A 121,097-nucleotide genomic window follows, 5' to 3' on the forward strand; every position below is an offset into this window, starting at 1 on the left:
AGAGGGTGGGGCATGATTTTATTTGGGATGCTGAGAACATAGCACTGTGAGTAGTTGTATCAGCTAATGATGACCAAGTTCTTCATACATATGAGCTCATCTGATTTTTCACATCATGTGTTTAGGTAGATATTTTACCAATGAAAATGCTGTCCTGAGGTTTCTGTTGCTGTGATAAAACACCATGGCCAAACCAGCTTGGGGAGGAGAGGGTTTATTTCAGCTTACAGTTCCATATCACAACCTATCACTGAGGAAGTAAGGGCAGGAACTCAAACAGGGCAGGAACCTGGAGGCAGGAGCTAATGTAGACAGAGGCCATGAGAGTGTGGCTTGTTGGCTTGCTCATCCTGCCTCCTTATAGAACCCAGGACCAAAAGCCCAGGGCTGCATACACACAATGGCCTGGGCCTTCCCACACCAATCAATCATCAATCAAGAAAATGCACCACAGGCTTGCCCATGGGCCAATCTGGGGTGGGGCATTTCCTCAAGTGAGGTTCCTTTTTCCAAAATGACTCCAGCTGGTGTGCAGCTGAACTAAAACTAGTCATCACAGATGTTAAGTAATTTACCTGGAGTCATTCAGAAAGTTCCGAGATGTACTTGTCAAGCCCACAGTGCAGCCGGTTCCCATTTTAGCGACACTGCTAAGGAGTTAGGACCTGGACATTTAAAAACCACAGCTATTTCTTGTGCTGTTGTTACTAGAAGAAGCAGTGTGAAGTGGCTCCACCGTCCATAAATTCACGGAGCAATCCAGGAAACCCAGCTTTTCTTTCCTCTCCATGCAAACCAATGAGAATGTTTGAGCTGATTAATTAATGATGGATGTTCTTATACATCATCCTCAATCTGCTGATACATTCCTAACCATGAAGATAGCAAGCAAATAGCAGAAATCAACCCAAACAAGCAGGACGACTTTGAAAAGCATAAATCCTGTTAGTAGAGGACTAGTTCACAGAGAGACATGATGCTTATCTGGAAATTTGGATACTTCTCAGTTTTGTGTTATGGAGGTATACTCTATGATCCTGAGGAAATAGGTTTTGTCACTTCTTTTGTCCTTTATTTTAATTTTTGTATGTATGGTGTGTGTGTGTGTGTGTGTGTGTGTGTGTGTGTGTGTGTGTGTATGTGTGTGTGTGTGTGTGTGTGTGTGTTCGAATGTGTGTGCGCACTGGCATACATACATACATGGTAAATACAGGCATGCATATGGAGACAGAGGACAGCACCAAGTTGTTGCCTTCTGCTTTGCTTGAGACAGAAGGGTTGTTGGGTCATTCTGTTGTTTTATGGCTTCATACACCGGATAAACTGGCCCCTGAACTTCTGGGATTCTCTTGGCTCCACCTCCCATGTTCCCTTTGAAGCACTGGGATTACAGGTGCTTGCACTGTGTCTGGCTTTTATACGGGTTCTGGGGATTCAAACTCACGTCCTCATGCTTTCACAGCCAGCACTTCGACCTACTGAGATATCTCCATAGTCCTCTTTGGTCCTTTAGAATTCACAATTGCTCTTTTGAGTCTTCGGGAAATAGGGATGGAAGAACTGAGATTTCTTCCCCCCTCTAATGAAATGCAAAAGTAATTAATGATAGAAAGCATTAGCTTCTCATTTTGTCATGTTTGCAGTCACATTGGACTTCTTTTTCAAACCAGGTAGTTATTTCTAATGAAATGGTTTGCAGGGATCGTACTGGCATGGAGGGAGGATACCGAGGCTAACAGCACAGACACGCATGCTCACCAGATTCCTGTCGCAGGTCCTCTAACCTTCCATTTGGTAATACAGGTTGTCACTTGTGCGGAACTAAGTTGTGTGACAGCTGGGAGACCTTCATCATGGAAAAACCAATTTCTCTGCCTGTTGAAGCAATTTCCACGACAGGAAGTGTTGGGACTGTGGCCTTGATTTCTAAGGACAGATGTATAAAAAATTGGTATGAGATCTAGCAGCTTAAATTTCATGGATGTGAGGAAAGTTTGAGATGGCTGAAATTTTTCTTTGTGTATGTCTCTGAGAAATTTTGTGACTCAAAGTCCCTAAGGAAGAAAAAGAAAACTGTTTGACTTTGAAACACAAAAATTGGCAGTAAGAGTGCTTAATTTTTTTCCTTGTGGTTATTTGTGTTTTGTAATGAAGGAGACATAATAAAATACAAAACTCGGATTCTTGGGGCAGGGAAATCATTAGCAAGTAGTTTGCTTCTGTGATTTCTCTTATGAACTCCTCTTTAGCTTTTGGTTTATTATTTCTAGAGCAATGCTTGTTTGAAGAAGGTAAAAAGATCTTCTAGGAGGCTGCAAGGCCCTTAACATGACACATTCGGCAGAAGGCCCATTTAGAGACATTTTGCATGAAAGAGGCTGAGAAGGTCACAGGTTGAGAGACACATGATTGGCCCTGGCATGAAATGGAGCATGGAAAGATTAGTGAGGTGTGCCTCTCATTGCCCCCACCACTTTGTCTGCTGGTCTGTCCTGAACTGCTCCTGTCACATCTGTTTGAGGAAGCTAGATTGTTTGAGCCCAGACTTAACTCTAACTTGAAGATCCATTGATTCCTACTAGAGTCTACATTGGTATTATGGCTTCCCTGGTGAGTTACATTGCGAGTCTAACCTTCTAGAGAGCAGCAGGCATTCTCTGGGCCAGACTATATTCCTCATCTAACCTTTCTACCTGATTTCCTATGACTCATATTGGGTACACATTGTAAATTTAACACACAACAATAACCTGTCCTGCAGAACTCACCAGTTATATACTGTGTTTAGTTTTAATTTTTTTCACTGTCAATATATCAAGGTTGTTAATTTCTCTCTCTTCCAGCTCTTGTATCCTCAGAGCGGATGGCAGAATCTCCAGAGAGTAGGGTTGAGAACCACGTGTGATTTTCAATTGCAAGAAGCTGAGAGGCTTGAGGGTAGTTCAGCGGCAAAGCATTTTTCTCTCTTGTGGGCCTGGGTTGGATCCCCAGCCTTTCTCCCACCCCAAAGAAAAGAGTTTGAGAGAGCAAATGGCTCTTTACTATGTGCATTCCCCTACTCATGATCTCAAAGTTTAGACATGAGTCCACAGGAATTAGTTTGGATATCTTGCTAAACTCATGACTCCATTCAGCACTTGGATTTAGGCTAGAGCAGAGAGAGTGAGGTGGCCATGTGGAAGGGTCTCCCAGTATATGTCTGAAGAGCTATTGTTGGCACGTTGGAAAGCAGCTGTTAGCTGTATCCACAATGGACAGAGCAGCAGGGAACCACAGAAGGCAAATTCAACAGTAAAAATGCAGACATCAGAGGACTGCTCTTTCTTTTGATCAGGAAAGATACTGAGAGATCATCTTTCCCAAGAGGGCGAGTCCCGGTTCCCAAGGCTAGTGTCTGCATGTCGAGCTGGGGGCTTGGGGCTTGCGCTTTGGTGTTTTCTGGTATTCCTTGGCCCCAAGTCCTTAATCGTCAGCTCCCAGTAAATGGTAAAGTGTTCCACCAAGGAGAGTTTGAAGGCTCTTTCTTTCTGGAATTTGTGTTTCAAGTCTAGATAATTTTCCTACTGGGGAAGTATAAGTAAAGAAGAATATTCTGGAACTCATCACAAGAATATTTGCAGAAATGTCTTTCGTTGGAAGACACACATTTGTTCTTTTGGGCGTTTTCTCTGCTGGATGTTGTCTTTTCATGCTAAAGTGATTTCTAGGAACCTTGGTCCTTTTCAGCTGTAGGATTGTGATCTGATAGGGATGCCAGAATCCTAGGGTGCATCTCAAATTCCCTAAACTGGGAGAGGGGTGTTGTCTTTAAAACTTGTTCTTTATCTGCAGCATATGAGAGTGCAGAGATCACAGGGAGCTCCTGGGAGCAGATGGAAATAAATGCTCAGCATGGCAGAGAAGGCCCAGGTTTTAGCAGGGCATGGTTCCTTAACAAAGAGTTGAAGAAGTGGACCATGGCTCCCGTGCTGTTATTGAGCTGGAAGAGAGCCTAAAGACAAATTCTACTCAACCCTTTCATTTGACAGAGTGAAGTAAGCAAGACAGAAATGCTAAGTGGCCTGCTCAAATGGCACAGTTATTCAGAAGTGGTGCTGGGTTCTGTGGCCTATAAGACTGAATCAAGGAAAATGGCCAGTTTGGTGGATAAAAGCCATTTACATTGACAACTTCTATAATGGTTCAGCCTCATTCAGCATAGTATGTTTTAAAGATCTATACTATATATATTTTAATTTTAGGAATGGCAATAATAACATTGTCTTTCTTCCATAATTAAATAAGAGGATAGTAATGTAGGACTGATTTTGGAACACTAATTCTGAATCAGTAGCTCCTTGGTTTTTCTAAGCTGAGATTATATTGAGTAAAAACTGTAATTATTAATATATGCATCACTCTTATTTTTCAGTTTTATTGCTGTGTGTATATGTATGTCTGTATGATGTGTGGGTACATGTGTGTTGGGTATGCAAATGCGATGGCGCACGTGTGAATGTCAGAGGACCACCTTCTGGAGGCCAGCTCTCCCCCTCAGCTTTCATGAGGGTTCCTGGTACTGAGCTTCGGCTGTCAAGCCTGCATTGCTGGTGCCTCTTCCTGCTCAGGTGGCTTTTTGGTCCTATAAATTTGGTCCTATAACCCTATCACTTTGAGGTTTTCTTTTTTTTTTAATTAAGTGATATGATTCTTTGAAGGGCTTAGTATATGTAGGGCCTGACACACAGTGAGTATTAATTATATTATTCAGTTCTTAATTGTACTAATGAGGAAGAGCGCAAACTCATCAGGTACTACAAATTTATGAGACTTCTAAGAAGCACATTTACCTTTCTTGATATCTGGAGCACGTACCATGCCTACATGGATAGCAGGGACACGTCCTTGTGTTATTTCCTATGCTACTCCTACATGTAGGGAATGTACTTGGAGTGGTGTTCTGAGTTTTGAGCAAGATCACGCAGCAGGAGCAAAGAAACAAATGGGAATGTGCAGAAGAAAGCCACAAGCTCCTCAAGGGAGGGGCCTGTGTGGCACAGTCACGGATGACTCATTTTCCATTATGAGCAAAGGCCAGGTGCATAACTGTGGCCCAGATGCTGTTGCTTGGCCACATGACTTACTATATGCCTTAAACACTGGACGCGGGACCATGTCCCATATTTGTCTATTCCTGCTTCATGGACTGGCTTATATCTCCACTGCTTGGTCTCAGAGATACCCATGTGTAAAGTGTTTGTCAGAGAATTCCTCATGACCCATGACACATCAAGAGCAAATATTCTGTCAGGCAGCTCGACACTTGGGGGAAGAATTACCACCCTGGGGTAAGAATAGGTTGAGACACGCCCAGTTCTGAGAACAAACAACTTCCCTAGCAGGGAACTTAAGAGGTTCTTTCTCCTCCCTTTCAGGACCTCCCATCTGCCATCCTTTCACCTTGGTAGGTGTTTTTAATTTTTATTTTTTTCATTCTTTGCTGCCGATGGCCACTGCATGAATCTGTGGAGGAGATGAGCAAGTCCCAGACCAGGTCTCTTGGGACATGGCTTGTGGTGAGAGGGATTTTCACAGCGTCATCCTAAATGCCCTTAGTATCTTCGCGTTGAACCAGCCCCTCCCATTTATCTCATCATCTCTCTTTGACGTTCTGATTGTGAGCCTAGACTTTACTGACAGCCACCTCTCCAGTGCTTCGTCATCTTTATACCTTTCATTTATCCACACGACTTTTGCTGTTATGGATGGAAGCAAATTTTAATCTTCAGAAGAGAGTACTAGCCTCTGTTTGTAACTATGATGTGGATATTAGTGCCTAGGGGTATCTATGGGAGGGTAATAACATTCACTGAGAATTAGGTGAGGTTGGCTTCAGTCACAGCCTTGTAGGAGCCCAATACCATAACCTTCATATAGCAACTTTGCAAAGTATTGCCATCCATTTAATGGAAACTCAGAGATTCAAAGATATTAGTCAGCACATGTTCACACAGCAATGATTAGTGCAGCTCTCTGACCTTTATTAAAGTGATATATACTCTTGCTACTGGACAGGTACAGCTGAGATGGCATTCTGTTCTTCGGAGGCCTGTGAGAAAGATGGGCACAACTATGGCTGGCCTTGGGAAGTACAGAGAAGTAGCACAAAGCATTGTGACTTTATAGTTGATCAAGTTTGTGACTGGAGAGTACATTTATCCATCCCTTCAGAATACTTTCTCCAAGTTTTGGCTCAAGGCTCAGCTGTAGAATCCTGGGAAAGAACATGGAGGAGCTTTACCCTGGATTGGGGCTTCTTATAGATTTTCCACTCATCGCCTATTTTTACCAGCAAAATTTTATGAGACTCCGCATATATAGGCTATATAAAGTAGGTACAAAGTCAATTACTGATAATAAATTATAAGGAAATTTATGAGGCAATTCTTTAGTATACATATAATTTTATTGTTTATTCAAGATGAACACAAACTTATATACATGTGAGATGGATATGGTTGCTTATTTTTTTATAGAGGATTAAATCTTGGCTGAATATTTGATACTAAAGGATGTAAAGCATCTTCAACACTATTCAGGATTGATTAGCATTTTAATTTTGTAAGAATTGATGTTGACAATGCTTCTTTACATACACACATGCTAGAAAATGGCAGAAGTCTGCCTTAGGACCATCTCAGAAACAGCTGGAAATTCTATTGTAATCCCAGACCAAAGTTCACCGAATGATATTTTAAAATAAAACTTAGCCAGGTAGTGGTGGCGCATGCCTTTGATCCCAGCACTCGGGAGGCAGAGGCAGGCAGATCTCTGTGAGTTCTAGGCCAGCCTGGGCTACAGAGTGAGTTCCAGGAAAGGCGCAAAGCTACACAGAGAAACCCTGTCTCGAAAAAACAAAACAAACAAACAAACAAACAAACAAAATAAACCTTAAGACAGTAACTGAAATATCAAATATGCTAACATTATATAATCCTGAGACATACTAATGCATACTTACATGTAGAGAAGTGATGGAATGAAAATGCTGGAAATCTTGGTGTTCTGTAAATTATGACATTAACATTAGTGCCTGGGAGCAAACCAGTATGCTTCTATAAGAGTGGGAAGTCGGATTACAGTAAAAACAGTGTGGTTGGTAACATACAGTCTTGAGTCTGCGTGGAAGTGTTCCAGACTACATGTTGGCCTTTGGTGGCATGAGAGGATGAGCAATGCAAACTGTGCATATTAGGCATCCAGCTGCGGTGATGTCATCTGGTGCTATGTAAGTAAGCACTCCCAGAAACCCATGGATTCCGTACACGTTTTGTTTTGAATTTCTGGTTGTTGTGTGTTTAAAAATCTTTACAGTTGCTGAATTTTTTGAAACCCCCACATCCATCCAATTACATCACCCTATATGGGTCACAACGCACAGTCTAAGAAGCTATGTTCTGAATAACGAGAGGCGAGTCCCACAGTACTTGTGTGTGTGTGTGTGTGTGTGTGTGTAAGAGCAGGAGATAGACTACCTGATAAAAGTAATTGGCACACTGGCGACGTTAGAGATGGGAGAGACTTGTGGAGAGAGGAGAGGTTTTGTGTGTGCTAAACACTCCTTCCTCCCCACTCCATGAAGTGATGGCACCAGCAGTGGCATGGAATTGTCTTAGGAGGTTTTAAAGTTAAGTTTTCCGTTTTGGGTCAACTATAGATGTACATGAGGTTAAAGTAAACAACACAAAGAAATCCACGTGCCTTTAATTAGCTGTGGTGTGAACAGTTAGAGATTCCCAGGGCTGAACAAAACTGGTCTATAAACTTGGATAATAGAGACACGTTTTCTTCACCAGCTCTGTGGATCTGTGGAATTATGGAAAGCAAATAAGATTCAAGGTGCTATATAAATGTTACTGCTTCTCCTCCTCCTCTTCTTCCTTCTTTCTCTCTCTTCTCCCTCCTTCATTTTTCTGTCTCTCTAATGGCTTCCTGAGTGACTTAGCAATTAAACAACCTAGTCTCTCTCTCCCATCTTTCTGTTAATTTTTAAAGTTACGTACAAAGTGATAGGTTTCACCATGGCATTTTTTAACGCGTGTATCATTTATTATACTTTGTTCTAATCCGTCCTCCTCTCTTTCACTGTCCCCCCTACTCCCCACCCTTGCTGGTCTTTCCACCCCCTAAGCATTTCTAATTCTGGCTTTCCTGTCATGTGTATTCTATTATCCTCTCTTTTTCATCTTCCCTCTCTCCTGTAAGACATCTTCCTTCCCCTCCTGGACTGCTTCCTCTCTTAGGATGGTACACACACACACACACACACACACACACACACACACACACACACGGAGGAGGCTACTACTGGGTCAAATAGAAGCTCTATTTTCAGTTGGTTGAGAAATCTCCACACTGATTTCTAAGGTGGCTGTACCAGCATACAGTCCTCCCAGCAGCAGAGAAGTCCTCTTCTCCCACATCCTCGCCAGCATTTGCTGTCATCTGTTTTATTGATAATAGCTACTCTGACTGGGTGCCATGAAATCTCAAGACAGTTTTAATATGCGTCTCCCATGTAGCTAAAAATATTGAACGCTTTAACATATTCACTGGCCATCTGAGAACTGTTCACTCAGATCACTATTTATTGATATGATGTAGGACTTTGTATTGATTGATTTCATGCATTTATTGATTGGATGTAGGGCTTTGTTTTTGTTTTGTGGGTGTGTGTATGTGTGTTAAATATTGGGAATTTATTCCGTTTCCTACACATTAATCTCCGGTCTGATGTGCAGTTGGAAGCATATTTTCCCACCCTGCCGTTTGTCTCTTCACTCTACTGATTCCATCCTCCTCTGTGCTGAAGGTTTTTACCTCATAACATCCCATTTGCAGCATTTGGGATGATTTCTACCAGCGACCTTTTCAGAAAGACTCTGCCTATGTCCATATCTTGAAATATTTTCCTTATTTTTTCTCTTGCAGTTAAAAAACATTGAAGTATTTGATTTATTTTCAATGATTTTTTTTTTTTTTTTTTTTTTTTTTTTTTTTTTTTTTTTTTTTTGGTGCCAGTATGACACCTTTGTCACTGTCTTGGTCAGGGCTACTATTGCTGCGATGACATACCTTGATGAAAGCAACTTGGGGAGGAAAAGATTTATTATATCATAGTTCACTGTCAAGGGAAGTCAGGACAGGAACTCAAGCAGGGCAGGAACCTGGAGGCAGGAGCTTAGGCAGAGCCCATGGAGGGGTGCTGCTTACTGGCTTGCTCATCATGGCTTGCTCAGCCTGCTTTCTTATAGAACCCAGGACCATCAGCCCAGGGATGGCACCATCCATAATGGGCTGGGCCCTCCCCCATCAATCACCAACTAAGAAAATGCCCTACGGCTGGATTTATGGAGGCATTTTTTCTATTGACGTTCCCTCCTCTCAAATAACTCTAGCTTGTGTCAAGTTGCCATAAAACTAGCCAGTACAGTCACTATATAGATAGGGAACATAATTGAGACCAGACACTGTGATTCCCTAGCATAGCTCTTTCTGCTTAGTGTTGATTTGACTATTTGTGTTTTTTGTTTGTTTGTTTGTTTGTTTTGTCTTTTGTGTGTGTGTGTGTGTGTGTGTTTTCCACATGAACCTTAGAATTTTTTTCTAGCTCTGCAAATAATATTATTGAGATTTAGATGGGGATTGCATTGAATTGGAAGACTGCTCTTTAGTTAATACAATCATTTTTACATTATTAATTTTGGCAATCCACACGCGTGGGAATTCTTTCCATTTTCTAGTATATGTTCCAATTTCTTTTCTTGGCATCTTAAAGTTTTCATCACAGAGGTCTTTTGCGTCTTCCGTTAGGTTTGAGTACCAGGTATCTTATCAGTTTCAAAGCTCTAGTGAGCAGGATTGCTTTCCTGACTTCTTTCTGAGCAAGTTATTGTATAGAGAATATGCTGCTGCTCTTGACATGTCGAGTTTACATCCTGTTATGTCATCAAGTTTGTCTCTCACATCACGAATCTTCTGGTAGAGTCTTTAACGTTTTTGAAGTACAGTATCATTATCTGCAAATTTGGATAATTTGACTTATTTTTTCCCTATTTGTATACCTTTACATTTTTCTCCTGCTTTATTGCTCTAAGACTTGGAGTACCATATTGACTGTATAACAAGACACTTGTCCTATTTCTGATTTTAAAGGAAACATAGGTGTGTCATGTTAAGGTATGTTCCTTTTATTCCTAGTTTTTTTTTCAGGTTTTTATCATGAAGGTCTGTTGATCTTTGTCAAAGGTCTGTTCTGTATTATCAAGATGACTATATGTGACTTCTGTTCTTGGGCTGTTTATGCCGAATTATATTTATTGAGTTATGTATTTCTATGCTTCTAATATATATATAATCTAATAAATAAACATGCAGTAATACTTAACGCATGATGATATATTTCCCTTTTCTTTAGTGGCATTTGCCAGCCAATATTTAGAGATGATTATAATTATGGTCCCTAAATTTGAGATGAAAAAGCAGTATAGTCTCAATAGTTTTTCTTGATTTCTTTTGGTCATCTACTTTTTATTTTCTTAAATATAAGACAAAAAAAAAATCAGTGGAACATAGAACTCATGTCTTTAGACAAGACTTCTCTCCAAATCTCTCTCAATTTACTTACTCCTTTGTGCAAGATGGTCATGGGCTTTCTTTCCTCTTGGTGGCTTTGGCTCCCTAACAGGAGAATCAGGCTGGAGGAATCTGAGGTATTCCGTGGTTCAGCAGCCCTGAACACTCAAGCTCTAGTTTCATACCATTGTATTGCTCCATCTCCACTATTAAACTTTTGCAAACTGCTGTCCCTATTTATGAGTTCATCAAGCACTTTCACTGGGGAAATGTCCTCTCTTCCAGAGTTGGTCTCTGAACAAAGGTGAGAATTCTCCTGGGGTTTATGAAGGGAATTTCCAACTTGGAGTGGTGCTGCACTCTTATAATCCCAGCATTTTGAGTTAGAGGCAGGGGGATTTTGAAATAGAGTTAGCTTTAGCTACATAGTAACACTCTGTCTCAAAAAAACAAAAACAAAAACAAAAACAAAAACAAAACAAAAAAAAGTGCAGTTACCTTGTGAAGGTATCTGCAATTAACACATAGATCTTGTGGCTAAGCAGTGTCCATCTTGTAGTTGGGGACTCTATTCCTTGGGATTTTTGAGAAGTTCAGTCAAGTTTAGGAATAGACTCTGAGCTAGACATTAGAAAAATGAGTCAAGGTATGGAGTTCATAAAGGTCATCGATAAGAGATGAAGAGCCAAGGACTAACAAAGATACAACCCATCCCATCTGCACATTGGAACACTTCCACTGAAGAAGGCAGGGTGGTTTGGAGGTCGAGAGTGTGCACACTGAAGCTGAACTTCCTGTTCTTTTTAAAATACTACTGTGTCACATTGTGAGCGATCCAAGTGCTAATGATGTGAAGTGCTTAAAACAATGCCTAGCATATTCTAAGTGCTACACAAGCCTTATTGTTATTAATTAATATTGTTATTAACGGTTTATTTATCATCAAGAACACCTAGTCTCATCTCACCACAACACGAAACAGTTTTGTGACCCTAGATTATGTGTTTGCCACATAGAAGCCGAGCAATCAATTCTCTTAGACATTATTTGGGTATGCTCTCACTCAATGCTTTGTCTACATGGAGACAGCACCGGATACCACAGCTTGAGGGGCTCAGTTCCACAAGACTGCCTTTGCTTCAGATGATATTCGTAAATAATAGGTTGTCACTTACACTTCTGACTGACTACAAAATGGAGTTCCTGCTGTTTTCTACCACTTGGTCTTGACTGAGTACAAGACCTCACAGAACTCCAACAGGCCTGTATGTTAAGGAACAGTGATCACACAAGATCAATTAATTTAGTAAAAAATAATCCCACTCTTTGGAAGATTAAGCACTATCAAAAGAATGACTATGTAAATTCCTACCAACTGTGGGGTGGAATTTCCTCTGGCATTTGAAATGAAACGAGTGTTAAGCTTGTAAGTTACTGTGGCGTGGTTTGTTGCATCCCTGTTCTGCTGTGGCTCGAACTGTGTTCTCTCTCCACTCCACGTCACAGTGCCCATTGCTGGAAGGTCGCTATGAGAGAGGTCATCTTTTCAATGGCTTCTTTGTGAATGAGGACATAGATACTTCAGGAGGTTGGTTTTGCATTATGCCCCAGTCTTCTGTGATCATACCCCTCTCAGCAGGGAAATGTACCCAGTGAGTCTCACAAAGCATGTCCTTAGGATGGATTCATCCATTGTCCCCCATTGACTGAAAAACTAAAAATGAGTGCTTGTTTACCTTCTCAAAGTTATAGGTAATGTTGTCTAAGTGAAATCTTTTTAGTTTGCTGTTATTGCTTGGACTTTCATTTAAGATTTGCCTCCACTGGGGTCAAAACAGAGGTTTTGTTAAGTGTTCACCCACATGTTTGGATTTTTTCAAGTGAAAATTTGAAATTGTAACATGGAACTTGGTGGATAGTAGCATATGTATAAACACACACATATACATATACATACATACTATACATACACACATGAATACATACATACATATACATACACACACATACACACACACCCACATATTCACACACATACTGGAATGGTCATAAGCAGGGATTATCCTCTTCAGTAAAATGAGCATGGTAATAACACTCTCCTTTTGGTGTTGACCATAGCCTGGTTGAACTATCTCTATAAGTATGGTGTATCTTCATCAAAATAACAATGACCACACATATAATCCTGATACCATCCTCCCAATATTCATCTACCTCTTGACCCAAAAAAGCCTTGTTAGAATATTCTTCTGTAGGGGAGTGGGTGCCTGATTTTTACTCCCTGGTACCAGTTTGATGGTTTTATAGACACTTAGCAATTGTCCTGATAGCTTTCTCTGTATTACAGGATGATTTAAAAATTGTATGCAGATGACTGAGAATTAAGGAGAGGGGGGAGGGGAGGAAGAGGGGAGGAGGAAGAGGAAGACGAGAAGGAGAAGGAGAAGGAGAAAGAGAATTATCCCACTCTTCAGAGAAGCTTAGAGAAAGATTGGTTGAAAATTGTCACACTCTTTAGAGAAGCCTAAGTACTTCTGAAAGAATACACACACACACACACACACACACACAATACACACACACTATACATACACACACTACACATACATACTACACACATATAATACACACACATATAATACACACACATATTACACACACATTACTCTCACATACAATAACACACCACACACAAACATACACACGCACACACAGAGTATAGTTAATATAGTATAGTACCATGTGTACATCTTGCTTCTTCTCACTAAGTAGCATTATTCGGTTTTTGCTTAGACAACTTTTCATGTCTCCACAAAACTTGATACCTTCAGCTGAGCTCAAGATACTTCAAACCCTGGAAGATGTGCTGAAGTGTCTCCACTCTAGCTCCAGAGCTCCCTTTGCTCACGGTGGCGTTTGCTTCCCTGTTGGCGTCACAGCTGACGTGGGGGAGGAGAAATTTCATTGTCAGAGCTGCTTTCTAAGGTCAGGTTTTGGCTAACACAGTCACACAGCACCGGTCCCCACACTAGCCACACTGCTTGCTAGTTGCTTAGGGATGGAAATGAAGTTTGTTTTCAATTTCATCGTACCCTATATTGTATGAATTACATCTGTGAATTTCACCTAATGACTCCTGATGAAATAGGTATTATTTGAGGGTTTCCACATGAAATAAAATTATCAGAACTCTGTAGGGTTGACTCAACACTCACTGGAAGTTAGACCTATAATTCTGCAAAGAGTAAATTGTCTTCTAGGGCAGCGGGGCAGTGGTGGCGCATGTCTTTAATCCCAGCACTCGGGAGGCAGAGCCAGGAGGATCTCTGTGAGTTCAAGGCCAGTATGGTCTACAGAACGAGATCCAGGAAAAGTACCAAAACTACACAGAGAAACCCTGTCTGGAAAAACAAAAAACAAAAAACAAAACAAAAAAAAATTGTCATCTAGGTTCCCTTCCAAACACAGGTCTGCAGGTAACCTAGATCTTGCTTTCCTTTGTGTATGAGGCCTTTTCTTTAAGTGTCTCCTGCTATTTGCACCTCCCCACTGGCAGTTTGGCTGATATGCAGAACACTGGCTGTTTTTCGGAGCCAGGCCTGTTAGATTAAACCTCTCTGTGATCCCGAGGCTCTATCATCACCTTGAAATCTTTCCAGCCATTCTCCTCCTCTCCCTTCCAGCATCAGGAACAGGTCCAGGTTGCTCATTAATTACATTCTTGAGGCTTGGTAGCAGCAAATGTGGTCCGGGAAGGCAGGCTTGCTGTGCAGGCATGTGACTGGTCATATCCACAGATGGGAACACCTTGACAGGCAGGGTCAGCTACCTCGGAGAGTTACGCAACAGTCAGCAATGCCAAGGTCAGATGATTCCATCCTCTCAGTGCTGTAGACCCCATTCCCTTTGCCCTACACGAGTCCCCTCACAATACCCCCATTTTCCTAACTATTCCTCTCCTTCGCTGTCACTATATCATATGGAAGGTGCTTAGATTTTTGCATAATACAGCAGGATGACTATTTTTTTTTTCTTGAGTAGTTTAAATAGTCTGCCTCTGTGTTTCTTTCTTCTCTCAGCTAGCTCAGTGGGGAAGCTGACATTTACTTTGTCATTTGATTTTATGTGTGTGAGAAAAAAAATGATATTGATAGGTACACCTCATTTCACAAGAGTGGTCGGCCAGACAAGTGAGTAAAGGCAGGATCATTAGTAGTTGGCCAAGGATGAGAACCCAGATTTTTTGTTCCTCTAGGCAGGGCATAGCTGACCCTGTAGATACAGGGTTAATGATCACTTACTCCTTCCTGCCTTTAAGATTTGACTAATACCATCATGTTCTTTCCTAGACCAGTGCAAAGGGATGTTTTTTTTTTTTTTTTTTTTTTTTTAAATAAAGATTTAGGAAAAGTGCTGATGTGGCAACATCGTAACTCCTACCTGGACCCCAGACTCAGAGTTTCTTCACAGACATTGCTACATTGGAGCCACACGCAGAATGAAACTGTTGGCATCACATGGCAAGTTTAACAGTGAGTGTCCTAGGCATTCAGAGGGCCTGGGGGTGAAAGTCCAGTCCTGTTTGCATCCTGCAGGGTTCTAGGGCAGTTCCTGTGCAGAGCACCACACCCCTGGTCCTTCCTCTGTCTGTATTTCTTCTCTCCCTAATGTGTCGTATAGAACTTAGGTGCTCCAGCGATCTGGGTGCAAGTTCTGACTCTGGCTTAGAAGTGTTATGGACGCAAGTTAAGTCCCTTATTCTCTGTAACCTTCAGTGACTTTCCTGGAATGTGAATGGTGGTGATGCTGATGAGCTTATATACTCTAAGATTGGACTGGGGGGAGGGAGTGGAAGAAGATAAAATGTCTTTCTTTTCAGACTCTTCCACCAAATGCACATCCAGCTAATGGACTGTATTAATTAAGTTTCTTTCATCTTCTGTAGCACATACATACTTTAGTGTGATTAGTGGTTAATAAGGCACTTTGATTTTCCTGTAGAAGACTACATTCTTCCTTGCTATTTGTTATTTAAGTTTCCAGCATTTGGTTGAGAAATCTTTGGAAAAGGAAGTGTATAATTATTCCTTTGGGCTCAGCAAAAGAAAAAGAAACCACCAAGCTGGACATCATTTTTAGCTGTGAGTTGCCTTTTTAAGAACTGTGGTTCAGTTGGTTTCAAACCAATGAAAGTTTCTCGGGGATAAATGTAATGTATATTTTCAATCTTGGCGAAGATTATGTCATAGTTCTGAGCAGCTATATATGTTTTTTTCCCTAATATGGCAAAAGCTTGGAGAAAAGTTACTTTCTCACTTTTTGAGCAGAGAAAACACTTCTAAAAAAAAAAAAAAAGAAGAAGAAAGTTCTGATCTTTTGGAATAACAAGAAATGCATGTGGAATTTCGGTGAAATTTGGTACAAGGTCACAAAACATGGAGTGGCAGACATAAATCTGGCACTGGGGAATTCTGGGGAGCCAGACAGGATATTTCTGCTTCCAGAGGAGCTTAGGTGAGTGGAGACAGTAGGTAAACAGACAGTCACTCTATACCTCAACGCTAATGTGATTTGTGAGATGGGCTAGCCTCATCTTTCCAAAGAAAGCAGATAGTGGAAAGATGCATAGGGATTTAAGGAGGCCTGGATGGGCCTTGCAGTAGGAGGAGCTGAATATCTCAAAGGAACAGAGGTGTGAGAGGTAGGTGTGAGGCACTTCCAGGAACTGCATAAGGAAAATGGAGAGGAAGGCTGGGGAAGATGTGAGGGCCAGTGTAACAATGGGGGCTTGACTGCTGTTTGGAAGCAGTGAGGAGTCATTAAATGTACCTCCTAAAAAGAAGCCTTAAACTGAGCGAGGACCTTAGGTCAGATCCCACTTTATCAGATAAGTGTGGAAACTCTGCCTATGGAGGAGAGGTTTCTCATGGCCACACAGGTCATGAGGGGTTGATGGTATCCACATGTCTTTATATAGGAGTGTCAGAGCTGGATGGGGGAGGGTGACCATCACAATGAAATGCAGCATTGACCTTCTGAAGGCAGATTCTCATAGGAACGTTTGGCCAAAGATTTATCACGGGGGACTGTACTGTTTGGGCTAATGACCCCAGCATGCCTTTTTGCATAGTATTGCCTTTAAAGGAAAGGCCATCACTCCCTAGAAATGCTCTTTGGTTATTTTTAAACCATGTGGTAGGGGGAATTAGTGGAATTCCTAAGGTCATCTCCAGCTGTTTTTCTCCAAAAGACCAGCTGAATATTTCATGAGATTTGCTCATTAGGACTTCTATCCTTCTGTGAAGCATTGTACTGGGTCTGAGTCAGGGGAGTCTGGGAAATAAGAGTAGGGAGGGAGTTTGAGGGAGACTGAGCTGGTGCTGCTGCTTTTGGCATTTAATATTAACCTTAACTGCAGTTCTGCATAAAGGTGGTCATTTCTCTCACCTTCTCATAGGCAGGGGGCATCTTAGTGGCAAATGACCACTTCCTCGAAGGATAGCTGGAATTTGAAGGGTCAGGGACCAGTTCACCACGATGCCTGAGCAGAAGTCCTGACCAAATTACCTGATCGTTAACATCATGTAACAGTTCCCATAATGCAATAGCACTTCTTAGTCAAGAAGGTTACTCCAGCCGGATATTCCTTAAGACCTCAAGGAGGTTTCCAAGGGGTATTTGATAGCTGTGGCTATAATACGACTTCTTTTATGTCTTAGGGACTAATTGAAGGCAGATGAAGAAGGCATTCTTCACTTCCTCTACATGGCACTATGAACCGTTCTGTTAGCCAAACTCAAGGATATCTGCTAGGAACTCATGCTGTATTAGAAAATGAATAGGTACATATAATTGTGTAGCATTTTATTTACAAAATGCCTTCAGATATGCGGTCCCATTGGCCCTCTGAAGCACGTCAGCAAAGGAGTTTGGAGGTTGTCTCAACTTCAAAGTAGAACAAATGGGGCCTTAACTGAATGCTTTATTCCTGGTCAGCAAGCTAGTGAGTGACCACATTTTGAACAACATGCTGTAGATTTAAATCTCACAATTTTCCCTTGTGACACTGCCAAATAGATTTGGAAAAGGGGGGCCAGTTTCCCCTTTCACAATAGAAGTGGTTTAAGGGATACCTTTACAGGAAGGAAATTCTGCGGCATGTATGCCTGAACATTGAAGGAGAAACCATATCATGGGTTTTTAGACACAACAAGTCAAAACAACTTTATCTTACCAGTTCTGGAACAATGGTTGTTGTTTGAGGTAATGTTCAATGATGTCACAATAACAATGTACAATTATGCTAATGAAAACAATACTTATTTATTACTCGGCTGGGGTAAATCATGGGTTAGTAGTATTAACCAAAGACAGATTCTGCAAAGTTTCCATCTTCAAATTTCTCTTGGGGATAGGGAGTTAGCTCAGTCGGTAATGTACTTACCACTCAAGCATGGGATCTAAGTTTGAATCCTCAGCAAAGAGGATTCAAAGATGTGCAGCAGCCACATCTGTAATTCCAGTGTGGGGAAGGGGGAGACAGGCAGATACCTTGAGCTCACTGGCCAGCCAGTCTAGCTGAAACAGTAAAGTCAGGAGCAGTGAATGACTCTGTCTCCAAAAAGTAAGGAGGAGAGGGATTGAGGAAGACTCTTGGCATTGATGTCTGGCTTTTACACACACCACTACACATATGCATATCCCCATACATGCATGTCTGTGCACAGCTATGTGCACGCAAAGGAATTCTAACAGCGATGCTGAAAAAAAGATCCAGTGTCCTTATCCTCTTCCTTGAAACATCTGGAGGTGAGGTCATCCTTATCCAGGTGGGCAGGAAACTTAGAGGAATGCTCCCAACCTTTTAGTACCTTATTCAGTACTTAAAAGATTTTTGTCACTACCATGGGCAAGAAGCAGTGGCTTAAAAAGATGAACTGGAGAGAAATCTTCCCTGAAAGAGTGTGTGAGTCAGAACTGCATTTAGAAGTTGCCATAATGCTGATGCATTCATTAGTGAGTCACTTGTCTTTTAGACACTGTCTATTTGCTTTGTTCTTCTCAGCAACTTAGTAAGACCATTACGATTTTACCCATTTTACAGACACGCCTGAAGCTCAGGGAAGCTAGGCAGCTTGTGCTGTGGGAGTGCACATGGTTTGTATCAGTCTACCTGACTCCAAAGACTGTGTTCTTTCTTCCTAGGAGAGACATAGCAGCATTCCAAAGCCTCAGTGAAAGAGTTAATATGGCTGGATTGCAGTAGGGGTATTTGTGACAGGAAGTGGGCTGTAGGAGTAGTTTCATGGGGGAGGTGTCGTTCAGGCAGGGGCTTGAGAGATAGAGAAGGTTTGACTGTATAAAGATACTCGAGAAAGGTGTTCTGGATGGAGGAAGCAGAATAAACAACCACCAGGTGATGATGTGTATGGAATGAGTGAGGAGTGGGTTGGCTGGAATTCAAGGGATAGGAAAGAGGCCGACGGGAAGGAAAGTTGACTACCGGCCTCAAACTGTGAATGACATTAATACTAGGATAAAGAATCTGGGTTTTGCATCAGGGAAGCTCTGGAAGAAGGGTTTAAGTGGTGGTATAGCATAAGCAGAGAGATGGCTTTTGGCTCTGAATCTATTAGATTAATTAATAATCCAATACCGATGAAGAACGAGGCCAGAAGTAGAACTAGAAGGAGACTGCAGAGGTCCAGTCAGCTGCACCAGGAATGACTGGACAAGGAGAGAAAAGTGTCCAGGTTGCCTACAGTTACTTATAGTCAGCAGGGGTGCTGGGGGGGTGACTTAGGTAGAGTGCTTGCCTAGAATGTGTGAGGCTCTGGGTTTTATCCTCACTCCTGCAAAACACAACAGAACAACGACGAAACACTAAACACACACACACACACACACACACACACACACACACACACACGCGCACACACACGCACACACACACACACAGGCCTAGCCAGCAAACTGGGGATTCAGAGACAGATGCACATGTATTGCTACTATGCTAAATTTAGTGACATTAAACACCAGCAGATTATGAATGAAAAGAGTCGTAGGAGTTAAAATCAAGGGGTCAACGGAGTTGAGTTCCTCCTGAGGATTTGTTTTGTGGCGAATGTTTCCTAGTTTTTCCAGCTTCTAGAGGTGGCGTCCCTGACTTCTTCCTCCAACTTCACAACACACCATTCCAACTGCTTCTTCCAGGTATCACCGCCTCTCCTCTGGTTGTTCTTCACATAAAGACCTCATGGTTATGTTGGCTCTACCTAGATGATAGAGCATAGATGTTCTCCCTACGGCAAGACCCTTGATCCTATTTGCAAAGTTCTTTTTACTATATAAGGCAACATATTTACAGTTTCTACGAAATAGCATGTGGAGATATTTGAAAGATTGCCATTCTGCCTACTGCAGTTACCAAATACACATATGGACAGGAAAAATTTTTATATGCCTCGTGTAATCCAGCTTGACGTGTGTGTGTGTGTGTGTGTGTGTGTGTGTGTGTGTATGTGTGTGAATTGACTTGATTTTCCTCTCTATCCTCTTTCCCTTTGTCCTTCAATTATGCAATAAATGAGGTACCAGCTATGTGTCAAGCCCATGATAGGCACTGGGGACACGGTAATGCCAAGGCCTCTGCACGCTACCAAAAAAATAAAATCAGAGTAGAATCAGAGTGGAGAAATTAGTATAGAACCAGAGACCAAGATAGCACACTTTTGACTTATAGTATGCTAGAATGGGGGTCAAAACCTAAATGGGAGGATTGAGAAATTTTGGCATTTTAAGAATGGAATCCTTTCACCAACTTCTCTCTTACCCGTACTTCAAATTTAGAAGACTTTTTAGAGTTCTCTTCAAAGACCTCAGTGGTGGGGTCTGCATGAGTATGCCCATAGAAACCAGTAATTTACTCCCTAAAATGGGGTGGGAGGGTGGGGGAAGGGAAGAGAGTCTCCTGAGGTGAGAGGAAAAGCAGTGGCAGTCATGCTCCAGCCTCAAGGCAACGTGGGAATGGGGAGAGCTAGGAAAACGCTGGAGCCTTCATGTGAAGGGCTGTTTACGGGGCACTTGCTATGCCCATTCTATTTGACATACAGCCAGATGTCAGCATCATGATAACCCTGTCCAGTGTTTGGCTACCCTTGAAATACAGACCAGGAAACTAACCCGGAGTCCTTAAGGGTGTCTTGAAAGACTCATAAGAGATCAGTCGTCTTCCAAGAAGACCTAAAAGCCAGTATAGTATGTTCAACTATATCACAGCAGCCCATTAGATCAGGAGCATAGAGAATGATCACGGCAGACACTGGATTTCAAAAACATCTGTTGAGAAAGTGAAGAGGACGAAGGAAGACTTTGCACGCTCTAGGAACTGGTGTGTCTTTGATGGGATGGTTCATGGTATGAGCAGAGATGTGAGCGGGTATGAGACTAGGGTGAGGAGCCTGAGGTGATCTAGGGTATGGTAGCTTTTGAGACAAGGATAGTAAGTGTGGCTGCTGTACTGGCAACATCCTTAGTACCTCCTTAAAATCTGTGTCCTGGCTGCATCACACTTATGGAGACATTCATTCTCAGGGTACTGGTGCACGATGCTGGACTGGGTGGCATTGCTTCATGTTCTGTGCCCTGGGATCCTTGTTTGCTTCATTCCTACATATTGGATTCGAGCAGGGTTTAGATGGGGGAGAAGACCAATTAGTTCAGCGGTCTCATCTCATGCTCTATGTTACTGTCACCTGGAACCTGTAACAGAAGTCTCCCGGGGCTCCCACCTCTGACCTGTTACATGAGAATCACTTGGGGTGGGTAGCAGCAGGGAAGGAGAAGGTGAAGAAACCTGAGCAGATTTCCTTTGAATACTTTAAAATTAGTATGCAGAGTGAGGGGCTCACTGTTGCAATTTTGTATTATGTGTCTTATTGTACCTTGTTCTGATTTATCTGTCTCTCCATTGCCCACTTCCATTTCTCCTGAGTATTCTTGGTAGTTCCTTGCCTTCCCCTAAATAGGAGAGCTGGGAATTTTTTAAAGTTTTTCAGGTGATGCAGTGGCAAGCTTTGGGAACCCCAAGTGAATACATCTGGAGAGAGTCCTCCCACCCCCCAAGCCTGGCTGGGAATGTGCGTAACTCTACCCAAATGAGGCTTTTGAAGTCTAAGCTAATGAAAGCTCCAGTTGAGTTCACTTTATGTTTCTGGGTTAATTCCAGTCTAGTTAATGAATCAGCTGGCTCCTCCACTCCCTCCCTTTAACTATGAAACCTTGAGAATAATTAAATCTAGAATTTGTCTGTAATTCCTGCTTGCTATCAGTGTGTGGGTTTCAGGAATACTGTGAAATGCAGGCCAGCTCATCTAATAATCTGTGTTTCCGCAGAAACGGGATATGCCCTGTAGGAGAGAAGTTTTCTTTGAGTGTCCCGGCTCTAATGCCGGGCAGCTGTGCGGCCTGAAGCACTTGTCTAACTCCCCTCTGTCTCAGTTTTCCTGTCTGCACAAAGACCTAGTGAAGACTCCGCAGCTGTGACTGTGGGGGTGGGCGTGGGCATTCACTCTTGCCACAGCTGGAAAACAACTGGCTTGTAAAGGAATGTGTTCAACCTTTAGTGATTGCTGAACTCTTAGCCAGTCATCAGCCATTTCTACCTACTGGGGATCTTTTTGTTTGTTTGTTTGTTTTTTGTTTTTCGAGACAGGGTTTCTCTGTGTAGCTTTGCGCCTTTTCTGGAACTCACTTTGTAGACCAGGCTGGCCTCGAACTCACAGAGATCCGCCTGGCTCTGCCTCCCGAGTGCTGGGATTAAAGGCATGCGCCACCACCGCCCGGCTGCTGGGGACCTTTTATAGTGGTCAGACAGACACATCATGTGGGGGACATCTTAGAAAATGCACATGTCTGGACATCGGCACCTGCTGTCGGGTCTGATGATCTGAGCTTGGTCCTTAGGATCCACCCGGTGGAGGGAGAGAACTGACTCCCCCAGGCTGTCTTCTGACCTCTACATGTGTGCCTTGGCATACTCATATCTATCTACACACACACACACACACACACACACACACACACACACACACAAAGAGGGGGGAGGGTGTAGCATGAATCTTAAATGGTCTTATTAATGAAAACAAACCCAGAGCCAGATATTGGGGTGAATACTGAAAGATCAGAGAAGCAGAATAAGCCACAGCCAACCTCGCCTCACCAATTCCTCAGCTGATCCTGTTTCCTCAAACTGAAAGCTTCTGAGTCCTCATCCAAATGGATCTCAGCTGAACTGTTGCTAAAAGCCAAAAGCTTAACAAGACTCTAGTTCCTGGTCCTCATGCCTTATATACCTTTCTGCTTCTTGTCATCACTTCCTGGGATTAAAGGCGTGTGTCACCATGCCTGGCTGTTTCCAGTGTGGCTTTGAACTCACAGAGATCCAAATGGATCTCTGCCTCCGGAATGGTAGGATTAAAGGCGTGTGCTACCACTGCCTACACCTATGTTTAATATAGTGCTGTTCTGTTCTTTGACCCCCAGATAAGTTTATTGGGGTGGGTACACAATATGTCAATCACTGGAGGGAGGGAGGGAGGGAGGGAGGGAGGGAGGGAGGGAGGGAGAGTTTAAAATATATAAACCCTGTCAACTGTGTGACTGAACTGGAAGTGTTGGGAAGGGCAGCAGCCGCCGAATCCAAAAGTGATGCTGAGGATTGAGCTCTAAAGTATAAACTGCTCACTGGAAAGCTCTCCAGATAAAACCCAAACAAGTACCCCAACCAATGGATGCACAAATCTCAACACAGAGACAGAAGAAGCATGAAAAGACAAGTCACATGGCTCCTCTAAAAGATCATTGCTCCCTCACAACAGAATTTAAAGATACAAAAGTGGGTAAAATGCCAGATACAGAATCTAGAAGTTTATGTATGAAAATGGCCCAGAGGTTACAAACAGATCGGTGAACAAGTTAAGGAAATTAATCCAGGACCTGCAGAGGAAAGCCAGAGACAGATGAGAAGGGCACCAGCATGGATGTGAAAAGGACTATGAGATAAATGTGGTTCCAGGGGGCAAGGTGAAATGGAGCCGGCGTGTAGAACTGACCAGCTGGCTCCACCTTGGTGCAATGGTGTTAGCTTTCATGCCTGGTTGCCCATGCCTGTGGTGGAGGATATTCAGGAGAGGCATTTCTGCTGGTGAGGGAGACATGGAAGGATCCTGATTGTTCTCACTCCACCCTCAGCTTCTCCTGCGGCACCTGTGGGTTATTCCATGCACCCTTCAATGCCACTGTGATTTAGAAAGGCTATGAGATGTTTAGCTCTGTGTGCAGTGGGGCATGTAAGTATTACTACCAGGAATGAGAGATCACTGGTCAGAGCTTTTCTTATTTTTATTATATTTTTGGTTAAGTACCATTCTCTCCAACTCAGACATATTTGTTTTGGCTCGTTTTCTATCATCCAGTGTATTTTCCCCTTCTTTTTAGATTTGATCCTTGATGTCATGGGACTGTCAGAACAATTTGCTTTTCTTCTGAATGACTCATCATGTGAGAGTCACTGCAGACATGAGTTTTCATCCCTTTATCGGGGCTTGAGGCCTTTTTGATACATCAACAGCTTTGCAGGAAAGCAAAGGATGGGTTCTGGCTCCCTTCTTGTGGCAGAGCATGTTGGGAAAGAGATTCTTTAATTAACCCGAGTTTAGTTAGCAAGATGATTGAGGTTGAGGCTGCAAACCCAGATTTCCTCTTTGCTATCAGCAAAAGCAAGTGCTGCTATGGTCTAGTTTTCTCCCTCCGGTTTTGTTTTTAGACACTTGACGGGAGGAGCACTCCCTTTTGTAGGTGAGCCATGGCAGGGGTGACACACGGCAAATGTCAATCAAACAGTGCACAGTCAAAGCTCTCCTGTTTCCCTTCTGTGTCGCTGTTCCTAGGACTTCACGTATGTCCTAGTTTGGTTTCTGCCGCTGTGAACAAACCAACTTGAGGAAGAAAAGATTTATTTGGTTTAGACATCCTGGTTACAATTCATCATCGAGGGAAGTCAGAGCGGGAACTGAAGCAGGGCAGAAACCTAGAGATAGATGTTGATGCAGAGACCATGGAAGAGTGAGTGCTGCATATTGGCTTGCTTCACATGGGTTGCTCAGCTTCTCTCTCTCTCTCTCTCTCTCTCTCTCTCTCTCTCTCTCTCTCTCTCTCTCTGTGTGTGTGTATGTGTGTATGTGTGTGAGTGATATGGCATGGTTCATAGTGGCCTGGGCCTTCCCACATAAATAATTCATTAAGGAAATGACCCTGTAGACTTGCCCACAGGTCAATCTAATGGAGGCAAGTTGTCAGTTGAGGTTTCCTGCCTCCCAGGGAACTTCAGTTTGTGTCAAGTTGACAAAACCAACCATCACACTATGTGTCATCTGTAGTGTCCTACGTTCTCACCAGCACTTTTTAATAATGTCCCTAAAGAAAAGAATGCACTCACTCATCCTCATGGGATTCTTAGATTCTTCTTTAAGGCAAGAGTCTAAGAGAAGCCATGTGATGTTCAAACCCGGTACAAGATCTGGAGCTAGAACCCAGTGGGTAATGTGGATTTGAGTTCTTACTCCTGGGTCCTAAAGCTGGGTTTATGGGAAGTAGATGCTCTATGCCCCCCCCTCTTTAATTTCTACCAGTATTTTCATTCCTATTTGAGTGGCAGTTGCTTCGGACATAAAACTCTCAGAAACCCAAACCGTACCTCTAAATCAGTGGGTGGCAAATGAGTGGACCTGAGTTTGAGACGGGCTGATGTCTGTTGCGATAGTCTGAGTCAGATGCTAACAGAACACAGCAGAGGGACTCTAACCTGGCCTAGAGCAGTTAGAGAAGGAGACAAGTACAGTAAGTAGCATGTAAATTAGGAACCAGAAGGCAAGACTAGCTTATGCAAAGACTCAGTGACCAAAGGAACTGTAAGTGTTCAGCATGACTGATTCTGAAGGGAAAGAGCTTGAGGAAGAGAGAGGTGTGAGTTCCCAGGTTATGTTAAGGACTTTTAGCTTCAGCTATTGGACCATGAAAAGACAGCAAAGGGTTTTCAGCTTAGCATATGTTTTGTTTGGATCTGAGATATAGAACGATCACTTGGCAGCATGCCAAAGATGGGTGGGAGGCTGAACACACAGGAAACTTTCTACTCACCACTGCGATACTTCTGTGACTCATGTGAATCAGTGATCCTTGTGAATACAGGAATGTTCTTTTTTGGCTTCCTCTCCTTATAGATATTATTATCCCCTTCTAGAGGGAGGGGGTGGTAAGAGTGCCAGGCACTTCAGGGGATATAACATCTTATAGCCATGAGGCCACGATTCCTTTATGCTTTGAGAAAAGAATGATGGTCTACAGACAGAAGAACTTTATTTTGCCACCTCATTTTAAGGAGTCTGTGTCGAAGTGGGCACTGAATAAGATGCCAACAACAGGGTGGGCTATCACGTCAAAACAACTGGTAAATGCCAATCTCACTTGATGGCAAAAGCCTTCTTTGGGCTCAGTCTCTTTGTCAAAACACAGGACCCACCTCAGCATCGTTCTGTGGAGAAACAGAGTGAGTACCAGGCATGTTTGAGGCACTTAGGAAACATTCACACCCTTCTCTCTTTACCTGCCTCTCCTTAACGCTGCTCCATCTCAGACTGAAAGCCAGAACCTTACAGTCCTTTCAATACCCAGTGCAGTCTGGACCACTTCCTCTCTGACCTGCTCTTCCTGTTATCCTGGCTCACTCTGTGGTACCCAGCCCTAGACAATTTGTGGTTTTCACTCCCACCTCAGGGTACTCTGGTATCAGCATGGCACATCTCTTCATCTTTCTCAAGTTTTTGTTCAAATGTCATGCCAGTGAAGCCTACCCTAACCAAATCCCCCTTCTCTCACATGGTTATTCAACTTCCTCTTCTGCTTTTTTTGTCACCTTCCAACATGATACATAGTTTGATTATTTAGACTGTAACGTTTAGAAAGAATTGGTTGCATTATTTAATGGGACCAGTCTCTTGCTGGTCACATGTAAGGTCTACACAGCAGGAAACACTTCCTCCCTTGCCCTTTGCTGCCCCTCTAGTGTGTAGAAGTATACAGGGCTCTCTATTGGCTGAGTGAGGGAATGAAAGAAACACTCATTTAGCTCCTAGCTTAAATGCCATCTAAAATAGTGGGAGCAGGTAAGGATGTGCTCTGGGGCAGCCTCTTACAGTCTGCTGGATAGGGACCCCTGACTACCCACCTAGGAGGAGAGGGTTCCAGCTCTGCACTGCATTAGAAAATGAGAAAATTACCCTCTGCCTTGCTGACAGCCTGCCATAAGAGGAGCTTTTATTTTTGTTTTTGTTTTGACCCTTAGACATCAGTACACACAAGTACCAGTTAGCTTGCCTTTCTTTCCTTGGAGGTGTGGAAACCAACATTGTGCCTTCGGCAGCCCTCCCCATTACTACTGTGAGATGATTGAAAGTGTTCTCTCGTCCTGTCCCAACTCCTTGACCATAGAAGCAATCTCTTACTCTACCACATGGCAGTGCAGGGAAGGTCTCACTGTGGGTACAGTTCTAAGTGAGTGGTCTAGATCCATCTCCTTGCCAACCTTGGGGATCTGAGGAAGTTGCTGGGTGTAAAAGAAGAGAAGAACAGAGATGACTGTGTCTTGGTAATGGTGTGTGTTGAAACTGATTGACTGATTTGTTCATGTATTTAGTCACATCCAGAGATTCAGTAAAATAGAGGTCTGAGAGCAATTATAGTAGGGCATCTTTCTTTCAATAACATATAACACTCACTATTGTAATTATATACAGATAAAGGAAATAAATATCCATATGTATTCATGAAATATATATTCACATATGTATATATACACATATTCATATATGTATGTATACACACACACACACACACACACACACACACACACATATATGGCAAAGAGGAGGCTTTGTATTAGCTAGGCTTCTGCTGCAAATGTGAAACTTCAGTGGTTTCTAACAATAAGCATTTGTTTCTCTCTTTTGTAGCTGTGGGTCAGCCAGAGTGATCCTGAATCAGGTGGGTTAGGTTCAAGTCTGTTACAGGGAGGGCATGAAAAGTTAAGAACAATAATTTAATGTATTCTAGGTTTTACTGCTGGCCATGGAAGTTAGTAAAGGCTTCATGGAGGTGGTAACTTTGATCTGCCTTGAAGAATGAGCAGATTCCAAGGCAGACAGGCAAGGTAGAGCCTGTGCCAGTACATGAAGTTTTTAAAAAGAGACTATTGAAATAATGTATTCATATACACATATATATGTGTGTGTGTGTGTGTGTGTGTGTAGTTACGGTGGCAAGATAAAAGAGCTACAGGAAAATGAAACAAAGTCATCAGTTTCTGTTTATGAAGCTCACATTTCTTATCACAAAGACAAATGGAAAACAGACAACCAAGCAAAATCTTTGTGTGTGTGAGTGAACATTTATTTTCTCTTTTAAAAATGTTTATTAAAATGGTTTTCATACAATATATTTTTATCATATTCTTCTCCTCCCCTTACGCCTCACAGATTTTCCCAACCTCCCTTATCACCCAACTGCATGTTCTCTCTTTATCAAAAAAAAAAAAACAACAAAAAATGAAAATCAAAACAAATTACAAAAAGAAAATCAATAAGAAAAAAATACAAAAACAAACAAAAAAGTTGGAGTCAGTTTTGACCAAACATAATCTTATTTGGCAACAAAAGTCTGGGCTCCAAAGGGAGGCCAGGATGTATTTTCAGTGGCTGGTTTTGGTACAGGGTGCAAGATATACTCTTTTTATAGTCACCACTTTACTTAATCATTACAGTCTGTGAAGGACATCCTAACGCTGAGTATAAAGGAGCAGGTAAGACCTCGGGTGGAGTAACTTGGTTAATGGCTTATAGCTAGCAAGCCAGTGGCTTACGGTAGCTGCCCAGCAGTTCTGTTTTGCAAGGTACCTATAAACTCCACTCACTTGTGTACACATTTTTTTTCTTCTTAAATGGGGCTGCTTTAAGAATTGCTTAAGCACATGGCTTTGAGAGTCTGTTCCACATAGGCAGCTCTAGACTTGTTAAAAGGACCCATAATCGAGTAAATCATCTCTAAGGTTTTGCCTCATGGCATTCTTCAAATTTCACCCTCTTATTTCACCCATTTTTAGGATACTTCTAGTAAAATAGGCTTCTTACCTGTCTTGTGACTCAAAAGTGCTGACTTGGCATGGGGGTGTTTTAGAACCCTCTCTCTTTCTTCCTTTCCCCCAGTTTATATGTGCATATCATTAAGTGTTCAGAAATGAAGAAAGACAAGCTTGGCAGGTTCCTCCAGGCCAAGTCCCTCCAGTGAAGGCTGGAGGTGCAGCTGAGCCAACAGCAACTACAGCATGTGCTAGGTCTGCCCAGGGTGAGTTCTGCTGCATTACAGAATACAGATCCACGCCAGCGAAATGCTCCCACCTGCAAAGAGGAGAGCACTTAGAATCTCTATTTTCTGTTTTTTTCCCCATAATTCCTTGACACCTGCAGTTGCCTCTTCCTGGGCCTGTTGAACTCCAGCATCACTTTTTAGGCAGGAATTTCTAGAGAGAGAGCCTCCACTGCTCAGGTGGGTTGTTAAACACTGGCAGGCATCTTTGTGTGTTCCACCTCTGTGATCTAGAACTGGGTGGAAGCATGTTTTTGACACATTGACCTTGAGCTCAGGAAGCTGGCAGAACTGGTTTCCTCCGCTCAAAAACCATCACCTCTGGTCATTTTAAAATGTACCACTGAGCAGTGCTTAAAGACAGGGACTTCTCATTGATTGGTGTTTGTTGTCTCCTGATCCTCCAGGTCAGGGATGCACCAAGGTGGCTGTCTCTCAAGATGGTGATGATCGTGGAGAGTCTGTGTCTAAGGCTGGTCCAGAGAGGGTACACTCAAGGAATGTTGCTGAAGGCACACGAAAGGAATGAAGCATCTTCTTGAGACCTATTCATCATCCCACAGACTGCTACTACCTCGAGGGACCTTACTTTTAGGATTTTGATGTCATTTGCCTAAAACTTTTGTGGAGCCCAGACAGGACTTTTTACTACCAAATAAGATATTTCGTTTTTGTATCCTGTAACCATCCTGGTTATCGTTTTAGCTGTTTTCCCCTGAGAATCCCAGGCCACGTTTGTTACTACTGTTCTTTTTGTGTACACTTCAAAATGATTGACTTAAGCTTCCTGACAGAGGAGGAACAAGATGCCATTTTAAAGGTTCTGCAGCGGGATGCAGCCCTGAAAAGGGCTGAAGAGGAGAGAGTCAGGTAAGAGGCCAGCAGAGTACTTGGGTATGAGGGAAGGAAGAGGCGGTCCACAGAAAATAGGGCTGTTTTCTTTTCAGTCATAACTGGTAGTTTGTCTTGCAGCCTAAACTTACGCATTCCAATTTTAGATTAACTTTCTGGACAGAACTTTTCCCTCCTGATGTTACTTTCTCTCTTTCTTTCTTTTTGTTTGTTTGGTTTCGTTTGGTTTGGTTTTTGTTTTTCGAGACAGAGTTTTTCTGTGTAGCTTTGGAGCCTGTCCTGGAATGTGCTCTGTAAACCAGACTGGCCTCCAACTCACAGAGATCCTCCTGCCTCTGCCTCCTGAGTGCTGGGACTAAAGGCATGTGCCACTATCCCCCAGCTCCTGATGCTTGTTAATTTACCTGCTGTACTCCTGCCAGAAATAGGGTCGGAATTAAAAACTTTAACCAGGCATGTGGCGTGGACCTGTAGTTCAAGCTGCTCAGGAGAGTGAGATGGGACCACTTAAGCTCACAGTTTGTGATCAGTGTGGGCAATACAGTGACATCCTACCTCCCCAAACAGAAACATACCCAGAGATGCTTTTGACTCTGTTTAAAATGAGGCACAGAACCAGGCATGATGGCTTATGTCTGTTCTGTAGTCCTAGAATTTAGGAGTGTGAGTCAGGAGGATTGCCTGGAGTTCAGTGCTAGCCTACATTATTATATAAAACCCTATCTCTTAAAAAACAAAACAAAACCAAAAAGCAAATAACCAACAGAAAAAGATGCTGGAGGGATAGTTCAGTCATTCAAGTGTTTGCCGCCTAAGCATAATGACCTGCCAGGCATGGCCACATGTGTTTCTAGTCCCATTGCTGGGAAGACAGAAACCGAGGACCTCTGAGGCTTACTGGCTAGCCAGTATAGCTGAATGAGTGGGTTCCAGCTTCAGTGAGAGACTCTGTATGAAAAAAAATGTAAGATGGAGAGCAATTGAGGATGAATATGTATTGTCAATCCCTGGTCTCCCCATGTTCCTGTGTGTATGCACATGCGCGCGCACACACACACGTTCAATACTGCACATGAAAAATAAAGAAAAATTTAAAAAACAGAAAAGGAAAAGAAATGTAGCTGGTAGTTTTGTGTGTGTGTGTGTGTGTGTGTGTGTGTGTGTGTGTGTGTGTGAGAGAGAGAGAGAGAGAGAGAGAGAGAGAGAGAGAGAGAGATTGGAGATTGAGACAGTGTTGCTGTATAATCCAATCTGGCCTCAGACTCAGGATCTTTTTGATAAAGAATTGTGACCTAAGTTAAATTTTAATTTTTTTTTTGAGACAGGGTTTCTCTGTGTAGCTTTGTACCTTTCCTGGATCTCACTCTGTAGACCAGGCTGGCCTCGAACTCACAAAGATCCGCCTGCCTCTGCCTCCCGAGTGCTGGGATTAAAGGCGTGCACCATAAGAGATGGCTCAGCCGTTAAAGGCTAGGCTCAAAACCAAAAATAAATTTTAATTTTTAAAGTTTAAAAAAATAAGAGAAGTAGTTCATATTTCTAAATACTTCCAGAACTGCTATAATTGGTTTTAAGAGCAAAACTAAAAGTGCTCTTCAAACAGGTCAACTTTCCATTTGACTTGGGTCCTTCAAAGAAAAGTGCCAACTTGACCTACGATCCCTTTGGAATATAACCCAAATGTTCCCCGTCAACATTCCTACCACTTCCACTCATCTCCACAGTAGAAAGAACACAGAGCATGCTGCTGAGTGACTGGACTTAATTGTTCACTGTCCCTTCTAGGGTCTGGGTCCTGCCACCTACTTACTGTCTCTGTGCTTTGAAAGCAGCAAAAGAGTTCTTGAATGTAAATTAGTGGTATTGGCTTAATGGTCCCAATCCCAGATTTCCAGAAGGAAAAATAAGCCATGCTCTTATTTCCTGGAATATCCGGGCTACAAATGATGGATTTGTTTGTATTGACTCTCACTGAACAGGAATGCTTTATTAAAAAAGCTCAATTCAAGCACTACAGCGTGTCCAATCATTGCTACCGAGGACAGTAAATGAACGGGGTGCTTGGCAAGTTACAAAGGGATTAAGATGCTCATTATTTCTCTTGATCTTGCTCTCTTTTGTGCAGTTGAGCAATGGAGCGGGATATGATGACCCCAGTTGATTACATGTGGAAATTTACTATGTGAGAGGTGGGTGATTTACCCAACTAGTAGGTGTCACAAGTGAGAGTCAAATCCTAATCTCTACTGACTTTTTCTCTCTCTGAGACATGCCAGTGGAGGAGGGGGTGTCAGTCACGATACCAGGCTGACATGGAGCTGTGATCATGAGAATGGGATCATGCCTTCTCCCATGTCACCTGCAAATGTAGAGGACTGATACCAATTCAGCCGCCAGAACTTTGCAGCAGCATTAATGCTCCACCCACTTACAGTTTACAAACCTTTTGCTAAACTTTATCCTCTTGTGGTTCTCGTAACAGCCCTGAGCCTTGGCAAGGCTAGGACTGTACCGTCCACTTAGGGGCAAGGAACCACTGGGCCACAGCCTCTGCGGTAGTGCTCTGTGTCCTTCAGGAGACTCTCCTTGAGGGCCTGGCAGGATTCTGAGGGTTCCTGGCACGCTGTCGTATTGCTGTTGTAAATACATGATAGGAAGAAGCCTGGAGGTGGCAAAAAGTCTGGTGTCAGGCCTAGCTACTAACACTTCTTGGGCATCTTTCTAACTAGGCACCAAGAATCTCTTGTGGACTTGACCACAGGTGGGATCAGGCCCTTAGGACTAGTGCCAATGTGCCCTGGAAAGGGCAGACGGTCACAGGACTGTGGATCCTACTGAAAGAGCCTCATTTGATGTGTCCCAAGAATGTAACTCTGCAACCAAGTTGCTTTGGGGCCAAAGGGATTTGTAGGGGGTGGTTCTCAGTCTCTTCTGTGTCTAGGCCAGGACAGGGTCTCTGGTTGCTGAAAACGATCCTCCTGGGGCTTTGGCTCAGCAGCTCCTCTGTAATCCTTCACAGTTTATCTTCCCTCTTTGGTCAGTTATGGCCTGATAGCTCTGGCAAGACATGTTGTAAACCTCAGTCATTTTACAGACAGGCAGGATGGCAAAGCAGGGAGAGGGGAAATGTATTACCCAGGATCACACAGCTGGTCACTGACAAAGCCATGATCTCGGTCCAGCACTTTATGTCTGTCTCATGCTGCTCACTGAAAGTTTTTGTTTTCAGAACCGAACAACGAGAGTTCAGTCATTGACACAGGGACCCCGGAGTCAAATCCCATCACCAGTAGTTGATCAGCTGTGGCACATTAGGGCAAGTCACTTAACCTCCTTTCTGAGATGCAACTCAGAGACCAAGAATGACCAGGTTCTAACCAAGTCAGACTGTAAAAATGCTTCTTAATCTTCCTGGCATGCAAAAGACGATGAGTACATTTGAATCCTTCTTCCTACCACTCAGCTTGTGCCTCTCAAAAGGCACAGAGAGTGCTGCCTAATAGTTTGGTTCCTTATCAAGGAATTACTCCCCAAAGTCCCAGCTATTTTTCGTGCAATAACATATAGTTGCATATCTTGTAAATGAAGAAACTGCCCTGGAGGATAATGAAATTGGTATCTGAAGGTGATTGAAGACATGGTCCCAGTCCTTAAGGAATTTACTATCCCATGGCCTTTATCCATTTAAAGGATTGTCAATTGGAAATTTGAAAATCTAAATTTTGTTCTAACACAGTTTTACAGCTTCAGTTGTCCTTGTCTAAGCCAATCTAGGGGTGTGTTAATTATAGTGAGCATCATTAGAAAAGTAAACCTGCCACTACTATCTACTCTGTATGTGTGGAGGGTGTGTGTGTGTGTGTGTGTGTGTGTGTGTGTGTGTGTGTGTGTGTGTGTGAATGCAGGCATGTATATGTGTGTCATGGAATGCATGTATAGGTCAGAAAAAAGCTTGGGCATTGGCCCTCCATTTCCACAGTTTTTGAGACACAGTCTCTTTTATTGTTCACCACCACAGGCATCAGGCTATGTGGGCTGTGAGTGGATCTCCCGTCTCTGCCTCCCATCTCGCTGTAGAAGTACAGGGCTTATAGATGTGTGTTGCTGTACCTGGCTTCATGTTGTTCTGAGGATTGAAGTCAGATCCTCATGCTTGGGTAGAAAGCATTTTTTCTCACTGAGCCATCTCTCTAGCCCCTTTCCCATCTTCATTGTGTGGCCCAGGCTAGCTTCAAAATGTGGTACTCCTTCTGCCTCAGTTTCTCATGCGCTAGGATTTCAGTTGTTAATGACTTTCATTTGTTAATTGTTTTGGGCGTTAGGAATACAGCCATCCCATAGCTGTGAGGATGCCAATGGAGGACTCTTGTACTGTTTTCTACAAAGCCAGCCACTGATTCAGAATCCTTGTCAGTGAGGCTGTAGATAAGGTTTATATTCCATTGAAGCTGGTTTGCCACTTTCCATACATTGAATGCTTCCAATTGCTCATGTCCAAATCCATGCAAGACACTTTGGGGATGGTGTAGGTTGTAGGCTGCCTTCCACCCTGATTTCATGGGTGATAAAAATGAACATCATGCAGGAGACATGCTCACTTCCTAAACCACCCAAGCTGTCAGTGTAGCATATGGACTTGGACCCAGGGAAAACCTCACAAGGTTGTTGGAGGGTTTTTTTACTCTTTTGGGGGGTCTGCCACCCAGATCCCAAACAAATCATACATGGAGATTTAATCATATTCTTAATTATGAATGCCTGGCCTTAGCTTGGCTTGCTTCTTGTCAACTTTTCTTAACCTAAATTAGCCCATCTACCTTTTGCCTCTGGGCTTTTCCCATTCTCTTACTTCTGTAAATCTTACACTTACTCCGTGACTTGCTGTGTAGCTGGGTGGCTGGCCCCCTGGTCCTCCTGCTTCTCTGGCTACTTCTCCTTTCAGATTCCTCTTATATATTCTCACTGCCTGCCAGCCCCACCTATCCTTTCTCCTGTCTTGTTATTGGCTGTTCAATTCTTTATTAGGCCATCAGGAGTTTTAGACAGGCACAGTAACACAGCTTCACAGACTTAAACGAACGCAACATAAACAAAAGTAACACACCTTAAAATAATATTCTCCAACACAAGGTCTCTAGGGTGCACAAGAGAAGGCAACAGCCCCAGGTTACTCTTAATGCCACATCTGACTTCTGTGCTATTTCTTCTTCAGTCACAAGCATTGGGCTCAAGTTGCTATCATCTTGTGTCCCTAACTCCTAAGTGGAGATGTTTAATAGGTCAACAGAGAAGCAGACATCAAGATAGATGTTTTCCTCTCTTCCACCCTGGCCCTCTGTCTGACTCTTCCACCCTTGAGGGAAACATTACTACACACATGTGTGTGTAATTTTAGACTTTTATGGTTTGAAAATGACATACTGCTGTGGTGGCGTTTCCTGTGCTTTGCGTCACCCTCCCAGCAGGAAACTGATGCACATATCTGTCTGTATACCACACCAGCACCACGTCCTGACCCCCATATGCATACAACCACATCTACAGTGATGGGCGTTTTTTGCAGTAGATACCATCTCAACCGCCACCACATCTTATGATTCTCAGCTGCCTCTTTAGGATGTTGCTTCTTTTTAAACACAGGCAGTTTTCACTGAAGAACTGGTTTCCAGGATCTCTGGTGGTGTTTTCCATGAAAGCAAAGCAAAAAAAAGAAATCAGTGTTTATCCCCGGGCTGCAGCATTGAGGGGGCTTCACATGCATTTTCCTTTTGTTCTCAGAATAGTGTAGCTCAACCCCCTCCAGGGGATGGGGAGATAAAGTGGAAGAGGGTAAGCAGCCTGTAAGACGACAGTCCTGCTGATCCAACTCCAAAGCCTTGGGCTTTTGCACTCTGTGCTGCTTCTCAGCAGCTTTGTGGGGATCTGTGACATGCCTGCATCTCAAAAATGCATTTTTCATGATTGTAAGGGATATTTCAGCTCATTTTCTTTCCAGGTCTGTTGTTTTCCAGATTCTTCATCAATGTTTGAGAGAAAGAATGGTAGAAAGAATGAAGAGTGAGAACTACCTTAGAAACCAAAATCTTCTTAGGTTTTACCCATGGGGCGGGATTGCTGAGAGTCAAGCTAACTTCTGGGTCCCGCTCTGTGTTACCCTGAGCAAGTCTCTTAAGTTCTCTGGGCCTGAATCATTTAGTTTAGACATTGAGGCCATTTTTAAGTCATACAATCTTATAATCTTTTCTGGAATATATTGCGGGGCTTGTGGGGTGGGGGAGGGACTGACTCAGGAGAATGAATATGAGCATCTCTTTGACTGGTCTACTGAGCTTTCCTACCCACATCTGAGTAGGTAGTATTTGATCAGGTCTTGCCTATGATGTCAGGCCTTTGTCAATTATGTTAAGGAGCTGGAAGTTAGAGTGCATGTGTATACACAGTGAGAAGGAGGTGGGCTGGGGACAACTTGAATCCAGTCTGGAAAATGCCATTGTTCTTATTTTCCTCTGTAAGTCTGCACACTCCCCATGCACTGAAAAGAATGGCCACTGGCCATCATGGCTGTAGACTGAGTTTTATGCCCAATGCCTGGTATATGTTAGGAAATTAATGAATGACCAAGTGACCAAATGACCAGAAAAGGTTTAAATGTGGCATTTAGCATACAGAGCAGACACAACGGCCATCTTTTGCTATTGACTAAGTTCTTTGTAGTGAAATCAGAAGGATGAAATGCCATGCAGAGGCTAAGTGTGAACTCGCTCAAGCAGAGCTTGTGCAGATGTTAATGGGCAGATGGGATACTGTGCAGAAGACCCACTGGATGCTTGGTCTGGAAGGCTGACAGGACAGTGGCATTTTTGGACTGAATGATGTCCACCAGTGTTTACCAGGCATTTTCTTTATGCTACGTTAAACATAACATGCATGTGTAGAAAGGGTGATGAAGCGTGAACGGTGTCAGTTCCAAGAAATTTACCCTTTCCCACTTCAGCCTAACAGTGTAGCAATTAGAAAATCCAATGCTAATATGGCTCATTCAACCTTAAATCAGAAGGAAAGCTAACAGAGCAACTGGAAGAGAAGGTTTTAGCATCACCGCAGGGGGGTTATTCAAATGATTGACATCTTTACAAACTTGGTATTTGATGTCACACATATGGAGTCATCTGCAGAATATAACAAGTGACCAAGATAGAAAAAAAAAAACCAGAGGTTATTAAAACCAGCAGAAATAATCATATTAGGAAATACCAAAATGGCCCTCATTAAATTTGAAAAATTCTTCTTCTTTTGCCACTTTCAAACAAAAGAGCCAGAAACCTTGTCCTTACCATGATGCTTACTAGTCTCTTCTGGGGTTGTGTGTCTCCATAGGCATGACTCGCATAGCCTGTGCTATTTGTGTGTCCACCAGGGCCTTGCAGGCAGTTATTAAGATGAGAGAGGTCAAGAGCTGCAAAGACCTCCAAAGGATCTATTGCAAAGTACTTTCCAGTGAACAAAAACAATCTCATGAAGAGAAACTGGGAGTTGCTCTGCTGGGAGGGTTTGTGGTATGCTGACAGGTAACCATATTTCATGATCTGTTTTTTCCTGTTCTGATGAGAGATGAGCAGTCCTACCTCATCAGAAAACCCTGCCACTATGGTGGGGTCTGGTCCCCTGAAACTTGGTGGTGATGGGATCTTTGTTATTTCTTTTACTCAGACTGGGGTGGCTGTTGAGCACTTAAATGCTCAACGACTTACTCACTCAACAAACAGTTACTGGGTATCAACCCTGTAGCAGTCTCTGTGCTTCATGGGAAGACTATAAATGGCGATAAGGATGTAACCCTTGTATTCAAGGTGTTTGTAGAGTCCACAGTTGACTGGGTGAAACAGACATGCAAACAGAGTCTTGGGATACTGTGTGAATGCTGAAGGGAGGCATTGTGGGAACAAGGAAAAAGGAAGCATGTCTTTGTGATGCTCAGGCTAGGCCTGCAGTGGCAGGAGGGGGACTATGCTGAGAGAGATGGGCAATGCTAAGTGCTTCCAGGCAAAACACCTCAATGAATTATCTCAGAAGTCTTCAAGGGTAGGTCTTATTTCCTCCATCTTCACAAACAAGGAACACTAACCTGTCCATTGTCATGTTCAGGTAGAATTCAAACTAGGCTTTGGTTCTATTTGGGAGAGTCTCCGGAGCCCAGCTGTACTTTTCTACCTCTAATACCTACAGATCACAAAAGAGCAGTTTTGAGGGCAATAAGAACTTGAGTGTGCTGGCAAGTGGGGTTTAGGAGTGTCTGCTGGGAAACAAACCCAAAAAGTCAGTCTGAAGCCGTGAGCAGTTCCTCACACAGCATTTCTTTACTCTTCAAGCACACTGCTTTTTCAGGCACAAGGCAAATAAATGTATATGAAACAAAGACCCTCCTTCCAGGAGCCCCATCTGACCAAGGAGAGGTGGAATTTTTTTCTTCTTCTAGAATTTGGCAGAATCTTGCTCCTGTTGGAAGAAGAAATAATAAGAACTACAGCCAGTTGCCCAGTCAGGACTGTCTGCTTGGTCAAAAACCTTAGGCAACGAGCAACTAACTATTAGAAGCATTTAGTAAGAACCACAGGCCTTTGCTGACTCAGGGCTGTGAACTAATGATGCTGTCCCTGCCAGGATTTGAACACAGGCTCTATGACTAAGAACTATGAGGAGCACGTTTGGAGCAGAATCACTTCTTTCCAGGTGTTTGGGGGGGGGGGAAGGAGATTCTAGTAGAGAGTTTATATGTGACAGGCAACGAAGCCATTTCCTCAAGCATACTTAGGAAAGAGGAGCCTATCATGGCTGAGCCTGGGTAACTGCCCCTCCAGCTCCTTCTCCATTTCCAGATGTGCCTGTGTGCGATCCTCATCCCCTGCCTGGCCACTACAATGGCCCATTCACATTCTCTGGCTAATACAGACTTGCCACATAGACAAGGAGCATCTAAGCTTGAGTAAAAATCATAAACCCACTTGGAGTAAAAATCATAGACCCACTTGGAGTAACAATCATAAACCCACTTGGATTTGTGCAACACATTATTTTTCAAGAATTCAAAGTTTCCCCAAGGCTTTTTGTTGGATTTTACTCTGAGTGCATCTCTAGGAGTAAAAAAAGATAAATTTGGAATTCTCATTTTATTGACTAGAAGGATGTAGAGGTTAAAAGACTCATTGATTAGAACACCATTTTTTCCCAAATGATATCAATTGGGGATGCTTTAGGAGGGCATCAGTTGGTTTGCTCTTTAGGTTTTAGTTACTCATTGAGCATGAATAATTATGGAACCGTTAAAAGCAACCTTGGCACTGATGGAACTTGCCTGTACCTCCTCATTTTAGCCTGCCTCAGCGTACAAAGCATCATGTCCCCTTCCATCACAGACTTCCAGGAAAATCTCCGATAAACTTGGTTCACTGAAAAGGGAAGAACCAAGGAACTGCTTATCACACACTAGTTGTCCAGTAAATGCCTAATAGGACCTTGGCAGGTGCAGAGGGTGGTTTAAGTGTTTTAATTTAATCTCAGAGAAACCCCATGAGATGGAACATTTAACCCCATTTTAAAGATGAGGAAATGGCCAGAGATGCTTTCTCCATCATTCCTCTCTGGTGTGCCCATTTGAATGGTAGACATAAAAGACTACAACTAAGAAGTGAATCTGCTCTTGAGAAGTTTCAGATAGAATGGCTAAGAGCACTTGCTCTTGTGGAGGACCTGGGTTCAAATCCCAGCACTTACAATTCACAACTATCTATAACTCTAGTTCTTGGGGGGGGGGATCTGACACCCTCTTCTGGCTTCTGTGGGTAATGCATGCCCATTATGCATTTACATGCAAAACATTCATACACATAAAATAAAAATAAATAAAACCCTTTAAAAATCATGCTTGGCATCTCTGATTAGTTTTTTATTTATTTTTTTTAGTAAAAGCAGAACATTTGTTAGCCATCTGGTTTGTGGCACATAAATTATTAAGAGCTTCATTTTGCCTCATATTTACAAATTTCTTCATACAGTGTCAGAGTGAACTTGTTTACTGTGGGTCCTCAGCAAAGTAAAGTTCTTTTCCTTTTGTAGACATTTGCCTGAAAAAATTAAGGATGACCGACAACTAAAGAATATGAGTGGCCAATGGTTTTATGAAGCTAAGGCCAAAAGGCACAGGGACAAAATCCATGGGGCTGACATCATCAGAGCATCCATGAGAAAGAAGAGGCTCCCAGTGGCAGGTGAGGTCACAGCCAACATTTGTTTAGGAAGGAGGGTGGGGAAAGGTGTGAGACCCTTCACAAACCTGATGAAGGAAATCATTTGGGGGTGTGCTTTGCATAGTGTATGTCCTCACTCAAAACTCTCTTGTCTTGGATTTGGATGGTTGAGGATAGGGCTAAGTCACTGGCTATAGAAGAAGACCACTCTTCAGGCGCCATGTTTAAATGTAATAGTCCTAGTGCTTGGGTCTTATGAGGAATATGCATGTCTTTCATTGATCTTTTTTTTGATGTGTGTATCTATGCACATGGGTATGTATGGATACACATACAAGTACATGCATGTGTGTGGAGGCCAGAAGTCATCCTCAGGTAGCTCTTTTAGCATAGGTGCTGGGTATCAAACTCAGGTCCTGATGTTTGCATGGCAAACACTTTATCAACTGAATCATTCCCCATCCCAGTTCCTTTGGCTTTTAGCTCTGGAAAGTCAGAGCCTTCTGAATAGCACAAAAAAAAAAAATTTAGACAGAAATCAGATTTCATGTTCAATGATCTTGACATGTGGTACTTCTTTAATCAGCCCAGCACTTTACTTAATAGACTGTAAGAGTTTATTTAGAATTCTTTCTTTTCTTCTTTCTTTTACAAAGTAATTACTCCATTCTGTCTTTCTTTTTTAATTTATTTAAATTTATTTTATGTGCATTGGTGTGAAGGTGTCAGAACCCCTTGAACTGGAGTTGCAGACAGTTGTGAGATGTCATGTGGGTGCTGGGAATTGAGCCCTGGTCCTCTAGAAGAGTAGCCTGTGCTCTTAACCCCTGAACAATCTCTCCAGCCCCTAGAATTCTTTTTATTTCACTATTTCATTTTTGCCTGCATGCTTACAAATTTCCATCTAACTCATTTCTATTTAACTCAAGATTAGTTATTGTAAACCTCTAGGTCTAGCTTGTTAAAGTAGCAATTAATGAGGCAATTCTGCATAGTTTACCTTGTAGTTAAAAGAGGTTTATTTTGGGGTGACTTACAACCAGTAAAGGGGTTGGTTATAGGGTCCGGGAGAGGTGAGGTACAGTCCAACATGGTTCTCTGGAGAACTCTGACTTGGTCTGCAATCCAGCATCCAGGATCATGAGGAGCCAAGAGAGGCCAGCATGTATGCATCCCAGGTCTTAAGGGCCCCAAAAGGCCATGCCCCAGGGGCAGGTCATAGGCAGGTGTAGCAGTTACCTGCTGCCTCACTAGGGGCAGCACTTCAAGGTCAAATCTGGAACAGCTACCTGCTACAGCTCGTGGACAAAGAAAAATACTATCTTTAAAGCAGTTAAGATACAGCAAATGTTAATTACCTATTTTTTAACTGTAACAGCAATTTTGTAAGGTAAGTCTACTTTGCCTATAAACTTTATTGGGCAACTTAGGTTAACTTGCCCAATATTGCTAAATGGAGCATCTGGGATTTCAAGTCTTTTGACTGTGTCACACTTATTGCAGATAAAGATGGACTTCTAAGCATGTACAATGCATTGCTTGAAGCTCTCTTGGTTTTCAAGCATACCCAGGCCTTAAGAAATCTTGGGTGGTACTGCTGGTAATGGTGGACTCCATTTGCAATTGAAGATGCTAGACTGATGTGTGCCAAGACCAGTAGGGGATAGATTCCACCTTGGAATATATTTAGAAATTGGAAGCCCCAATATTGCCTCATTTTAACACTGATGAAATTATTCTTGACCCTTATAATGTGACCTTAGGCAATTTTCTTGAACTTTTTGTTTTTTAATTTCCAAGTTTATGAATTTAGAAAATACCTCACCACATAGGATAATGTCCACAAAGAACTCAGCATAATTCTTGCTCATTAGTCACCACTCAGTTGATGCTAATTGATACAAAGCTTTAGGTAAGGAGAATACTGAGTATTGAGAGGCAAGAGAGACTCCTGAAGACACAGCACAGAGATTTTATGGGGGCACAAGAGCAGTGTGTCGTAGTGAATTTAGAATTTGGATTTGTGGGGAGACCCATGGGATAGGAGAGGCACTGGAGGGACATCCTCAGTTAGGATCATTCCTTTTCCTTTGTACCCCAGAGTCAAACATTTTGTTTAGCCCATTGTAGTGTAGGCATTTAGTAAATTCTTAGTAAGGAGCTCAATGATTACCACCACTCTGAGAATCTCTTGGCTAAGTATATCCAATCCTGACTCCAACTCAGGTTCTATTAACCTAGAGGCAGTTAGAACCTTGCTTCAGTGGTCTCCAGGGTTACCTATATCTTTAAAGGCACACCTATCCTTTCAGGAGACTGTTTGGGAGGCAGGGACCTGAATCACGCAAATCTACTGGCTTCTCTAACAGCTATAATTTTGCTCCTCAGACCCAGTTGTCATCATGGTACTTATAAGGCCCAAGGTTCTGATCTGAGCCCTTACTAATAGGAGCCAATGAGAAGGCTATAGATTGTAGAAGTGAGAGATAACCTTTCTGTCTATCATTTCCTGTTTCAGCTGAGCAGAGTAAGGACACAGCAATGAGGGCAAAAGAAAGCTGGGTGAATAATGTCAACAAAGATGCTTTCCTTCCCCCAGAGCTAGCTGTTGTGGAAGAGCCAGAAGATGACACAGCTCCAGCAGGCCCAAGGTAAGACAGAACTTGTGGGTTTCACGGCTTGCTGGGCTATGTAGGCAAACGTGGGCTTGGAGTACAAATGAAGGACTGGAGTCATAGGTGTGGGGATAGGTATTGTTTGGGGGAATTCTGGGCTCCAGTGGGAATGAAGCCTGGACAAGACTCTTCCCTAACTTTCAGAATTTCCAACAGATCTCAACCATGGAGTCAAAATGTCAAGTGGTTGTTTCTTCCAGTGTCGGGAGTGGTAGGTTTTCATTCTTATTTAGGATTTTCCTAGAGTAGGCTAAAGAGGTCTCTGAGTGCTACAGTTCATGTCAGGGGACAGATGAGTTGCGATCACACTGTTCTGTCTAGTGTGATGGAAGAAGCCAGGCAGGACAGACAGGAAAGATAAAGACTGATCAGCACTGGTTCTAATGTATGCAGGACAGTAGGCACATAGGAGGGAACAAATGTCTCTTTAAAATGCAGAGAATCCTCTCTATTCTAGTTTTTCACTTTTTGATGCTTTTTATTGGACATTTGGATGTTCTTTCCAAGAAGTAACCAATGTGGGCCTATGTTGTTCCATAAACTTTTGAGGCATAATCAGTTGTTCTTACATATTTAAAGATACTCTCATTGACACTCTTCTCTTGAGGGTACAGTTACTGCCTTTGGTGGTAAGAACGGTTGCATTTTACCTATAGTGTCTCAGTGGAGACAGCTCACTTCAGAACTTCATACTGGCACAAAGTCAATGTCTTTGATAGCAGGACATATTGAGTCTAGGTCCAAGACCAAGGCAATGTGGGAACAGAGATATTTCCAACAGTTACAGGCAAGGAAGGGTGTGTGTATAATACAGCTACCAATAAGCATTTCAGAGTCAGTTATGAGTAAAGTTACACCACACAGGTAGTGGAATACTGGCTCTAATAAGGTGTCTGCTAATCACCTACTTGCCATGAGTGCTGGGTGTCAGTTTTCCTCCAGGACCATTTGTAGTGTTCTGTTTCATCTGCATTGGTGTGCCATGTTGGCCAGAGGTCAAGGCACCTTGCTAGCAGCTGCTAGTTGATAGTGTGACCTTACAGTAGTGCCGACTTACTTGCTTTAGTCTTTACTTCCACAGCTATACAGTGAGACTGATAATCTGCTAAACGAGTTCATAGGAAGCCGAATGGCTAGTAAATACAGAATCCTTAACATAGCCCATAGCATGTACTGTGTACTAGTAAGCAGAGATGTGGGCTCTTGAATGTAGCATTTCAAGAAACTCAGGACACTCTACTCATTCCTCTTGGTGTCCCACCCCACCCCTACTGCCTGCTCTGCCCCGATGGATAAAGTCCTTACTGTCATGAAAAAAGAAAATGAAGATGAGGCCTAAAATCTCAGAAAAGTCCTAGCCATTTAGAGATATGTCCTAGAAGCTGGGAGCAGATCTTAGAATCTGGACATGATAGGGGCTGGGAGTTTGGGACATTAACCAGCAGAGGGAACAAGCACTGCTATAGAAGAGGCAAGAGGACACCCTGGGGCCTCAGAGGCAAACAGCTCATTCCACAGTTGGATCAAGCCCAGACTTCCCATCCTCCCTCCAGGCTCTCATTCCATCTCAAAGGACTTGAGAGGCGAGGGTACCCAACTCAATTTCCTTGTGCCCCCCAGGCTGGTGAGCATTCTTCATTCTTCCTTACTTCTAGGCTAATATAATGTCTGTGATTTGAGCATGCATTGTCTTCTGTGTGGCCTCAGAAAGGTCTTTTGGATCTTATCTGTAAACTGGAACAGGGTTGCCTTCCTAGGATGTTGTGAGGTTAGCTGAAATTAAGGATGGGACCTGGTTAGCATTTCCCAGGAAGAACAGACATGGGCAACTTCCAGGTGGCATTACAATTACACTATTATATTACCTGGATTAAGTGTGGTTGAGAAAGGCCAGCACACAGCTGCCAGGCGTATCAAGCATGCTTTGCTCAGGAAAGGCCAGTTCTGTGAGACGTGGCATGGGTGGCAATCAGTCAGCGGGACCAGGAGCAACTCTTGACTTCCTCCTTTCCCTGTAAGAGGCCACCATTTTCCTTGGTATCAGTCTCCCACAATGCTTCTCACTTATGCTTTCTTAACCTTTGTGAACTGGGTGTGTTAAGTGTGTTTTGGGGCCTGTACTTCTAGATGAAGTGGTTTGTAATAGAATGACTCAACGCTTGTCAATATTTTCTCAGCCAGGAGTGAAAAATGGGGGGGATGTGAGGCTGGATAGTGCGGTTTCTTAAGTAGGCATGGTGGCAAGATCTTTTATTGTGCTGTAGCCAGGAGACTGGGGGGGGGGTACTCACCTATAAATTAAAATGCTGTGGGTGATCAGCAAGTAGTCAGATATGGGCAGCCACCTGCATTCTCTATGAACTCACCTATGCTTACAGCTGTAGCACTGGGAAGTTCAGAAAAGTCTGTAAACAGAGAAAGAACTCTGTTCCCTGAGGGCAGCAGACGGAAATCTGGTCACCAGCAGCTATGGCCCTGGTCACTAACTTAGCTGGATGGTGTTCACTGAACTTCATAAACTGTGGTGGAGGACCTGCTTCATTTTGTTTTTAATCTTTGATTTCTAAATGTCTCAGGCTGATGCTTTCTGTAAAACACAAAAATGAAATACAAAAGGGGAAAAAAACCCACATAGATCACTGTCTACTGAGCATTTTGACAAATTGCTATAAATAGTCCTTAACACATACTCTCAATCCCTGTACTTACATCACCATCAATCAGTGATAAACAGTTTATGGATTGCCATTGGCCCATGAACCCCACATTGGTAGCATATCATATTCCCTCCTAAAATCATTATTGAGCATGTGCACAAAAAAACCACAGGACATGGCTTAGTCAAAGTGGGGCATACAGACTGAAGACCAGAGAAGCTCTTCCCTCTGTGTGTCAAAGTGCTACCCACAAGTGAAGTGTAACATGTCCATGGGAAACCATACTTTGTTATCTGAAATAATAATGTGTTCCATGAAACAAGTATGGGGTCCTGGGTACCATCAAGAGTCTAACAGACATCTACTGACCAGGGCCTTTGATGTCTCTGCTACAGACACTTCTTTGGATTGAATAAACCTAAAAAGGGTGGACTTGTTAATTTATCTCTGTGTGTCTGTTCCTTTGATACCACCTTTGGAGACCTCCCCTCTGATAGCACATATTGTTTTATCTCTACAGTTGCAGAAAGGCTAGCAGAAACATCTAGAACACCAATCCTCACTTAGGTGCATTGTAAGCTTCCAGTTCTTTCTCCCGTTTGTACCTTGTCCTCTTCTCTGTCACATACCCCTCAGATTCCTAGCAGTGTCTTGTGTTCTCTTGGAAGGATGTAACATGAATTAGATAATAAAGAATACTTAACTGATCCCCGAGTACTTAGCCTATGTACTTGGAAGCTTCCATCTCTTTTCCTTTTCTTAATGGTCACCTTCTTGAAATGGGGACCCAAACATGTTTTGCCATGCTGGCAGGTAGATCAGGTGGTCTTCAGCTGCTGTGTAGCATAAAGAAGGTCTAGCCAGGCAAGGATCAGATATCTGAGGGGTCCCCGCCCTTCTACTGTGAAAGCTTTATTAGAAAACTTATTAGGATTGATGACTTCTAAAAGTTATAGTTATTTTGTTATAAGCATCCTCATAAAGCTCAGAGTTGTAGCTAGAGTTTTCCAGCCTGGCCCACAGTCAGGAGAAATCTCTGTCACCTGCCAGTCCCACAGCCGCTCAGACACAACCAAGTAAACACAGAGACTTACATTGCTTACAAACTGTATGGCTGTGGCAGGCTTCTTGCTAACTGTTCTTATGTCTTAAATTAATCCATTTCTATAAATCTATACCTTGCCACATGGCTCGTGGCTTAACGGTATCTTCACATGCTGCTTGTCATGGCAGCTGCTGGCAGTGTCTCTGACTCAGCCTTCCACTTCCCAGCTTTATTCTCCTCCTTGTCCCGCCTATACTTCCTGCCTGGCCACTGGCCAATCAGTGTTTTATTTATACAGAATGATATCCACAGCACAGAGTCTTCAACCAAATAAGTCAAATTCATAGGAGGGCCTTTGGGGGTATTGGTTACCTCAGTGCCTTGATACTGTTTAAGAGAGGGGCCTAAACAGGGGAGTAAGGTCATGACAAGGGAACCCACAGAGACAGCTGACCTGAGCTCGTGGGAGCACACAGTCTCTAGACCAACGGCTAGGGAGTCTGCATGTGTGTGACCATTGTGTAGCTTGGTCTGTTTGTGGGGCTCCTAGCAGTGGGATCAAGGCCTGTCCCTGGTACTTGAGTTGACTTTTGGGAACCTGTTCCCCATGCTGGGTTGCCTCGCCCAGCCTTGATGCAGGGGGAGGAGCTTGGTCCTGCCTCAACTTGATGTTCCATGCTTTGTTGACTCCCAGGGGAGAGGGGGAGAGGTAGATGGGAGATGTAGGGGGGAAACAGGAGGAGAGGAGGGAGGGGAAACTGTGGTTGGTATATAAAATAAATGAAAAAAATTAATAAAAAAAGAAAGGGTCCTAAAAATTAAATGTTATCAATATAAGTCAATATAGCACTTTGACAAACCTGAGCCATAGGTAAAAAAGAATTAGGATGTATAAGGGTGGGAAAGTGAGTAAATGAGTTAATAAAAGAAAATAGTTGATGAGAGCATGAATTATTAAATGAATGATGAGGGAAGAGATGGATAAAAACAAATCAGTAAATAAATTAATGAATGAATGATATGGTTTGGACGCCAGGGAGTAAGTTAAAAAAAAAAAAAAAAAGAAAGAAAGAAACTAAAACTGTGAATAACAGTAGAATCAACAGCCTCCAATTCCCTTACTTTTAAGAATCTCTTACTTGAGAAGTGGAATGGAGAGAGGCTCAAACACAAGGCCACAGTAGGTCAGCTGAGCAGACACTGGTGCTTGTAAGGGCACAGAAATGTCCAGTAAGACAAAGTGTATGCATTGCTTGGGTGAATGGGTTCCCAAGCATTCCAGAGAAAGTTGGGGGAGACTTGGAATGCCTTCCCCAATCTGCATGACCCTGATATTGGAGCATTGAAGATGGAAAACTGGAAGGCATGGGGTCAGGAGGGAGGTTTGCTGCTCTCAAGATGTGTACTGTCCAATAGCTAAAATCCCTCTGGAGAATCTTTCCAAAATGAGTTGAGGGGACTCAGCTAAATTCTTTACCATGCTATTTCATTCCCTGACGCTGGCATATTTTCTTCTGAAATGGTAGGAAAATGAAGCGGTTAATTTGCCAGCATCCCATTTTCCTTTGGTTTGGGGAGAATTAGATGCCCTTTGGTGTATCAGCATAGTGAATCAAAGTGCCACAGCTTCAACACCAGTGTTTCACTAATGTTCACTCTACCACCTTCTGTGGAAGAAGAAACAATAAATCCCAACTTCATCTTCCTCTCTGGAGTACTATTGTCTTTTTACACTAATGGTTCTTTCCTGAAAGACCATTGTTTATATGTCTCTCCCTCTAATGGAAGAATTAGCTATTTGTTAGAACCCCAAGGAAGAGGGTCAGTGTAAGATAGAAGCTTGCACTTGAGGAAAACAGGGATGAGCCAATCAGTAAGACAATGCATTTGAGAATATCCTCTCTCCCCAAAGGATTGACAGGAAATCCAGTAATAAGAAGATTTCATTTCTAAGATGTCTGACACACAAAATCATTTATATTGAGCTCTCGAGAGATATCTAATCTTACCACATCTTTAGGTTTGCTCCAGGCAGTTAGGGCAGTAAAAGCTCTTATAGGCGCATCAAAGTGGCTCCCGCTTGGATGGGAATATTTGTGCTCAGCAAGTCCATAGTAAGGACTGTTGTAGTGTTTCAAGAAGTGTGTGTGCTCACAGAAATACTGCTGACTTGAAGGTCTTGAAGTATATTTTCTAATTTCCTCCCTTTATTTGTCTCTGGGTCATTTCTTCCTGTTTATTGCATCGAGTGCCACCACATGCCGAGCACAGAGCTGGATTATGGGGAAGAGATACAACAGCCTCCAAGGGACTTAAGAGCCCCAAGGGAGATCAAAATAATTTTTAAAAATAAGAATAATTATTTGCAGAATTTCTTTCTGGTTCTAGAGCTAGTGTTGACATCCAGTGTTTTAATTGTCTTAATATGCCAATTTTATATTAAGTGTGACTTCTGATATCACAGGCCATTTTTGGAGGGTGTGGGAAGAAGTTACAGAGCACAGGCTGTGGAACTTGGCTTTCTTTCAGTTTAAAATCTTACCATGTGGCCAGGTGTGGTGATGCACACCTTTAAACCTAGTGCTCAGGAGGCAGAGGCAGGTGGATTTCTGTGAATGCAAGGCCAGCCTGGTCTACATAGAGAGTTCCAGGACAGCTAGGGATACATAGTGAGACCCTGTGTCAAAAAAAAAAATCTTGTCATGTGTAATATATTGAGTATCTTTTATTTTCATAACACAGTCCACCTCTCTCTGGGAGGAGTGGGATTCTAAGGTACAAAATATACGGTATCTGGCCATAAAGGGACTATATTATTTTAGGAAAGATAATTCTTCTATGTAAAGATCTGATGTCATAATAGCAAGCAATACCAAGCAGGGAGCAAATTCTAAGTCCAAAGTGCCAATAAAAAGTGTCATAATGAAGCTGGGCGGCAGTGGCACATGCCTTTAATCCCAGGACTCAGGAGGCAGAGCCAGGTAGATCTCTGTGGGTTCGAGGCCAGCCTGGTCTACAGAGCGAGATCCAGGACAGGAACCAAAACTACATGGAGAAACCCTGTCTCAAAAAACCAAATATATATATATATATATATATATATATATATATATATATCTCATAATGAGACAAATGATGCTATAGGAGGTGAGATTTGGATTGGACTTGGAAATGGTAGGGCTGATTTCAGCAAATGATGAAGTGGGGAGCTGAGTGGAAACAGTCAAGAGTCACGTGATTAGGCCAACTGCTTTGTTTGACTAGAGAACTCTGGGACAGACTTCAGTAAGGGAGAGACTAGTTTCATCTCGAGTGAGGAGAGTCCTCATGATGTGCAATATGGAGGCTGGGGGCACAGGAGCTGAATTTCTAGGATGCAGAGGAAACATAGGATCAAGGCTCTGCTTACTCTCTGGGGCTAGGGAGTGGGAAGGAGCAAGTCGGCAGGAAAACATGGCTGTCCCTTAGGGACCCCCAGCCTCTGTGTTGGCTCTGATTATTCAGCTGCTTTACTTACTAAGGGAGATCGTTTCTACTGAACCAGGCATTTGCTGTATATTGGTCATCATATGACCCACCAGCTCTTTTTATAAATAAATTTAAAATATTTTTGAGATAATATAATTACATTTACTTCCCCCTTCCTCCCTCAAAACCCTCCAATGTACTCCCCTTTGCTCTCTCTCAAATTCATGACCTCTTTTTTAATTGTTGTTACATATGTGCGTGTGTTCCTAAACACATAAATACAACCTGCTTAGACTGTTTAATGTTACGTGTATGGATATGTTTTCAGGGCTAAACATTCCATATTGGGTAACTAATTGATGTACTCTTCCATACTCTTCCCTGGGGAAGACTATCTCTCTTGCTCTCAACACTCCTTAGTTGCCTATAGTTCTTTGTGCAGGGTGGGCTTTGTGTGGATGGGCTTTCCCTCGTCCATGTTAGCATGTCTATTGGGGCTGTTCTTGTTCAGCTCATGTTTAGGCAGCAATGTTGACGAGACTTCATGGGTGTAGTATCTGACATTTGTAGGAGACAGAATCTAATAGCAAACTCCCTCTCTAGCTCCTACAGTCTTTCTGTCCCCTCTTTTACAATGATCCCTGAGTCTTAGGTGTAGGAACTGTGTTGTAGGTATATCAGTTGGGATTGGGCTCCACACTTTTGCATTTTGGCCTGTTATGGTTTTCTGTAATGGTCACTGTCTGGTGCAAAGAACTTTGCTTGATGATGGATGAAGAATGCACTTACTTCTGGGTATAAGGACAGATATTTAGAACACAGTTAGGGATTATGCTAGTTAATATAGTGGTGGTTGTAGGTTCTCCTCCAAGATCCATGACTTCACTAACGCTAGCTAGTTGGCTCCATTGCCCTACTGGCCTCTTAAAATGGCATTGAATAGCAATTGCTTCCCAGTTCTGAGCTGTCGGCCTTTCATTGTGTGGACACCGAGTTCCATCAGTGGCCATCCTTCTTTTTGATACTTTGCTGTTACACAACTTCATTTGACTTTGTGTTCATCTAGTGCAGGAACAGATTTCTTGTAAAGTCCCTTTCTGTCCAAATTACGGTTCCATTATAGGTTCTTCCTATGTTTTCCATTTCATACACCCTTCCTTCTCCCTTTTTCCCTTCATGCAATCAAGCTGTAAATGGCACCTCATTTCCTATACTTTGCTTTTGGATCAATAAAGAAGGTGATGGAAGGAAGAATGGCTTTCTTAATGGTTTCTGGGGACTAACTGTGGAAAAAAATTAGCAGTTCAAGTACAGAAATAAGAAAAGGAAAACCACAAAATATCTAGCTCTGGGGTTAAGTGGCAGTAATCTTGGGCAAGGTTCCATGGCCCCAGGGTGAATTGTTTCCTTGCCTGGGGTTTCTGTTCCTCTGCCATGTGGGGAGAAACCATCACTTTCAGAGGATTTTTCCAAGCTCTTAACTCTGATGACACTAAGAGCTGGTGGAGATTAACAGGGAACAGTGGTAGAACAGCCAATAGTGACTTCATCTTTTATGTCTACAGCAAGGCTACTGGAACGGGCCTTCTCAGCAAGCCAGTTTTCCTCCTCTCCTGGGATCCTGTGACCTACTTTTCATCTTACTCATAGTCAAGGGAGTGACCTGCTCAACTCACCATTCTCTGTGAACTCCTGCTCTGCGCTTACCCCGGGGCTGCCCTGCCTCTGCATAGTGCCCCATGGTTTAGAGAATCCTCTGTACTTCTTCAAGCCAGCTGCAGCCATCTACCCACCCAGCACCTTCTCAATGCCCCGTGGTACTTGTCTCTTTGCACTTGAGTAAGAATTCACCTATTAACGTGTTGGATTGCAAGGCCATAGGAAATTGCCCCAACACATCAGCCTCTGTGTACAGCTATCTGACTTGGTCATACTATCTCTTTGCCAGGTCACTTGCTTTCCTGAGCCTTTGCTTCAGTTATGTCCCGTATGCATTAGGGGAAATTCTGCTCTGGAATCAAGATTGTGTGACTTTATTTCATCCATAAAATCCATTGCTCACTTTCTCATTTGTCTCTGATCTTAGATTTCAGTTCGAAATGAGTTCATTTCTGCAAGTTTAAATTGTGAACCTCTTGTGAGCCTGTACCCTGGCCATCTTTAAAGGTCCTAATAGATGCCTTTGCCTTTCTTACGCTGCACACACTCTTTGCCCCACCGTGGCCTTTGCTTTTGTGCCTGAGCATGGCTGGTCCCCGGTTTCTTCTCCCTTCCTGGCAGTGTGATCTTACAAACTTCCTTCCCTCTCCTGCCTTCAAAGCTCTCGACTGTGGAGCCATGATTTATGCTTCCTACGGGGTGAGGTTTTGCTCTCTGAATGATTGTTTCTTTTGCAGTTCCAATGTGGTGGATCCAGCTTCCAGGGTGATTGATATGTCCCAGGAAAATACAAGGGATCCAGCTGTGTCTCTGCCCAAGGTAGATTGAGCCTAGATGTTGAAAAATCTCGTTATTAGCAGGAATGCCATTTTTCTCATCATATCAAAGCAAAACAAATACAGAGAATCTTGTAGTTCGTTTTGTGTCCCATATGTGAATAATTTGGGTATGTCGTTTAAGAAGTCACTCCTGTGGTGGATAAAGTTGATAATTATATTTGTGTTGCTAAAGACACAGATTTCTCTCTGTCCTTGAGAGTTAAAACATCTAGGACTAGAGAGATGGCCTCAGTGGTTAAAAGAGTTTACTGCTCTTCAGGGGACATGAGTTTCTTAACTGCCTGCAACTCCAGCTCCACAGAGATCCAGTGCCTCCGGCCTCTGTGACCACTCACATGCTCACTGTACCCCCAAGTACATATACATAATTAAACCTTAAAGTTATTTTAAAAAGAGCCAGGTGGTGGCCCATAATTTAATCCCAGGCCTTGGGATGGAGGAGAGCAAAGACGTAGGATCTCTGTGAGTTCCAGGCCAGCTTAGTCTAGATAGCTAGTTCTAGGCCGGGCATTGCTAGGTAGTGAGACCCTGTCTGAGAAAGTAAAAATGTAAAAAGCCTATATGGTGCTGCCATTCTTAGGCTATTCAGTATGGCCTGTTAGTTCTACCATAGTCCTTATTTTTAGGCATAGCTTCTTGCATCTCTATTGCAGGTCTGTTTCCAGGAAGGAATTGCCAATTTATAAAACTACAAACAGTAACCATTCGCAGTTGGCCTTGTATTAATATGAAAAATCAGAGGCAGGGATATTGTGAGCCCTAAGCCACTCCATAGACTGGGTAGGTAGGCCCTGTCTCAAACAACAACAAACCCAGCCTATATGTACTTATACCTTTGATGTCATTAGAATTGGCCATAACAACAACTATGAAGCTCTTCAAGATGCCTGACGTCATTTCAAACAGCTGTAATCTAGTATAGTAACTAATGCGGTAGGAAAAGCCCTGATGGGAATCTGACCCGATTAAAAAACCTAGGATTGCCTTACCCTTGACCAGTTTTTGCTATGATTCAGGGTCATTCTTACCAATAAAATGTGCTTCTGATCTAATTTCAAAGGACTTTGGCAATGTGTATACTTTATATAATTGTATCTATGTTTTTGCATGATGTATAATGATTTTATGCTAACCAAATTAAACAGTTTCCCTAGCCCCAAACATGTCAGATAGTAGATTGGACTGTTTAAAGCTATCAAATATGTGAGATCAGAAGCATTTGCTAATGCTGAGTTGCTGTTATGACATTTAAACCAAGTTTAATAAACATTATTTTTCCCCAGCAAAGGAAGAATCCATTTAACAACTCCAAGCTGCCAGAAGATCACTCACCGCAACAAACCAAAAATGAGCAGTCAAAAACTGGAAAAGGTGGTTTATTTCAGATTTCAAAAGAGGGTAAATATTATTTTTCTGGACTGGCTATTTTTATCTTTGTTATCCGTGGACTGGGGGAAATGCTCAGAGTTCCTTTCACTGAAATAATTCTCCAGAGAAAGTGAGAGGTCCTGATGGTTTTTTTCTTGCTCTGCTGTGTCTATGGTCTAGAAATTAGGAACTGAGTGTATGTGCATTCCAGCCCTGGGGCTGCCAAGTGTTATGTGACCTCCATGCTTTGCGTTCCCTCATTCGTGATGCAGGAAATTTTTGGAGCAAAGGCATTTAGTTTTTCACATAGCAGTATTTCTTGCAAGCCTACCATGTGCTGACATGTTTAAAATGAAAAGAGGTTGAAAAACAATTGAGTTACTTCAGGAGGAAATGATAGGGCTTGCTGCTCAGAAGTATTTGAGCAAGTGTGTGCTTTGATTGATTGAAGTTTGTCATTTATAGAATTTTACATGCCAAGAAGAGGAAATGTTAGATAATTCTGTCTCTCCAAAAGCAACTGCAAGAAGAAGTCACTCACTAAAAATTAGTCTAGGATGAGAAATGGTTAGACAGTGATCCAGGGCCTTTAATTAGCTTCTCTTAATATGTTCCCTCTTGGGTACACTTTATAATACACAAAAATGTAGGAAAAAGTTATTGAGACATATTATCACTTACTTTTTAAGCTTTTTTGAGAAGACATTAGTTTTAGATATTGGGATTTTGATTTTAAACATTGAGTTACCTTTTATCACTTTAATATATGATTTTTAAAGGGGGTACTTGTGTTTTGTCTTCAGCCTCCTTTCAGAAATTTAAAAAATCTGCTTTTAGAATATTTTTAAGCATGCTTAGTGCCCTCAGAGTTCGGAAGAAGGTATCAGATTCCCTGGGTACTGGAGGTAGAGATGGTTGTGAGCCACTATGTGGGTGCTGGTGATTGAACCCAGATCTTCTGCAAGAGCAGCAAGGATTCTTAACCACTGAGCCATCTTTCTGGCCTCTAAAAACTCTATTTTAAGAGCTTTTATAATCAGTATAAAATCTCAAAGCAAATAAAGTACAGCAATATTTGCAATAATTTCTTTGCATACAAAATGACGGGTCTTGTTATGACATTTTATACACATATATCATTGTGTCTTGTTCTATTCTCCCCCACTACCTTCTCCTATCCCTCCCACTCCTGGTTAGTCCTCCTACTTCCTGTAAATAAATGCCCTTCAGATTTCATGTCTCTCTCTCTCTCTCTCTCTCTCTCTCTCTCTCTCTCTCTCTCTCTCTCTCTCTCCCTCTCTCCCTCCCTCTCTCTCTCTCTCTCTCTCTCTCTCTCTCTCTCTCTCTCTCTCTCTCTCTCTCTCTCTCACACACACACACACACACACACACACACACACCCCTAGATTTCACATAAGAAAAAAGTATATGATACTTTTTACTTTTCTTCATATTTCTATGTTTTCTTTCTTTGTCTGATTTCTCTTTAAACCTCTCCCTATCTGCTCTCAGATAGTGCCTCTTCTCCATTCACATCCTCTGTGTGTGTGTGTGTGTGTGTGTGTGTATGTGTGTGCCATGGCATACACGTGGAGGTCAGATGAAACATTGTGGACTCCATTCTCTCTGTCTTTTTATGGGTTTCATAGGATTGAACTCAGTTTGACAAACTTGAGTGGAAGATGCCTTTACCCTCTGAACCACCTTCCCAGCTTTTGTGCATCAATTTTAAAAGGACTTTTTTTTCCACAACACTACCAAACAGAAAAGTATATACTATGTCTACATACACCCGATGCCCACATATGCAGAGCCTCTGTCATGGTTAGCATCTGCCACCAGAGTGGTATGTTTTTTTGTAACTATCAAATTATGATTGCTTTTCTATTGCTGTGAAGAGACACCATGACTGAGGCAACTTATAAAAAACTTTAATTTGGGGGCTTGCTTACAGTTTCAGAGGGTGAGTCCGTGACCCTCATGGTGGGAATGTGGCAGCAGGCGTTGTGCTGGACCAGTAGCTGAGAGCTTGTATCTTATTAGAAAGAGTAAAGAGAGAGAAAGCTAATGGGGAATGGGTGTGCTTTTGAAACCTCAAAGCCTACTCTGTGTGACACACCTCCTCCAATAAGGCCACACCTCCTAATCCTTCCCAAACAGTTACACCAAGTGAGAACCAAACATTCAAACTACCACCCAGATGAACTACTTTGAGACATCTTTGTCATCCACAGTCAATAGTTTACATCAAGGGTTCACTCTTGATGTTCTACATTCCAAGTCTTCGGACAAATGTATAATGCCATGTGTTCACCATTGTAGTATCATAGAATAATGTTACTGCTGTAAAAATCACCTGGGTACCAAGGCACGAGCCTGTAAGTACTTTCCCTCTTAGGTCTACACTTATGCAGCTTCTCTTATTGTCTTTAATGTTTCCATAGTGCTTACTAAATCCAGACTAAACTTAGAGGTACTTTAAAGTGCAGAGTTGCTTTCTACTCAACATATCACTTAATGTGTTTTAATTTTCAGATAAATTATCAGAATCAAAAGAAAAGACAGATATCCCCGATATTTCAAGTCAGAAGTTAGAGACACCAAAGCAACCCATGTCCATGGCATCTGAAAAGGGGTCTCAAATCAAAGCTCCAATCCCCAAGGCCAGAAAATTGATCCACAAATCCAGCGACTTAAAAACAGAGGATAACCAGTCTTTTCCTAGACAAAGGAGGGACTCCCTGAACGCGAGAGGGGCGCCAAGAGGGATCCTAAAGCGCAACTCCAGTTCCAGTAGCACAGACTCAGAAACTCTCCGTTTACATTACAATTTTGATCCAAAAAGCAAAATCCTATCACCTGGCCTAACCATCCACGAGAGAATTTCTGAGAAGGAGCACTCTTTAGAGGATGACTCTTCCACAAACTCCCTGGAGCCATTAAAGCACGTGAGATTCTCTGCAGTGAAGGACGAACTTCCTCAGAGTCCTAGACCTGCTCTTGGCCAGGAAGTAGGAGAATTTACTGTTTTAGAAAATGACAGGTTACAAAATGGTACAGAAGATGCAGGGGATGTAGACGTGGTTCAGGATCACCAAAAGCCCTCCCACAAAAAGCCTTTGTCTCTTTATCAGCCAATGTCAAGCCCAAGTGTTTCAGAAAGGGAGACACACCAGCCAATGTCTTCTGGGTCTGTTCCAAGTGATGGGCTCCCTTGTCACTCAGACATTCTACCCACAAGACCACAGCCTGCTGAGAACTCACCCATCATCAGTGAATGCCAAGATAAATCACCACATCTAACAAGACTTGAATCAGAATTGTCTGGAAGCCCTGCGGGTAAGAGTTGTCATCGCAGGTTGCAAAAGCTAGCTGACCTCCTAGCTTGAGATGACCAGGCCAGCTATTGCCGTAGAAGACCAAGGTTTTCTTTAAGCATCCCAGCTAGAATTCAAATAGCTGCTGCAGAGCATGGATTTGGTGTCTTTCATAAACCATCACTGTTACCAAAGAAATCAGAATAGCACAGTGTCTAGCTTGTGTTTAATATGAGTTCCTTTACATTTGATGCAATAATAATAATAATAATAATAATAATAATAATAATAATGAAGCCAGCCAGGTGTGGTGGCTCAGACCTTTGGTCCCAGTACTCAGGAGACTGAGGCAGGAAGATCTTTGTGAGTCTGAGGCCAGCCTGGTCTACATAGAGCTGTATAATTGAGAGACCCTGTCTCAAAAAGGCCAAAACAAACCAATCACTTGTACAAATGACAATGCTTTGAGTTAAATAAAAGTGTGTATAGAGGTAAGAACTACATAAATTCTAATATGTTTGTATAGAGTAAATATATCATTATTCATCTGTCATAAGGCTAAGAAACCAGACTTTGAGTACTTATGAGGGGGTGTCCCTCAAACTACCTTCTCATGTCCCTTCCGGGTGATTATATCATTCTTGGAGCTTGAAAAACATAAATTGGAAATACAATGTTGTATACTTTCTCCCATCTTAAATAAGTCTTCATCCAATCCTAAAATAATTTTTTAAAGCCATAAAATTTGAAAATAGCAATAATCAAGTTTCTAATTCGGTTACCTCTCTTTTGGCATTAGATTAATTCTGAAGTACTTTAGCTTAGCCCACAGTTTGGTACTCTTTAGGGGACAAGGCTCCCTTGCTCTTTGTACATTTAAATTATTTCAATATAATGGAACTTCTTTTAAAAAATAACAAATGCTTCTTGAAGCAATGAGAGAATTCATGTGACAAGAAATTACTAATGATGGACCAAACATTAGCAAATAATAATGTGGCATTTACTTAAACCAGTGGTTTTCAACCTTCCTAATGCTGCGACCCTTTAATACAGTTCCTCATGTTGTAGTGACCCCCAACCCTAAAGTTATTTCATTGCTACTTTGTAACTTTAATTTTGCTACTGTTATGAATCGTAATGTAAATGTCTGATATGCAGGATATCTGATATGCAACTCCCATGGAGGCTGTGACCCAAAGGTTGAGAACCACTGACTTAAATGTTCATCTTAAGGATGAAAAAAATTGCAGGATAATATTTCCCTTTATTATAATTTATAAGGAGAAAGAAATAAGGCTTTTCTTGTTTTAGAACTACATCTGCTTCCTCAAGACTATCTTTATAATTTTGTATTTAGGTATTTGTCCTGTCAGACTTTAACATCATGATTGATTATTTACATTTTTGGAAGAAAATACTGTCAGCAAAGCTCTTTCTCATTGGCTAATAGCCTTCCTAGCCTCAGAGAGTGCTTACATACAAAGGTCTGCCCATTCACCAAGAGCTCTTTTCTGTTTGATTACTGAAATAACATACAAGAAGGTACTGGGTCATTCAAAGAGCCCCTCTAAACATGTGACTCCTAAGGGCTTGGCTTTAGATGTGAGCTTCAGTGTAACCAACTCAACTGCCTTTCACAATGAAAAACAGCACAAAGGAATTCTCCAGAGAGAAGGAAATATTACTTGCTATTTTTAAAGGACTATTCTTAATTCTTAATGTAACAAATTTATATGTAAAATATTTAAGAATCAAATCACACACAAAATTTTAAAGGTTCTCATCTGTGATATTGCTGCTCAACATTAACTTTTGCTAACTTGTAGTTATACAGACTGCCTAGGTTTTTAGGCATGACTATAATTCAGAAATTATATTTATAATACCCTGACTTCTTTAAGATTTACTTTCAATTTTTTAATGGATATTAGTGTTTTGCCTGTTTCTATGTCTGTGTACCAAGCTATGCAGGCCATAAGAGGGTGTCAGATCCCTGAACTGGGGTTGCAGATGGTTTTAAGCCACCATGTGGTTGCTGGGAATTTAACTCAAGACCCCTGGAAGAGCAACCAGTGCTCTTAACTGCTGAGCCATCTCTAACCCCTACACCCAATACTTTCTTTTTTTAACCAAGAGTTTGTCACAAACATTTTCCTCTTTATTAAATGATCTGTAAGTAGACACATAATTTTTAAGACTTTCACAATTAGTGACAAATATTTAATGATATGACATGTACTTAAGTAAGGAAGTTGATCTCTAGTGTGTATCAGTATTATGCATATCTCTTACATTTTCACATTTAGTCAGAGTAGGTTAAAATTAAAGATTGAATTTTATAGACTGATATGGTTTTACTGGTTTGAAAATGTGTCTGACCTCGTAAAAATCCAGGGCTTCTTGTATTAGGAACACCCCTCTCCTGTAGCCTAACATTAGAACAAAAATATCAAAGCATCTGAGTTTTCACTACTATCTTAAGTAAATGCCTGATGAGTTCTTATAAAATGCCTGGGTTCCTTTAGATGAACATACCGTGTACTTTGTGATTCAGGCTCATAAAGAAGTAAACACCCTTCTTTAGACCCCTAGCCATTGGTTAGCTAACAACAAGGAACCAGTTCAACTGGCTTGACTTACAGGAAATAGTTCTGACTTATAAATAGTAAAAAGAAAATGGGAAATAATTGAGAAGGCTGTTCTGATTTGAGTTCTGAAACACCGGCATGCAGACCAATCACCAGGACAGCTGTTTGTCAAGATTCCTGGGCCCTGGCTTCAGAGATTCTGATTTAATACATCAGGAGTCAAGCCCAAGAATGCAAATATTCTCATTTTCTTATCCAAGTGTTCTGGAAAGAATTCATTGTTTAGTCTTACTTGAAAGTTGTTTTTCTAACTCCTGAATTACTTCAATTTGTGCTTCTTAAAGCCTTCTCTATGGTTAATGACAATCTCCCATTGGATAAATAAAGCCTTAAAACCAATATGACATATCTTTTTTGATTTTCAGTTCTATGCAAATATTTGAAAGTTGAAGAAGATTAATGCTTAAAATGTAACGTGAAGCAGAATGTAAAACTCACATGATTTTAAAAACATAAACCAAGAATTCCAAAGAAATTTCCCAAGTACTTCTCCACACTACTTTGAGGGGTCCTACATCTGCTTTCCTTTTCCGTTTCAAGGCACTTCTGACAGAATAGTCAATTAGAATATCTTACACCAAACACCCTGAAAGATGCTGGTATTAGCAGCTAATATTGTAGAAAGTGCCCATTTCAGATGATGGTATAAATGATTGAATGATGGGTCTATAAGCATTATCTTATTGAGAAAAGCATTTCTATGTTGCAGACGAACTGACACCTTGTGTTGAGCCTGAGTCATCTCAGACATCAGATCACAGTTTTAGAGACCATCAGCAAGGTAAGCCCCTTCTCATGGCTCTCAATGCTCAGACATCCTCGTACTTGGGTCCATGCGCTACTGAGATAAGGAAGACAACTGATGATTCCATATCTAAAGTCCTAGACTGGTTTAACCGGAGTTCTCATACAGAGGACAGTATGTCACCCCTCCAACATCTCCAGGGAATAGATCTCAGACAGCAAACAGACTCAAAACCACAGATTACTATTGCCTCGATGACAGACAACACCTGTGCAAAAGATGACTCAAAGGTCCTACCAGCAATTAAAATTAAATTGAAGCCTGTGAGGTCTGATTTGACATTCCAAGAAGAGGGAGATGTCCCAGTGTCCGAAACTTGCCGAGACAGCGATGTACTTCTCAAATCTAACTTTGCAAATCTGTCCCAACAAGGCACCCCAAAGGAGGGTCTGGATACACGGCAACCATCTGAGAGCTACAGAACCCCAAGTCAAAGGGGTGGAAGTATGGATTGTAGCCAAGGTTCAGAGAGTACAGGAGAGGGATGCGGGACAGTTCCTCCAAACAGTAACGACCGCCTCAGTGCTCTGAAGAGATCTGTAGCAGAACCCCAAGTTCCACAGAACACTAAGCACACTGGCAGCTTAGGTAAAGAAGAACCCGAAGTTCATGTGCCCTGGAAAAGCAAAGGGAACACACATTTGAGCGCTGACTCTTCAGTAATTGTTCTAGAACATAATTCAAAAGATGATGTGGAGGGAAAGAGCAAAACCAGAAATGCATCTATCCTAAAACCATCCCCAGAGCCAGGGAATAGTGAGTTGCCACTTGGTGCTGCCAACAGTGGATCTTCTTGGAAGAAGCCTGAGGGCCAAGAAGAAGCCAGTGAAGGTCCCCAAAACCAAGTGCTGAGAGAGAAATACAAGACAGTGAGTGACAGAATATCCTTTTGGGAAGGAGAAAAGGCTGGTGCTAAGATAAAGGCAAAAGAACTCACATCTTGCAGCCAGGAGCCATCTGCTGCCAAAGCATACAAGCCTGTGAAGTCACAGGTCAAGTTCACGGGCAGTTTATCTCCAGGCCAGAGTGACTATAGCCAAGTAACTGCTAAGAGAGTGGTCCTTGATGAGGATGACCAAACACCCCATCTCTCCAGTTTTTATTCCTCAAATAAACCTAAAACAACCAAACCCACAATATCAGGTCCATCCAATAACTATTCTGCAGCTGAACAATCAGATACAGTGTCTCCACTTCAAACTACTGGTCATGAAATACACCCTTCCTTGGAGAAAGACAGATTTGTAATTGATAAATCAAATGCCAACTTTAAAGTTCTGTCCCTAAGAGAAAGAATGGATGAACCCAATACAGAACAAGTCTATAATCATTCTCAGTTTGAGAATTTGAGAAAGTTCTGGGGCCTGGGAGCTAATCTAAATAATAAAGATAGTGATAATAATAACACTGCAACACACAAACAAAATTCTGTGCCATTTAATAGCCCCAAATCCAAGGAGTTTGAGAGCATGAACTCATCAAGAGAAAATACCCGTGAAGTAGGGGAAGGAAGACATTTAAGATGGGGAAATATTATGGCAGTGGAAGAGATGGGGAAATTAAGTTCAAAGTGCACATTCCAAGCACCAACAGATGAAGCCATACCTCCACAAAAACCACCCAGAAAGTTTACTTACCATTTGGTAGGAAATGAGTCTTCAAAGGAAAATGTGGAGGAAAATATGGAATGTTTTGTGATTCCAGTGATTAAAGAGGGAAAGGATTGCTCTGATCCAGAAATTCAAGAATCCATAGTGAAAACAAGCGTTTTGCCTAAAGTCTCCAAAGACACGTTCAATGACAGGTTACAGAAGTGGCAGGGAGAAGGCCCGTTGCCAGCAATCCAGACTTCTGGCAAGAAAGTTCATGAAGAGCAAGCACTCAAAGTGGGTGTTTCTGAAAACAGGACATGGTCTCAAAAGAAAAGTTTTGCTGAGGATGAGGAAGATGTCACAGGGCCCAAGAAGAGCCCTAATGAGCATCTAGATGAAGTAGCAGTGTTTCCAAAGGCTCAACAGAACTCCAGTGTGGATCAACTGAAGGAAGCAACTAGAACTTCATCGGCTGCCTTACAATCCCCATTGGAACCTGTAACTCCTAGACCCAACTCCCCATCTAAAGACGGCAGATCATTTGAAAAGTGGATGAAACAGAAGCATGGTCCTTCAGCAGATCAGAGAGATATAATAGCTTCCTTTCCACAGGGTGTTAAAACTTCAGGAGATATGACTCTCATCCAGAAGGCTGAACGTCGTAACACAGAAGGTATACCCCAGTCAGCTGCAGAAGGGTCTCCTCCATTGGCCCAGTCTTCCTATTCTTTTGAGGGACTTTCCAATTCTCCAGCAGATATGTCTTTATCTTGGGATACTCATCTTGGATCCCAGGATGGCACATTGCCTTCTCAGAGGGAAATCTCAGAGGTTATAGAGAAAGTGGCTTTTCCTTCCAAACCGACAATGACTGATGTAAATGCTGTTTTACTGAGGCTACTCAGAGAAGCTGGAGAAATGAAAGCCAAACTTCCTGAGAGAGTGCCAGCAGCAGGTGTTAGACCCTCAAGTCCTCAGAGAGTGAGCCCTGCTATGGATGCTGTTGTTCCAAATAAGAAGGACTGCCATTCCTTTTACACAGTGCCTGATACAGCTCATGAAGGTGGATCTTACTTATCTGCCAGAATGTCACCATCAGAACATCTCATTAGGTCACCTGATTCTACTGTAACTCAGCATTGTCAGGAGCTCCTTCAGGAAGTGGCAGAGACAGTGAGGGAAACGGTTATTCAGCCCAAGTTAGAGTCCCTTGAATTTAGGGCTGGCTTGGAAAAACTATGGAAGGAAACACTAGAAACTTCCCCGTCAAAAGATGAAAAGGATACAGAGACTATTTCTCCATCAGCTGTAACAGGTAGTTGTGAGATGTCCCAGCAACTTGCTTCTGAATTCCATCCTAAAGAAGTACAAGAAACTGTAGAGAAGGCTGAGGCTCCATCAGTGACTCAGAGTACCTTTGATGCTGGTTTTGAGAAACTTCTTAAAGAGATGTCTGAAGGACCTTGTCGGCTCCAGCTGTCACCTAAAGAAGATACTATGGAGAAGCAGCCTTTACAGGCAGAGCAGGCCTGGTTCTTGGAGGCAATACCCCATCCTGATTGGGATGCCTCGGGAACCTCTAAAATGAAGGCTGAGTGTAATGGTTTGGAATCCCAAGTCAACCGGTGTGATCAACTATTAGGAGATGAAGTTATGACTGGTCCATCAATAGATGTTCGGGGTTACACAAGTGGGTTTGGGGTCCCTGAACACTCACAACTTTATGAAGACTATGAAACAGAGACCGCTGAAACAGTGCAATCTGTAGAGGATGGAGGCAGAGAAAGGGCTGTTGCAGGAGAGCCGTGGGCTCCCCAGGAACTGGGCTTTGAAGAGGCGCCCAAAGAAGTTAGTGTGTCCAGAAACCAGCAGTCTATTGCTCTCCTGGAAACAAAAGGAAGACCTACAAAAATGAGCAAAGTTGAATCAATACTAGCAACACCATACAAGAGACAAGAGAAAGAGCAAAGACTGGAAGCAAGCTCTGAATCTGAGTTTTCAGATGGGAACACCAGTTCTAATGGGGAGAGCTGGAGAAATACCTCCAGTGAGTGTTTGGGAATTTTTACTCCATAGAGTCTGCTTTATGGGATACGTGTGTAAAGGATGACTTTTTAAAGACTGGGGTCAATTTGGTATTCCCCCATAATGATAGTCTTTTGTTTGTTTATTTGTTTGTTTTAGTTCTCCTAAACCTTTCTTAATTGGAAAAAGCCATTTTATCTATATTCTTTATTTGGATAATTTGTATAAAAACAGCTTTCTTACAAGGCTGTGTCTCAGGATCATCTCATCAAATCTATACAATTTCTAGATTTCAACAGTATTTTAAATAACTTTTTAGGGGATTAGAAGAGCCTTTAAAACACATATACTAGTTGTTGTTGTTGTTGTTGTTTGGAAATAATTAGAATTTCTCAACTGACACTCCACACAGAAGTCTTTAGTTTAAACAATCACTGGGAGAAAGCACCAGAAATGGACACAAACTTACCATTTAGGACCAGGGCTTTAGCACAGATGCAGCTAATGTTGAGGGCCAAAGACAAGGCAGCAACTTCCCTTCCCTCAGATACTTTGTGCTGCAGGTCCCCCCACCCCATATTCTTCCCTCTCTCTTTCCATTAATCTGCAGAATCAGCTTCCCCTTCTCAAATATGTTTTCAGTCAGATGAGCTCACCTGATCCTAAGGGCATTGCCTGGCCCTGCTGCCTTGGCAAAATTGTGAAGGCTTTTTCTCCATGGCTACCGTTCATCTGAGTTCACCAAGGGTTCTGCTTTCAGCCAGGCCATAAAACACTGGGCTTGTCTTGGTTTGATGCTAATCAACTCTTGGGCATTTTGGCAGAAAAACCCCAGAGCAAATTGGAATGAGAAGTTACCTGATTAGACCAATGGGGCAGTGGAGGATGCTCTCTGGCTGGCGAATTTTAACCAGAGCTGCTTAACCATAGTCGATCATCTTCTTTCTGGTTTGACAGTGTCAGTGGAAGTAGATGAGCTTTACTAAGTGGCTGGCTTGTGAGGTCTGAGTTCCTTGGCAAGTAGCTATCGCATATTTTCTTGACCATTGACCTAAGGAGCCATACGGGATCCCAATCAATCAAGCTTAAGCTCTTTTAACAAACGCTGCTGATTAAAAAATAAACAAGAAAATATTTTCTGAAAGCAAACATACACAAGCATAAAACCATCCCTCTAACTCCATTGAGGTATTCTTTTACTAAACCGCCCTTTGAGTTAGGAGGGTAGACTGGCCTGTAGGGGATTTGTGAATTTGCACTTAGTAGAGAAACTTTTATGTAATGTGTGTAACCACTCTTGTAGTACACTAGCATCTTACCGACTGAACAACAATAACAATGATCACACATCTAAGTAAGAACAGTATTAATCACAGGCAGAATCCAAGAGGATATTTTTAAAATTATGAGTCACTCATGGTTTTTATAGCCTTTAAAACTAACAGGCAGGAAGTAGTAGAATGCATTGGGCAAGAAACTTACTTCGGGGTACCCTAGCTTTGATGAGCTGCTTAACATGTTGAACTTGTGACTAAGTTTTTAACCAACTATTACTTTAACATATTCCTGGGGTGGTAGGGATGCTGTTCCATGGTCAAATACTTTTGGAAATATGGGGTGATTATGTACAAAATGCATCCTGAATTTAATTTGTCTTAGAACCCATTTACTGAAAGATGCATATTAGACACATTGGGCAGATCTGGAATGCATTTCGGAAAATTAGTGCCTAAAGGAGTGGCTCATTGATTGATTGATTGATTGATTGATTGCATTGTTTGCTCATATTTTTGAAGTCTGTATGACTGTGGTTCTTCTAGTCATGAATGTTAACACTCAGGACTTATCCATGATGGAATTTTCAGTGTTTAAGTGAAAACATTAAGGACAGTTTAGAAAATTTGTAAACTTAGATGTATTTGACTGTTCTTATTACATGATGCCCTCTTTCTTTTTTCTCTTAGTTATAAATGTATATATAATAATACATAAATATAATACATAATGCATTATATATACCAAATATATATATGTATTTATAGGCATTAGTAAATTATGAAATCCCCCCTACCTTTTAAAATGCTTTAGTTAATTAAAAAGTTGATTACTTTTCTTTTTTACCATTTTGTTGGTAATTTTCCTGAATCTTGAAATCTAGAAAGCCTACTCCTATTGGTCTGGAGCACTTACCCTTCTGAGTGCTCAACCATACACAGATGTTAAACATCTGAATCCTGCCTTCTGTGGTTTTTTGCTAACATTTTTTAATGGCCTTAAATCATTTCACGTCTGTCTTCAAAAACTAGAATGTTAAGTGTGAAAATTCAAACTGTGGTTTAATAAATTATGTGCCCAAAATAGAGGTGTGAATAACTCAGAGAGCATTTTTGTATTAACGTGGTAACCTCAGTTCTATTGATTTATGCTCTCAAATAATAGGAAAATTATTTTTGAGGAGCATATTGGTAGTAGAGACATTTTAACGTCTTTTGCGAAGAACTTAGAGTGAAGTAGGGGAGGCTCAATGTATAATCTCTCTTTTCAGCCTACAGTTTCAGTGTCCTCTGGTTCTGCTTTTGTGGTGTGCAGCATTCATAGGTTTTGTCTTGTAACAGGTTCAGAAGAAGAACACAGTCCTGTTTTGAAAACTTTGGAAAGGAGTGCTGCTAGGAAAATGCCTTCCAAAAGTCTAGAAGACATTTCATCAGATTCATCAAGTGAGAATAAAGTTTGCCCCGCTGTCCATGTCTCACCCAAGCTTCAAAACGCGCGTGTGCTCTTCTGTGGCCTCACTGCACGCTGGCATGCACCGAAGCCCCCAGTTAGGTGTTACCACAGCTGGCTAGACCATGCTTTCCCAAGTGTGCTCAGGCGGCTTGCCCTTAAGTGTCTGAAACTTTGCTTTTAAAATAACTCACGACATTTAATTATGAGAAAACTAGATGTCTTTGAATTGTGACATCTCAGTGTGAGTGTTTAAAAATACACAGGAGATGGCTTAGTTGAAAAAGTACTTGAGATGTAAGCGTGAGTGCTATAGTTCACATTTCCAGGACCTCCATAAAAGCAGGGTGGAAATGGCAACACGTCTGTAATCCCAGCAATGGATAGGGAGAGACAAAGCATCCCCAGGGCAAGCACACTGTTAATATTCTTCTTAGCTAGACTAGCCAAATCAGTGAGCTCCAAGTTCAGTGAAACATCACACCTCAATGCATAAAATGGACACTGATCAAGGAAGAAACCCATCTCAACCTCAGGCCTCCACAAGCATGTGCACACCTTAGGTACAAACCTACACACATATGCATATGTGAATATGCACACACACACACACACACACACACACAATTTTCAATAAAAATACAAGTACAGTGAGTTTTAAAGAATTGTGGTAGCTAATAATGCTAGTGAAATTTGTATTAGTCGTGAACATCTATTGAATATCCAAAAGTTGTCTAAGAATTTTCCACAAGCACCTGCCCATGAGAGGTGAATTGTATCTCCATATAATAACTAAGGAAAGTGGAACTGAAGAGGTAAAACACCTTGCTTAGTACTACATAGTAGACCTGAGAAAATAGACTATTGTCCACAGTATTTACAAAGTATCCATATTACACACACGACAGTGTTGGGTACCTAATACATTTTCCCATAGTGTGAATTTGAATTAGTCCTTGACTTCAAGAACTTTTCTTTCTCTTTTAATCACTTCTTTTCTACTCACACACTTCTTTTGGCACTGGCCACAGACTCACATGAAGTCATATATCAGGTACTGTTTTTGCACAGGCTGCTGCTTACCTGAAGAGGGCATGTCTTCAGATGTGGCAGAAGGTACATCGGAACCCATGGGCCAGACTAGTAGATTTAGAAGCTATGGCCTCTGGAATTTTGTTCCTACTCTTTTGAAGCTATGATCTGTCCTGGGATTGCGGATGGCCATGAGAAAATTTATTAAACAGAAGTTAACCACTGCCAAACTCAAAACATTGCTGACATCATCAGGCTTAGAATAAGTTTTAGGTATTCACAATTTAAGATTTTTTAAACAAAAATCGGGGTTTAAATAGAAAGAAAGGGAAAAGAGCTCCTTCCCCAAAGCAATTCACAAACTTTAGAGATTCCCAAAGCATGGAAGACAATATTCCCAATTCAGATTGCAGCTGTAACCCTCCCAAGGATCTTGGAATTTCAGGGTTGGAAGGGACCCTGAAGATCACTCATTTCAACCTCTCTCAGTAGCAGAATTCCCTCTAAAGCCTCCTCAACAGGTGGCCAACCCCCGTATCCGCCTGAACGCTTCCAGAAAAGGCTGGTCTACTTCCTTCCAGAAAAGGCAGCTCTGATTGTCCCTCCTTATTGTTGATGATGGGCACTGAGGGAAAAAGAAGGAAAAAGACAACAATTGTCCTATTTAATAACAAAACAAAACCCTCTTGTCTGAGAAGTATAGGGTTATTTCCATGGCGCAGCTTTAAAGTCCTCAGGAATGTGTAGGGTTAAAAAAAAAGTCAGCTGATGGTATTCCTGCACTCTCTCTTCCAAATACCGATACCCACTCTCACACTAGCCTGCCAAGATTCCACTTAGCAGCTGGTCCCCAGTTCCATCTCTTCAGTTGGCTTCCCAAGCAAGCCTCCCAGAGGCATATGCAAACGATGATGCACATACACAAATATTTGTTAATGACCATAGGTTTGGGAAGGTGTTAGCCTGGCCAGAGTCTCACCCTCTGCAGAACGCTAGAGAGGCTGCTTTCCCCTGCTGTCAGCGGATTGCTTGCTCTGAGCTAACCCTCTAACCCATGGGAGTCAGTGCATAGCCGTTTGCTGATGTGAGCCGCATCGGGCTGAAATGGAAGCGCCTGCTAAGACACTGGCTCTAGTAGCCAATGTAAAGAGAAAGTATTTGGGGGAAGACATCTTGGTTGCACCTCTCACTGCATCTTGACTAATTGCTTCCAACTCCCAACTCCGGGAGCTCCCAGGGACAATCTCATTGTTCTCTTCTCGTCAAGGGCCAGCCACATTAACCATTTGTTAATTTTTCCTGAACAGATCAAGCAAAAGTAGATAAGCTGCCGGAAGAATTAGTATGTAGTGCTGAAGATGGTAAATATCTTTATGTATTTGCATGTCTGCTTGGGTATTGAGTTCTGGGGTGATTTGGGCAGTCACTGGGATGCAGCTGTTGGATAAATAGAAGAACGTCATTTTCCAGTATGTATCGGATAGTGTTTAAGTTATAAAAGCATTCTGACTTGGTACATTTAATACTGCCTATATTCTTAAGGTTTCTGCTGGTGATAACATGAGGATCTCATCAAAGACACTAGGGAAGCAAGGGTTTCTATAAATAGGAAATTATATTTCTGTGAGTATGAGCTAATTTGTGTTACTCTGACTTGTAGAACTGTCTGAAGGCAGAAAAGAGTAGAGCGGGATCCTGGGTTAAATTGTTCTTGCATTTGATTCTCAAATCTCAGCAGTTAGGTCTTTCTGGGCACAACTTATAGTCTTAATTTCAAAGAAAAGGGTCTCAGGACTAGGGTAGGAAAACCTGCCTATGATTATATAAACGAATATAGAATGAGGGTGAGACGAATTGATTTCAAATATTACAGAGCTAGAAGGTCTTGAGGCATGTCAATGGGTCATGTATTACTTTTTTATGTATATATAAAATTAACTATGTAATAGAGCCTTGGTGAGGGAAGGGTAGAAACGAATCTGGAGTCTTGCAGTTCAGCACTTGTGCAAATGAATGATTTATATTTGCTGATGGTTGTTAATTTTTGTAAGCTGCTTTTGCTATAATTATAAAAATGTGTACTTAAATTATGCAAAATGCACCACTTTGCTTCTCGGAGGTGTTTTTTTTTTTTTTTTTTTTTTTTACTTTCATGTATAGTTTCCTTGGTTTATACTTACAACCACCTTGTTGAAACAAATGAGAAAATGATTTTAGTTTTTATTTTGAAGATTTAAGAAAAGAGCTCAGAGAAATAAGGTGACCTTTCTACAGTCGTGGAGCGCATCAGTCAGCAAGAGAGCAGGGTGCGTCAACTCAGATGCTCCTGGCCTGTGTTCCTTCCATGTCCGTGCTGTGGTTCAGTGACTTACAGGAAAGAGAACTCAGGTCTCCCTCCTCCCTCTGCTGCATCTTAGAGGTTTCACTGAACAGGAAACTTTAACGGGGGAATGAAGGAACAGACTGGGTCACGACAAACTGAGAACCTACCAGATGAATTTGGCAATTTCAGTTGTGAAACTAGCATTGGAGTTTTACCTTCCTGCCTGTTTAATCCCTAATTGAAATGGTATTTATTCTCAATGTTACTCTTCTGGGTAGATCAAAAAGCAGACCAGGAGCCAGATACAAATGAATGTGTACCAGGAAGTGAGTAGCAGGACATTTCTCATAAATGACTAAATGTTTCATTCTACATAACATTAAATGTGCTAATGAACTAATCCATTAATACCACAGCACTTATTATTACTGTATTTCTGAAGCTTGCAAAAAAAAAAAAAGAAGGAAAAAACTATTTCATTCTGATGAGGCCTTATTAAGCACAGTTTACTACTGACTATACCAAAAGAATATATTTTCATCAAGGGAGAGTTATATAACTTGTTTACATACATTGTTATTGATAAGTTATTGACTTCTCTTCTCTGTTCTTTGAATCTTTGCTAAAAATCAAATAGACACATTTTTATTGTAGTTCACTTGTATGTTGCATTATGATTATGCATATCAGTTCTCTGTAAATTTTAACAGCAATTTATTACTTATTAGCATCCCCCAAAGAACTGTGCTTTGACAGTTCATAAAGAGTATGGTTGGCTATATCTCCCTACATATCTATATAAGTAAAATTTCTTGTGTTCAGCGTTTAAATTATGAGATTCAAAACTGGCTTCCAACAGTAAATATTCTACCTAAAAACAATGAACATTTGAATCTAGACAAAATAAATGTATACTTTTGCTACTCATACCCATCAGCTAATTTATGTCCACTAGAAGACAAAGGCAATGTTTGTTCCCAGTTTTCAGTATCATGATTATCTACACAGATCTGACCACTGTCTTAAGGGCATAATCTGTATTTAAAGTGGTTCTCTGGGGCCTGATAAAGCATGACTGTTAGCTCCCCTCTTTCATAAATGCAGACACTAGAGGTCGGAAGCCGGTGCTACCCAGGGCTGCTCTCAGGTCCACAGTGTTCGGTGTAATAACCCCTCAACAGCCTTTGCATAAGCTAATGGGCCTCCCGAGGAGAGCAGCTTAGTGAAGGAGCCAGTGTGATGGAGAAACAAAGTGCTGATGCTGGGAGCCACTCACATCTAGCTTGAAATCTGAGACTGCTCAGGAGGTCTTCCTGCCAAGGATGAAGGCACTGAGCTTTGGCACATGACTTGACAAATTCTTAAGAGCTACCTAGGAAAGAAGGCAGTTCAGGCCTGGCTCTGTGAGTATGCCTCTCTGTCTGTCTGCTGCCCAAAGATGTTTATGGATAAAGAGACTTTTCCTGTTGCTTTTGAACTGGGATGTACTCAAGTTTGGGCATCTGATTTTACCTTGCTATGTTTGTTTAACATTTTGTTTGAGGCATGAAAACAAAGTGTAGACAGACATATGCATCTATAGCTCTGATTTCATTCATAGCCTAATAGACCAATTATGTGCTGTTACTGTAGGTAAATTAATTTCTTTAGCAATTTAAAAAAATTGGTTCTGTCTTTTCATTAGTAAATAACATATTCTTATCATAAGACAAAATGAAATATATGATTAAAAATAAATAACTGAAGTTCATGAATATGAAACTGATTACATTTGGGTGATGGGTGTCATTGAATTTGACCTATTTACCTCATCCAACAACATACTTTGTTGCAATGATACAACAAAAAGGCTTTTAAAACCTTATTGAACCATAGGATATGACCTAATCTTGAGTTGTTTCCACTGTAACTCACTCAAAAGCACACACACACACACACACACACACACACACACACACAAACTCATGTATACACACATACACAGATACACAAATGCAGATGTGCACACACAAACACACACATGTGCACATTCACCCACACACTTCTTTAATTCCATGGGTAATGATAAAGTAGGTATTCTAATTAGACACAGTGAATGGATTTGGTGTATGTATTTACCTTTGTGAGCCTCAGACTAGGCGAGAACTGATATAGAATAAGCATAAATTTAATATATGTGGTTCGATTTTGTTTTTCCTTCATTAGATTTGTTTCAACTAAAGATGAGATTAGCTAATTTGTTTAAGACTGAATTTGTGCCTTTTGTGTTATGAAGAGAAATGCAATTTGATTTGTATCTATTTCCTAACAACAATTTTAAGAATAAAGCCAAATTAATATATTTGTATTGTGTTCAAGACATAATTTGAAGATGATGTATCAGAAATACTGGTGTTTTAAAAAATACTTATACAGCACTTAGTATACACCAAGCAGTATAAAATACCTTGAAATATAAACTCTCTCATTGTAAGAGCTATTACTCGCCATAATAAAAGTTTACACATTGTGATTCATGTACAAAAGAAGAAAATAGTTTTCTATCTAGAGATATGCAAATTAGGATTCAAGCTTACCCTCTGATTGGGCCTTCTTTACATATATTTATTGTATCAGAAAGAAGTCATATGCTATATTTTCTTAGTCAATTACAGTGTATTAACTTGAACTATTTAAACCAGGCCTTGGTATATACTGAAAATTCTTTGAGCCAAATGGTATCTAAATATATTTTTAATGACTTTTTTTTTTGAGACAGCATCTCTCTTTATGTAGCCTTGGCTGGCCTGGAACTTGCCATGTAGATCATGCTGGCATTGAATTCACAGAAATCTGCCTGCCGCTGAATCCAGAGAACTGGAATTAAAGGCATGCGTTACCACACTTGGCTAAAATAATTTATTTTAAAATTATAGTATCTCATAATTCTGAGTGAGGACTACCATTAGGTCCATGGTATCACATGTGTGTCACACACACACACATACACACACACACACACACACACACATACACAAACACACACCAGATCAGGAATTTTTATGATCACTAAATAATGATTTTAGATGTTCCATAGCCAAGGATCCTTACTGTTGAATTGTGAACAAAAATCCTTACTGTCCAAATGAAATAGTTTTTCAGCCTGCAGCATGTTATAAATGTCATGGATCTGGTTGGTGGGGAAGGGGGAGGGGGAGATGAACCAATACATTACAGCACTTAGAATTCAAGGCTCTGATGTGGGAAAAAAAAAAAAAAAAAAAGCAAAACCAATTTACATTGACAGGCAGGGATCTTTTTGAGACCGTGGTCTTTCTCATTTTGTATCTCAGACTGGCCTTTCCTGTTGCTGGGGTTATAGGCCTGAGCTACCATGTCTGGTAAATAATATAATTCAAGACCAACACGAGTTGAATAAGAACTAGTGGGTCCCCCCCACCCCCCGATTAGTTTTCATTTGGTATTTGGTTCAACTCCCTTTTAGTTCTCTCTGTATGTGACTTATACAAACCGCATGTCACTTACCTCATGACCCTATGCATGCAAACTACTATGTCTTTAACCTTTATACAAAACAGCATTCATAAATGAAAGCAAAGTGTGTTTTCGACTTGTGCCTAATGTCTGGTGGTTGTGAAGAGTTTTGAAATCCAAATGCTGCTCTTTAGTTTCCACAGCGCCTTCACTGCCTGATAATCGGCTTTCCCACCCTGACCAACTCAAAAGGATGAGCAAGTCTGTGCCAGCATTTCTTCAAGATGAGGCAAGTTCATGTCTAGACCTTTGGGGAAATGGAGCCCAATAGGTGATTTCTCTCTGCCACCCTTGGGCTGTCTGGACCCGACTGTGGCCTAGACCAAAGAAGTCAGTGGGGCTGGCCCTTGCCTCCCTGGTCAGTGGAAGCAGTGTTGTTGATCCAGGAACAGTGCAAGGCATGTCTCCTTTCACTCCAACAGTAGTTATTTTGGCCAGTGAAGTCAGATTGTATAGATTTGGGAATGTGAAACTTTCGTTTCAAAGTAGGTACAAAATAAGAAATCTGGGGAGAAATGTGCTACATAATTTAATTATTCATCTGTAGCTAAGAGTTGGTTTGTAAAAGCTTGGCCTAGGATGTATGACTACTTCCAAAGCACTTGTTAAGATAATAAGGTAATAATGATACAGGCTTTCAAGAGGATCTTACAGGTTCCATGAACTTTTCACTTATTATTTTATCTAATTCTCCAATGACCATGGTAAGCATCATCATTATCCCCAAATATTACAGTGAAAAAATAAAGCCTATGCAGTTAAAGTATAATCACACAGCCAGACTGTGGACTGGAATCCAGATCTGATGCCCATGAGGGTAACCACTCTGCCTGACCATGTAAGAGTATGGCTGTACACTACAGTTCAATTCAGAGTATGCACCAGGCACTTAATGCTCCAGTTTGGTTCCCAATACCCAGTTCTTACTACACAGTAGATCTAAGACTTTGCCTGAGGTCTTTTGACTCAGTAAGATTCCAGTTTCTTGCTGTCACATGATTAGGGGCCTGTGGTCTGTGGTAAGATATTTCCAGTTCTGGCTATGAAGCTAAATTATTGTATTATTACCAGGAACAAAAAAATTCTTTGGTTTCAGTGAGTCTGGTTTTTGAGTATCTACTCTATGAGGTTATTCAGACTGAGTGAGCTAATGCAGAGAAAATACATAACGTGGTGCCTGGAACACAGTGACCACGTTGTAAAGGTTAGCATCTGTGATTCAGGTCTTGCCCTGGTTTCTGAAGGGGAAATGAAAGGCTTCATACTCAAGCCAATTCTCTTAGAATACCAGATGTGAGCAAAATTCTGAGTGAGATGTAAATAACACCCTACTTCCATCCTGTGTCCTTCTGTCCATTAGGGACTTTGAGTGAGCTGCACCTGCAAATACTTGGTCCTTGCAGATGTTTAAGAGCTCCATACTACAGCTAGGAAAAAAAAATCACTCATGGCGGGAGGGGGTACTAAACCGTTATCTGGAAGCCTGCCAGCATAAACTCCACACGGTTTTCTGTGGTTTTAGACTTTTGGAGATCTGCTCTGGTCTGGGGGGGGGGGGGGTCCATAGGAATGAAACATATAATTTGAGAGGTGAATTATACCAGTTTTGTTTTTTTTTTTTAAAGTTTCTCCTTCAGTTTTAACCTGCTGTCTCAGCCCTTAACAGGACAGTTGGTTTTGTGTATCAAAGATGCTGGAATTAAACTGTATCACTTTACCTTTCAAAGCACGTAGGGTTGAACTGGATATTAAAGGATTTCAGAGATTAAATCAGCCCTTGCTCCTTTCTCAGCTGTCCCTTTGAAACTTAGTCACATCTGCTGAGTGCTAGCTATGTGAAAAATGCTGTTTCAGGTCTACATCTTCCAGCCCATCCTCCCAATAACTTACTAATGATCTGACGTGCTAGGTAGAATATACAATGTGTTCTAAGAGAGTGGACTGGATTGTTTAGTGTGTGGGAAGGGAATGTAACATTAGAGATATTTAAAAGGTATGGATTTTTGAAATCCTTGAGACAAGGTTGTTTTCTTTTCTATGAAAGCCATTAATTTTTTTCCTTAACCCCTTCATTAATCTGCATTATAATTGGTACCCGTGATGTTGATGTGTAATTGCATGGTCCTGGAATATGCTGGCATGAACTAACTACTCTTCCATAACTTAGGAGCCACTGCGCTGCTCCACATATCTTATAATTCTCAAATAAAATTGTTATGAATAATGAACTTTATTAGAAAACATCTAACAAACTTTAAGCATAAGCACAGTTGAATTTGTCGTTGCTGGTTTTCTTCCTTGTCCCAGGTAGATGTTCCTTGGGACATATTTAAAATAAGTATCATATCGCTCTTTAACTTTTAAAGAAATATGTTGAAATCTAGTGAATGGATAATTTACCATACTTTCCTAAAGCAATAAGAGGTTAAGTACAACAGCACTATAGGGCCACATCAGGAGTGCTTTACATTAAAAAAATATAAACTTTAATTGAAACAGGTCAGACTAGTTTTTATTGTTCCTAGTTTAATAGTATCTTAAGTAAAACATTCTGATTTTTAAGAAATCTAAAGATAAAATAATAACAGTGGAAAGAATTAAGTATGGTACTTTGTGCTTTAATAGGATTTCATAGATATTTCATTTTATGATATATTCTCTAAGAAATGTGGATATATTAAGAGTGACAAGAAAGCTCACTGTAGTGCTATTTTCTGTAGCTCCTGAGGGTCACACTGTGGCAAAAAAAATCATTACATTATTCTCTTAGCTAAGCACTGCCCACCTTGTGTGAGGTCCACCGTAGACTACCACTCCATCCTGAATCCCCAGCAATTAGCCCTAGCATCAGTTGCCTTTGGGAAATGCATTAGATCAGTATGTAACACGATATCATCCTTGCCTGAACATAGATTCTAACTTTGACTCATTCCAAACTTAAAATATGCTGACCTTGACTCGTTCCAGATTTAAACACTGTGTATGTGATGTGATGTTTTGTAGAGTGATGACAGAGAAACAGATACAGCATCAGAGAGCAGTTACCAGCTCAGGAGATACAAGAAGAGCCCGAGCTCATTAACCAATCTTAGCAGCTCCTCTGGCATGACGTCCTTGTCCTCTGTATGTAAATGACGGCTCCGTGTTAATCTCTCTGCTGCTCTAAACCTTGCTCTTGTGCCCCTGCTCACTGTAAAGTCATCTCCTGTCTCAGCTCTAAAACTCAAAGTTGGTTTTTTATAATTTGCAATTAGCTTCTGGCTAGCTATATCTTCCTTTTCTCATAGCATAAGGGGTTTCGTGTATATTATAAATTGAAAAAAACCTTTTTGATATGCTTTAAAATTCTAAATTGGTCGCCGGGCGGTGGTGGCGCACGCCTTTAATCCCAGCACTCGGGAGGCAGAGCCAGGCGGATCTCTGTGAGTTCGAGGCCAGCCTGGGCTACCAAGTGAGTTCCAGGAAAGGCGCAAAGCTACACAGAGAAACCCTGTCTCAAAAAACCAAAAAAAAAAAAAAAAAAAAAAAAATTCTAAATTGGCAACAAGGTAAACCACTCAATTTTCCTATGCAACAAACAGGGTAACTGTAGATTCTGCTTGTCTCAGACATGACTTTACACACTGCTTACAGGCATAGAGTTGTGCCTATCCTTTAAATAAGCCTATTGAAGTGTAGACTGAGTCACCTGAAGAATGGAATAGTAATTCTTTGCCTTCTGGAAGGATCCGGAACAGGGTTTTAAATGGAAATCTCCTGAAGCACAGTTGTTCATATTTGATGAAAGTGAACGTGATTATGTGGAATTTTCTCCATAACTTGAGGTAGCTCTGTGTGCATGTAGTATATGCATGGAAATACACATATGAAATGGCGTTGCCATATATTAAGTATTTTCTACTAGCCATACACGTTCATATAGCTTAGCAGATATACTAGACAAATGACACAGTGCTGACATTCTTACTAGCCTTGTATTTCTGGAGCTCTTAAAAAATCTGTTTAAATTGATTTTTTTTCCTGATAATCTATGTATGCCTTTGGGAAGGCTTTAAATTCCCCTCATCAGTCATCCATAGTCTCCTACCCTTCCTGAAGTCTAAAAGTGCATGGCTCAGCAAGCAGTTGCCTAGATTCAGAGGACGAGAGACACGGTAAACTTCCTTTTTATAGTGCCATGGAATTTTAAACAACGTGTCGCTGTGGTTTGTGTGCCTGGAGTCCCTCACATCCTTTTTCCTTAGCACTTTAAAACACTAAGCATGGCTAACAGTGAATGCCACCTAGCGTAAAACCACCCTGTTGTGAAATGAACTAGCATCTGAAAAACTTTGTGTTGCACTGTTGTCTGCCATTGAGAAACAAGTTAGAAAATATCTTAGTCATACATATCATGTCCAATTGTCTGTGTGGGCATTACCTTATGCCATATTAAATTAACTGCTTTCATGTGCAAGCTAGAAAAGCAATGCTAAGCAGGGGCTTGACTATGTCTGAGATTCTTGCGCTAGGGTGTCAGGAATGAGACGCGGGCTAACACTGCCTGTTTCTGATGCACCCAGGTGAGCGGCAGTGTGATGAGCGTTTACAGTGGAGACTTCGGTAACCTAGAAGTGAAAGGAAGTGTTCAGTTTGCAATCGACTACGTGGAGTCCCTCAAAGAGCTGCATGTTTTCGTGGCCCAGTGTAAGGACCTAGCAGCAGCGGATGTTAAAAAACAGCGCTCAGACCCGTAAGTACAGACCTGGGAGGGCTCACCCATTTTCTCTTAGTTCTCAGTTAATCTGTGGGAATCAAGGAGTTGAGCAATCACAGGGCAGGTCTGTGTGGGATTGTGTTTAAAGGGGTGTTTGGAAAGTTGGAGTAGGGGATGCTATTGCACTTACTTTATAAATCCATATGCCAAACATTAAGTTATAAAAAAAAAATACAGAGAAGCACCAAATGTTTCAGTTTGGGTGGTTTGAAGGAGGATCACCTTGTCCTGTTTATTCATTTTCCAGACAAGGAGACAAGGATTAGAGACAAGTAGTCCACAGACATGGATTCAGAAAGCAGCCAAATCCAGAACAAAACCAGAACCCTGCTCCCTCTAACAGACTTACAAAACTTTTCTAAAATTAGAGACACAAGGAACAGACTTCATAATGTTCCTTGTTGTGAAAACACTCAAGACTTACTAATAAGGTAGTTTCCATATTTAAATGATGTCCTACAAAGCCAGGTGTGGTGGTGCACATCTGTAATCCCAACACTCTGAAGGCTGAAGCTAGAGGATGGCGAATTGGAAGCAAGCTTTGGCTAGATAGGGAGATCACCGTCTCAAAGCGAAGGAACAATAAATGAAGTTAAGTCTTTCATAGGAACTTCATGAATTGCTAAGTCACCTTTTAAATCATGTGTATGGTTGTACCTTAGCTTATTGGAGGGGTAGTTTTACATTTTTCACTTAGCCTTTGAAGAAGTCTGGTTTGTGACCACTGCTCTGCGTCAATCGGGGTTCCTTTTTATTAATTTTTATTTTTTTTAAAAGAGCAATGTACTATTTTATTAAAAAATACAGTGGATAATCATAAGCATTCCAAATACAACTTACTAAAAGTTAGAAGGTGTTTATAGACATCAAATTGTTAAGCATTCCTTTTTTTAAGTTTATTTTTACTTTTAACTTTTTGTTTCTGAGTGTTTTGCTTGTATGTATATGGGTGTACCAAATGAGTACCTGGTGCCTGCAGAGGCCAAAAGAGGGTATCTGATCCACTAAAGTTAAAAACAGTTGTGAACTGCCACGCGGGCACTGGGAACCAACCCAGATCCTCTGTGAGAACGCAAGTGCTCTTTACCACTGAGCCATTTCTCCGGCCTGTTTCTTCTTTTTAAAAATAATTTTGATTTATTCTTTGACAATTTCCTATATTGTATTTTTATCTCATTCTCCCTTCCCATCTCCCTCCCCTTGTCCCTTTCCCACTCTCCCTGGAACCTTAGTTTATTCCAACATGCTCCTTTCACTTACACGTATTTTTCTTTTTTCTTTTTTTTTTTTTTTGGTTTTTCGAGACAGGGTTTCTCTGTGTAGCTTTGCGCCTCTCCTAGAACTCACTTGGTAGCCCAGGCTGGCCTCGAACTCACAGAGATCCTCCTGGCTCTGCCTCCCGAGTGCTGGGATTAAAGGTGTGCACCACCACCGGCCGGCTACATGTATTTCTTAAAAAACAAAAACAAAAAACAAAAAACAACCCATGAATTTAATTAGGGTTGCTTGCATGTTTATGAATGTACGGTTATTTACTTGACCATGGATAACTGACCGGTGGCTATACCCCTGAGAAAAACAACTCCTTCTTCCCCTCAATCATCACTGACCAATAGCTCCTCAGCTAGAGGTAGAGCCCGTTGTATTCCTTCCCCATACATTCTGGAATGTTCATGGTCTCCATCTTGTGCAGGAACCCACAGCTGCTGGGAGTTCATGACTATAATCCCACGTCATGTCTGGAAGTTTCACAGTGCTCTTCTTCATCCTCCAGCTCATACTCCAACTGCCCTTTCTCCCTGCAATGTCCCCTGAGCTCAGGGATGAAGAGGTTAATACAGATGACCCCGTTAGGGCTGAGTACTCAGAAGTCACTTGTTCTCAGTACTTTGACCGGTGATGAATTTCTGCACTGACGACTTCTCACAGCAAAAAGAATCTTCTCTGACCAAAGCTGAGGGCAGCAGTGATTATGGTTATAATCACAAATATTTAGAAGGTAGTTTGATAACATGTTCATTTAGCAAAATAACAAGAGTAGCTGCCCCCATGACTGCCCTCATGGGCTTCTCACCAAGTTTATAGTACCCAGGCATGAATTATGTCCTGTGTGGACAGACCTCAATTCCTATCGAAAGCGGTCGGTTCCCCTATAACATCTACGTCACTGTTGCATCAGTGGGCATATCTTGCCTGGTCGATCAGTATCGTAGCATGCAGGGTACACACTACTGGTCAGACGGCTGATTATTTTTCTCTCCTGCTGGCTTATATAGCACCTTGCAACGCTGTGAAAGCTAGCCAGCAAATCAAATTTCCAGGTCAGTTTCAGCTTGATTGCTCTATGCCCTGCCACTGAAGTGTGTGGTGAATTTAGGCAGTGAGGTCTTAGCATATAGTTCTAGCGGCCAACCCAAAACAATGGCAGTAGCCTATATTATTCACATCTGGCAATGGGATTTTCACTTAATAACTTGTGGCTTCTGGGGGAGGGTATTATTAACCCGTTCAGGGTACCTTCATTGAAACTTCCTTTAAAAGTTTTTTTTTTTAAATAATTTTACAAAGTAGCAGATACCCATAAGAGTTTCCATATCCATAAGACTTTCCATATACTCCTAGTTCTGGTTTAACTCTTGCCCGACTCTGTCCTCTCATTTCTTCATTCTTTTTTTTCACTCGTGTGTTTGTGTGTGTGCATGCATGCATGCATGCATGCGAGCGTGTGTGTGTGTGTGTGTGTGTGTGTGTGTGTATGTGTGTGTGTGTGTGTGTGTGTTTGTGTGTGTTGCATATTGATGTGTGTTAATGATGTGTATGTGGGTGGGGGCACACTAATGCCATGGCATATATGTGGTGGTCAGAAGGTAAACCTAATAACTTTCAGGAACCAGTTCTCTCCTTCCATACTATTTTGAGGCAGGGTTTCTCTTGGTTCTCCTGCTTCACCATGTACTCCAGGGAAAGTGGCCCAAGAGCTCCAAGGGGACTCTTCAGTGTCTCCCTTCCACATCATTGTGGAAGTGCTGGGATTACAGATGCACACAACCCTATCTAGCTTTTATGTAGGTTCTGGGGAGCCAAATTCAGGCCATCAGATTTACGCAGCAGCCTCCCCCTCCCACTGAACAATTTTCCATGACCTTTTTTTTTTTTTCTAATTACTAAAACAAAAAAAAAAAACCCAGCATAGTTTCATTCATTGGCATCCTTCATTGATTTTATACTAAATATGGACCAAGCAGATGTGTGTTAAGATTAATTTGTTCATAAGACAATAACAATAAAGAATTAAGCACTATATTGAAAGTCTGTTGCTGGCTTCCCCTCCCACACCACATAAACATTAGGAAAGCCAATGGAAAATAATAGAGACTAGGTGTGGTGGCCCACACCTACAATCCAAGCACTTAAGAGGTGGATACAAGAGAATCATGAGTTTGAGGCCTGCTCGGCTACGCTAAGGAGCCCCAACTTAAAAAAAATTAAAAGGAAATTTTCTTTTAAAAATCTTTTAAAAAAATCTTTAAAAAAACATTAAATAATCTATTCTTCTAAATTTCTAAAAATTTCTTAATCCATTTAAACATTTAAAGATATAAGTGTGTGGACAACAACATTCCTTCCTTTCTGCTCTTATCAGTATTGGGAGATATTTTGTGCTGCCGGCTTTCAAGGTGCTTTATAAGATAGGCGTGAAAAACATCACTTTTGTCTTCTCTGACTTTCGTGTCCACCCACTTTTCTTTTTTAGCTATGTAAAGACCTATTTGTTACCAGACAAAGGCAAAATGGGCAAGAAGAAAACACTCGTAGTGAAGAAGACCTTGAATCCTGTGTACAACGAGATATTGCGGGTATTTCTCAACTCTAAAGCTCAGATAAAGCTTCGGTGGTGACTTGTGCATTGAAATAGCCATGGCTGCTTGGATAGTGTCTGTACTGAAAATGTCAGCACTCCAGCCTCAACTTTCCCAGTCTTTGTTCCAGTCACCGTGTGTGCCTTTCTGTAATTCAGTGGAAGTTCATCTTCTTATACTCCTACATTTTCTGTGGTAGACTTCCTCCCAATCCTTCCTTGACTGTGTCTTAAGCTACTCTTAAATGCTTCTTCCTTAGCAACTGGAATTCCTCTGATGTCCACTAACTCCATAACCTTGCTTATGATAGACTATGCCAACACTCAGTACCTTGACACTAAATGTTAAGTTCCATGACGGCAGCCAGGTGGTGGTGGCGCAAGCCTTTAATCCCAACACTTGGGAGGCAGAGCCAGGTAGATCTCTGTGAGTTCGAGGCCAGCCTGGGCTACCAAGTGAGTTCCAGGAAAGGCGCAAAGCTACACAGAGAAACCTTGTCTCGAGAAAAAAAAAAAAAAAAAAGTTCCATGAGGGCAAGGACTAATCCTGTGAAGTGTATAGACTGTGTGTCTTTGGGCAAATAACACCACTGCACCCCAGATCTGAGAAATGAGGTTAATGATGATTTTGGATTTGTAAAAAGGAAATAATGATACTCATCTACCCCCTTTGATAATCACAGACTAGACATTAAATACCTCATATTAGACATTTAATACTGATTTGCAGCACAGTGTTTAGGGTAAGGAACACCACCAAAAAAAAAATGTTTATTGCAAAGATGGGTGGATGAACTGATGAGTGGAAATTTGCCTAGCTCATACACCTACATTCTTTCTCTTTCTACATGTCCCGTTGTGTGATAGCTATCATGATTAACAAGCCCTTTAAAGTTGCAAGTAAGAGATGTGTTTCTTCTCTGTTTCTGAAAACTATGATATTTGGTAATCTTCCAGGAAGAGGGGGAGAAGTGGTTAAGTGACACTGAATTAGCCATCTGTAGATTCATGCAACAAGTTTGTAATTATATTTGACTGTGACATGTCCCAGGACCCCTAGCTAGTTCTGGGTCAGCTGCTTCAACCCTATACTCAAGAAAAGCCAGCTAACTTAAATGGTAAATTCAGGGAATGGTAGGTCTGATATAACCAAAATGGACCTTCAAGTAATATGTCACAAAGCCAAGTGGAGATTATTTTTAGATTGAAGTACTATTATTCCTTCCATGATTATATATAATCAAGAGCTGACTTAATTTGAGATGAAAAACTGGTAGGTCACTAAATCCTTTCTACTTAACCATGTGAGGTTGAAAAAAACAAATTTACTTTTTTAAGGAAAAAAACTTTCCTTTTTTTTTTGTCTAATAATGAGGGGCATGTGTTTGTAGAGCAGATGGTATATGGGGGCTGTACCTTGTGCTTAATTCTTCTGTGAACCTGAAACTGTTTTAAATGATGAAGTGTAGCAGGGCATGGTGGTCCACACCTATAATCTGAGTACTTGGAGAGGAGGTAAGAGGAATGCAAGGCTATGCTCAGCTACATAGGAAGTTCCGGCCAGCCTTGGCTAAATGAGACTCTCTCTCAAAATAGCGAAAGGAAAAAAATTCAGTCCTTGTCCTTAGGTAGAAAAACAGAAGTAGATTCAGTTTGAATTGTATTTTTAGAATGAACCTGATTTGTGATATATCTAGTGTAAAAGCATCCAACAAAGGTTGAATAATTGACTTTTGTTTTTAGAAAGCTATTTCTAGCTATGATATTTGAGCCCTGGTTTGCCTTTTCCAGCAGAGGGGAGAGCATCCGCTTTTGTGAAAGATGGAGTTTTAGCTCTTTGAAATCAGACACTGAGAGTAAAATGCCTTTGTAAGCTTTGAGACCTGAAACCAAACAGATGAGGAATTTGGATCCTCACAGATGACTTATCATCTTTGTGTCATAAGGCAATGCTAGTCACTGTTTTAATTTTCTTTTCTCCACTGCAGTATAAAATTGAAAGACAAGTTTTAAAGACACAGAAGTTGAACCTGTCCGTTTGGCATCGGGACACATTTAAGCGCAACAGCTTCCTGGGGGAGGTGGAACTTGACTTGGAAACATGGGATTGGGACAGCAAACAGAATAAACAACTCAAGTGGTACCCTCTCAAGAGAAAGGTGGGTTCCGAGTTCCTTCTTGGTGGGCTGGGTCGCTGTGGGATCTGGTCTACAGGTAAGAGCCAGGTTGCATTTACCTCACAGTGCCAGTGTGGAGCTTGGGATCATTTGAAGCGAGGATTGAATTTTCTTTGTATATTTGGTAAAGAAAGAGTTTTTTAAATTATATGGAGAACTTAAATTGTTCAATGTAAATGTTTGACTTCAGTCTTCAAGGCCGTTTAAATGCTCCAGTCCTTTGAAATCTGAGACAGACTTTTAGCCTAGCATATGATGAGATTGTCCCTTGAGAAGAAGGTGCCTTGTTTTGTTTAGAGACAGGGTCTTACTATATAGCCCAGGCTAGCCTGAAACTTACTCTTTAGCCTAAGGTAGCCTCACTTATGATCCTCCAATTGCCACCATTATAGGCATGCTCCACCATATTCAACTTCCAATATCCCTTCTAACTGAATTATTTAATTTATTTGTACTTAATATAATTATGGATGTGTTAGGATAGAAATCTAATGTCTTAATATTTGTGTTATTTTAATTTTATAATTGCTTCTATGAGGATTAATCAATTATCTCATAATTTTCTTTTCCCTCCATTAATACAGAAGCCATGGTTTCTTTTCTTCATTAACAATATTTATCCTTGAATTAAAAATGCCTACTCTAGGGCTGGAGATACAGCTCAGGGGTACAGCACTTGCCTATCATACACAAGGCCCTGGGTTTGATCCCCAGCACAGGAACGAAGATGTGTCTAATACAGATTAGGACTTCTACCACATCCAGATCAATGAGAAAATCAAAGTATTTTACTCCATTTACTCATGCCCCCATCTTTTCTGATATCTTCAGTCACATTTTAATGATGTTTGTATTTAATTTCTGCACGGTAACTGTTTAGTACAGAAACACTCATTTAGGTTTGACCATGTTTACTTCCTATTTCTTCTTATCCTTTCATTGTCTCCCACCCAAGTCCTCACAAGGCCCAATTCTAATTAGCTTCTAAAATCAGAGGAGATTATTGATGGTCAGGATGGGATGGCCACCTGATGACCATCCTGTGTGACCTGATGATCCCTGCCTGTACCTTTCTGTGGAGTTACATTTTGTGCCAGGGACTTCTGTTACTTTTACCTTTCTGGCTTTCTTTGCTTCATAACATCCTCTTCACATTTCTCTCTGAAGGATATTTTTGTTTAGTTGTGAGGTTGAAAAATGGTCTCTGTGAGCACTTTTACAATGTCATTCCATTGTACTCTGACTTCTGTAATTATATCAGAAAGTTGGCTATTAATCTTTTTCTTCTTTTAACTCGTTAGAAGGTTATGTCTTTGCTTTTTCTTTCAGATTTTAGGCCTTCTTTTTGGTCTTTTGACCTTCGGCATTTTTATTATAGTGTAATTTCCCCTCATCTCTCTGAGGTTCACTTGAGCTTCCTGCAGGAGCTTGAACAGAGCAGGAACTTGAAGCAGAAACCATGGAGGAATGTTGCTTACATATTGGCTTGCTCCTCCAGCACCATGATTATCAAGCCTACGCCCACCTACATGATAACATCCATGATGGCTGGGCCCTCTTACATCAATCTTCAATCAAGAAAACCTCTCACAGACATGGACATAGGACAATCCATTCAAGGCCATTCTTAAGTTGAGGGTCCCTCTTCCCGGGTTACTCTAGGTCTGTGTCCAGGTGAAAATAAAGAATAAGCAGCAGACACCCATGGTTTCTATTTCAAGTTCTCACTCTGCTGAAGTTCCCGCCTTGCTGCAGTTCCTGCCTTGATATCCCTCAATGATGGACTGAAACCTGTGAAATGAAATAAACCTCCTCCTCCCCAAGCTGCTTTTGGCCAGAATGCTTTATGAGAGCAGAAGAAAAGCACACTAGAGCAGAGTCCATGGAATGTGTTTCTGAGTATGTTGCAAGGTCTTCAAAGATAGGTAACAAGTTTTCTTAGCTATAACAGTAATTGTGTAGAGGATGCAGAGGAAAAACTGAACAAGTGATCCATAGTCCCAGAAATGGGCCGGATATGGTCCTGTAACAGAGTATTCACCAACAGGCTAGAAAAAAATCTGTTTCTTACACCTGCTAACATCCCTTTATTTTTCAGACAGCACCAGTTGCCCTGGAGACAGAAAACAGAGGTGAAATGAAGCTAGCTCTCCAATATGTTCCAGAGCCAAGCCCAGGTATGAAATGACTTTACAGCCGAACCCTCTACTTATCCCTCTGCCCTCTAGAGATGGCTTGGGTTCTCTTACATTTTCAAAGATGAATTCCTGGGCAAACATGCTAAGTTAATAATTGTACGGATCAAAGGAATCAAACATAGTTTCAAACTAGAAAAACCTCATTATTTCTTTCATAGTAAGGAATGCGTAATCCTTACTGTCTTAACCATTTAAGTCTATAACTCAGTAATATGAACTATACTTACACTGCTGTGCAGCAGAGTCCCAGAACTTTTCACCTTTAAACAACACTGTATCCTTTAAATTGCGGCAAACCCTTTCCCCCCACCCCCCCAGAGCTTAGGAAATATCAATTTACTTTCCATTTCTGTGAGGAAATTCTTTGTTCCGTCTTTTCCAGTTTCTAGCCCTTGCTTTGACTTCCCCTTGTCCTGGGGAAAATGTTGGTGTTTGTACCATGTGAATGGGCTTTGCTGGAGTGAGAATTTGGGCCTGTTGACAGTGTCCTGATAAGGAAGAAACTCAAGTTCCTTTCCCAGATGGGAATTAAAAGGATTCATAGAAAGTTCCTAAGAAATCAGAGCTCCTTGATCTTCCCTTCTTAGTTTCAGGAGGAGATAAAGCTTTGTGTCTTGATTACTGATTGCAGCCTGGGCACTTGGGCCTTAGGTCTCCAGCCAGTTCAACAAGCCCCCCCCCCAAAAAAAAAAAAAAACTGGCAGGAAATGAGTGTTAGACCTTGCCAACAACTCATTTCCCAGGCAAATTGTCCTCAAGAAGCTGCAGGAAGACTGTAGTTAAAGTCAGGAGCTGCGAACTCACGTGTTCGATAACCAAGCCATGAAGCTACTAAGGAAAGGAATAATGCCTGGTACAGGCATAGGCTGAACTAGACAAAGGCGGTCTATACTTAAAAAAAAAAAAAAGATGAAGGACAGGCAAAGTATATCTTTAGGCCAAGTTGCTGCCCAACCATAATTCTATTACTTCTAGATCTTTTTAAAGGGCAGATTTTTTTTTTTACATGTAACTTTGTATCTTGTCACTTGAGGTCAACATGCATGGAAATGCCATTTCTAATTTTCCTCACTGTGACTTGGTGGTGAGGGTTGAGGGAATTATGTGTTGTGATGCTCTTTCTCTTGTCTTAGTTTTTACTCCCATAGGAGCTTTTTCCTACATTTCCCTTCCCTTCCTCAATCTCAGTCTTAGATGGAGTCTGAGCTCCACAAAGCTTTTCCTGACTGAGTTAGCACTCATTAAGCACATTGTTTTCTAGAGCATTGTAGTAATAGCTTGACATTTACACCATATTTCATTTTTATTTAAATTAATTTCTATTGGGTTTTTTTTTATCGTTTGTTGAAAGATAAAGCTCAGGGATAAATATTAAGGAGTAAACCTGAGAAATCCACAGAGCGACCTAGACACAATCCTCCCTTTCTTTTTTTTTTTGGTTTTTTGAGACAGGGTTTCTCTGTGTAGCTTTGTACCTTTCCTGGAACTCGCTTTGGAGACCAGGCTGGCCTCGAACTCACAGAGATCTGCCTGGCTCTGCCTCCCGAGTGCTGGGATTAAAGGCATGCGCCAGCACCGCCCGGCCACATTCCTCCCTTTCTACTTAATCTAAAAGAGTATGCAACCTTTTGACCCCTCCTCTTCCTTCCCTGTGTGCCTTTCTTTCTCCTCTTAGTCAGCCAGAGAACTCGATGGTCCACTTGGTCAGCTGAATGTAAACTTCACCCTCTGAACTGAGGTCAGCTTCATTGGTGGTCTTGGAGCAATCAACATGAACAAATCTCCCCCAACACATTTCTCCTGTATAGATATAGATTTCCACGGGACATAAATTATTTATCATATTCCTTGTGTGTGTGTATCTACACACACACACACACACACACACACACACACACACACTCCTAAGTATGAGCACTTTATGGATGTGGTTATAGATCAGGGAGGATGGTTTAGTTGACTGAACTAAACCACCCAGAAAAATCCAATAGTATTCCTCTGTTTATGTGCAAACAGTCTAGCAGCAACTTCAGACCAAGCCAACATCTTAGTAGTTGTCTATGACACTAACAATTGTGCACGTGTGTTCAATAGTCCCATTACATATGTAAGGACTTCTAACATGACGGGGAGAAAGCTATTCTTTAGCCAGTGTCTAGTTTGGTCATTTTACACTCAAATCTGCGCTGGCAATGGTATTGGAAGGGCTAGGCATTGTCTTGAGATGTTTTGAGTGTAACTGTGAACAGATGACCCACACCCCTGAGGTCTGATGTTGAAACAACCGAAACCCCAAAAGAATGACAAACGCTCTGTACTTGGAAGCAACGTGAATGTTTTCACTCTCCAGAATGGCTCTTCTCATTTTTTATTAGTTCTCAGAATTTTATGCAGTGTATTTGGATCACATTCACCTCTCTCCCAACTCCTCCCAGATGACATTCTTCTTGACTGTGTGACCTTTTAACCTCTAGAGTGTGTCAACCAACCACAGCCACATCCTTAAACAAAAGTGTCTCTCCCTCTCTCCGCACCGGTCTGTTGCCAGCAGCTCGTGTTTTTATAGAGCTATCTGACCGCAGGACAGTCAGGCTAAGAAGCATGCAGTTGAATGTCTATAACCTTAATCAACTTAATACCACCAAGCGTTAGCTTGTTTCCCTGTGCTATCCCATATGCAAGGTGACATCTTCTCCAAAAAGAAATGGCAACACCTTTTGTTTTCCTTGTTCAATTGCAGGCAAAAAGCTTCCTACAACTGGAGAAGTCCACATCTGGGTGAAGGAATGCCTTGATTTGCCTCTGCTGAGGGGGAGCCACCTAAGTTCTTTCGTTAAATGGTAAGAACATTCATGCCGTGACTTTCTTTAGTTCTCCTATTGTCTTGTCTTTGCTGGCTGGTATCAATTCTTGGTGTCAGTGATGCTAACACTCACCATCCATAGATTATTAGAGATATCAAACTCTAAGAGTCTATGGCATCAACTCCCAAGGCTTTATTTGATTTTCAAATCAAACCTAAGAGATCATGCCTGCAAATGAAGCTAGATTTTTCGAACTCATATGTGCAATATCTTCTGGGGTACATCTGTTGCTAGGGGGAGTTCTTTGTACAAAATAGCTTACCAAAATTTTTTTCTTTTTCTTTTCGAGACAAGGTTTCTCTGTGTTGTTTTGGTGCTTGTCCTGGATCTTGCTCTGTAGACCAGGCTGGCCTCGAACTCACGGAGATCTACCTGTCTCTGCCTCCTGAGTGCTGGGATTAAAGGTGTGTACCACCACCACCCAGCTTGCTTACCAAAATTTTAATGTTGGATGTCACACTACTTATTTCCTTAGTGAACAAGAGAGGATTTCTCATTTCCTATGTTTTTGATCTGTTTGCCAAGGGTTTGTTTTGATCTTCTCTTTCTTTTTCTCTTCCTTCCTTCCTTTCTTCTCTCTCTCTCTCTCTCTCTCTCTCTCTCTCTCTCTCTTTCTTTCTTTTTGCCTACTTGTATCAGATTGCAAATACTTGGAGAGTGATTGGCCAAACAAGTCCCAACCAGGAACTGGCACATAAGACACTTTGAGTTTTCAGGCAGCTAACTTTCTTCTCTGTTATGCACACAAATGACTGGTGTCTAGTAAACAGTAGCTAAATAGATGTTAGTGTGACCGTCTAGCTCTAATTTTGTCTATGGAGATGCTACTAGAAGATGAGTTGTTCCTATTTAGATATATGTGACACAGATTTAAGAGGACATGGTACAGTATTGCTTGTTAAACACATGCATACTCTGCCTAGGTGTTAGCTGGTATGATGTTTCAGTTCAGGTCAGTTTCTCACTCAGAGACCACTCTCAGACTTCTTGTCTTTCTGAGCGGTGTGGTAAGTTAGTGTTCATTTATTATTATCATAAGTGAGACAGATGTGATTACAAAACTGTCAAATTATTTATTCTGAAAGTCAAATCTAGCAAATTGAAGAGATTTATCCTTTTCAATTTTGTATGACATTAGTTCCTTGAGTTGATAATCAGGAATACATAGAAGTTCTAAATTTTTAAATTACTGATTTGAGGAAATATTAACCAGCAGGGCTGAAATTACAGCAAAATTTCTAACATGTACTAATTATCCCTTTTGGGTATATGAAGTTTACTGTTGTGATCATATGGCATATTTTCTACATTTATTCCATTTGTTTTCTTATCTACATTTATTTTTTAACCTACTCAAATTATCTTTCATATTTATAAGGTACACTATGATTATTTTTTACATTTTTAATCAGTGCTTTAATATAAGATCAAAAAGACAATGAGATAGGAAGAGGCTCATGTCTATTACAAACTTATAAAAAGGTTTTGTGAGCTTGAGAGTTTTTACTTTTCAATCAATCAATTGGTCAGTTAATTTTAGTTACTCCCCATTGGCATGTATTCATTGTACATCGTGTTAGATTACGTAAGGACCTTTTCATGCAAGTACATAATGTACTTTGAGTATTTCTGCCCTCCTTCCCTTCCTTCTGTTTATTCCCTGTGTTCCCTAGACAATTCTGCACTTACTTTCATCACACACACACACACACACACACACGGTTTTATGTCTTTCTGAGTCTGACAATTCACTTGGCATGACTATCTCCAGTTCATCTACGCTAGATTCTAAGAATCTTCCAGTAATTCTTACCACATTAAGTACTTAAACTGAGCTGTGTGTATTGCATGTTAGTACATCTAATGTAGTCAATCTTACAAAGTCATCATCACCATTCCTACTTTGTACTGAGGAAGCGAGTGTCTGAGCTGAGTGGCTTTCCTGGAATTCATAGCCAGTAAGTCTCAGAGTCAGGGTTCAAACCCAACTTGGCTGTTTCTGTGCCCAATCTTTCCAGCATGACGCATCTTCCCATGACTTTTGCTAAACTACCAGCACAGTCTCGCCACATGCTCCCCCCCACCTCTCTCTCTCTCTCTCTCTCTCTCTCTCTCTCTGTGTGTGTGTGTGTGTGTGTGTGTGTGTGTGTGTGTGTGTGTGTGAAAGCCAGAGGAGAACTTGGGTATATCATTCTCATGTTTGCAGTCCACTTCCTTTGAGACAGGATCTCTCATCTGCCTGGTACTCACCAATTAGACTGTGTGGCTACAGAGACTATTTAATTCCTAGTACTGGGATTGATCGTGCATATCACCCTGCTCAGCTTTTGGTGCAAGTTCTAGTGATAGAACTCAGGCCTTCACCCTTGCCAGGCAAGCACTTCACTGACAGTGGCTATCTCCCTACCATCCTTTTTTTTTAAAGACTCGGTTCAATCTTCCTGCTTCAGCGTGATGGGTGCTGGGATTATAATGTGAGCCACCACAGTCGGCTTCCATACCTTTTTTCCTTCACAGCTATCCCATACCTGTGCTGAGATGTATTGCCAGCATAAATGTTCACTTTCTTAACTGAAATGCCCTCACATTACTTTCTCTTTTCATAGTACCATCCTTCCAGATACCAGCAGGAAAAGTCGCCAGAAGACAAGAGCTGTAGGAAAAACCACCAACCCTGTCTTCAACCATACCATGGTGTATGATGGGTTCAGGCCTGAAGACCTGATGGAAGCCTGTGTAGAACTCACAGTCTGGGACCATTATAAACTAACCAACCAGTTCCTGGGAGGTCTCCGGATCGGCTTTGGAACAGGTAACATTTGTTACAAGTTTAATTCTCTATGAGCCAAACTCTCCAGGAGATGCTAAAGTCCTTCGTGTAATGAAACCAGTGAGGGAAAGACCATTGGTATTCTAAGGGTTCTGGGTTAAGAGGACCAGCAGTATCCAGGAGCTGCCCTTGCAGAGCTTAAGTTACCACTGGCAGGTTCCAAAATCTGAGCTTGAAAGTTCTGACTTCGTGAACAAATATCCTCACCTGGTGCCACTAATGAGTAGTAGGCTGAATGTCCAAGTCAATCCTCATGCATTTCTTTGATTGCATGGCTCAAGAGAGTTAAACAATGACAAGAGGTGTGCCCAACAAGAAGTGTGATGTAACATTCAAGAAGATGGTTGAACAAGCTAGGAAAATTTGTGTCTTCCCACAAATAACATGGCTAAAAGTCTGCTTTGAACAATTATGGTGACTACCATCTCATCACTGTATTAGACATTTACTTATATTATTAGACTTACTCCTTATAATAGTTCCACGAGGCAGTTAGTAATAGCCCCAAAGGAACCAATATCCTCAAGTAATAACAACAACAACAATAATAATAACAATAAATAAATAACAGCTAACAACAGAGACAAGTTATGAAATTGAGTCTTTCAGGCAAAAAACTTCAGCCAGTATTTGCAGGTAATCATCTAGCACAGTGCTTCTCAACCCATCTGGGGGGGAGGGTCAAAGGACCCTTTCACAGGGGTTGCATATCAGATATTCTGCATATCAGATATTTATATTATGATTCCTAACAGTAGCAAAATTACAGTTATGGAGTAGCAATGAAATAATCATATGGTTGGGGCCAGCACAACATGAGGGACTGTATTGAAGGGTTGCAGCCTTAGGAAGGTTGAAGACCACTGCTCTACTGTCATCTGTAACCCAATACATGATCCTTCCAACTCCTCTATGCCCCTGAAAAAGGCAACATCCAGCCTTTACATTCATGTGGAGGGCAACCATCTGGAAACCATGAGAATTGAAATAATGAAGCCGCTTGGTAGTAAACTAGTTCTTCCTTAATGCCCCAGATCTGCTCTCCAGGCGTATGCGAACTCTTCCTTGTCTTCCATGGTGGTTATAACTGGGGAATGACTAACTCCCTTTCTCCCCGGCCCACAGTGGGAAACATAATTGCAAACATAAAACTTTCTTTCAGGAAAAAGCTACGGGACTGAAGTGGATTGGATGGATTCTACTTCCGAGGAAGTTGCTGTCTGGGAGAAGATGGTGAATTCTCCCAACACTTGGATTGAAGCAACACTGCCCCTCAGGATGCTTCTGATTGCCAAGATTTCCAAATGATCCTGCTCAGCTGATTCTGCCATCAAAAACTACTTCCCAGGTGGAGCTGAGCTTGAGAGTTCCGACCTTGAGGACAAATACCCTCACCCCTCGTCACTAATGATTGCTATGCAAGCATCCCCAAGTCAATTTGCATGCATTGCTTTGATTGCACGGCTCAAGAGAGCTAAACAGTGCCCAACAAGATGTGTGATGCCAACATCCGATAGTTGAACAAGCTAGGGAAATTGAACTGTTGCTTCCACACCAAAGAAAAAGTCACCCTTACAGGTTTCACACCACAATGGTGAACTGTGTGGCTTGCAATTTGGTTATTCAAATGCTTGCTGGGCATATAAATAGGAAGATTACGGGCAAAGCGACCAAAAGAGACTCCTGGGATGGGGTGGAGAGAGGGAGAACAGCAGCGATGACAGAGAACTTCATAATAAGACAACTATTTACTTGGTAACCTCTAATAAGACATTGAATTCCATCTTAGGGCAGCAAGACTGACTTTACTGCCCATAAATCTGCCTTGAGAAACCCTGCCCCACCCCACCCCGCCCTCTGAATCTCAAATGGACTTTGGTGCCACCTACTGGTTGCATATGGAATTGAGCTCTTGGCTTATTTTGGCTTAATTTGTGCTAAAAGGGATGGCAAGTCTGTATTTTATAACAATTTGCTAAAATATTGCATATAATTGACTGTTTTTCTTATAATTTTACTATATGGACACAGAGTAAAAGTAGTCACAGATATGCTTTGCTACAAAGTTTTAATTAGAATATAAATTGTCAATTTTATTGTACTTCCTATGTATAATTTTCTTAAGGTATTTTGTAAAAATCCTTAGAATAAATTATCATGATTTAAATTGTGTTGCTAGTTTATCCTGAGTTCTTGTATTAAAAATACTTTGTATTAGGAATCTTAAAATATAAATTCTCTAATATGGCTTATTTTTCTAGAGTCTTCAATGCAACTCTAGACATTGTTTCATCTAAATGAACAACTGTAGTTATAAAAAGAAAAATTTTTCTTTTAAAAATACTTTTTGAAAGCTTGAAGATAAGTCAGCATTCTTATGAAGATAAGTCAGCATTTATTATGAAGATAAGTTAAAGTTTCTTCCTAATTTCCCCCTAAAGATTGCTTTGGACTATTTTGATGCATGAAACATTACTCAAACTTAAGACCCCAACTAGTTTTCATTTCTCAAAACAAACCTTAATTTAACGTGAATTTAAGGAAGTCGGGTCAGTGAGTGAGCATGGAATCTTATAAAGATGCCTCTCATAGATATCATCAAATCAACTAAAGAAATCATGTGGCTCATGCCTATAATTCCCCATTTAGTAGACTGAGGCAGGAGAATTGCTTAATTCCCCATTTAGTAGACTAAGGCAGGATAATTGCTTTAAGTTTGAGACCAGCCTGTACTACAGGGTGAGACTGGCAAATAAATAAATAAATAAATAAATAAATAATAAATAATAAATAAATAAATAGAACCGACCCCAAACCAAACAAGTCTCTCACACACACAAATAAAAGCCTACTAGACGATTTGCCTCTTTTCCCAAATGCTGTAGCCTTGAATCCACTCGTGAGCAACTAATGTAATTGATTCCTCCCTTGTCACTCCAGGTCTGTGATGGAAGTGATTAGCCATACTCTCTGATGTTGAGGACGGGGATGGCGTGTTAACAGAGCCAGCCCTATTGCTCTGTATTGAGGTGGTACTGGAATGCTGTGTCATTGCCAGCCCGGCTCTGGCTGGTGCCGCAGTGACAGTGCACTGTGATGCTTCCCAGCATCCATTCATCTCTGAAGCACTAATGAAATCAGTTGTGCTCCTCCAACCCCAGCCAGGACGACCTGCCTCCTCCCAGCCTCACATCCCTTACCTTCAAGATACCAATGTGAGCCATAGAGCCCCCCCACCCTCCACAAGGAAACAAAGGACGATGGGTTTTGTTTGTGCCTTCTAGGCAAAGACCTTTCTGAAACTTCAAAGCATATTTTCTTAATCTGTTGTGTTGCAAATCTTAATGTGTTGCAAATGCTTGCTGCATATATCAAGGAATTTACTTGCAGTTTTCATGAGTGTTGCACTAGGATTTAACTATGTATCTTCACTACTTATTTAGTCATGTGTCCAGTTAGTCCATTTGACATTCTGCTTCCAAAGCGTATATTGTGTAAAGAGTAGGAATGACAAGGCTGACCATTGGTGTTTCTATTGAATCAAAGTCTAGGTAGGTGGGAAAGGCTTCATGTGTGGTAAGAATCAGAGGCTAAAAGTTGGCTAGTGTCCTAGGGACTCCATCTACTTCACCTACTTTTCTTTTATGTTGGATTCATTCTTTTTTAAAGTATATTTTATTTTTTGACAATGTCCTATCTGTATACAATGTATTTTGATCAAATTTACCCCTCTGCCCATCCCTCCAACTCCTTCCAGACACCCCTGACCCACCCCATCTCCATTTCGACTTCTTGTACTCTTTATTTAATCACTCAGTCTAGTTAGTTCTGCCGGTTTGTGAAGAGGTGTAGGATTGTCAGCTGGAACACAGGCAGGGTAGCATCTCTGAAGAAAACTGGTGATTCCTCCCCCAGTAACCATCAACTGCCAAGACTTCCTCAGCTCTAGGTGGGGCTCCACTCCCACTCTGTTGTGTGACAAAACTTTTCCCTGGAGAGATGCAAGACACACATCTCCTTACCTCAGAAAGAGATCCCATGACAAACCAAAGTAGGGATAGCACCAAAGTCCAACTTGATGAACCAATGAGTTGTGTTGGGGTAACTTATGGGAGCATGGGGGACAGCTCACAAAAGCTGGGAACCTGGAGCACACACTGCACAGTCTGCAAGCAGTTCACCAGATTGGAGAGTGTCCTTTCCAGGTGCCTCAGTTGGTCTAAACTTCTTTGAGGCAGCTTGGCTGGTTTCTGCTTCTTCCAGGCAGCTGGTCTGGTCTCAGTCTTCTTTGCAGCTTAACTTGGCTGAGTCTTCTTTGCTGTTTAGCTCTATTAATCTGAAAGGGACTCTCAGCTTTTGTTGCTTATTCTGGCAGGGAGGGACCTAGTGGATCTGATCAGTTTCAGGGACTTCCTGAAGCTATTTTGAGTTGTTTACCTTCCTGCTTAAAGAGCATTCTGGAAGAATGGAAGGTTTCTATCTTGGAAGAAACTGCTACACGACATATCCATGTGGAAATTTTGACTGGCTTGATCCTATGGAGGTCCATGTGCATGGACCCATGACTGCTGAGTTCACATCCAGAGTGGACCTTTGTGGTGTCTAGGAAACACTGATTTGAGGCAGTCCTTGTAAACCTCTAGCTCTTGTTATCTTTCTACTCCCTCTTCTATGATGATCCTTGAGCTTTGGGGGGATGGTGGGTTGGTAACACAGATGCTCCACTTAGAGCTGAATACTCTATAGTCTTTTATTCTTTGAAGTTTGACCAGTTGTGACTCTCTGTTTTAGGCACTATCTACTGCTAAAAGAAGCTTTTCTGATGAAGGTTGAGAGCTGCTCTAATCCATAGGTATAAAGATAAGTGTTTAGAAGGAAGTTCAATCTATGCCCATTTAATAACACAATAGTAATAGATTCTTTCCTTGGCCCTATGACCTACCAAGGCCATGGTTCTTGACCCAGTTACAGTACCAGGTATGAGTCCCACCTTGAGGGATAGAACTTAAATTGAATGGGGGAAAAATGCTTGGTTACTTCCATAACATTTGTGACATTGTTGCACCAGTGAGCATATCTTGCTGAGTGGATCCTTATTGTAGCTTGCAGGGCCCACAGCTGGGTAAGACTGTGGATGCCTCTTTTTCCCCAGCAAGGCTCCAGAGTACCTTCCAGCACTATGAACGCTAGCCAGGAAGAAAGACTCTTCCAGGTCAGTATCAGCTTGTGTTTCCATATTCTGTGACAAAAGCGTGTGGTGTCTTGAGCAATAGGGTCTTATTATCAAGTTCTGGTGGGCAACCAAGAACAATGGAAATATCTTGTGTTGTTTTGGGGGTCTCTGGGATTCTTGTGATCAACAACTTGAAGGCAAGTATCTTATATCTGGCATTTAGCTTTTTGCTTGGTGATCTATGGCTTCTGGGGAGGACATTATCCCCTGTGTAGGGAATCTCCAATTAGAATATATATATATTCTATATATATATATAGGAAGCTTTCCCAAACATCCTATGTGTTAGTTATTCCTCCTCCCACCCCTCAATACATCTTTTAAAGTTCTTAGCTTTGATTTTTTTTCATCTGTGGATCTGATGTTATGTTACAGAAGCTAATTTGTACATAAAGGGATAATTTTTTTTTTGAGACAGTGTTTTTCTGTATAGTAGTACTGGCTGTCCTAGAACTTGCTTTGTAGACCAGGCTGGCCTTGAACTCACTGAGATCTGCCTGCCTCTGCCTCCCAAGTGCTGTGATTAAAGGCATGCACCACCACTGTCTGGCAAGAATAAATTTTTAAATGTGGAAAAACTATGCAACAGATAAATATCACTGAAAATCCATTATGTGTGAGGGGCTTAGGAAGGTGATGAGGAAGACCATAATCTCAACCTGGAGAGGCAACTACTCTTATTATTTTGGAACTTTTTCCTGTTCTTAGGAAATATATTTTGTAATTTCAATTTGTTATGCCACATAACTATATAAGGCAATTGACAAATACAGTATTTGCTGTATGTAAAATGAGAAGAGAGCCATTCTAATTTTCTGGTCACTTGTCTTGACTGTATAATTTTTAGTTCATGCCGTGTAGCTTGAGATTTAAGGAAGATGTATAAAATGAGGGAAAAAGTTACAATAAGTTTACTTATATTTTTGGTATTTCCTTTGCCCATTTTTATTGATAAAAATTCTCTGACAAGTTTATACAACTATATGATCCATTTTAATAACTCTCACCACCCCCACCTTCTCTTATTGCCTTCCCATTGATAATTCCTCCTCTTTCCCACAAGTCTTTTCCCCAGATTCCTCTCCTTTTGTTTTTCTTTATTTTGTTTCGTTTTGTGACCCACCGATTTTTAGCCAGGGCAGTCTATGTGACCACGTTTTGAGCTATCCACTGTAGCCTGGTTAATTTACATTTTAAAAAGTCTTTGACATCCATTTTTACAAAACTTCAATGTTTGCTAAAATTTCAGTTTAGCAGACCAAACCAATTCAGAGTTGAAGAGTGGTAACAGAGTCGTGGCCGTTACATAAGGAACACCCTGCAGCTAGCTGACTAAAGACACACTAACCAGTTGACTGGCTTATTGGCAAGGCTGGAGCCAATGATGTTGTTTTCTGTTTCTTGCCAGTGTTTGTTGTATAAATACAACAACACTCCAGCCACCATGTTGCTGCTGGCTAGAGTTCCCAGAACCTGCTGTGGTGAGAAGGAACAGGGAGAAGTTGATTGATGGGTAGTGTGCTGGTTAGCTTTTGTCAGCCCAACACAAGCTGGAGTCTTCTCGGAAGGGAGGACCTTAGGTGAGGAATTGCCTCTGTTAGACTGGCCTGCAGGCATGTCTGTGGCACATTTTCTTGATTAATGATTGATATGGACAGGCCAGGCTCACTGAGGGCGGGGCCTCTTCTGGGCAGGTGGGCCTGAGTGGTGAAAGAAAGCGGACTGAGCAAAGCAGTGAGCAGCATTCTTCCATTGTGTTTGCTTCTGTCCCTGCCTCAAGCTGTTGTCCCGGCTTATCTCGATGACGGACTATAACATGAAATAAACCCTTCCTTCCACAAGCAGTTTTTGGTCGTGGTGTTTATCTCAACAGCAGAGGAGCAAACCAGAACGGGTACTGAGTTACTGTTAAACGTAGATGGGAGCAAGGAATTCTGCTGTGTCCTCAAATAGTAGGGTGAATGCAGGTAATGCCAAGATATATATATATATCTCAAAAAGGTCAAAGAAAGGATTTTTAAACCTTTTCACCATAAAAAACAAATAAATAAGCTTAGTGTGGAGGCTCATGCCTATAATCCAGCACTCCAGAGGTAGATATAGAAGGATCAGAAGTTCAGAGTCACACCTGACTACATAGTAGGTTGAGGCCAGCCTGGGCTATATGAGATGCTTTCTCACAGAAAGAGGAAAAAAAGAAAGAAAGAAAGGAAAGAAGGAAGGAAGTGACAGAAGTAAAAGTGTGAGAAGACATATTTAATCTGATTGGATGTATGTGTATATATATATGAAATATTGTACAGTACCCTTTTAATATGTATGTTTATGCTTTTATCAGTTAAAAAAGTTTAAAAGTCTAAAATATCCAGTTTTGGAAAGTTTCTAGATCGCGGCGTTGCAATCCATGCATAGACAAGAAATTCATGATCTGGGAAATAACCCCTAAAAGGGAACATCTCAACCCCTTTGTCTTATGTGTTCTTCCCAGGGAAAGCTGAAGTATTTAAACATCCCCCCAATCGTTACAAGGGCACATAGACTGCTTTGTTACCATAGAGGTATGGATGAGGTCTAACTCCCCAACACAGTCGTTACACAAAGAGCCAACTATTTCTCTCTCCCTAAGTTAAAAAATACCATGTTTATTTTGAACGTCAAGTTTTGTACCTTTCTTTTCTTCAGTTATCTTTCTAACCTAAGTATTTCCGGTGCCATGAAAAATTTCCTTTAAACATGATAATGCTCAGTAGCTGCTTCTTTGGGGGTATTTAGGTTCCAAGCTTTTTAATTATTACAAGGCAGACAGCAAAAGCTATGCACAAAATGTTTTCTTTCAGATTATTATCCAAACAAAGAGCTCCTGACAAGGGCGATTACGAGTTCACAGTACAGCTGACGTACTTTTAGTTAGCATAGACACTCTTAACTGATTTTCACCAATAATATAGCGATGGCTTTTTATCCAGCATCCTCTTACAAGTCCTAAATGACAGGTAGTCATAAATGATAGGAGAATTTTTTAACCGGATTTTGGTGGATGAAATACTATCTAATTTTCGTTTGCATTTGTTGGATCATTTGTGAGGTTCAGTTCTCACCTGTCTCTGTTTTCGAATGTAATTGTGCGTTTCTCTTTTAACACGATGTTCTATTAATCCCTGTAAGCTTTATATAAAAAAGTCAATCTTATCTGACAAGCTAATTAAAGATATTTGATCTTTGCCGTTGGCCTCTGCTCAACATACTTATCTCCGTCTTTCCAGTGTGCTAGGCACAAGTGTAAGCATCATGTTTTTGTTTGTCTTTGCTGATTTAATCACATTTGTATTGCTCATTGTGTCTCTTTCTGTACACTTATTTTCCCAATAGATTAAAACAGGAGTGCTGAGTGCCCGGGCGTAAGGACGGCCCTAAAGGAACAGAAGAAATTTCATTTAGAACAACTGAGCTAAGCGCCTGGGTCCAGATGCCCCTTTGTTTCTACAATCAGCAGTTTCTTTTCAGGACCAAGGGGAGGAAGGAGTCTCTGTAAGCTTGCTTTGTTTACTCATAGCAGAAATCAGGCGGAGTTAGGCCCCCTGTAATGAATAGAAAGCTGACTTTGTGGTTGGCTTCTCGGTGCTGCGCAGGCTGGACAGTGCCAGTGAGCTGAGAGCTGTGACAGGTTAAAAATAAAAAACAGGCAGGCGTAGCCTGACCAGATTGGCTCCGGACGCCCCCTATTACCTCACTGCATTCTGAAGGCCCGCCCACCAATTGCAGGACTCCTTACTGGAAAAACCAACTGCTGGAGCGTGCTAAGAATCCATAGCAACGCCCTTTTGAAATCAAAGGGGGAAAGACTGAAGTCAGCTCTCAGTCAGAGCGTCTATGCCTCAGGACGGGAAGACGCTTAGGATGGACACCCCACCCCCTGACGAGCTCACAGGAAAGCAAAACGAAAACCTGCAAAACCAGGATGAAGAATTGGGGTTTAAGGAAATGGACGGTCTGAGAGAAGCTTTGGCCAACCTTAGGGGACTGTCTGAGGAAGAGAAGGGCGAGAAGGCAATGCTCCGCTCCCGCATCCAAGAGCAGTCCCAGCTCATCTGCATCCTGAAACGCAGATCCGATGAGGCTCTGGAACGCTGCCAGATACTGGAACTGCTCAACGCTGAGCTGGAGGAGAAGAGGATGCAGGAGATGGAGAAGATGAGGACCCAGAGTGAGCACGTCCAAAAGCTGGAGGGTCGCTTTATGACCCTGGCAGCCAACCACGAGCTGATGATCCGCTTCAAGGATGAGCACAAGAATGAAAACCTCAAGCTGAAGGAGGAGAATGAGAAGCTGAAGCGGGAGAATAGCAGCCTCTTCAGTCAGGCTCTGAAAGACCAGGAGGCCAAGGTACTGCAGCTCACTGCCCACAACAAGGCCCTGGCAGAGGAGCTGGAGGTCTTGAAACAGAAATGTGCTCACGATGCCAGCCAGGCACAGGCCCGAGAGAAGGAACTGTTGGGACTGCAGAACCAGCAGGCCTGTGCCCATGCCAAGGAGACAGAGCAGCTGCTCAGCCAGCTGCAGAGCCTCAGGCAGCAACACCGGCAGGCCACCGAACAGATGGCGAAGGACCAGGAGGCGCATAACAGCCTGAGCCAGGAGCTGCAGGCGAGGCTGCAAACTGTCACGCGTGAGAAAGAGGAGCTGCTGCAGCTGTCCATGGAGAGAGGCAAGGTGCTGCAGAACAAACAGGCGGAGATCCGCCAGCTGGAGGAGAAGTTGGAGACAGCGGCCATGGCCAAGAAGCATGCACTAGAACGTTTTGAGCAGGAGGCAGTGGCAGTTGACAGCAACTTGAGAGTTCGCGAGCTTCAGCGTAGGGTAGATGGGATCCAAAAGGCTTATGACGAGCTGCGTCTTCAATCAGAAGCCTTCAAAAAGCACAGCCTGGATCTTTTAAGCAAGGAGAGAGAACTTAATGCGAAACTCCGCCATCTCTTTCCATAAGGGAAATTCTGCTTCCTGTTACCACCTTAATACTTCAGATATTTGTGCCTTAGTATTATGGCAAAGCAAAGATAATTCATTTACTATACTTTTAAGTACAAAACCACTTTACTATGATGTTGTTACTGTTGTAAAATTAATATTAATATTCAACTCTACCACCTAGAATACATTTAAGATTAACCAGAGTCCACTCTGTGCCTTTGAAGTCTTCTTAAGATTATCAGTATCTTCTACCTCATAACTTACTCATCTTCAACCTCAGATGTCTTCCTGTAGCTTAAGATTTATGAGTTAAAGGATCCTAAGATGAACGTACTAGCATGAAAAAAGGAAGACGTAGCCCCATTTGCCATTGCAGAGAGCTAGGCTTACCGTGGTACTGTAGCTAAGATCATAAACAGAGGTCAGCCTGGTTCTCAGTGAAAGAGTGGGAAACCAAGCTTGGCAAACCAAAAGTGATCACTCACTTGTTTACCAAAATATAAAGGCCAGCTCTGTTACATCATTCTATTGAGCATTAAGATTCAAGTTTGCTAAGTCAACCAACTTTAATATTCCCTGCAAGTTTAGCTCACTTCCACTTTCCTGGTTTTCTCCTTAGTGACAGATAGGATTTAGATGTGCTGTATTGAGACTCTCAATGGTTACATTTTCTATTGTGCAGTAGCTAATAGGCAAAGGTATGTCAATTTAAGGCAACCAGTCATAGCAGATTGGGTTTGTTTTTATAGTAACTCATATATTGTTTTCTGTTTCTGTCAATATATTTTTTTGTAATTAAATTTGCATTTTAAAAGTCTAAGCTTAATGTATATATATGTATGTATACATACATATATATACTTATGGCATTTTTGTAGGAATAATTTGTTTTTGTAGAAATAGTTATTTAACATGACAGTTAAATATAGATTTCGGTAAAGTTCCTAAAGAAGTAAAGTCTTCAAGTTAATTAACAAAAATATGATTTACTTCCTTATGTCCCCCATATTTAATCATTTTATATACTCAATTATGAATACCTGTAAGATGGATTATAGTATAGTAAATTTTCTCGTGCATTTGGTGCCAAGAACACCAATAGTTACATAGCAAGTTTTATTTACTAAAAAAAAAAACCTATTACTTATGGGCTTTCTTTTTGGCTGTTGTTAGTTTTTTTAATTTAGTTTTGTTTTTTGCTTTCGTTTTTCTGAGACAGAAGAACTTAGCCCAGGTTACCTTGGAATTCACCAGCATCACCATGTAATGAAGAAAGAAGAATGGGAACATGTGATTGTTGTGCATCAAAGATTTTTTTTAATACTTTTTGTGTGCGAGTGCTTTGCCTGTGTGTGTGTGTGTGTGTGTGTGTGTGTGTGTGTGTCTATGTCTGTGCACCATGTGTGTGCCTGTATCCAGGGGGCTTAGAAGACGGCATCAGATTCTCTGGAACTAGAGTCATGGATGGTTGGGAGCCCCCATGTGGGTGCTGGGAACTGAACCAGGGTCCTTAGCAGAAGCCACCAGTGCTCTTAACCACCGGGTCTTCCCTCCATCTCTCACTGGGTCAAGCCCTTTTCATCTCACCCTACAACAACGCAAGAGGGGATGTGTTGTCACTGTTTTATAGCTGGAACAGTGAGGCTCTCAGAGGGCGGCTTGTCTAAAGCCATGAAGGTCTGGAGAGGCAGAGGCGAGATCTGAACTGAAGGCTCTTGGGCAGGTGCCATGGAACTCCCTGCCTTGCTTTAATCCTTTATCGTCACTGTCATGCAATTAATGTTTTAACAAAAGGCATCACACTTGTACTCTTGTGCAGGGCATTGCCAATTAAGTAAGCAAGTCTGCGCTTTCAGGCTATAAAATCCATGCTTCTTCCCAGTATGTAAACTACCTTTGAAACACACACACACACACACACACACACACACACACACACGAGGGGGGGTTATTCCCTGTGTGCCCATCACTTTGTATTTAATCTCTGACCATTCAAGAATGAGCAACCAGGATAGAATGCTTTCTTTCCTAAAGTAATATTTATCATTGGAACATTTAAGTTCCAATTCCAGCTGTATCCTTGGAACAAATTGACATGTCAGTTGGCTTATTCTAAACCATTGTGTTTAGAGGGAAAAATTTAAAAGCAAAACAGCAACAAAACTCTTCTAAAGCAGACCCAATTTTCACATTCACAGGCAGTAATCCTAAAATGAAAGGCAGCAGAATGGAGACCCTAAAATTAAACAGTGTGTCTGCTACATTGCAGAACTAAGCATGACCTCTGGAAGAGCACAAAATTGTAAATCCTTGGTGTGCCTTGAAGGAACGAGTCCAGTTCTAAAGATGAATCAGAATTTGCAGAGAGGAACATTGATGGACAGGTGAATTGCCGTGTTCTCAGAGCACTGTCTCTGTGTCAGTGAGTGAAAACAAATTCAGGCTAGTTCCTAGTAAGGGGTGGGTGGAAAACCTAGATCTCCACAGCTTCGTTCTATCGAAGTTTTTAAAAAGTTATTTAAAGACTTGGAAGGAGCCCTGGGTACCCATGCCTGTTAGTCTATCAAGCCCTATTTTACCAAGATACCTCTGGAGTAGCTGTGGCTGGGTCAGGGCACTGACCAGATGACTTCATGAATTATGAATTGATTCACTTCCTCACCATGAGACTGAGCAGAACTTTGAGACCTTGCCCATTAGGGCACAAGGAAAGAGTACCGATGACTTCTCTCCCTAAAACCTAGGTTACCCAATCAGATGGTGTGTCTTCCAGCGTCCATTGTGGCTCCACCACTGTGATGGGAAAGAGGCTAATCTATGTTATGTGATGAGAAGAACTAGAAGGAAGGGGCATGAATATTTAATGGGCCACTAACAGTATCTGCGGTACTATATCCACTTAGTTCCCAAGTCCATGTCAGGCGGGGAACACTTTTTTCTTTCTTTTTAAAAATTTATTTTTTATGTTATGTGGGCCATTAGATGAGATTGTGGCTTCGGTGATTGATTGTACACTGGTGTTTTGCCTGCAAGTATGTCTGTGTGAGAGTGTTAGATCTTAGAGTTAGAGACAGTTGTGAACTGCCATGTGGATACTGGGAATTGAACCCAGGTCCTCTGGAAGAACAACCAGAGCTCTTAACAGCTGAGCCATCTCCCCAGCCCCCAGGGAGTACTTTTTAAAGAAGTGCAGTCATGAGTCTTGAAAACATTTCTCAGAATGTGGAACACTGACTAAGAATAGGCTTTTGCAATTATTTCCCATCCTCCTAAGAACAAACTGACATTATCTTCTAAGTGCTAAAAACGTGTTAAGCTTAATGGCCTGGGCTATGCAGGTGAGCTCCAGTACCTGATAAGCATCTCACTTAGGGGGAAAATAATCAAGAACCAAGCATTTTCCTCTTGGAAAACAAATCAAGAAAAAATTCCCCTTGGGGGAAAAAAAAATCTGCCTCGTCATTCACTACATATCTAATTGACTATAATATCCCACAAGCCCCAAATTCCCGGGTCCACAGGGGGACATTTGCCTTTGCTAGTTGCCAAGTCGTTCTCCTCCACATTATGATCCACGCCTCTGTGCATTCATCTAAAATAGCTTTCTCTTTCATATTGAAGGTTTGGTATAGTTTGGATCGTACAAGTCCACACGCCCATGTGCTAAAGGGCTTGGTCCCCAGAGGGAGCATCTTTGGGAACTGGTAAGAGTTGGGGCTTAATGGAAGGTCTTCAGGTCCCTTGCTACTGAAGAGGACTGTAAGACCTGGATCCTTTCCTCTTTCTTTGCTCTCTGACCATGAGGTGGGCGGTCTTGTTCTGCTTTGTGCTCCAGACATGATACCCTGCCGTGCCCCGAAGCAAGGGGAGCTAATTAATCATGGACTAAAACTGCAAAACTACAAGCCAAAATAAACATCTCCCCCTTATCAGTCAACTGTCAGTATTTGTTATAGTGATGGAAAGCTAATACAAGATTATATATTCATTATTTCATTCTAATAGCAGAAGATTAGAAATAGCTCACAGCATTAAAGAGCACTCAGTTAACTTTACCCTTTGTAATTCAGCACAACCGTGGAGAAATAAAGAGCCAGTTCATTGTCTATCATATAAATATCTTCAGGATGTATGTAAAAAGGTGAAACAATATAATAAGTACTATTTTTTGTGTCCTGGGCGGAAGAGGATAGGAGACTATGAATAAAATGTATTTCTATATATACAAATGAATATTGAAAAATACTAAGGAAAGTGGTTATCAATGGTGTTGTGGGACATAGGGAATGAAGCTGACAGAAATAAGATTTGGAATGAAACTTTTCAATATGAACAGTTTTTTATGTCATTAGGTTTTTGAACCATACACCACCTTACCTAGTGGAAAGATAGTAACATTCAAAATAAAATTAAAGAATCTTCCACGTGTCTGCTTAATTTCCAGCAGGCTTCATTTCTGTGTGAATTATTTAAAGCCTGCAGAATTTTCTTCCTCCAACTAGGCAGGCAAGGTCTATTTTGGAGCAAGCCAAGCATGGCCTGACAGATCTGGGTCAGGTCATTCGGCTGGAAGCTGCAGCTCTCACGAACGTTCAGTGGCATATGGAAAGTCACAGTATGGTTTTGCACACCACAGAGTGCCTCCTAATGTCTAGCCTTTCTCTCTTGAATGTAGAGATTGGGGTATTATTAGCTTTTCTCATAGACTTTCACATTTTCTTAAATCTTAGATTTTATATATTTATTTCCATTGGCGTGTTTCCATTGTACATGATAATGCATTACAAAGACTATTTTCATACCGATCTATCATGTTCTTTGAGCATACTTCCCATCTCCCCACCTTTACTTCTGCTGGTCGCCCGTGTTCTCCTAGACAGTTTCACGTCTACCTTTATGTTACATGTATGTATGTATGTTATGAGAGAGAGGAAAAAGAAAAAAATTCATTCTATTACTGTACATTACTTTTTTGACGTAATTTTTTATTTAAAAATTTTTCTTTCCTTTTACATACCAACCCCTGTTCCCCTCCCTCCCCTTCTTCTCCTTCTCCCCCCTCCTCCCATGCCTCTCTCATCCCCTCCTCATAGAGGGTAAGGCCTCCCTTGGGTAGTCAACACAGGCTGGCATAGCAAGTTGGGGCCGGACCTAGCCCCTCCCCCCAACATCAAGGCTGAGTAAGGCATCTCACCATAGGGAATTGGCTCTAAAAAGCCAGTTCTTGAGCTCGGGATAAGTCCTTATATACATTACTTTTTATCCATTCTTATACTGATGGGCACTTCGATTGGATCTATAACTTAGCTGTTGTGAATTGTGCTTCAATAAGCATAGCTATGAAAATATTTCTGTGGTAGGCTTACTTGGAGTCCTTTGGTAAATACACAGGAATGGTTGGTTCATAAGGTAGATCTACTTTACCTTTTGTGAGGAACCCCTTACAGATTTCTGTGGGGGATAGAGTCCATCCCCACAACAATGTATATGAGTTCCCTACTGTTCACATCTTTACGATGTTATTTTAATGCCTGCCTTTCTGATGAGAAGGAAGTGCAATCGCAGGGTAGTTTTACTTTGCAATTTCTCTGATGGCTATTGAGACTGAACATAGTGTTATATGTTTATGGGCCATGTTTACTTCACCTTTTGAGAACCCACTGTCTATTTCATTAGCCTGTTTATTGATTGAGTTGTTTGATTTCTTGTTCTTTAGTTTTATGAGTTCTTCATATATTCTAGATGTTAATTCTTTTTTTTTTTTTTTTTTTTTGATTTTTCGAGACAGGGTTTCTCTGTGTAGCTTTGTGCTTTTCCTGGAACTCACTTGGTAGCCCAGGCTGGCCTTGAAATCACAGAGATCCGCCTGGCTCTGCCTCCCGAGTGCTGGGATTAAAGGCGTGTGCCACCACCGCCCGGCTAGATGTTAATTCTAAGTCAGATGTATAGCTAACAGATTTCCCTCCATTTCTGCAGGGTGTCTTTGGTGAGCAGACACTTTTTAATTTCATGTGATCCTATTTATCAATTGTTAGCATCATTTCCTGAACAACTGGGATCCTATTCAGAAAGGCCTTGCCTATCTTCCAACATTTCGCCTGCTTTTCCCTCTACATGGTTTTGGAGTTTTACTTTAAGACTTTTGATACATTTCAAGTTGATTTTGTACTCAGTGAGCTTCATTCTTTTACATGCAGACACCCAGTTTACTCAGCACCATTTTTTCAGAAGAGGTTATCTTTTTTCTAATGTGTATTTTTGGCATATTTGTCAAAGTTTGGGTGGCTCAGCTGCATGGGTTTACATGAATGTCTTCTATTCTGTTACAATCTTAGATTTTAGGTAGTGTGCTTTCTCATATGCTCAGTCTGTTAGACTTTGGATACTGGGTTTTGCTTTTGCTCTAGCCGAGGAATGGTAGTAGAGGTGGGGAAAACCAAACCATTATAGTCTTTCAATCTGATTTGCTGTGTTTAATCTATTTCATTCATTTAATAGATTGCTTTTTTGTAATCTCTTCTAGGCCAGGCACTATGATAAGTGCTAGGATAGAATGCAAATAGGCTTTATTCTCATTGAATTTGCTTCCAGCAGTTAAGAAAAAATGCTCAAGAATGGGATGATAGGAAAATGCTTACAGTCTCCAAACCTAATTTAGGAGAAATTATGGAAAGTGTTTCCTAGAAGTGGATTGAGTAATAACATCCTAGAAGTAGAATGCATAGTAATTGTCCAAGACAGTGGTTCTGAATCTTCCTAATGCTGCGACCCTTTAAGACAGTTCCTCATGTGGTGACCCGCAACCATAAAATTATTTTGTTGCTACTTCAGAACTGTAATTTTGCTATTATTATGAATCATAATGTAAATATCTGCTATGCAGGATATCTGATATGTGACCCTTGTGAAAGGGTCGTTTGACCCCCCAAAGGGGTCGTGACCCACAGATTGAGAACCACTGGTCTAAGAGCAGGATTAAATATGCATCTGTCAGAAGCCATCTCAGGACCTTCTGTTCTGGGTAAGGAAACCATCTCCCCCGCCCTCGTGGCAGCCAAGGTTATGGGGCAGAGGTCACATCAGCCTCAGCTGGTGCTCTCTAGTCAGACTGACCTCATTATACTCACGTTAGCACTTACCTTGGTCCTCATCAGAAGTCTGAGCCTTCATACCTGACTCACACTCGTCTCCACCCTGCTCAGATGCTCCCATGGCCACTGGGAAACCTAGATCTCTGAGCAGCAAACTGGCCCATGGGCTAGGGCAGGGAGTGAAAGGATTGACTAATTGCCTTCATTCAATCCTGTTCTTTACCAAGTGGTCTTAAAGAAAATCTAGCTGGGTGGAGAGAAAAACCAGAAAACTCAAATCTTGAGTGATGGAGATGTGAACAGGACCTGGCATGAATTTTACATAGGTGTAACCATATAGAGAGTCGAACTCTCCTAACAGCTTTAGAAATATCATTTCAAATGAATGTTCTTTTTAAACATAATTTTTTATTGATTCTGTGGGAATTTCATATCATGCACCCCAATCCTGCTCATTTCCTAGTCCCTCCATATCTGCCCCTCACCCCCATAGCATCCCCTCAAAAGAAAAATTTAAAAACTATTAATTAAAAAAAAAAACCCACTTAGCTCCTCTATCTTTCCCGCCTCTTGGACACCTCTTCATTTGTCTTAGTGGCACTGGGAGCTGCTGTGTATCATGCAGTAGACCCTTCTGTCCACACAGCTTTACTTGTAAAGGTTCGCTATAATGAGTTGTTGGTCAGGTTCAAGGCCCCTGGCCTCTGGCCCACCATCAATGCTGGACCATCACTGAAACTCCTCATATATCCCACCATTGCCCTGAGCCATGGAGATCCTGTGACTATGGTTCCTCAGGACCAGTCCCTTCACGTACTTCAGCAGGTCATAGATGAGTAGATGCTGGGGTGGGCCAACTCAAAACCCTGAATGTGGGTCTGGGTGGTAGCTGATTTGGTCAGTCTGGGCCTTCCCCCCCTCCCAACCCAGACAAGGGGAAGAGCCAGATCTTCTATACCATGGGCCAGCTTTCCTATGAGGTGATGAGGGGTGGGGCCATCTCTCCTGAGTGTGGGGCCAGCTCTCCCATGAGGGGTGGGGCCAGCTTTTCTGCTACTTTGACCAGTGAGGGGCAGGGCCAGCATAGGGTGGTAGCAGCTCAGCACAGCCCTCAGATTTTAACACTCCTGGTTCCTATCATCCCCTTTGGTATCTTGGGCCATAGAAATCAGCACAGACTTCAGTTTCAGCAGGACCAAGGACACAGATATGGTCCTTGGCAGCAGCTAGGGCTTGGATATCACCATGGCCCCAGTGGCAGCCCAGGCCACCCAGATCATTATGGCCCTGTGGAACCATAGCCCTAGGACAACAACATAGTCTCAGCTGGCTGACCAAACCCCAGGTATCTGCATGACCCTAGGTGGTAACAAGTGCCACGGACATCAAATCAGACCCTGGCTATTGCAGGGCCATGGACTCAAACATGGCCCTTGACAGCAGCCTGGGCCAGATGACACCATGGCCCTGGGTGGCAAGCAGGTCACTCAGATCAGCATGGCTCCAGCAGTGTCACAGCCCTCAGATACCAACATGGCCTCAGGTGGTGGTCCCGATCCCCGGCATCTGCTCAGTCTTCAGTGGTAACTGGAGCCCAGGTCCAGACCCCAGGCATTTGGACACCAGCAGCAGCAACTGTGGGTTTTCATTTATTAGAAGACATCCCACAAAAGGGGGTCATGACTGGAAAGGGTTTCAGAAACTCCACTCTTTCGCTGTTGTTACAGACCTGGTTCTACAGTTTAGATCCAGTTGTGGGCCCCTTCTGGTCTTACTGTCCCTTACAAATTATGGCTCATGGATAAATGGGCAAAGAAAATTGAAATGAGCACTTAGGTCTTTGTGATATTCTTACATTTTTTTCTGTATTCAGTCAAAAATTCAACCATGACTCAGCGACATTCTCTGCTATCTATGATCTGATTTTCTGCCTTAGCAAAGCCAACAAATGTATGTATCAGTGCTGGAGCTGTGGTCTTTATGGGACATCTGGTATATAGGTACTCACCTGTGTCGATCCCCCTTTTAATGGAATGTCCTGTATTGTAAATACAAAGATGAAAACAGACAAACAAAACCCCACACAAACTGCATTTGCCAGATCCCTCTCTAGCTACAGATTGGATTCTGTTTCCACTGACTGACAGAGATCCTCGGTGTATTTGGGCTGCTTCTCATATCCCACAATTTTCCCACATGGCTGCTATAACCAACTACAGAATCTCAGCTTAAAGCAACTGAAATTTATTGCCTCGGATCTAGAGGCTAAAATCAGAAATCAAGCTGTTGGCCAGGGTGTGCTCTCTGTCTCTCGTGATTGCAAAATAGACTCCTTTCTTGCTTCCAGTCTCTGGTGTTTGCTGGCAACTTTTAGCTTTGTTGGCTTACAGAAACAACGCCCCAGTTACCTAGTCAGCGTCTCCCCATCTTCTTCACTGTCTCTAACTCCTGCCTTCCTCCTCCTCCTCTTCTTTTGTCCTTCTCCTCCTCCTCCTCCTTCCTCCTCCTTCTTCCTCCTCCTTTTCATCCTCCTCCTCCTCTTCATCTTTTTCTTTTCTTCTTCATCTTCTTTTTCTTTTCTCCTCCTCTTCTTCCTCCTTCTTTTCTTCTCTTCCCCCTTTCATGGCACTCTCATGTAACCTAGGCTGACTTCCAATTTTCTGTGTAACCAAGTGTGGCCTTGAACTTTTGGTCCTTCTGCCTATACGCCTCCCATTCAGGATTTCAGGTGTGCAGTACCCTGCCCCATTAATATAGCTCTGAAAATCAAACAAAGGGCTTTGCAAATGCTAGGTAAAGATTTTACCAACTGAGTTACATTGCTAGATCTCAAAATGATTTTTGTTATGGAAATTTTGTTACCAGTCTGCTGGTGCATTTTTGGTCCAAGAGGCGGGATTTTTATTGAGAATGGATGTGACCGAGAGAAAGGTGACCCTTTCAATCGAGGAATGAGCTGCTGTGGGTATAAGCAGTGGCTTGTGGCTCGGTTTAGGTTCCCCATTTGTCCTTAATATTTGTGTACAGATTTTGTTTGATAATAAACAGTAAAGAAATCATTTATAGAGGGGGTTGGTTACAAGTTGTTATTGGGTATGGTCAAAAAAAGAGGGGCCGGGCGGTGGTGGCACACGCCTTTAATCCCAGCACTCGGGAGGCAGAGCCAGGCGGATCTCTGTGAGTTCAAGGCCAGCCTGGGCTACCAAGTGAGTTCCAGGAAAGGTGCAAAGCTACACAGAGAAACTCTGTCTCGAAAAACAAAAAACAAAAAACAAAAAAAAAAACTTTAAAAAAAATAAAAGAGAAAAAAAAAGGGGGGGGATAGGATCAAAGTTAGATTATTGAATCTACTGTCAAACTAAAAAAGCAACCACTAGTCTTAAACAATTTACACTGGTATGGATTTTTGTATATTGATACAAATTTAAGGTTATTTTAGTTATACTGTATATGTTTCTACTTCTGTTTAAGATATTTTTGTATATTGTTACAAATTTGAGGTTATTGTCCTTATACTGTACATCTGTTTCTATTTTTGCTTAAGGTATTACCTATACAGCTTGTACCTATACAGCTTGTTTAATTATGCAATATGAAGTTTTTAGTCCTTAAAAGCTATTTAGGATAATAAAGAAGTACAGGTTAATAGTCACTCATAACTATCAAACTTCTTATAGTCATGTTAGTTAGGTTTTCTAGGTATACAGAGATATATTTCAGATAGATGGGTAATCTTCAAACACCTACAGAATATGGCATTTAAAATGTTTTAATAACTTGACTTTTCTCAGCATGAGACACATCTGCTCCTGGTGGCACCAATCTACTTCTAAAGAGGATGATGGACATTGAAGAAACTCCATATGGAGTTTCCTTTCTTTGTGGCATAAGCTAGCCATTGAGGCAAGAAACTGCGTTTGCCTCAACTGCTGACAATATGCTGTCCAAACTGGACCAGCAGGACACAAAGAAAGGTGATTGTCGAACTTTGCCAAGATAGGGTAGGACAGTCCTTCGAAATTTCCTGGTTCTAAAAAAGATCTGTGAGATATTCTAGGCCTGTAGGCCAAAGATGGATGCCCCAATGTTGCAGAGGAAGCTTGGGTGACTGTCCAGGCAGCCAGCTGTTTCTGTCATTTCCAACATTTTTTGAAAATTGCTTGCTTGCACTTTCTGCTTACTCAAGTAATATTATTTCCTTCTCAGGGCTTTGAAGGGGTTAAAGACTAGACAGTTACAGTTCTCCCGAATCTTGGCAAAAAACATACTATGTACAAAACTTTGGACTCTTCAGGAGAGGACAGCTAATGGAGTAATCTCCATAAATTTGCCAATTACTGAGGGACTGGACATTGAGAATGTAATTCTTACTTAATAATTGTTCTTGTTGAATGTAGTTTCATTTTTGTTAAGGTTATTAACTTTCCTTTCTTTTTGGACAATACTTGATAATTGAAGTATGACCCTAATTAGTCTTAACAATAAAAACTCAGAGTCAGATATTGAGGATGAAAGCTGAAAGATCAGAGAAGCAGAGGAACAGCCATACTCAGTTCTCACCTCTCTGAATCCTCAGACTGAATGAGGGAGATCCTGTCTCCACCCACTTTATATTCCTGTCTCCACCTCCCTAGTGCTGGGATTAAAGGCATGAGCCTCCCATGTGCTGGGATCAAAGGCATGATCTTCCCAAGTGCTGAGATCAAAGGTGTGAGCCACCACTGCCTGGCTCTGTTTCTCTTTTAGACTGGTTCAATCTCATGTAGTCCAGGGTAGCCTTGAACTCCTGATCTTCCTGCTTCCTCCTCCAAAGTACTGATATTAAAGATGTGTGCCACCACTGTCTGGCCTCTATGGTTAACTTGTGGCTAGCTCTGCCCTCTGATCTCCAAGCAAGCTTTACTTGTCAGAACACAAACAAAATATCACACAACAGATAATCATTCTTACAGTTTTACTATGTTAGAGTTAGAATTTTTCCTTCTTAGTTAAGCAAAAAGAGGGAAATGTTACTGGAATGTTGTTATCAGTCCACTAGCCAATTGAGAGGAACATTTTGGAGAGGAAAAACCCAAGAGATGGGGTTTTCATTGGGTATGGATGTGACTGAGGGAGAGGCGGCCCTTTGAGCTAGGAAAGGGCAGCGGTTATAAGCAGCAGCTCGTGAAGCAAGCATCCTCACCTGCTGAGCCATGTTACTAGCCTTCCCTCTGCAATGTCTTAATTTTAGGACACTGGTTACACTAGTGTACCATACCAACTCTATTTCAAATGTTTTAATTTTGTAAAACTCCCATTTTTCAGGTAAGGTTCAGATATTAGGAAGGATGGGAGGCTGGAACTCAATCCTTAGCAATTATTACCCTCCTTATAATCAGCTGACATTTTTTTCTTAGAATTCATCAAGATTTGATACCATCAGGCATTGTCTTTTAGTTTCCCAAAATAAAATTTTACATATACGTGTCTCAGGGATGAATTCACAGTATTCTCCTATTTGAGAAGCCTATCGCTGAAGAACTAAAGATCTCATGGTGGGGAAACAAAATGATTGCGTTATGGGAAAACAAAGAATGCTAACAAAACCCGACATAATTTCATGCCTGCCATTCATTAATTTTCATTTTGTATCACCTGCTTGCTATAAAGTTACAAGGTTTTCTTTTTCAGGATGCCAATGAAAGTCTTCTGTATTTGTAGTCACCTTCTCAGTTCATTTGCAGATACCATGAATTCTGGGACGTTGCACACTATCTTTTCTTGCTGCTCATTTCTTGCTGCCTCCTTTCAGAGTCCAAAGTTCAGATTTCAACTTAAACATCTCCTTAGGAAACACTTGCCTAGCTATGCAAACTAAAATAACCATAGGTTAATTTTCATTCACACAACTTAAAATTCTCAGCTTGCCTTTCTATTAGTGAATACTTTATCTTGTAGCCTAGCATTTGCTCCATGACGACCTTACAAACTTGCTAATCATTATCTATGTCATATCTACAATGTCTATATGGTAGTTTGAATGAGAATGGCCCCCATAGGCTCTAATATTTGAAGGCTGGTTCTCAGTGAGTGGACTGTGTAGGAAGGATTATGTGGCCTTGTTGGAGGAAGTGAGCAACTGGCGGGGAGCTCTGGGGTTTTAAAAGCCATGCCAGGGCCAGTCTCTGCCTCCAATTTGTAGATCGGGATATGAGCTATTAGCTACTGCCCCAGCACAATGCCTGCATTTCTGTTGCAATGGTCCTCACCATGCTGGTCATGGGCTCACCCTCTGAAACTATAGGGAAGCCCCCAATGCAATGCTTTCTTTTATTAGTTGCCTTGGTCATGGTGTCTCTTCACAGCAATAGAAAAGTAACTAGGAGACCCTCTAGCAAGATCTAGTTCAAGGTCCTGTTTTTTGTATGTTGAAAGAAGGAATAAGCAATTTTTTTTCTAAGTTTGTGTTACAGTCCTGGAGAGCTGCAGTATAAAATAGATACTTAAGACATACAAGTGTGGCACAACCTTTCTTTGTTTATATGGCCTTTTCCAATGTATTGAGTTATGAGTATTCTAAAGCTGGTCAACCTCACAGAGGTCTACTTCATTCTGTTAACATCTGCCCTCCACAGACTTAGAGCACAGCTGAACCCTGACTCATTCTACAAGTTGTTTAATACAATAAGTAACCATTTATAACAGCCACTGTTAAAAATTGTATAGAAAATACAATGAAGAACATGCTTCTTAGCTTTAAAATGCCCACCTGAAATCAACAGGTAGACTCCAGAGGTATTGATGTTAAAACCAGCAATAATGGGGCTGGAGAGATGGCTCAGAAGTTAACAGCATGGGCTTTTCTTCCAGAGGACCCAGGTTCAATTCTCACCATCTACATGGTGGCTCACAACCATCTCTGACCCTAGTTCCAGGGGATCCAATGCTCTCTTCTTGCCTTTGTAGACCCCAGGCATGCACACAGTGCACAGACATACATGCAGACAAAACATCCATACACACAAAATAAAACTAATAAAAATTAAAATAATCAGCAATAAGAAAAGGAAGCTGGGTTTTTTTTTTTTTTTTTCGAGACAGGGTTTCTCTGTGTAGCTTTGCGCCTTTCCTGGAACTCACTTGGTAGCCCAGGCTGGCCTCGAACTCACAGAGATCCGCCTGGCTCTGCCTCCCGAGTGCTGGGATTAAAGGCGTGCACCACCACCGCCCGGCCGGAAGCTGGGTTTTAATATGAACATTTAACATGAAGTGGTAGTGCCATAGCATTGTTGGTGAAGCAAGACAATAAATATTAAAAAAAAAGGCAAATCATCATATATAGTTCATATAAAATAAGACTATATTATTTTCTACCAGGAAAATTTGAATATATATGTTGAAAATAAACACTATTAAGAACTATTGGAACACTATTAAAATACACACTACCTAACACATTCAGTTAGTTAGTCAGCTAAAAATTTGATTGAAAAAAGATCCATGGTTTTTCTTTATACCAAGAACAACTACTTAGAAAACGGAAATGAAGAAACAGTCTATTCTAGTAGCAAAACCCAACACAAATAGTTAGAAGTTTAATGGACAGCCTGGGCTGACTGAAGGCATCCACAGGCCCACCTGGTGCCTTGTGGCTCTGGATGGGTAGGAGCCATTATGGTGAGCAAACACATAGCAGAGAGATGGGACAGAGGGAGAAGTGAACAAGTTTGTATGTTGTGGAGAGAGACAGAACTGGAGAAGCGAAGGCGGTGAGAAACAGGCTGATAGGGTGGCCTGCTTGCCACTAAGGGACATGGTCATGTCCAGCCCCGGGCTGTTGCCAAGGGCCATGTCTGGGTCTGTGGTCATCCCCCAGCTGGGGTCTGTGTTGACACTCGTAGTCTGCGTTGCTACCTAGGGCCAAGCAGATGCCCAGGGTCTGGGCTACCACCTGTGGCCATGTTGGTGTTTGAGAGCCATGCTGCAGCTGTGCCATAGTGATCTGAGTGGGCTGCGCTGCCATCTGGGGCTATGGTGATGTCCAGGGCTGGGCTACTGCTGAGGGCCATGTCTGGGCCCAAAGTCCCTGGGGGAGTGGGGGGGTGTGTCTGTGTTGATATCTGCGGCTCCTGTTACTACCAAGGGCCCCGGGGATACCTGGAGTCTGATCAGCCGCCTGAGACCATGTTAGTGCCACAGGGGCCATACTGATCTGGGTGGCTTGCTCTGACACCAGGGCCATGACACCAGGTGAGATCCCTGAGCTGCTGCCAAGGGCCGTCTGTGGGTCTGTGGTCCTACTACAGCTGGGGTCTATGTTGATGTCCATGGCCCATGTTACCACGGGAACATAGTTCCATGTTACCATAGGAACCATGAGTGTTAAAATCCAAGTGCCATGTTAAGCCAGCATCACTCTTTGCTGGCTCTGGGAGAATTGGCCTTGCCCCTTGCTGGCCACTGTAGCAGAAGAGCTGGCCCCACCCCTCACAGGAGAGCTGGCCCGTCACTCAGGAGAGATGGTCTACTCCTCACTAAGGGCATGGGAGAATTGGCTCTGGTGGCATGGGTGTAGAAGAGCTGTCTCTGCGGCTTGCCTGGGGGTGGGTACGGTCCCAGCGGTCCAGACTGACCACATCAGTTAACACTCAGACCCACATCCTGGATCATGCGTTGGCCCATCCAGCTTCTGCTCTATCTATGCCTGCTGGAGTGCATGAAGGGACTGGTTTTGAGCAACCATAGCCACAGGCCACAGGATCTTCAGGATCTCCATGACTCAGGCTACAGTATACAGTAGCATATCCAAGAGGAATTTTGGTGAGGGTCCCCTAGAAGCTGGTGGCCTTGAATGAAACCAACAACTCATTGCAATGAACATTGGCAAGTAAAGCTGAGTGGACAAAAGGGTAGACTGTGTGACACACTGCGGCTCTAAGACAAATGAAGGGGTGTTGGAGAGGGGTAAAGAATGGAGGAGTGAAGTGGTTTTTGTTTGTTTGTTTTGTTTTGTCCTAACATTTTAAAATTTTTTCTTTTTTGAGGATGATGCTATGGGGGTGAGGGGTGGATATGGAAGGATTGGGAAATGATTGGGATCGGAATGCATGATGTGAAATTCCCAAAGAATCAATAAAAATAAGTTTAATTCACTTTCCACTCTAGCTTTTTTGAGCTCATGGATAGGTAAGGTTAACATAGTAAAAATGGCAATTTTACCAAAAGCAATCTACAGATTAATTGCAATCCCCATCAAAATCCCAACACAATTCTTCACAGATCTTGAAAGAACAATACTCAACTTCATATGGAAAAAACAAAAAAACCCAGGATAGCCAAACAATCTTGTACAGTAATGGAACTTCTGGAAGCATCACCATCCCTGACTTCAAGCTCTACTATAGAGCTATAGTAATAAAAACAGCTTGGTATTGGCATAAAAACAGACACATGGATCAACTGAATTGAATCAAAGACCCTGCTATAAATCCACACACCTATGAATACTTGATTTTTGACAAAGAAGTCAAAATTGTACAATGGAAAAAAGAAAGCATCTTCAACAAATGGTGCTGGCATAACTGGATGTCAACATGTAGAAGAATGGAAATAGATCCATATCTGTCACCATGCACAAAACTCAAGTACAAGTGGTTCAAAGACCTCAACATAAATCCAGTTACTCTAAACCTGATAGAAGAGAAAGTGGGAAGTAGCCTTGAATGCATTGGCACTGGAGGCAACTTGCTAAATATAACACCAGTAGCACAGACACTGAGACGGACAATTAATAAATGAGACCTCATGAAACTGAACAGCTTCTGTAAGACAGTAAGTGAACATGGTCAATAAGACAAAACGACAGCCTACACAATGGGAAAAGATCTTCACCAGCCACACATCTGACAGAGGGCTGATCTCCAAAATATATAAAGAACTCAAGAAACTAGACATCGAAATACCAAATAATCCAATTTCAAAATGGGCTACAGAGCTAAACAGAGAATTCTCAACAGAAGAATCTCAAATGGCCAAAAGACATTAAGGAATTGCTCAACATCCTTAGTCATCAGGGAAATGTAAATAAAGATGACACTGAGATACCATCTTACACCTGTCAGAATGGCTAAGATCAATAACACTGATGACAGCTTATGTTGGAGAGGATGTGGAGCAAGGGGAACACTCCTCCACTGTTGGTGGCAGTGCAAACTTGTACAGTCAGTTTGGAAATTAGTATGGTGGTTTCTCAGAAAATTGGGAACCAATTTACCTCAAGACCAGTGATACCACTCTTGGGCATATACCCAAAGAATGCTCAATCATACCACAAGGACACATGCTCAACTATGTTCATCCCAGCATTATTCATAATAGCCAGAAGCTGGAAACTACCTAGATGCCCCTCAACTGAAGAATGGATAAAGAAAATATGGTACATTTACACAATGGAGTACTACTCAGCACTAAAAAACTATGACATCATGAAATTTGCAGGCAAATGGATGGAACTAGAAAAAAAAAAAAACATCCTGAGTGAGGTAACCCAGGCCCAGAAAGACAAACACAGTATGTATTCATAAGTGGATAGTAGAGGTAAAAAAAAAAAAAAAAAAAAAAAAAAAAGGATAACCAGGTTACAATTCACAGCCCTAAAGAAACTAGGTAACAAGGAAAACACTAAGAGGGATGCATGCAAGGGAAAAGGGAAATAGATGAGATCTGGGTAAACTGGTTGGGGGGAGGGGGAGGAGGGAGAGGAGAGGAGGTGGGGGAGGGAGAGGGGAACAAGAGGGAATGTTACAGCTCTGGAGGGAAAGGTATCCTGACTGTTTGGGAAGTCAGGCTATATCTGAAGCTGGGGTGTGGTAGGGGATGGTCTCTCTGCAGGATATAATAATTCTGCTCCTCTCTTGTAGGGAGCCTTTACAGCTGAGCTTTGCTCTGGTCCTCCCTTAAGGGGGCTTCCCAGCAGAGCTCTGCTTCTTCTCTCTTGCCCAAGATGTTGCTTCTTCAGCTTCACTCTGCTAAATGGGAAACCCTTGCAGAAATGTAGCAATCTCCTCCAACTCCAGAGAAAAGTTGTTACTTTTTTCTGTTCCACTTTGCTAAGTCCTCTAAGGGAACGTCTCAGCAAGGTTTTTTCTGCTCAGTCCTCTAAGGGATGTCTCAGCATGGTTCTTCTGTTCTGCACTGGCGAATGAAGATATTCACCCAAGACTCTTTTGAGAAAGAGATTTA

The 121,097-nt window shown here is 41.7% G+C and overlaps 2 protein-coding genes across 17 annotated transcripts; both read left to right on the forward strand.

Annotated features, from left to right (window-relative positions):
* Positions 1–29,499: 29,499 nt before the first annotated feature.
* Positions 29,500–94,755, forward strand: Sytl2 (synaptotagmin like 2). Of its 16 annotated transcripts, none has more exons than XM_059253064.1 (19): positions 29,500–29,961; positions 40,057–40,208; positions 42,706–42,838; positions 52,429–52,510; positions 53,814–53,928; positions 56,434–57,237; positions 60,576–64,310; positions 66,904–67,005; positions 69,352–69,405; positions 70,646–70,693; positions 74,036–74,130; positions 76,905–77,024; positions 78,464–78,633; positions 82,412–82,514; positions 84,505–84,675; positions 86,792–86,870; positions 89,632–89,731; positions 92,362–92,567; positions 93,748–94,755. In XM_059253064.1, the coding sequence occupies exons 1-19, from the start codon at positions 29,861–29,863 to the stop codon at positions 93,891–93,893; spliced, it is 6,516 nt and encodes a 2,171-aa protein (XP_059109047.1). In that variant the 5' UTR covers positions 29,500–29,860; the 3' UTR covers positions 93,894–94,755. The 16 variants fall into 16 exon arrangements, with proteins under 16 accessions (XP_059109047.1, XP_059109051.1, XP_059109049.1 ...); XM_059253068.1 differs by having other exon boundaries at positions 60,576–60,647; XM_059253066.1 differs by having other exon boundaries at positions 42,787–42,838.
* A 6,846-nt stretch (positions 94,756–101,601) lies between these two features.
* On the forward strand, positions 101,602–102,989 carry Ccdc89 (coiled-coil domain containing 89). Its single transcript, XM_059253072.1, has one exon. It carries the CDS (start codon positions 101,689–101,691, stop codon positions 102,799–102,801), a length of 1,113 nt encoding a protein of 370 aa, XP_059109055.1. The 5' UTR covers positions 101,602–101,688; the 3' UTR covers positions 102,802–102,989.
* The last annotated feature ends 18,108 nt before the right edge of the window (positions 102,990–121,097 follow it).

Source organism: Peromyscus eremicus, unplaced genomic scaffold (genome assembly GCF_949786415.1).
Source record: "Peromyscus eremicus unplaced genomic scaffold, PerEre_H2_v1 PerEre#2#unplaced_1288, whole genome shotgun sequence".
Classification (NCBI taxonomy): Eukaryota; Metazoa; Chordata; class Mammalia; order Rodentia; family Cricetidae; genus Peromyscus; species Peromyscus eremicus.

What these genes read in the sequence shown, in the direction of transcription:
- Sytl2 (XM_059253064.1), top strand. Translation starts at nt 29,861, where the DNA reads ATGATTGACTTAAGCTTCCTGACAGAGGAGGAACAAGATGCCATTTTA. An exon ending in ATTTCAGATTTCAAAAGAGG is followed by an intron (nt 53,929 to 56,433) that starts GTAAATATTATT and finishes TTTAATTTTCAG; the next exon opens with ATAAATTATCAGAATCAAAA. An exon ending in TGTACAACGAGATATTGCGG is followed by an intron (nt 82,515 to 84,504) that starts GTATTTCTCAAC and finishes TCTCCACTGCAG; the next exon opens with TATAAAATTGAAAGACAAGT.
- Ccdc89 (XM_059253072.1), top strand. Translation starts at nt 101,689, where the DNA reads ATGCCTCAGGACGGGAAGACGCTTAGGATGGACACCCCACCCCCTGAC.